The 144,179-nt window shown below is 38.1% G+C and overlaps 1 protein-coding gene across 7 annotated transcripts; it reads left to right on the top strand.

Annotated features, from left to right (window-relative positions):
- The first annotated feature begins 14,003 nt into the window (after positions 1-14,003).
- ADD3 (adducin 3) lies at positions 14,004-110,941 on the top strand. 7 transcript variants are annotated; one of them, XM_083364737.1, is made up of 17 exons: positions 16,049-16,569; positions 37,280-37,425; positions 63,372-63,424; positions 89,796-90,004; positions 93,230-93,368; positions 93,943-94,094; positions 94,224-94,304; positions 94,527-94,676; positions 95,753-95,896; positions 95,978-96,076; positions 99,490-99,663; positions 101,444-101,701; positions 103,024-103,143; positions 104,190-104,276; positions 105,092-105,215; positions 107,564-107,659; positions 108,350-110,941. In XM_083364737.1, the coding sequence occupies exons 4-17, from the start codon at positions 89,810-89,812 to the stop codon at positions 108,643-108,645; spliced, it is 2,115 nt and encodes a 704-aa protein (XP_083220863.1). In that variant the 5' UTR covers positions 16,049-16,569; positions 37,280-37,425; positions 63,372-63,424; positions 89,796-89,809; the 3' UTR covers positions 108,646-110,941. The 7 variants fall into 7 exon arrangements, with proteins under 7 accessions (XP_083220866.1, XP_083220863.1, XP_083220862.1 ...); XM_083364736.1 differs by lacking the exon at positions 63,372-63,424; XM_083364738.1 differs by lacking the exons at positions 37,280-37,425; positions 63,372-63,424 and adding an exon at positions 59,067-59,349.
- The last annotated feature ends 33,238 nt before the right edge of the window (positions 110,942-144,179 follow it).

The following is a 144,179-nucleotide window of genomic DNA, read 5'->3' on the forward strand; positions in this document are numbered from 1 at the left end:
TCGGACTTTCCTTTCACCACCAGACACATCCACAGCTGAGCGTCCTTTCGGCTTTGGCCCAGTCACTTCATTCTTTCTGGCGCTACTAGTACTAGCCCTCTGCTCTTCCCCAGTAGCATATTGGACGCCTTCCGACCTGAGGGGCTCATCTTCCAGCGTCATATCGTTTTGCCTTTTGGTACTGTCCATAGGGTTTTCATGGCAAAGATACTGGAGTGGGTTGCCATTTCCTTCTCCAGTGGATCACGTTTTGTCAGAACTCTCTGCTATGACCTGTCCGTCTTGGGTGGCCCTGCACGGCATAGCTCATAGCTTCATTGAATTACGCAAGCCCCTTCGCCACGACAAGGCAGTAATCCATGAAGGGGATAAAATACTACATTCCATTTATTAGATTCCAAAATATTTATTCTTTTAGCTCTGGTTCTTCCCATTCCTCTGGAGAGAACTTTCTCTTCCCATAAGCTGAACTTATGACCACACAGTGTAGTTATCTCCTTTCAAATTCTTTAGGCATTTCACTATTTAAGACTGATCTCATTTAGAAAAGATTAATGAACCAAGAAGTGACATTCTGCAGCTTGAGTTCATCTCAAAGCTAACAGTAAAAGATACAGCATAGAAAGCAAAAGAGGTGAGATTATACTGTATATTGTGAACAGTTGTCACAGCAACCTGATATGTTTTAGCGAGTAAAACTTGCTGGGTGCGCATTGTTAGAGACCTGGACAAGTTCAAAGCTGGTGCCTTGCTGTAAAATCTTGTTGCCAAGGCGATGCACAGAAAACTAGACCTGAAATGAATACCACAGATGGCGCATGACAGTACAGTCACGTACTGGTTGAAAGTAATGTGTGTTCAGAGAAGTAGTGAACTAAAGGAAGCGCTGATAGACTTTGGAGTGAAAACAAGGTGGAAGTATTATAAGACAAAGCAGAGACTGTAACCTAGTATCAAATGATTGGCTTCATATTTTGCTAATATTATAATTTTGTGTTTTTAGTGTCAAATGATGCATTGGGGAGGAGGAGGAGGAGAATTAGCAGAAACAAATCCATTCATTTACAAGAATGTCTTATACAGAATTCTACATTTATCTGAAATGTAGGGTTTTGGTGTTTTTTTTACATTTGAGGGATGATCTGAGTTTTGGAAAGAAAACTTACTGATTTTGAGGGGGGGAGGCGAGGGGAGAACAACTTCATCCTGATAATTGTTAAATACAAAAACAATATTGTAGGTTTAAGGCGCAAGATAATTGGTGGAAAATGCCAGCTAAGTTTTACTTAATAAGTGGCAAATCTGAACAATAAGGACGGAAATGTTCAATCTGGCTAATTTAATAAATTAGTCAATTTAAGGTACTAGATAGTCCATACAAGTAATTAGGTTTATATTCCAAGTTATATTTCTAGCTCTTACAATTTGAAATTAAATTTTATAATTGCAATTGCTGCTACTAAAAGTTTCACTTATTCTTTATCTCACATTTATTGTAACGTAACTATTTGTTTCAGAAAGTGGAGTCCCAACAAGCAATCCTAAAAGTGCATTTTCCCAACAGCTAAACCCCTCCCATCTTCTGTACTAGCTACAACAGTGAATGCATTATCTAAAAGCTTCTGATGTACCCAGATCATTTTTTCCTTCTATACGTACATGGCAAAATTAATTCCATATTCATTATTAATTCCATATTCATTATTTTGTTTATTTAGATTGACTTTTTATGGGTAAGCTTGGACAATTTATCCTGCCCCCCTCCTTTTCTTTTCTTTTCTTTTTTCTTTTGTAAACATGGAAAATCGGAGAACTGGTTCTTCAACACTCTCTCTAAAACAGTAATTCTTAAACTGGAAGTAATTTGGGTATATCCTTGGGGTAATGGAGCACATTGTAATTCCTTGTTTGTGAATTGAGGATACAGTTTGGGAGTACCCAGTGCTTTTTTTGTAAAAGAAAAAGATGCTGGAACTCACACATGTCATACAACCTGCCTTGCCTACCCTACAAGGTTCCATCCAAAAAAAGGTGCCGGAACTCCATTCTGAGCATTCTATGAGAAAAAAAGCCCTGGGAGTACCACTGCTAAAATGGTGATGTAGAACAACAGAGTCTGCATTTTTGTAGGGTAATGACATTATTTGAGCCTGGTAAAGGGGGAATCAAATCTTAAAATCAAACATTTTAAGAACCATTGTTCTAGGAACTTACAAAATTAGAATTTGACTAGCCATCCTAGTATTTCACTGCAGTTTATGCTTCATTTTCATACTATAGTTGCATTTTTCACTCATTAAATCTCCAGATGAAATATTGTATAAAACACACCCTAAACTGTGGGTGTTGTCTTCCTTCACTACCAGAGATAACACTGGACTGTTTTCATTGCTGAACTCATATGAACTCCTTACTAAGCATCTGTGATGGGTTATAAACAAATTCAAAGAGATCTATTTCATTCTTATTACATTTATGTAATTCAAATCCATGATTAGAATTGCCTTTTCTTTTCTTATCCTCTCAGATTGATACAATCCCCCCCAGTGTGTGTGTGTGTGTGTGTGTGTGTGTGTGTGTGTGTGTGTGTATAAAACAGGATGTTCTTTCCTATCCTAAGGGAAAGAAGCAGGAAATGAGAACTAGTTTTTCTCGCAAAATATAAAATGTACCGGTAATACTATTTGGAGAATAATTGTACTACATAAAGGATGGTATATGCTTTATTATTTTCAGCATCCCAGAGCTTTATTTTCAATAGTTTTTGCTGCCTGCATTTCTCCTGTGGAAAATGGATAGTACAATCTCAACAGGATTGTACTATTGTACTTGCAAATAAATTGCAAACTAAACCCTGATAACTGAAAAAGACTCAACATTACACAGTGAGTTCAGTTTTTTTCAATTGCATATTGACATCTTTACATTTAAAAATATGTGGCAGATGCTTTTCCAGCTCACAAGATGATGATTAGAATATGAAGAAGAAGGGAAGATCTTTAATCATTGCAGTGTAGCTTGGTAATGGGCACATTTTGGTGGCTAAGACTACACTTAATCTTTATGGAGGACTTAGGGATCACAATACATGGCGCCATGATGAAAAAATAGGAAAGGGGGTGGAATATTTCCATTTTTGTCAAAAGTCGGAGATGTAAATGTATTAAGTTATTTCTGTCAGAAAATTACTTTGGGGAATTTCCAGATTACTTTGCACTCCCAGTCAATACACTCCCAGTCAATCTGTATGTGCAGACCAGCGCAAACATGCATGCCACTTAGTTCAAGTAGCAAAAATATAACTTGATGTTTATTTATTAAACATCAGCAAACATCAAAACGGTTAACTGGCAAAATGAAACAAAAGGCATGCAAAAGTAGAGAGAGACACATAAATGTCAGAGGAGAGATAAAAGGGCATAGGATTTAACAACAACAATATACATTATCTATATATCTCTATATAACAAAAGCAGAGAACTTTCCAGAGCTACCAGAAACAATACTGCTAAGCTTGTAAGCTGCCCTGAGTCTTCGGAGAAGGGCGGGATATAAATGGAATTTAAAAAAAAAAAATACTGCACGGAGGTACCAAAGGGAGTGGTCTCTGGTCATCCCAACCTTAACCCTTTTATGTACATAAAAATAAGAGAGCAGAGATGAAAAGTCATCTCGTCTTCTATTCTGCACTATAAAGGAAACCATTTGTTCTATAGGGATGATGCATACAACAGTTTAGGGCTTATAAGATAATTTCATGCTCAAAGTATTAATGATCTATATTGCTGACTTTTAGAAAACTTTGGTCAGAAGGTATCCTGAAACTCTTCCATGCACTTATATTAGAACAGGGGTGTCAAACTGCCAGCCCACAGGCCGGATGCATCATAGCGAAACCGCGCCCACCCCATTGCCGGCAATGACAAAAAAGTCACGATATGTCACAACACAAGATTTTGACACCCCGTATTAGAATGATTCTGGGGCACAGGAAGTTCTGAGCTAATGATGATCCATTCTGCTACTGTTTTCTTCCAGCCCCAACTTCTTAACCTCAGAGTTACTTAGGATCCCAATCTTCTGACCCTGAATTTATGGGATATATTGCTAGCCTTTGCCACAGTTGATTTCCCTTTCTATAAAAAGACAGAGAACTGGAATTAAGAATACAGTTGAAAGAAGCAGATCAGAACCCAGGGAAATAGAGATGGGAAACAGAACTATACTGGTATTGCATCTTATCAGTTACATCCTTATTCTAGGAACCAGTCAATAACCTGTCAGTCTTTCTGACACCGAAGGCTTTTCTTTTAGTAGAATCTCTTACTATCTTAAAGATGTTTCACTTAGCTGTCTGGCCATGATGGAATCTAAAGCTTTTTGCTCACAGAAGACAATAATCTTGTAACTTATTCTTAATATATTCTTATATATTGTCTCCACAATTGTTATGATAGGTACTTAGAAAATTGTGATGGCAAAACATTGTGTTTCAAAACTGTGGCACAAACAGATTAATTTATGGGACAATGGCAAAGGAACACACATGCTATTTGTATAAGTAGGAGAAATCAAGCCAGCTGTTTTTCATCTGGTATTATGAAACTGACTAAGGCATTACAAAAAATGACTAATATTTACAGATAAGATATGGTCATGAAATTGCTTATAGAATAGACAAAGCCTTCAGAATAAATCCGCCCCCAATCTCTGCTTTACCCAAGGGCTGGGTAGGCAGATAAGATTTATATCTTACAATGTGAAGGAGCTGATCTTTTATAGCAGATTCACAGAAAGAAATTGCACTAAACAAGTGAAGCCTGCTGCTCCAGTACTTTGAATACTTTTTTTTCCTTTCCACGAAAAGGAACAAGCGTTTAGGAAAGGCTTGTGAAGATTTTCCCAAGCACTAGGATACTCTTACCTTTCACACATAGAATGTTCCTACTGATTTTCCTCCTGCTCCTTTCAAGAGAGTCTATCTGTATGTTCCATTATACAAAACAAAGTTTCACTTAGCCATCATGAAATCTTAAGCAGCAGTCTTCTGCTCTCCTAACGCTAAACCTTGGGATTTATTTCTGAATAATTATTTATAACCCTGTTTTATTAAACAGCAATAGAGCTCAAAGATTAGGTTCATATCTCTAATCAAACCCTAATATAGTTTGGTTGGGACTTCACCAAACAAATGAACTAATCTTTGAGTGATGGACACAAGGCCTTCTAAAGTAATTCCTCTTCAGATATTACTGTACTCTCCTATGGAGTACACTTCAGAGGACCTACATATACAAGACATGTTAAATACAGGAAAGGAATATAGCAAGTAAGTACAACTCGAAAGAAATACTAAGAAACTATCTTCCATTTCCAAGCCTGCCAAAAAACTAACAGCTATCATTACTTTTCCCAAACCAAGAAGAGAGACAAAGAAAAACAATTATCAGACAATATGAGGCATTTTCTTTTTCAGAATAAGCTTAATAATCAGCTGCTTGTAGCTCAAATGTTCAACAGGCAGAACCCAACTCTTTGGATGTAGAGAGCAGATCCTCTCTCTATAACTCTTGTAGGTATTGCCCTGAATCACTGCCTATCTAAAATTATGGTAAGGGAAGAATAAGTAGAACAATGTGGGAATTAACACACATAAGAATTGTGTATTATATGTGGATGTAAGTTAGAAACTATTTCTCTACCTCAGTTGTATACACACATATCTCACCTAGGGGAACTCTGTTAAGGAACGCTATTAATCCAAGGGACTTGCTTCAAATACTTGGTGCCCAAAAGACATATAGAAACTTACAGTAAGACTACATGTCTACACTAACACATAGGCCTATCCTTATTCTTCAATTCCTTCAAAGCTATTTGAAGTAGACTTAAAAATCTTCTTCAGTCCTTCTGACCTTGGATTACTATGCAGAGAATACATTGAGCCAGGCAGTGCCCTCTCCAGTTTAATTAATAGTAACTTGCATAACATAAATCAGTCAATACCCTGCCCAGGCTATTCCTACTCATTAACCCCGAAATTTTTTACCTGAACTCCATACAGAAAGAAAATGAAATAATTTCTAACATACATGCATACAATATGTTCATAAATAGTGTTTTGTCTGAATAGTTGCAATAGAATGAGATTACTTTTACTAAACCATCATTCATCATGTATTAAAAAGTCTATTGAAAACTGTGAAGGTTGTTATCCTATTAATTTTCAACCAAGCATCTTTTTCAATGGCTCTAATCATGTTTATAAGCTGCAACAGTGGTTAGGCTGATAGAGAGAGGCAATAAGTTTTTACTTACAAATATTGTCCCTCTCCATTACTTTAGCTACTGCTTAAAATGGTTGCAGAAACTGGAATGCATCGTGAAGGCACTTCCATATACCTATCACTTTCACTCTACTGGAATAATCCAACTAACTCACTCCTTAGTCCATGCAAAAGAAAAAAGAGAGAAATAATTAATCTAAGCTAGAATTTTATATATATGTTCTTCCTCAGTGAAAAAGAAAAAATACAGAATTCTTCGCAGTTTCACAATTCATTAATTCAATCCAACATTTCCTTTTAAGAACTTTCCAGTAGCTAACTTTAAAAAAAAAAGGCTAAGTAAAGTCTGATCTGGTTAGCACTTAAGATGCAAGAGCACAAAAATTACCTGGGAATGAAGGCTGTTGTGTATTAATGTAAATTCATAAGGGCAGTTATAAATGGTTAACTGTTGCTGTAGTTCAAATCCTTAACTGTCTGTCTATGACTTTGCAAGCTTGTGTTTTAGGCGGGAATGTTCGCTTTAAACTCACTGGTTGCCGCCTAGCGGCGGTCCATATAAATAGATGTCAAGCAGCTGTTAGAGCCGCTTCTGTGTTGACTGAATAAACGAACTGTTACTTTCACTCTTGTCTCTTCAATGCCTCACTGATCCCAGTATTTAACAAAGGCTAAACTAGGAAGTTTATAAAACACGGACAGTTTATAAAACACGGACCAAGGCAAATAGTGTTTTATTGCCAATGAAACTAGATGGCTATGGATATAAAGCAACCAGATACTGAAGGAGACTTTACCTTTTTTTTTTTAGGGAAGTTGCAGCTCAGAAGCTTAGAGAAGCAATGAGGCAAGAATTTTCTCCAATGGAGCAAGAGACTACCCACAATCTCTGTAGTATTTCACTCTTGCCAAAACAAAGACAGCTTTTTCCCAAGTAAAAGTTATGAAGCTACATAATTTGAAAATTGCACATCTTCTCAATGGTTGACAGACTCCTAAATCCTTAAAAAAGTAACGCCTCCATATGCAAACACTCGTTCAGTCTTAAAACATGTAAAGCTAGGATATGAAAACTTCTATTATCTCCCAACCTTCTTCATTCAACTGTGATTGGATTTACTCATCACACTAAACCATGGTCAGCTTTAACAATTACATGTCAAACTACATGTAATGAATTTGACTGATTTTAGCTGAATTGATATACACTAGTCCCACCTACCCACCCTTACATCGGTCCTCCCAGGTGAGACTGGCCCACCCTATTAGCCTTCCAGAAATAGCTCAAGATGTAGTTTTTTAAAGCCAGTCTGGAGATCCTTTGATGGAGTGAGCCTGCAAGATGGATTTATTGAATATGAGGGGTTTTTCTTAAGACCTTCCCACAATTTATTACGTGTATATTTTGTTACTAATGGTTAAGATGCGTCTTTTGATGTTTTTTTACTGAATGTTGTACAGAGTAATGTTTATGATATGAGTTGATATATAAATTTAATAAATAATATTTTTGAATTATGGGTTGGGTTATGTTGTTTATATAAAATGAATGTTCATTGTTATGTTTGGAAGGAATGTGGTTATTCTGTTTTTAAATTGTTAAGGTTATGTTTTAGGTCAACATTTCTTGTCTCACATATGACATCTAATATTGTATTACCATGTTTTGGTAATAGGAATAGCAGATAAAAAAGATTTCAAGAGCATATGACTGTGTATGATTCTGGGACCACTTGATGCCCATATATATATACAGTCATACTCAAGTTTTCAAACCATAATGACTCTCTTTTCACATTTTCTCTTCTGTCAAATCACTCCTGTTTCGGAGATTGCATGGGCAAATTCCTGCAGTTTTCTTGGCAAAATATTTTAGAAGTGGTTTGCCAGAGAGAGAGAGAGAGACTGGACCAAGGTCACCCAGCTGTGTTTATGCCAAAGGCAGACCTTCTCCAGTGGCTTAACCACTACATCAAACTGGCTTTCCTTTACACAGTATATAAGCACAAAGCATTTAATTGTTTAATTACAGCAATGTTTGTATTCAGTTATAATTTTGGCCTGTCTTTTGTCTCAGCTATGTTGCTCTATTTTTCTCCCTTTTCCAACAATATATAATACCTCTCACAAGCAGCAAAATGCTGCCTTATTCATATTACTAGCTTATCCAAAACACAGCATTTCTCCCAGATATGTAAGGGAAGGAGGAAATTTTGCACCAGGTTTCATTCCACATCAACCTAGATGTTTCTGAACAGAGGGATCCTACCAAAAATCGCTCTTCACTATTCTTGTTGCTCCCCTCCTCCAGATTTTTTTCATTTTGCCCCACATGTCCAAATTAATAATATGAGAAAGACAATGGATTGTGTTCATAATTGCTTCCAAAGGTTTGGACCTTTGGGAAGGGGGTCAGGATGTTCCAAAATACTAATGCTAGAGACTAACAGTCGATAGCATTGAAATGCTCTACAAATTCAGCATTGTCTTATAGACAAGGCACTAGCAGAAATATGTAATGTAATATCCCAATAATATCTGGCAAATGGTCTGTATACAAAACTTGCCAAGGGAACATAGTCAATAAAGGAGGAAGGAATAAGACTTCATTATCCCCAAGGTCAAGATTATTGATTGAATTACCCAAGGATGTATTTTAAAAGGCCTCTACTGCAGAAATGGGCAATGAACACTAAATTCTGCTTCTTATGCCAATTTTGGTGATTTCAATTCACATGGCAGTGGATTAGCAACTGGATTAGGCTAGTTCTCAGCCAGACTTTGGCTACCACAAGACTTGTTTGCTCATTTCCCTGCTTCTGACTTTTCCCATCTGCAGGCAAAACAAGCCTACTGGCTGGCTGCTGTATGGAATGGTCTCTCTTTTTCATTTAGGAATTGTTTCCTCCTTGTTTTCTCCATGGCATTTCTTGGCTTTCCCAGATATTTGAACATACAGTATATATCCCTTCAAATTCCCTTCTCACATATTGTCCTTTGATACTGAATTTCTCATCTTTGCTTCTGTCCTTATTGTAGCATTGTTACAAGAATCAAATCAAGAACGGAGCAAGCTGTTCTTTTAGTTCTAACTTTCCCCTCTTGGTCCATGGAAACATTATTAAAAAGAACTGGTAGTTCATTGGGGCAAACTAGCAACTCTAATATATTGCAACTTAAAGGTACTGGAAAATATAAAGGGAAAAGATGGAAAGATTTCAAGTACTATGAACAATTAATGAAAAATAAGGGAACCGTGTTTCACTCAGAAATAAAAAGAACATCTATTGGATAGTGTAAACTTTGGATTTAAGAGGTTATCACTGAATCAACTGCAAGGTTATTAAAAGTGTGGAGAACATAGCAGCTCTGCAACCCTCTTGAAATAGCTATGCAGGAAGAGCAGCCTTTTCCCATCCTTTGGAAGGGAGGGGGCATGCCAAGCTTTCCAGTCAATCAGAGCCGAGCCTACTATTAGCTGGAAATTATCCATTCTGAAAAGCTTAGGAGCACAATAACATTTATTCCGAACACAACACATAGGCTAGATCAGGGGTGTCAAACTCAATTTCATTGAGGGCCGCATAAGCATTGCGGTTGCCCTCAGGGGGCCGGGTGGGTGTGGCCTGGGTGGGCGTGGCCTACTGGGTGGGTGTGGCTAGAGTGTGTATGGCCTACTGGGTGGGCATGACCAGCTATACATCGTTCGCATCAAGGGTGCCTATGGGGGCCTGGGCAGGAATGGGACAGATCTGAGGGTATCTGGCAGAAGGAGGGTCTCTGGGCCAGGGCCAAGGCAGTGGGAGCCGTTCCCTCACTGTTTCCAGGATCGCTTCGTGGGCCATGTGAAACCACTTCGCGGGCCGGATCTGGCCCCCGGGCCTTGTGTTTGACATGTCTGGGCTAGATTATATCCTAAGAATCGGTGTGGTTATGGTAGGATATTCATCATTGGCATCCTTCAGTCTTGGTATCGTGCTCTGGAAAGAGGTCCTAAAGCAGCATCTGGTGTGGCTAAAAAGGCCAATTCGAGAGTGGCAGTCCCTTCCACACTGAGGGCAGATGCAACTCATGTGGTAGATTTGGTGCGTAAGAGGCTCTTAATATGCTGCATATTGTATTTTACATAGAATGCTTATCTGAAAAAAGGCATTCAATATTTTAAATTGAAGGTGACAAGTATAACAAATTAATATCTGGTGGCCTCCATTCAGAAACTATTGAATTTCAGTGAGCTATAGAATATTCACCAGCAATTTTTTAAAATGAAGATTAGTTCTTAACTAATTACAAATTTCAAGTTTTAATCACTTGTTTATATACATAGCCCAGTTAAAAGTTTGAAATATTTAAATCAATATCATAGGAAAATTATTCTAATATATTTAAATGAATTTGTACAATAAACATCATTCTAGATTCAATTTAGATTCAATTGAAAGGATATCAGTTTTATTCTAGTAACTGAATAATCTAACTTGGATATTAACATGATTTAAGGAAGTTCACAGGAAGAAAGATTTCCTTTCCTTCTTGCAAATACCTTCAGATACCCAAAGCTACCTCTAAAGCCATTCCACTAGAAGGCCTTCCTAAAGAACATAATACAGGGTATGGGGAGACTAGATAAAACATTTTCTAGAATCAACTTGAGTTAATTTCAGATGGTTGGGTTCATATGTTGCACTAGTCTATGGTTTGTTTAAATACAGCATAGTTGATAGAATTAATCAGAACTAGCTGAGTTTTCTGCAATATGTAACACCACAAGCCACACTTTACAAATCACAATAGTTGGGACTGGGTGGCTTTGGGTGAATGTAGCTCTGGGTTCTGGGACTTTAACATGTTTAGTTGTGGATGGGATTGCACTATTCCAAATTGACCTGGTGCGCAATCTGGATGATCACTTACATTCGTGACTCCTGCTCAATAAGCTGGTGGCAGTCGTGGCTAGGAGTGCCTTTGTACAAATAGCGTACCAGTTGCGCTCTTTCCTGGATCAGCAGTCCCTCCACTCATAAACTTAAGCCCTTGTAATCTCACTAGTGCAACACATTTTTGAAGAGTATCCAGAAGTTTCAGCTGGTGCAGAATGTTACATTGCTGTTCCAAACCCTACACTGGTTTCCAGTTTGCTTCCAGCTCCAATTCAAGCTGTTGGTTATCACCTTTAAAGCCTTATAGGTCCAGAGTATCTGAGAAACCAACTCATCCTGATGGGATTGGTCCCTTCTACGCATGGCAATAGAAGAGGCTTGGTGCAGACCACGTCAATTCAAAAGAGCCTTTTCTGCCATGGCACCCATCCTCTGGAACATCCTTCCCCATCCTGATTCACATCTAACCTTCTGGCCTTCCAACAGGGCTTGAAGACCTGGCTCTCCAGCAGGCCTGAGGCTCTAATAAGGGACTGGCATCTTGGATGTGGTTAATGGATTAGACAAACTCAAGTCCCTCTTCATGTGCATTTTGCTCCCTTCCTTCCATCTTGTTTAATTAAATTTTAACTGAATTTTAAATGTGTGGTTTATTTATTGTTTTAAGGTTTTAAGTCATATTTTAAATGTAAGTCTGAAAGCTGCCTAGAATCACTTCAGCGAGATGAATGGATTAGCGGTGTAGTAATAAACAAACAAACAAATAAATAAAGCTCCCAAACATGCTATTTTATCACACCTGGGAAAATTTTTAATCATTTATTATTTGAAAGCATAGTTTCAATAATATAAAGCTAATTTGTACAAATATGGTATCATCAGATAAATTCCTCAAATTTAGCAATCTCTGTCTGTACTACTTAAGTCTATTCAAGTGGGAATCGGATATATTTTAAATAGCATAACTTTAAGGAACATACCTTTTATTTTAGCATTAAGATTAATTTGCAGTCTTACTGTATACTGAATAGAAAATTATTTTTTCTACACTCTTACAGGGAATGGATAGCATTGGTGGTTCTTGTGAACAAACTTGGGTAGAGATAGTATGTCCCTCATCTTTTAGATCTTTCAATGGCCTTTGAAATGATCTGACTGGTATCCTTTTGAACAGGCGTTGCCAATTAAGGACACTGTTTTGTGGGTAATTCCAAGCAGCGAAGGCACAGATGGAGAGATCAGTCAGGCAGTCATTCTATTAAGCTATGCCAGAGTTTGGTACACTTCTGCTGCTCTTTAACCTATACATGAAACTGCTGGGAGAGATCATCTGTTAGTTGCTGATGATACCCAGTTGCACACTGCCAGCTTCAATCATATGGGAAATGCTGTCAGTATCTAATGTCAGTGTCTGGAGGCTGTCAGGATCTGGATATGAAACAAATGGGTTGAATCCCTGCAAGACAGTTTCTGTTTGTTCACTGGGGTTGTTTTAAGTGCTCTGGTTTCATCTTTGATGGGGCAGCATCCTGGACTCATTGCCATTTCTGGACAGATGGAGGGTCGTCAAACTCTAGTTGGTCACCAGTTACTACCCTAATAGAATGAGATGTTCTTTCAACAGTAACTCATGCCCCAATCATATTTACTTGGACCACTTAGAATAGGGATTTGTAAAGTTTTTGCTATCATAACTCCCTTTAGGTAATCCTAATGTACATAACTCTCCTAAAAATCCAAACATCAAAGCAAACATATCACTTAGAACTATATTTTGGAAAGATAGATTTATTGTAACAATGCACAATTAAAAGGCTCTTTACACATCCTCTGGACTCTGTCTGTGTCTCTCCAAGAGAAGTACATTTTACAGTTTGGGAAATTCTTCTTTGAAGTTTCAGATGTAATCAAGAACACAGAAATCTGGACATTATCGTTTGTCAACATGGGAATATGGCACCTATGCTCTGGCCTATGCATTGGCTTCCTGTTAGGTTTGGGATTCAATTTAAAATCCTGCTTGTAACCTTTAGGGCAGGCATGTCAAACTCGCGACATCACGTGACATCGTGCGATGTATCAGAACTTTTTCCCATTGCTGAAAATGGGATGGCCGCGGTTTCTCTGTGACGCTCTGGCCCGCGGACCGGCAGTTTGACACCCCTGCTTTAGGGCCCCACATAGTTTGACTCCAAGGTACCTGAAGGTCCTCAACTAAGTAAGACTGATTCATCTGACCATATCCCTGGAGAAACTTGTTGATGAGTCCCTGTTTCTACAAGGTTAGGAGTTCAGTGATATATGCAGTTGATTATTAATAAGTAATGGCAATCTTGCAATGAGTGGGATGAAATAACTTTTGCTTCTTTATTATTCCCCTCCTTTCTACATACAGTAACTGATCTAGATCCCATTAGTCTTGCACCATGTCCTATTCACGACATATGTATTTGTACTCTTGCTATATAAAAATGTGTGAAAATTACATATACATATTGTATGTTTGCTATCTTGAGTAACTTGTAAAACAGTAACAGTGAAATAAATATGCATTTGATATTACAGCATTCCCTATGCCTGTACTGCCATGTTTGTTTAATGTACAATTAATTAGGAGTAACAATATCTCATGCAGACTTGAAGAGTTTTTGAGGTACAGTTCTGATAGTGTTCTACACTATTAGAAAATTAACTTTCCCTGAATGAAGTGAAACTTCAAGTCTGAGTAGTCATACATCAAATACAATATCCTTGATCTAGTTCACTTTTCTCTTTTTAAATTTTAATAGTATACCATTCTGCCCATACAGTACTTCTCATAAGCCTTCCTGGACTCTAGGTGGAAGGAAACTGAGCGGGAATGACTCAATCAGTTTTAGCAAAAATGCCTTTTACTTCTTCCAGCACATAGGGGCAATATAGAGCCTCTCTAGGAAGCAACGTACTTTCCTGTCCTTTGGCTTTAGAACTGCTGCAGTCTCTCCTTCTCTCTCTCTCTCTCCACTCTCTGCAGCATTGTGAGATTTAACACTCCTACAAAAAGGAAAAGGCACCGAACAGGAAATCTGGGAAAGCTGGTAAGGAATTTCTATCAGTTTCTAAAATGAGAATGGGAAAAAAGCAGGATTACTTCAACAAGAATCATTCATTATCTGCTGCATGCTTTTATGTAAAGGTTGCAGACTTGGATAATTATCTGATAGTCTGATGGTAAGAGACACCTCCCCTTTCTCTGCCCTCAAGAGTGCTTTTTTACAGTTAATTAACGCAAACTTTCATGCAAGAAGGAAGTAATTATAACTGTGTATTCCCTTTTAATGATGGAAAAATATGCAACCTCTTCCTTTCCAGGGAGATTCAATCACCGCAAATAACAGACGACTTACTGCCATAATGTAGTTGGCAAAATCCCCACATTCTAAAACAGTAACACTAGTTCTGAATGTAAAAACCTATAAAGACAATAAATGTGACAGAGTTGAGGGAATGACACTGCAATTGTGGAGATATTTTTCTAAAAATCACTTTAGTTATTGGGAAAAAATAGAATTATAAAAAAACCATTTACATATTGGAGAAGGAAAATATATGTGTAAATACACTACTTGAAGATGATGTGGGCGTGTCTGATCAGGAGAGTGGCAGTTTGAAAGAAATAGAAATCATCTTAAGTGTGTACATGCTGAAAAACTTGGGAAATAGAAGCTGTGTTTCTCAAAATATAGAGAAAAAAGCTCTTACGATATACTGAGAAATGTGGAACTTTAAATACAAATTTACAATTATCATGTCACAAAACTATACATATTTACTTGGAAGTAATTCCCATTCAGGTAAGCATAACTTACTATTAAGATACTGTATATAATGGTCATCAAAGTTGCATTGAAATAAGTGGAAATTTCTGCTGAATAACATAATTAGGTTCTACAGCACAGGTGTAGTTTTTTTAAGGCTACAGTCCTTTGCACTGAATTCATGGGAGTAACCCTTACTTTTGAATAAACACACCTTTGGCGTGGCTTGAATAGATGAAGCAGGTGATTGCAGATATGAGGACTGGCTAATCTGAAGGAAGCTTGATTTTTGAAAGCAGGGACTGCTATATTTAAGCAGTGAAAAGTTAATATGAACTCAAACGGATTGATTTTTCAAGCCACGTACTGAAGTTGCCCTTTTGAAACCTATTTGTTGAAATTACTTAAAGGATACTGAGAAGACTAAGATTATGCATAGTACTTGATAGAAAAGAGAGGTTTTAATACACATTTGGATAGTTGACTATCAAAGGAAAGCAACAACATTGGTAGATATTGAACTAAACAGCACTGAGACATGACTGCGGGGGAAAAAAAAAGAATCGAGCAGATGCGGAGAGCTGCGTGGTGAATAAGAGTTCTTAAGATACTTACCGGGACTAAACGGAAAAACCCATTTTATGGATTCCTTTGCTTTGGAATGGGATTGTTTGCAGGCACGGTGCTCGCCTGCTGGACTTGGGCAAGATGTAAATGCACGCTGGCAAATTTCGGAGCGCAAGCTAGGCAGTGCAACGCAAAAAAAAAGAAGACCCAAACTGCATGTGTGAACCCGCCATTACTCTAGCCATTTTGTTATAGTCGAAATCAGAGCAGCGGAGCGAGAACATGGACCGCGAGGGCTACGTGTGGTTGAACGATCGAAAGTATACGGCCGTTGTTGTTGTTGTTGTTTTTTAACGCGCGTTCTACCTCTGGAGGGTTAACGTTCGGCGCAGAGATGCCCGACCTGCGACAGCCATCCCGCGTTAATGATGTGCGAACATATTTCCCCGCCCCTGGTCGATGTAGCTGAAGACCAGAGAGTAAGAGGGCGTGGAACTGGGCTCCACATACTGGCGAAATGAGCGAATGAGGGACGCGGCGGGGAAAAGCCAGGCGTTTTGCTGGCCGGCGCGCCCCAAGAGGACCACCCTCCGGTTCGCTGGTCGCAGAGTCTCCGCCTTCAGGCGTCGTCCGCGGCTGCGGGGAGATAAGAACCCTCGGCTCTGGGCCGCTTCCCTCCTCCGGCTGCGGAGCGGGAGAATGTCCTGAAGCCCCAAACCTTTCGTCTCCTTGGCTGGCTGCACCTTCCCCAGTCCGCCCCGCCCCACTCCTTGGAGAAACAGGGCCGAGTCTGCAACGAGGATCCCCGGTCGGGAACCGGTGTGGGCGGAAGGGGCGCTGCCACTCAGTCCGGCCTGCGAGCCCCTTCCTGCCAGCCGCCGAACGGCCCCACTCCGCCCCCTCGTGGCTTTGGCCGGGTCCGGCCCTCCTCCGTAGGAGGTGCTGCTCCTCGGCGAACCAGCCAGAGCGGCAAGAGGCAGCAAGAGGGAAAGACGAAGCAGCCTCTGCACCCCTTTCAGCCGAGCGAAGGAGAGATAGGTGAGGCCTTCGGAGCAGGGCAGGCGGTGGGACTGGCTTGGTTTGGGTTCTGCCGCCGTGGTTCTCGCCAGGAACCCGAAGGGAGGGATTGAACGTGGCAGTCCTGTTCTGCTCTCGTTGGCTGTTTATTTTTGCACTGCGTTTTGTTTGGGTTTTGGAGGGAAGGGTGTCTTAAGGGTGGGACAGGTTCTCGGAAGCCATCGAAATGGCTTTGACAAAAAAAAGAAGAAAAAAAAGATGAGGCTAGCGAATAACGCAAGGCAGAGAGAGTCAGGAATGTGGATATACTAAAACCGAATGTAGGAGTTTCCATGGCAAAGAGTGGGAGCTGCTGGGAGGCTTATTTGCAAATAAAAAGAGCCGAATATACGCCGGATTGGTTAATTGAGGATTCCTTCCTGAATAAGGTCGGTTTTTTTTTTTAAAGGATGGGAGAGGGGGGGGGCAGTTCATAAATCGTCGGCAGAGGAAGAGCCATTTGCTTAACTCACTCTGAAGTCACCTTTACTTAGGTTTTTTTTTCGCTACGAAGTTTGTCACAGTTTTTAAGATGGTGTAACTAAGTAGAGATGCTTCTGATTAATGGCTATTCTTAATACTGTTTTGCAGACCTTCGGAGAGTTCAATTTTAGGTCCTTTCTCTTCAGTAATTACGTATATGAAAGAACCCGCAGGCTTTTAAGACTGGGGTTGCTATTTAGATTTGGGGATATTGCTACTGCTGCCTTGAAAACTAATTTAGGGTTTATGTGCTAATAACACTTGGAGTCACCTTCATAAAGGTGTTTTTTTTTTGTAACTGGACTGCAATGTTTCATTCAGTGTGGCTCCCAATGTAGCCAATACAAATTAGTGTTGTGTCTTATAAATGGCATTGGAATATTATTCACTGTGGTCCATATGCACCAAAAGTTCAGTGTCTTCTATGTTTACTTTGTGAGGTGGATTTTTGTGTTGATATTCTTTTGCCCTGCTGCAGGAAACTCTGGAATACAGTGGCAGTTGATGCTTTACTTCTTATTTGTACAGAATGCACCGTTCATGCTTTTAGTTTTGTAGGATCTATCCTGCACTTTTGTTTCTGGATTATACTGTTAAATAATGGAAGATAGGATGCTAGGTAATATTCATGTTTCATTTCTATGGAATATATAATTGGCCAACAAAGCTCTGCACATATATGCCTGAGGTGCTGAAGTCCTTTTTAGCAAAGGAGAGAGAAATCCACTAATTGCCAAATGGAAGCTAGCACATTTTTGTACCAATCATTTGTAGCCTTGTCCCACCCTCTTTCCTTGAACGTAGGCCCTGTTATATCTAATGGAGCTTTCACATAAACATAGCATTCTATGCAACAGATCTATCAGTGCAACTTGTTAGATTTTACAGTTCTTCTAATTACAAATGGAATTGCACATCTACATTTTTTGTAGGTAATATAAGTTAAATGTTCTGCATTGGAACACAGTAGTGTGAAAATGCTTCATAAATTCTCAATTTACTTTTTCTAGATCTCAGTGTTTGAATAATATACATTTCCCTTTTAACATGTACTGTCCATTTGCTAGCATGTTACATTGGGTGAAATTTTCTAAGAGGCTGTCTTTTGTGACTTTTCAGAAATATTCAGCTTTTTATATTGTAAAGCTTGTAAAGACTGTATTTAAAGAAATGTTTATTTTTTGCAAGAAAGAGTGTCTGGTTTTCATTTATTTCCTTCTTGTCTCCTAAAAAGGTATTTCTCAGTATTGGGGAAATAAGAAATAAGATTGATAAGATAACTATTGTTGTCATTTTTTACTGTGAGCACACTGGTACACGTTAAAAATGAAATTCTGTTGCCTGTTCTCAAGAAAGTTCTGGAATACAGTGTAATTTTGCATACAGAGTTGAAAATAAATATAGGGGCTTAATTTACAGGATAAAAGAGCATTTTATTTCGCAAAACTATCACCAGATAATTTTTGGATCAGGCAAAAACAAAAAGCTTAATCATTATTAAATTGTTAATAGTAAAAAAGTACCAGTGTCCATATCATATTTCAATGTTATAAAAATATTGTCAAGTAATGTAGCTTTACCACTTAACATGAAAATATAAAATGGAATGTTCATCCTGTACTTGGCTAATGGTTGTTTTAGGGCCTCTAAGATCGTATGTTATTAAGGCCTGCAATATAGTGATGTGCTGTACTTACAGTATACATCTTAACTGTGATTTATTCTGATAAAGAATTTGCTGTTTAGAAATACTGTCTTTTGGACCATGATATACATTATTGCTATTGTCTTTTAACAAGTGGGATATACCTAAACAGTAATTCAGAAATTATAATTGTCCTAGGACTAGGTCAAATATGTTTTAATCTGATATCTAAAATCATGGAATTATATTGCTATTGTTTTTGTAAAAATTGATTTGCTTCCTTAAAACAAACAGTACTGTCATATTTCTCTAGAAATAGATTAGAAATGGGGATTATAGAGAATTGTTGAGAAAACATTTTTGGATTCCTTCATAACAGTGTCTTCCCTATGTTTTAGTGGTTGGAAATATTAATATATCTCTATCACATTAGGATAATTTTGGGAACCCTTGGAATCAATGGCATAGTGTTCCAAAAGTAATACTGTATGTCCATTGGATTACAATACATTTATCATAGAATGAAGAACTTGTTTCTAAGGAAAACATTCATATCTATCATGCATTTGGGTTTTCCATCATGACATGGAATCTTGCCAGCAATAGCACATCTTCAAATAAAGTATTTTTATAGCTTAAACTGCTGTTTTAAACTGCTTTTAAAAAGAATCAGTGATTGTCATAGTTTCAAGCTGCCAGTTTTTGTACTGAATCCAGATTCTTTTATTTAGGTTGCAGATGCAATCCTGCAGATGTTCAAACCCCATGACATTGGCTGATGGCCAAAATATGACATTCATCTTTTCTCTGCAGGTGTCTACTATTGTTTGATGGAAACTGGGAGGGAATGAATCGTTCTGTGATTGTTCTGTTCCTGACAGGTTTCTCACTAGTATTTATTACTTCACTAGCATAAGAAAAAAAAATAGTTAATCAGCTGAGCAGGCACAAGAGGCAGGATGTGTAATGTATACTGTATCTTTGAACTTACGAAGATAGCTAAAGCTATATTTCATGGATTATGTATTTTTCATGATGTTGAGAATCTTACCTGTAATGTAATGCCTGAAATATATTTCAGCTTTAGGGGTTGTTAATCTTTATAAAATTCTAAATATTCAAATGTAAAATGTAAAACTTGAAACATCTTTAGATTTAAAGTTGTATTATGTGTTAGCATGATACAGAATTCAAATGTCAAGGTCTTGATCTTTTTAGAAATCTTCACAAATAATACTGTGCAAGCTTAACCTGTTATTGTTTGCAAGTGGATAGTTTCTTTAGATTCTGCTATGCTTCATGCCGCACATGACTTCTTACATTTTTTATAAAAATGTGTAATGGAGAAGTAATATATTGGCATACAACTTCTCATAATGTATATCTTTCCCTACCAGTATTCTTATTTTAATATTTGCTCCCAGGCCAAACCATATTCCATACTCTCCCATCTTTTCCTAAACATATCCCATCACACCAATCAACAAGTTAATACTGTATAACCAGCAAAAAAAGCAGTGGTTTCTCTGATAGAGTGCATGTTTTTTTCCAGAGTTCATTCATAAAGACAAATGGGACAAAAGAATTACTTTATAGTGATATAACATGAAGTTTATCAGGGTATAGATTACTTCATGCAGGCTATATTTATCCATGAAAAATGGAAAATGATGAGCAGCACTTCAAACTCAGCAGATCATGAGAAGGTTGTACACTTTTTTAATCTGAAGGGAGAAAAGTGCCTTGGCTTGTGCATGGGTGAGTGAATTGCTAATCAGTGGCTGTTAGAGAAACTGCATTTTTCCTGTGCTCTCCCAGTAGCTACACGGTCCCTGGAAAATATGTTCATCAGTTAAAGAAGTGTTGACAGCACTGGTAAGCTGTACACTTACTTTGATGCAGTTGTTGCCATATGCAGTACAGGTTGTGTATCTGCTTCTCAGACTTGGAAACTGGGCAGCCACAATGTCTCAGTCTCACTAAACAGTATGCAGTTGGTTTTGTTGTGGATAGCCAGTCTTTATCAAGAGTCCTTAAATTAGGTATAGCATAGTGATGAATGATCTCAAGATAAGGAGTAAGGGAAAAACTTTTACTGCTAATTTCTTCCACTAATAATTCACTCATAACTATCTTAAATAATTTACTTTATTATTACAGAGAAGGATACATGAAAAGTATTATTTTTATATAATGTGTATGTTTAAGATTTGACACACTTTTTTACATTGTGAATTTGCTTTAAAAGTTATTTATGCCATTTAAGACATAAAATAGATTGAAATGATGACATTTTTTCAGAACTCTCCATATCTGTTTGATTGGAGACAGAAAGTATAATTCTGTGAGAACAATTGCCTATTTGTGAAGGAAAGTAAAAGTAAAGTAAAATTCTGACTTTCTCCTACTTATGTGTGTTTGCAGACAGAACAAATGAATGGGAGATCTATCGTCTATTCATATAGTTCTCTAGGTGCCAGAGCAAGAAAACAGGGCTGAACTTAGACATTGTACTTAACTTAGTTTAAGGTTGTTGAGTAAGAAATAATGGTTTATTTTAAAAAATGCCAAGCTATAAATCATGGTTAATGAACCACATTGTCTGAGTTTCCACTTCCTACTAAACCAAAAAGAAATAAACAATAGGGTGACTTATTAATCCATTCTAGATATTTAGGGAAAGTTATGGTCATAAAAGATTATAGCAGTCATTCATATTTTCAGCAATGTAATATGCTAAAAAGCTGCGAAAGATACTTGCAGATAAAGACTATGATATTGAAATTATGTCAGCTATAAGGGCACAGTAGTACCCTACTACTTGAGATTTTAAATATCACTTGTTCTTGTGTGAAGAAAAAAATATAAAAATCTTTTAACTGTTGTAAGCTGCCTTGAATAAACATTATATCAGTTTTTTAGGTTATTAGCATGCTTACCCCAGTATTAGAATAAATAATGATTGACTTCTATAAATTAAAATGGTAAATAGCTCTTTAAGCCCACATTGTTCACCATTTGGGGACTTGAAGCTTTTTTTGACAGTGATACAGAACTTGTTTGCATTGCCTTTTTAAAGACAAAATAGCAAATTAAAGTGAAGCTTTGTTATCACATAGAATTCTAGCATTAAACATTCAAAAACAGATATTATTTTCCATCTTTCTAATATAAATTATATGCTGCTTCCTGTGACTAATATAAAGAAGTATATTAGTACTGAATAAAAGTATATACTACTTGACCTGAGATTTTATTAGAGAAAATAAATTTACTAGACGATCTTCGGATATATTTTGGCTACAGGTTTCACAAGAACCTGTTGTACAAAATATTGGTTAACAATATCACCTGCCTGTAATAAAATAGTGGTAATTGTAAGGATATGTTTGAAGTACAAAATCAAATGTACTCTCCTTATATATTAAAGTTGCATATGAAAATAATGTATCCTTTTCATGTTTATGCTTTTGCAATCATTCTGTTCATTCATGGTATATGTGTCAGATATAATAATACACATGAAGGACGATATTGTAAGTATATAAGTATACAATAAAAATAAATCCAAATGTAATTTTCTTATTGAAGGAATGTGTCTAATCTAAAATGAAAAGAATTGTTGAAGTTGGTGGTAGATACAAACTAAAATGAAGCCAGAGGTCTAGTCAAATTTCCACATAAATTCTAGGGTAAGTGTGAGTTCCTTGTTAGCTGGCTGACAATTTTATGCTTAACCTTGATTTTGAGGGAATATTTAAAATCATGACACTTGTTAGTATATATAAACTTCTAAGACCTACATATTCATAGAAAAATACATGCCTATGAATGATAAAATGTTGGATTAGCTTGATAAATTAGAACAGATTTTAATATAAAAAAATCAAACTGAGTTTGAGTGTTTTCATGTTTCAGTTGATGAAGAAAAATATAGGCTTAAGAAATAGGTAGTCTTCTTTTTCTGGGATATTTGTAACTTCCATCATATCATAAGCTAAAATCAGAAATGGGAAAAAGGGGGTGTTTAATGTAAGTCAAACTCTATTCTCTTTAGACATCTCATAAAACTCACTACTGTCCAAGAGAAAGGGAAAAGAGAGAAAACTTTAATTTTGTTCTTAACATTAAGAACAGAGAGGTAACAAGCCCATGATAACAGTATATTAATTTAATGATCACACTAACCAATATTAAAAAAGAAAGAATTTTTAAACTTGTAAAATTGATGCTCATTAATGTTTAATTTTTGCAAAATTAATAGTGTAATTGTAATTGTTTTTTTAAAATCAACTATTTAACAAAGGAATCTCTCATAGAACAATTCTTTATTGGTTGTGTGAATAGTTGTATGCAGGGCTTTTTTTCTCATAGAATGCTCAGAACGGAGTTCCGGCACCTTTTTTGGATGGAACCTTGTAGGGTAGGCAAGGCGGGTTGTATGACATGTGTGAGTTCCGGCACCTTTTTCTTTTACAAAAAAAGCATTGGTTGTATGAATGATAAATATATTTTCTCATTGCAGTTTATCACATTAGATGGAAATTATTCCACAAAAATTCCCATTAGCAAATAAAAATGAACTTATAATATTTATCATGTTTGTGCATTTCTTGAACAAATAAAATACTGGGGTTTCTTGTATTATTAAAAGTTGGTACTTGCAATTGCCATGTTAGAATCACACAATTGGAAATAATCATTTCGGCAATTTGACTGCAATGACATGGATAAGTTAATTGTTCCAATCATAATTAGGTTTGGGGGATAGTCCTTTGCCTTGTAGGCAATAGAAAATTCAGTTGCAAAAAAATAAAACTTTCAGGAAGAAAAAATACTTTCTTCCTGTGTAATTTTGTGCATGTTCTCATAATCTAAGAAATTTTGCATGTTTCTGCTTGAGGGCAATAACAAAAAAGATTTATTTATTTATGGGACTACTACTAATGGACACTACTACTGTCCATTATTGTCTTGAATGACTGGAACCCATATGCAGTCTGCTGAGTTTGGAAAATGCATTCAACAAACTGGCCACCACCAATGCAAGAGGGAATGGAGGGATGATACTGGGAACAATGGCGATATGAGGCAGTAGGATATGCCTTGCTTGGATATTGATAGTGACAGCTGAGAAAAAAAAGAAGAAAAGGTAGAGGAAGTCAGATAGTTCAAAAGTATGTCACGCTGGGACATGAGCAGGTGAAAGAGAAAGAAATTTTATAAAGGCATTTTAGTCAAAAAGAGAAAGATTAACAGTTATGAAATAAATTATCAAATTCAAGGTGCAAAACTTTTCATGAATTACTTCCAAATTTTATTATCATCAGTTAACCTATAACTTATTGGTATGTTGTAAAACAGATTTCATAATCTTTGAATGTTTTATTCTTCAGTTTAAATTGGCTTGCTAATGGCATATAATTGTCATAACTGTTAATAATTGACTTACATTTTGAATTTTCAGGGAAAAGATTGCTAACCGCAATACTTTTACATGTCATAATGTTTATTTTTAACATTAACTTCCTTGTGTTTAAAATACTGTGTATTTTTTTACATAGCCTCAACAGGTGGCAGCACCTTATTGATTGGTGATCTTGGAAAATAACCACTGTCAGATTTGGTTGGTAATGGTATAGGGCAGGGGTAGGCAACCTTGGCTCTTTAATGACTCGTGGACTTCAACTCCCAGAATTTCTGAGACAGGCTGACTCAGGAATTCTGGGAGTTGAAGTCCACAAGTCATAAAAGAGCCAAGGTTGCCTACCCCTGGTATAGGGGATCACCTAACAATTGCAGAACAGTGGGTTAGACTGAGAATTGTAAATATCCTGGAAGCAAGCAGCAACAAATCACTTGTATAGCACAGTCAGGAACAATGTGGTCACTAGGAATTTACTTGGAACTAATATCCTTCTTTAACTTGGTCATCTTTTTATTACAGTAGTTACCATACTGAACCTATCCCTGCTGCCTCTTTAGAGAAATTGCATCTCATTGTTTTTATATACTTCATTCAAGTGTAGTGCAAATCAGAGTAAAAAAAAAACAGGCGAGGTTGTTTGAAGCTCTTCATATTTCAGTGTGTGATCTTGCAGATTCCAAAATACAGACAATTCTCATTCTCTCTCTTTCTCCACATGAGAGAAAGTTGAAATAATTTTTGAAAGATACAGGGCATTTTGAAAAATGAAGTTCTGAATATGGAACAGACAATTATTTGGAAGTGTCAAAGGTAAATTCTGGAACATAGAAACAGAAGAAAAAGAGACAGGTGAAAAAATGAAAGTGAAAGTAAAATTATTACAGAAAGAGAAAGGATGGATCCTGTATGGAAAAAGTTTTAGGAGATAAATGATTTTATGAAACAAATGTGTAAACAGTTAAAAGGATCTTTGAAGTTTTTTGGAACAAAATGAAAAGACTTATGTTACCAACTGGCACAAACCTACATGAAGTTACAATATGATAGAGATGGAATAATGCTTGATGGAATAATGAAGTGAAAAGGCTGTAGGTAACAGAAAATATGTTTGTGAATGAATAAACACCTTTATTGTAGCCATTGGTTAGAATTATATGTATTTCTTAGATACAACTTAACAGAACTTAGCTAAAGATACATAGAAATTTCTAACTAAATTGAGAGATTCAAAATGAAGCAAATAAAAATTACAGTCTAAATACAAAGAATATTGAAAAATATATGTGGCCTTTAAACTGAATCCCTAAATTACAAAATTACTTTGTGACTAAAATATTAAAATAGCTAAATTACTGAGTGAATACTTCACTTTACTACTACACTGAACTAGTTAACATTAAAATATTGGTTTGATAAAGTTTGATAAACTTTAAATATTAGATATTAGCACTTTATACATCTTCTGATTTATTTAGCCAATCATCATTATCTGTATACAACTTGTGTAAAAACTGGTTTCACTAGTTTGTTTAAAGAAATCAACTTTTAAGCATAGATTACTTACTTAGTTAAATATAATTACAACTGCAGTTTTGAACACAAAGCCAAGATGATATAAAATATAGATGTGAAGGGTTTTTTATGCAAAAACATACAGTATTGATAAGGGGCAATATTTGTAGCTTTTGATTCATTTGTTGAAATGAATCAAAAGCATAGAGTATCACAATGCATTGGATCAATGCTTTGTACAATTTTGTTGTTAGCTGCGAAGTTGTGTCTGACCCATCGCGACCCTCTGGACAACATTCCTCCAGGCCTTCCTGTCCTCTACCATCTTCTGGAGTCCATTTAGGCTCACGCCTACTGCTCCAGTGACTCCATCCAGCCAACTCATTCTCTGTCGTCCCCTTCTTCTCTTGCCCTCAACGTTTTCCAGCATTAGGCTCTTCTCCAGTGAGTCTTTCCTTCTCATTAGATGGCCAAAGTATTTGAGTTTCAACTTCAGAATCTGGCCTTCTAAAGAGCAGTCAGGGTTGATCTCCTCTAGGACTGACCGGTTTGATCGCCTTGCAGTCCAAGGGACTCGCAGGAGTCTTCTCCAGCACCAGAGTTCAAAGCCTTCAATTCTTTGGCGCTCAGCCTTTCTTATGGTCCAACTTTAACAGCCATACATTGCAACTGGGAAGACCATAGCCTTGATTATACGCACTTTTGTTGGCAGGGTGATGTCTGCTTTTTAGTGTGCTGTCTAGATTTGCCATGGCTTTCCTCCCCAGGAGCAAGTGTATTTTAATTTCTTGGCTGCAGTCTCCGTCTGCGGTGATCTTGGAGCCTAGCAAAATAAAATCTGTCACTACCTCCATTTCTTCCTCATCTATTTGCCAGGAATTGAGAGGGCTGGATGCCATGATCTTGGTTTTCTTAATGTTTAGTTTCAACCCAACTTTTGCACTCTACTTCTTCACTCACAACAAGATGCTCTTTAGTTCCTTTTCACTTTCTGCCATTAGAGTGGTATCATCTGCATATCTTAGATTGTTGATATTTCTTTGATAAAGTACTGATACAAATATGGTAGCATTATTCAGCTTTTTTCCCCTTTTTAGTTTTTGTTTTTACTGAGAACAATGTATTTCAGATCAGAAACAATTCATCACAATATTAATAAAAAATTGGCAAAATGTAAAAGCCACCAGGTAGAAATTGTATTATTCTCTGTATGTTAGCAAATTAGCTTTTATAATTGATGATAAAATCTGTTTTTTTCAAAATACATTGGAAGTGAAAAAATGGAATTTATTAGAAGCATTATTTTTTGATTACCCACTTCCCGTCAGTCTTACATATTCGTAAACAAGCTGTGGCTGCTTGAAGAATCTTTGAATTAATAAAATTTGGTTTTGTATTCAATAGACAAGTATGAAAGCAATTGCTCATAAGTTCTTGGCATAATAAGCAAGTACTATGATGAACAACACATGTGCCCCTCCTTGCCTATATTTACTTGCAGCCAGGAATACATTTTAAGCATCAGGTTTACTTTCAGCCTGTAATTTGTTTGTAACTAAATTAGGATTAATCCAGTCCAGATCACCTGATATAAATTGTGATATTACTAAAGTGGTTTTCTGATAACAAATAGTATTTTTATTGAGAGTGAGGGGAGAATTGTTTGGTAATTGCTACATTTCAAAGGCCAATAGCATAGAGCAGTGGTTCTCAACCTGTAGTCCACGGACCCCTGGGGGGGTGATGTCTCAGGGGGTCTGTGAAGGCTTGAAAAAATGTTATGATTTAAATCAAGTTACGTCTTGGGGGTCCATGGCCATGGTCCATTGCCACAAAAGGTATCTAAAGGGAGCCCATGGTGAAGCTTGAGAACCACTGTTTCCTCCATTGAAACCAGTAGGTTTTGTACGTTGTTTTATGGCCATTGTATAAGTTGCTTCATGCATGTATGGGTTATACTTCTGCAACTCATGTTAAATGTTTAGAATTTGATGTAGTTAAAATTTTATATTTATTTAATTTATCTTATTTAATTAATTTTTATACCGCCCTATTCCCGAAGGACTCAGGGCGGTTTACAGGGCAGCGTAAAATATAATATAAAAATAGTATAAATTAAAATAGATTAAATTACATAAGCCCAACAATTAAAAAAATATTAAAAGCTAAAACCCCTTCAGTCCAGGCCTCAAAACCAGGTTTTCAGATCCCGGCGAAATGAACGCAGATTGGGGGCGGTCCGAAGTTCCACTGGTAAATCATTCCAAAGGGCAGGTGTGCCCACAGAGAATGCCCTCCCCCTGGGGATCACCTGCCGGCACTCCTTAACCGCCAGCACCCTGAGAAGGCCCTCCCTGTGGGAGCGCACAGGACGATGGGAAGTTGATGCCGGCAGCAGGTGTTCCCTTAGATAATCTGGACCCAAGCCATTTAGAGCTTTATAGGTCATTACCAGCATATTAACATTGATAGTAACATAGGTATAATTTAAAATTAATCTGGCAAAATGTGAAATGCATAAATGAAAACATGGAAATTGTATAGCAACTGTAGGAAAATAAATAGGGTGACGTGATAAATATACTGATGTTTTATGCTTTCAGTGTTATTTAAAATTTAGCATCTGATTTTGCCTAATACAAAAGAATTGAAAGGATTCTCTCTTCTTATAAATCTATATAAGCAAGTTTAATCAAAATACAGTAAGAGAAAGTTTAAAAAAAAAGATTAGAGGGAGAGACAAAGGAGGGCAAAATCATGGCATGATTACAGTGTTGCTTGACTTTGGTTATTTTAGTCTGTGTAATTTCTGTCCATCCATCCCCACTCCTTTCTCAAGACTACATAGCAGACTTTTTAAAAAACTTCCTCATATATAAAAAAAGAGAGCAAGAAGTCTGCTTCTCTATACAAATAAATGAAAGAACAACTTCATTCCAGTTCCTAAGAGACCTTTTACCTTTTCAAGGACAATTAGATTTCGTTGAAGTGGAGCTATTGTTCTATAATATCCTATCTTGTACATCAGTAATTTGTGACCTAGAGGTTTGAAGGACTTTCAATTAAAGAGTTGTTTATTGAGATACCTTGTACTATTCAAATTCTGGAGAAAGTTCCTCCTATCTAAGAGAAAAACCTATAGAAAAATCTATGATCATCAATATCTGTCTTATACATAAAATCAAATACAGGTAGTCTTTGACTTATAACTGGGTTACAATTTGTTTAGTGATTATTTGGTGTAACAGCACTGAAAAAAGGGACATATGACCATTTTTCATACAACTGTTGTAGCATCTCGATGGAGGACAGTTGCAGTGTTTCAGATCATGTGATCACTTTTGACAAGCATAGTCAATGGAGAAGCCAGATTTACTTAACAGCTGTGTTACTAACTTAACTGCAGCAGCTCACTTAGCAACTGTGGCATGAAAGGTTGTAAAATGGAGCAAAACTCACTTAACAACAGTCTTGCTTAGCAATGGACTACCTGTACTAAAAGAATCATCATTAGTTCATCATCAAACTGAAGTGAGTAAAGCAAGGCTTTCTAACAATTAGAACAATTTAAGAGTGAAGCTATTTCCTCAAGTACTGTATCTCTTTCTCTGTGTATGTTCTAGTAGTTAATAAACAGCTACAAGAACCCTAATCCTGCACTGAGCAGGATGTTGGACTCATTGGAATTTTATGATACTATGTCTGGTTCAGCTTTCACTTGCCAGTGTAGTGACAGATATATAATTAAATGAAAATAATACTAATAATGAATCAGCAATTGATCATTGATCAATGGCTATAACAAAACTTCACAAACTGATTATAAACAGTATCATAACTGAGTTGTCAGAATTATTTATTGGAAACTTTGCCAGAGGTTTAGTTCCAAACAGACAGGCATCTTGTTCATAGCATGTCTGATATAAAAAGAAGAAAGTTCATTGACGTTGCTATTCCAGGTAATGCTAGGATTGAAGAACAACAGTTGGACAAAAATGCTGAAATATCAAGACTTGTTCAACACTAATGGAAAAAGAAATCTATTACTATACTAATCATGACTGGAGCCCTTGGAGCAATATCCAAATGGGTATAAATCAAAGTTAATCTGAAATTATATATTTACTTATATAGTTAATCTGAAATTATATGTATGTATGTATGTGTATGTATATGTATATATGTATGTATATATATATATATATATAGATGTGTGTGTGTGTGTGTGTATAGATATAGATGTGTGTGTGTGTGTGTGTGTGTGTGTGGAGAGAGAGAGAGACAGACAGACAGACTAAATTGATTAATTTCAAATTAACTTTGATTTATTGGTCACCAGCAAGTAGATAGTCCTACTATTTTGTATTGTTAATAAAATGTTTGGTTTTAAATCATATAGTTATCTCCTGTGATACTTTCTTGAATTTTACGAAGGAGGTGCTTGTAAAAGCTATTAGTAATGGACTTGAAATGTAGATTAATCAAGTGTCTATCGATTGAGGATCTGATGCTGGCTTCCCCAGTTTGTGCCCTAGATATATGTGTAAATATATACAGCTGCATCCAGCAAACCATTTGTTTCTAATCTGATACTGATGGGAATTATAATCACAACTAGGGAATCTGGAAGTTGAGAAATATGATACACTACTTCCTTCTAGCAATTAAAAAAGTTAAGTAAACAGATATTCTGTATATATTTTCCCCTCCATTGCAAATTTTGTAAAGCTTCCTTGAAATATATGCAGTTGCAAAATAGGGTGGTTTTAATGCTAGTGTTTTAAAAAGAACTTTAGCTCTTAGTCCCATTGTGTTTTTACTTAAAACTGTAGACTTTTTTGGAAGTCTGGATATTTTACTAAGATATCAAGCCTTTGCTATGGTTACTCGATTGAAACCAGCCATGGGAATGTTGAGTAAGCCAAGTTCTAGGGCGGATATTGCATTTGCTCTGGAAAATAATAATAAAAAAACTTTATTAATGGGAGTGTGAAGTTGGCATACCTTTGTATAACACCAAACTGTCTTGACAGAATATTTATGAGCAAAGAATAATTAACAGTGACAATCAGTCAATTTTGGCAATTGATAGGTTTAAGCAAAATAATGGACATTTATTCATATTTCTGCTTCATTATCCATGCAAATTAATGCTAGCAAAATTATATGCATTTTAGCTGTGAAAATTTGAAATTGTATTAAAATTCTTAGATATGAAGTTTTCTTGTACATTATTTGTAACTGGGATATTATCTGTGGTGGTATACAATTTAATATTGTTTATTTAGTTTTTTGTTCTTAAGAATAATAATATTGAAATTCTGAAGCCAGTTTAAATTGTTTCAGAAATTAGCAAGAGTGTTTTTAATTATTTTTTTAACAGTTGCTTTAATTTATTTTCTAACTAAAGACTGAATCCTCGTTTTATACACAACTAAGCGCCCCCCCCCAATCTTTATTAGGTTGGGAATAGAGAGAATAACAAAGAATGATTGTAGTTGTTTTGCACTTATGTGATAAGTTAATTACTGAAGAAAATTTTTGCTTGTGCCAGGCTGAGGTTTTCTATGTCAGAAGGGTAGCATTATGTAGCAAAAGAAAACATTCTGGGCCAGGTATTAAGCTTGATATCACTGAAGCTCAATTCTTTGTTGTACATGTACATGTGTGTGTTTATACTCCATATTTTTCTTGTTTGTAAATTTTGGATTACTTAGAGTTTGTAAACTTTGTAGATTAATAAAATTTGTAAGCTGTCCTTTATTGCCTTTCCTCTATTACCTTTCTTTCTTTTATTACCATATATTATCTTTCTTTTTTCCCCTTTTTTATCTTCCTTTCTTACCTTTCTTTACAGATTGAATGCTTACTAACTTTCATTCAGCTGAAATTTCCTTTCTAGACTCACCAAATCATTGTACCTATTTAAGGAACTTGTCTTGAACGTTTGGTTCTTTGGAAACAGTGGCAAACTTAGAGAGGTATTTATTTACTGGATTGTGCATAACTGAAGTAAACAGTGGCACATTTGGCAATATAGGATTGTTTCAACAATTTATTTATATGGGCCGTATGATAAAATGTCATTTTAAATGTGATGCCCAAAGTCGAGGGCCAAGAGAGCTTTTGCATTTTCTTCCAGCTCTGCTTTGGAGTATAGATGAGTGGGTCCAGAGAAGAAAATGATGTGGGGGAAGAGAAGAGTGGCAAGTAGGAGCCGCACTTGACAGTCAACAGTGACAGTTGGGCAGGGAGTCTGGCTAGAAACAGTCATACAAAGAAGCTTTGTATAACCCATAATTTAAAACAAACAAACAAAAGAGACTGCTGTTTAGACTAGGAGATAGAAGGAAGATACCTATTTGAATTTTCCTAAGTAGACTTAAGATGAAGTCAACCTTTTTGTGTCCATTTTTTAAAATTATATATAAAATTATTAAAACATCTGTATACTACACAGTACTACTATTACATAAGAAATATTATCATCTTTACAGCTACTACATAAGCCTGGGGTGCATAGATAATCTACTTGTTTGCAAATAAATTTTGTTTTATTTGTTAAGCCTTTGCCTGAATGATTGCAATCAAAATCTACTTAAGGTTGGTGAAACTATGCTAACCTGTGAGAAGTGATTACAGGCTCTCTATTACCTTCAATAATTATGGTGGCAATTATGTGAGTTTTGACATTTTGCCAGACACCCAACCAGATATTTCACAAACATAATTGCTAAGATTCCACTATCATAACATTTCATTTTTCTTATTGTTTCAGTGAGTTTTCATATTGAATTGGACTAATTTGAGAATGGATGTTTTGTTGCTGAATTGCTGTTTTACACACCCCTGATGTTTAAATAAGCTCCTAAACATATAGATGTAGCCTTAATGTCTAATTTATATGGAAGCATTGTTTCTGTTCTTAGATGCTCTTGTTTTTGTAGCATTAAAAACCTATCAATGTTTATTCTTATCCCTCCATTATTATTTTTATACGGTAAATAACTCAAGGTGGCAAATATACCTAATATTACTTCCTTCTCCTATTTTCCATTTTCGACACAGCAACAACCTTGGGAGGTGGGTTTGGCTAAGAGAGAGTGACTGGCCCAGAGTCACCAAACCTTTAATGCCTAAGGTGGGACTCCAGGCTCCTAGCTTCTAAGCCAACACCATAACCACTAGACCAAACTTTTTTTTCCTAGTTTAATTTTTTAAATTTGTGTGTGTGTGTGTGTGTGTGTACACACACACACACACACACACACACATACATACATATATATACACACCCTACATTTCTAATTTCAGAATTTTGAAAAAAATGTTATTTTCTGTATTTTCTACAGAAAATAAGTAAAAGGTGGTTGCTGGAATACTTTTTAAAATAACTGTTCTCTCTGCTGGGGAACAAATGGCAGACTGAAGATGTGGAGCTAACTATTCTGGCTAGGAACAAAAGACGTGGAGCTAACAATTGTGGCTAAGAACAAGGAGCCAAGAAGTAGATTGGCTCTTTCTGATACAGGAAGTCCTCGATTTATTATCACAACTGAGCTCAAAATTTCTGTTGCTAAGTGAAACAGTTGTTCACTGAATTTTTGCTCCATTTTACAACCTTTCTTGCCACAATTGTTAGTAAATCACTCCAGTTGCAAAATTAATAACACAGTTGTTAAATGAATCTGTCTTCTCCATTGATTTTGGTTGTCAGAAAGTTGCTAGAGGTGATCACATGACCCCAAGACAATGTAAACTGTCATAAGTATGAACCAGTTGCCAAGCATCTGAATTTTAATCATGTGACCATGGGGACACTGCATTGTAACTTTTAATAGTCGCTAAACGATTGTAAGTCAAGGACTACCTGTACCTAGAATTTTGTGCATTATTAGCTTTTCAATAAAGTTAGCACTAGCACTTTAGCATAGCATCCATATCTTCTTTTGAAGTTCAGGAAACCATGTAACTTCATCATTCATTTTTATTGTGCAAAAACTGAACAATAGAAAGCATATTCTGGAAGTGCTTGAAATAAACTTGCAAGAATTAAGAAAGATACATTAGATTGGAAAGGTGATGTCACTCATAAATGTTAGTTAGAATTAATTGTTTAATTCTCATGTCTGGTTAATGCATCTTATTGTTTAATTTATTGCTTTCTGATGCATCAAATGTACGTATCATTTGTTTCTGTAAGGTAAAGGTAAAGGTTCCCCTGCACATGCGTGCTAGTCGTTTCCAACTCTAGGGGCCGCTACTCATCTCCATTTCAAAGCTGAAGAGCCAGCGCTTGTCCAAGGACGTCTAGTGGTCATGTGGCCGGTATGACTAGGCGCCAAAGGCGCACGGAACGCTGTTACCCTCCCACTGTAGTGGTCCTTATTTTTCTACTTGCATTTTTACGTCCTTTCGAACTGCTAGGTTGGCAGAAGCTGGGATGAGTAACAGGCGCTCACTGTTACGCGGCACTCGGGATTCGACCCGCCAAACTGCCAACCTTCTGATTGACAAACTCAGCGTCCTAACCCACTGAGCCACCGCGTCCCTTTTTGTTTCTGTACCCTATATAAAAATTTGACCCCCATAGCAAAAAAATAGTTTTTGCTTTGCCTGAAGTATTTCATAATTTGTGTTTTGCAAAGCCAATTTGCAAAGGACATGCTTTGTCTCCCAAAATCAGGGAACAGGTTCCACCATCTCCAAGCTCTAATGGAAAATGAAAATGACCTTGGAAGATATGGGGAAGAGATGCTGTTCTGATATCATGATATCATCCAGAGTTCTCTTCTTTAATTGCTTAAGTCCAATAGACAGTCTTGCCAAACTAAACCTTTACAACTCTTACCCTAGCAGATATTAACCCTGGGTGATTTTAGGGAGTAGCTATACTTTCTCTCTGTCTTCTATCCAGACTTGGGCTGTGCTGCCCATTGACCTGTCCCCTTTCTGGAATCTGCTCCTTCCTTCCTAGGATACTGCCACTTCATTGTCTTCCACACCACTCCCCTCCATGGGCCCTGTGTCTCACATCACCCTCTTCTTTAAGGTCGCTCTCTCCTTCCAGGTTCTCAGGAGAACTGGGCAATAGGAGTAAAGATGAAAGTGCACCTGTGAGGCTCCCCTCTATATCTGACAACTCTACGTCAGGCAACTCATCCTGCAAGACAACTATAGGATTAGAGAAAAACTACCTCCCTTTCTGGATGCCCAAAGTTGAAGACTAAGAATCTCCAGTCTCGGAGCTTCCCTGCCCCTGGGTCCACTCTGAGAAATTCACTCACTCGCTCTCCATGGGCACCATCTCTCATACTAGGGAATGATCAGGTAAAAGGGGAAGAGCCTGCAGTTCAGTAATGGGAAAAGAAAGAAAGTTAGAAACAATTTACCCTAATTTATGAGGCAGTACAAAGAGCCAGTGGCAGATTTGGTACTTTCAGACTTGTTAGATTTTGCTAATGTAGCCTTACATTAGCTCATCTTGTCATGCTTCCTGCACTGTCTACTTGGGGAGCTGACACACACACAAACTTGGTACCTGAATTTCAAGGCAATACTTCAACCGTCTCTGAAGAAAGATAGGATGCCCACATTGCACTACGCACAATTGCTCCTCGTGAGGAGACTGCAAGGCAGTGATCTGTGTTGTGTGGAAGAACCGGGAGATGAAGGAATTTGAAATTCTTGCTCCAGCCACACAACCAGAGCCTTCAAAGGACACTAATATTTTGAAATTAGTTTTAAAGAATAAATGCATTTTCATGACAAAGAAAAATTATTTCTGATATTGGAGTTATAACAAGATAAGCAACTTACAGTGGTGAGAAATATTGTTGAGGAATGTCAAAGGGATTTTGAATAAATGCGAGTTACATTGTGAGAAGCGACTATTACACCAGAAAGTGCTGTTAACAGAAGAAAAGATTTCCAACAAAATGTATCTGGGATGATTATGCAGATTTTGCAGAACAGTTATCAGTTATCAGTTATCACTGGATATACAAAAAAAAAATGGACAAGGCTTTAAAAACTAGAAGGAAATTAAAATGTAGCTTCAAGAGAACAATTGGAATAATTTCTTCCTGTTGGCCCTAACAAAAGAAGCTTGTTAAAGTTTTGAATAAATTTGAGATAAGGAATAATAATCATTCAAATGAATTAAAGAGCAAGATTGTTTTATGTAAAAGGAGAAACAAAGTTAGCTTATTTTATCAGTGGCTATCTTGTTATTTTGGAATGGCAGTTCTTTCTAGACTTGCTGACAACTGAACTGGAAAAACATGTATTAGATTTAGTTGAAATATGGAATGATGAATTTTATATTTGTTAATGTGATTACTTTAGGATGAGCTTGGATTTTATTTCCTGATACCTGGATTGGAAAGGTTTATTGGGCTTGTCTATATCAGTTGAGTTTATGGAATGAAGAGTTTTATATATATTAATGAAGAGGAGGTGAAGAGAGCAATACATGTTGTAATGAGGTCTCTTTCTCTTTATTTCTCCTTTCTTGTACTTTTTATTCTATTTTTCTTTTTAGTTGGCATTATCTTATTATTGTAGTTAACTTTTAACTATATATATTTTTTTTAAAAATAATTATTTTCTTTCAAGAGTCATGTTCTAGGTCCACAATACAGAAAAATTCTAAAAAATGGGCAAGCCACTATTAATACAACGATCTAGCTTGGTCATATGGAATATCTAATTTGAAACACAAAAATAGGATGCAGAACAAGGTGCATATATTTACCATTGCACAAAGGTGCACTAAAATAGTCAAGAGAGTCCTAATTTCTTGTTCATTTTATGCGAAACAGCTGTTTATTTATCAAGCAAGCATGCTGCCCATCTTGCAAAAGGCAAATTCTTTTGTGACTGTTCAGTCGCGCCGTATAATTATTTTGTGAGTATATCCATTCATGCTGTAAAAAATGTAAACGATTGCCTAGCCTAGCCCTTGTGCTAGACCAGACATGTCAAACTTGCAACTTCACGTGACATCGCGCAACATATGGGACAGTTTTGGCATTGCCAGCAATGGGGTGAGCATGGCTTCTGGATGACGTGTCCGGCTCACAGGCCGGCAGTTTGACACTCCTGTGCTAGACAATACTTTTTAGCCCACCCACCTATAAATAATTTTTTACATGATTTACATCATGGAGTCAAAAATGAATGCTGCTTAGCTATGAAACATATGATACATTGTTTCTCCATTGGCTTTATATATCTGATAGTGTATAAAAAATAATTAAAGTTGACTGTCATAAATAAGTATGTAGATTGTTAAACTCTTCTGGGGAATTGGAAAAGTGCCCAAAGAATTTGTAACTAGATGGTTGATCTGTCTCATATTTTCTCCCATAATTTTATGAATCCAGATGCCACAGTACAATATATTTATTTAATTTAGTAATTCATTCAGTATTAGTACCAACTAACACCAGATGGACAGTCCAAAAAATGTTGAGTTTTGCAAATAAATTCTTAAGCATAGCAGCACTGTATTCATATTTTTAACCTTTTAATATTTAGACTGTTATATAATATATCTATTTTAATTCAGCTATTGCTGTCACCTTCATTTTGTTTATGTCTTTAATTTTACTACTTTACAGTTTTCATTTTTGGGCACTGTGGAGGCTCAGCAGTTAGGACACTGGGCTTGTCAGCTACAGGTTCGAAACCTAAGTGCCACGCAATGGTGTGAGCTCTCATCTTCACCCCACCTCCTGCCAACCTAGCAGTTTGAAAGCATGCAAATGTGAGTAGATAAATAGATACCACTATGATGGGAAGATAACAGTGCTCCGTGATGTCATGCTGGCCACATGACCACAGAAATATCTTTGGATAGCACTGTCTTATTGGCCTTGAAATGGAGATGAGCACCACCCCCTGTGGTTGGCAACAACTAGCAAAGTAAAATCCTAGGGACTCTACATTTTTCTAACCTACATTTTTACATTTTTCTAATTAATCGGTTATCTCCTCACACTTGGCATCCAGTATATTGGTAGTCTCGTCTCTTAACGACTGTTGAAGTTTACTTCAGTAATGAATTAATTGGACTGGATATTAGAAAACTGGGTGATTCCAGTCTTTACAAGTTTAAGTTTCAGCTATTATCACTACTGGATTTTCCTTCTATTGGGGAAAAATGTGACTTTCTGTACCACATCATATAAACTTATACATATTAAATCATTAGGCAATGCTAGTGTATACAGTGGGATATTCTTCGCATATAATAAGCATAACAGGTAAGACAGTGATAAATGTTATTGTAAACTTATAATATTAACAGTAGTTTAAGTGCTGTGATTTGGTATATATAAAATTTCTTGCAATTTTTCATTGTTAGCTTGGCACTATTCTAGAAAGTGCTTTTGCAGTTTTGTTTTTGCTACAAAAATAATTACATTTAAAAAAACAAAAAGTTTGGCTAGATGCCTCTAATATTTTTAAAGTTTGAAAATTAGTATTTTTTTTATTTTATACACTAGATTAGACAGTGTCATTATCACAATATAGTGAAATAGCTATGAGTATATTAATACATTTAGAAGGACTAATAACTTTGTAATGAAAGCTTAAACATGGCTATAGTACTGCAAGTAAGACAGGATCTCTAATCTAGAGACCAACTGGAAAGTAGTACATGGTGTTCATTCCTACCTGCAAAATACCAGAATCACACTGGTTTATTTCTAGGGATCTTTAGAACAGTAATGGAAGCTTCATTATATCTATATAAATTTTAGGCTGTGCAAAGAATATGAAATAGGTGCTTGTCATACACGTGGCCTTGTATAAAGTATCTCTTCGTAATGTTAAAGAAACTGCATTCTTTACAAGGCTCTGAGTTGTTCAAAACCTTTCTCCAGTTTGCAATTGTACTTTGGTTCAGTTGTGGCTGATTTCAAACTGATATTCCCACAGATATAGCAAGCTAAAAACATTTCAGCATTAAAACTGGCACATTTTGATTTTTTTTTCTCTTTGTGTTGGATATAAAATTTTATCCTGAGTTTCCATAAAATAATGGTGAACTGAAACCTTTATCTGAATTCTAGTGCAGGGTGTAAGACAGATCGACCTGAAATGAGAGATCTTTATTTCCCTTGAGCTGGAAACAGATTTATTGTATTCTGTGGCTTCTCCTGTTTTGTTTGCTTAGCAACAAGCGAAAGTAACTATACAATAGGTATTTATAATGTGAATGATTTCACTTATTCAGATAATAAGTGAAATAATTATTTCACTTATTATCTGAATTCTTCTCAGCAATTATTTGTAATTTACTATTTTTTATTTTTCTTAGTTTTAACAGTTTTTTATGAATATATGATTGTTTAAGCAATCCTTCAACTACAGTATATTGTTTATGTTTAGAATGGTTTATTAGTTCTAGAATAAAAAACAATAGCAATCATTTTATTCAAGAGCTAAGCATTTTTAGTTCTGATATTTGACAGAAAGGGAGGGGGAGTTTGTCATGTTATAAAGTTTATTTCAAAAATCAAAGGCTAAAACTATCTCATGCTATTTCAATCTTTACTCATATAAATCTTAACATATAAATAAAAGAAAATTTGAAATGATGCTTTGTATGTTTCATAATCATGCAGTGTCAAATTGCTTTCTTATAGCTTATCTTAATGCATCCAAAGTTTTAATTGTGTTTTAAAAACCCATATGGAAAGGTTGGGAGATTTGGGACCATCAAAGGTTCTCCCCCCTTCCCAAAACCCCTGTATCGACTATTTTGTTGTGGAAGTTTTACGTTGATACAGTTTTCAGTTTTAAACTAGCAATTTTTGTACCGTAATCAGTACATATCAAGGCATGTTATCTTCTGCTGATGGCTTCTACTTTGGGAAAAGTCAAAGATTCACTCTGTGGCATTTGATTTGATAATTTTAGGGGTCAGCTAGAGGCAACAGTAATATTCTCTTCCTTTGAAGACTAAGCCAGATTTTTATAGTTAAGGATGGATAAAGCTATCTTTATTTGGTCTTCAGTCCAGAAACTCACCCAATTTCAGTTCTTATTTCAGAAATCCTTTTCAAGAGAGTATAATTCAATAATAAGTTAGCCAGAAACCAAATTCTTTCCCATTTGTTGTTTTCTCCAATTATTTTCTTCATGGTATTTTTCTTAAAATATTAAAATGTTCATTTAAATGTATTTAGGAATATATCCTTGAAATTTAAAAAGCATAAATGACCTCTTGTGTCATTTTCAATTTTCAATTACATTTCCCCTAATGTCCCTTTGGTAAAAATGAAGAGAGAGCAACCGAGTACTGATATGTATTTGCATCAATTTGTACTTGTCTTTTCAGTATTAGAATTCTAGATCAGCAACAATTGGGGTACTCTTCATCCAGGTACAATTTGATTCTGCTCACTTAGAATGTAGTTTTTGAAGAAAAAACTTTGAAAAATAAAGTGATCGAAATAGAAACAAATAATTGCAGATATCCAAAACATAATATAAAACTATTTTTATAGCAGCAATTAAGATTGGGATTGAGGATTGAGAAAAAGAAAAAAGGAGGAGAATATTTTTTCATATTTTTCAGTAAATTATTGAGCCAATAATTTGTACTTTTCCATCTGATCTATGAAGTAGACATAATTCATCATAAGCTATTTGGCCAATTAAGTGCTTTTGTGTGGGAGTCATAACTCTTTTAAAGATATTTGCAACATGATCCAGCTGGAAAATCTGTGCTAAGAACAGGTATGGCTAGCCCTGGGAGAAGATTTATTTTTATAATTAGTATTACTAATTATTGAATGCATAACATATGAGTTTATAGTTGAAAAATTAATTTAAATATTTGCTGCAGGCTGAGACTTTTTGCAACACACAGAGATGTTTTAATTGTTACTACTACCTTTGACTGCTTTTGGAATATCTCTTAGCATTGTGTTTGGTTTTTGAACTTGTGCACGGACATGAAAGTTTCCGATATCAAGGAAAAATTCTTAAATTGGTGTATATACAAATGGTGAGCAACATTTTTTCATTCTTTGGGTTAAAAGTCCAGTTTCTGTAGGTCAAGCCTTGCATTATGCAAGAACTGTCTATATTGACATTTCAGCAAATTGGAAAAAAAAGTACTTTGGATCAGTCTGTGCAAGCCAAAATAGTATTAGCATATTGCATAATTTTGTACAAATATAAATATGAAATATTGTCATTTTGATATTTATTATCACCACTGAGTAATTTAATTTGTTATGCCACGTGTCATACAACTACACTGAGAATCACCTTCTAATATTATGAAAGCATAACTTGATTCTCAATTGGTTCCTTTGGTGAATCAGGGCACGTTGAAAATATGATTAAAATATTTGTCATTGTATATTCTGTTCAACACAAGGCCCCAAAATCAATTTATTGTTGTAATTTGGCAAATTATTATTAAGAAATTTAGCTGTAGATTTTCTGGAAAATGTATCACTGTCCTGTCTTTAGCTGCACAGTTTGTATAAAATATATTATTGTCTCTTCTAGACGTGTATAAGCAGTTTTTTTGTTAATGTTGCCAAATATAAGAAGTGTTTTCTTAGAATGATATATGCAGCATCTCTGACTTATATTGATCCTGCTCTTCTGGGGGATTCGTGAAGCAGAGTTCACAACTGTGATGCAGCATTGTGAATTGTGGGGTCCCTGGTGCTCTCTGAGCTTGGTGGTTTTCTTACAGACATTGTATTACCAAAATAGGTAACATCACTTGCAGTGTAGATTCTAATGCAAAACTTTTGCACCTCTGACATTTTTGCCCGTTGATTTTGTAAATATAGAGGCATAAAAGAAATAGTTCACCCGGGTATGGATGTTATAGGGAATGCCTTATATAGCTGATCTAAAAATTATGTCAAATAGCATAGCCTGTTTAGAACATTAGGAAGTGCCATGTTTGAGATAACACTACTGAAAACATTTTTGACTTTTTGGTCAAAATCTTCAGGGTGATTTTGAGAAACAAAATGAAATAAAACTAAGGTATTAGTTGGAGAATTAGCAAACAATATCAAGGAGACTTGTCAGAGCTATGTGGATGGAAAGTGTCCAGATAATACAAGTTTCCACAAATTTTTGTAAGTTATTATAACTGAATGTACTAAAACAATAGAAACCAATGTACATAGGCGGTATTGCTGTGACTAGGTATGAGCATTTGGATATTCTTTTTTAAGCAGTCTTAAAACTGGATTAGAGACTCTTTGCCTTGCCTTGAATTGAGGAAGAGGTGTCATCTCTATCCTGACCATTATCAGTTGAGCCTTTCTTATCCTGTAACAAACACTCCTACTTATCAGAGAAAGCAGATGAAACATAGCATAGCATAGCAACACTGAAAGCAACAGTTACTGCTCTGCTGTTTAGCAGAATATTTTATGTGGTGGGTGCTTTTCTCTTCCATTGGGAAGGGGATGAAGTCCCTTTCACTCTTTTGGAAAATAAATGTAAATGACTTAAGCTGTCATAGCTGAGAGGAAATAAGTATACCTTTTCATTGATTAGAATACTGTTATAGTGATATATGTAATAGTTATACACTTATAAGGTTCTTAAACTTTGAGGTTGCTCAAAACTATTGCCTCTATGCATTAAGTTGTTCCTTTAGAAGAAATCTAAATGTGCATAGTGCTTACATGAGTTAATCCAAGCTAGAAAGACCAGATTCAAGTTCATCCTCAGTACACAAGCTCATACAGTGACTGTAGGATAATCATTTTTAGTTCAACTGATTTCAGAATTCTGTATTTCAAAATTGTTTGGGCATGCTGGGGTTTGGTGCATGTTTGGTGTTACTGTATGCTGGGGTTTGGGCTTAGTTTTGCTCGGCACCCATCCCAGTTCAGAAAAGGCAGCACAGTAAAGTCTTGATAATAAAAGGAATTAAAATTACACAGAAATAATATTGCAGAGCAGTAATGAACCTAGTTTATTAGAACCATTTATTAGAAAGTTACATAGTGTTTTCATTTGTTAGGTTAAAGGGAGCTGTTATTTCTATGCAACAATTAATAACGTGTAAAATCTAGTAACTGTTTGAACAGCAAATTTAAGAGGATAAGGTTAAAAAACAGTTGTACACTAAAATTTCCTGTCTCCAGGATGGATTAAATGGGTAGTACATTATCAGTTGTTAGTTTTATCTCAATCAAGAATGTGGAAACTAGCTTTCGTGTTAATAAATTTTTTGTGATACTATATTCTGAGCACTACTTAGTAAAAAAAAAGTAATCCTGAATTCTGAAGGTACTGTCCTTGAACTTGTTTTTTTTATCTCTTGGAGCCTAGTAAGGTCATATTCTATTTCTCAGCTCTAAAACTGGTACATTTTTTTTAGCTTTTAAGATGTTCTTTCTTGGCATTTTTTTTCTTGCTATCTAGATCACATTTCTAAGGCTAGGGTATCCTGGTTTTATTTTACATCACCTTGTTGCTTTATTTACACAAAGTGACACATTTTCCTTAGAACATTGGAAGGGTAATCTTTTCTTAGCAAAATGTACCTATCATGTCTAAAACCTGATTCAAAATTCAAAATGATTCTGTAGCCCCTACTTTCATTGTTGGTGTTTTGCAAGATAATGTACTCTACACATTAATCATGTTTAGGCTTACTGTAATTTTTCTAAATACTTACGAAAATTGCTTCAAATTTATCAAATTGAAAATAATCACTAAAACTTTTTTTCGTATCACTTTTTGAGTCATTAGTTTATAAAGTTTCATTCAGCTCCTCCATTATTATCAAAAGTTACTATTGTATTAAAACTGCCTTTTCCTTTGTTCCCAAAAGGCATAATACTCAAGATTGCATAAATCAATTCTGCTCCCTTTTTTTGAATTGATAAGAACAAGTGACTAGTCTAGCCTTTCCAAACCTCATACCATTAATTAGATGGCTATTCTCATTATTCTCAACCAATGACCATTGTATTTAAATAAGATACTATTTATAGTCTAACATATCTGGAAAGCACTGACTTAAGGAAGGCTAAAGGGTAGTTTGTGCCTATAATTACTTTTAACATTGTGTGACAAAGTTGAAAATGAGGATGTTTAATATTTTATCCCTCTGGTGACTCACAGTCCTTCAGTTTTTCTGATGCACAATACCCATTGCTTTATTTCTATACAGTTGTGTTCTAGTTATTTTTTTAATCTGTAATCACCGTAGTTCTGAGTCTAATACCAAAACAAAGACATTGACTCAAACCCTGAGAAGCAGATGCATCATCCAAGCTGCATTTGTATTTTGTAGCCTTTATCACAGAATAATAGAATCATAGTGTTGGAAGGGATCACAAGGATCTTCTAATCCAACCCCCTGCAGGATGTATGTTTATCCAGCTTCTTAGAAACTTCCAGAGATGAAGAACCCACAAGTTTCATAGGTAGACTGTTGTAGTGCTGTACAGCTTATAGCTTTTCTATCTGATCCTAATTTCTGGAGCCACAAAAAATAGTTCATGATCATCTTCCTGTAGCTTCTCTTATGTATTTGAACATAAAGTCTCCCATAAGTTTCTTCAGAGGGAACATACTAAGGTCCATCAGTCTGTCCTCAAATTCCTGTATTACCTCATTTTCTCTTTTGAACTTACTCTATCCACTCAATAATCTTCTGGAAATGGCATCCCAAAATTGTACACAATTTTAACTCAACTGTGCTAAGTAGAGAAGAAGAATAACTTCCTACATCTTTGATAGTCTGTCTTCTGATGCACTCCTCAACTGCATTTACTATTCTGATAATTGCCTAACACTGCTGATGCATGTTTTGGTTACGTACAGTTGCAAGAAAAAGTATGTGAACCCTTTGGGATTATGTGGTTTTTTCCATGAATTGGCCATAAAATGCGCTCTAAACGTCATGTAAGTCACAACAATAGAAAAACACAGTCTCCTTAAAATAATAGTACACAAACATTAGCTGTTGTCATGTTTTAATTGAAGATAAGATGGAAACATTCACAGTGCAGGATGGAAAAAGTATGTGAACCTTTGGATTTAATAACTGGTTGACTCTCCTTTGGCAGCAATAACCTCAAGCAAACGTTTCCTGTAGTTGCAGATCAGACCTGCACAACGATCTGGAGTAATTTTGGACCACTCCTCTGCACAAAACTGTTTCAGTGTAGCAATATTCTTGGGATGTCTGGTGTGAATCGCTCTCTTAAGGTCATGCCACAGCATTTCAATCGGGTTGAGGTCAGGACTCTGACTGGGCCACTCCAGAACGTGTATTCTGTTCTGTTGAAGCCATTGTTTTGTTGAATTACTTGTATGCTTTGGGTCATTGTCCTGTTGCATCACCCATCCTCTGCGGAGCTCCAGTGGCGGACAGATGGTCGTATGTTTTCCTGCAAAATGTCCTGATAAACTCTGGAATATATTTTCCCATCAATGACAACAATCCGTCCAGGCCCTGAGGCAGCAAAGCAGCCCCAAACCATGATGCTCCCTCCGCCATGTTTTACTTTGGGGATGAGGTTTTGATGTTGCTGTGCTGTGCCATTTTTTCTCCACACATAGTGTTGTGTGTTTTTCCCAGACAACTCAATTTTGGTTTCATCTGTCCATGTTTGAAGTTTGCAAAAGAGCACCTGGATGTTCCACAGCATTACTGGCAAAATATATTGTGGACAAATGAAACCAAAATTGAGTTGTCTGGGAAAAACACACAACACTATGTGTGGAGAAAAAATGGCACAGCACAGCAACATCAAAACCTCATCCCCAAAGTAAAACATGGCGGAGGGAGCATCATGGTTTGGGGCTGCTTTGCTGCCTCAGGGCCTGGACGGATTGTTGTCATTGATGGGAAAATGTATTCCAGAGTTTATCAGGACATTTTGCAGGAAAACGTACGACCATCTGTCCGCCACTGGAGCTCCGCAGAGGATGGGTGATGCAACAGGACAATGACCCAAAGCATACAAGTAATTCAACAAAACAATGGCTTCAACAGAACAGAATACACGTTCTGGAGTGGCCCAGTCAGAGTCCCCGACCTCAACCCGATTGAAATGCTGTGGCATGACCTTAAGAGAGCGATTCACACCAGACATCCCAAGAATATTGCTACACTGAAACAGTTTTGTGCAGAGGAGTGGTCCAAAATTACTCCAGATCGTTGTGCAGGTCTGATCTGCAACTACAGGAAACGTTTGGTTGAGGTTATTGCTGCCAAAGGAGAGTCAACCAGTTATTAAAGCCAAAGGTTCACATACTTTTTCCATCCTGCACTGTGAATGTTTCCATCTTATCTTCAATTAAAACATGACAACAGCTAATGTTTGTGTACTATTATTTTAAGGAGACTGTGTTTTTCTATTGTTGTGACTTACATGACGTTTAGAGCGCATTTTATGGCCAATTCATGCAAAAAACCACATAATCCCAAAGGGTTCACATACTTTTTCTTGCAACTGTATGCAAATTTTCTTCAATGCTTCAAAGGAATGATTTCCGTATTTTGTATGTGTACCCTGTGTTATTTATCTCTAAATGTAATATCTTTGGAACAGCTCCCACCTCAAATACAAGGGATTCCATATCCCTTTGGTCTTCTGGAGGGCTATCTCCCCCCCCCACCCCAGCACTGGGTTAGAATTGGGAATGAGCTACAAGGATAATTGATCAATAACTACTCTTATTTTTGAGGGGCTTTTTAATGGTTGTTGTGAGCTGTCTCATATGAGATAGGCAGTGGTAGAGATCCTATAAATAAATAAATACATTTTTACTTTTTGTGTCACCTGAGGTTTTGAAAATCAGATCATCAATTCATCAGCCAGCTCATTATTAAAACAGTTTAAAATAGTGAGCTCAAAACTGATCCATGCATATCACCACTAATTATTCTCTAACTTCATTACTCCTGATCCCCAAGTATGGTTGGCCAGCCAATTGTAACCCACCTTACCATAGTGCTAGCCAAACTAAACTTTAATAGCTTGTTAATGAGAATGTCATGTGAAACCTTATCAAAAGTTTTGCTGAAATCAAATTATTTGTATAGAATCCACTTGGATTAAAAATAAAATATAGATTCAGGTAGATGTATTATTTTGTGAGTAGAATGTTTCCAGAGAAATATTGTTTTCCTATGCTTTGAGTTGTGGGAGGGGGACTTTTATTGATTTTTGTACTCTGGGCTATCAAAAATACTCAGAGAGTTGAAGATGAAGTATCCTAATTCTGAGTGTAATTCTTTTGGTGATGTTACTGGATTCAGTCCACAAGCCTAAATGTGTGCTTTTGGTAATTATTTTCTATTTTCTCACTTTATACAGATAGCCCTCGACTTATGATCACAATTGAGCCCAAAATTTCTGTTTCTAAGTGAGACAGTTGTTAAGTGAATTTTGCCCCATTTCACTACCTTTCTTGCCACATTTGTTAAGAGAATCATTGCAGTTGTTAAGTTAGTAACATGATTGTTAAGTGAATCAGGCTTCCCTATTGACTTTGCTTGTCAAAAGGTGCAAAAGATGATCACGTGACCCCAGGACATTGCAACTGTCATAAATATGAATCAGTTGCCAAGCATCTGAATTTTAATCATGTGACCATGGAGATCCTGTAACAGTTGTAAATGTGAAAAATGTTCATAAATCATTTTTTAAAGTGCCATTCTAACTTCAAACTGTCATTAAATGAACTGTTTAAGTATTGTGCTTTGACTCACATCTTTTAGTCCTTTTGATCCTACATGTGCTTGTAAATCTGTATACATTCAAGTTTATAAATACATATATAAAGAAGGACACAGTAACAATGGAATTCTTAATGAATCTAAAGAGATTGTGTACTTTATTTAACCTGTAAATATATATTCTCTTTTTCATAAGACTACAAAAACTTTGTCCATCAACCCTTCAGCTTAAGAGTAATCGTGACTAAGATACTCTTACCTTACTGTTTACTTGCTTACTTTAATATTCTTGCTCTCTATCCCTAGAGAGACTAATCTATAAAATAAAGATTTTTTTATGTTTTAAGAGGGTGTTGGTCTCCCTCTTAACATCAAAGGGTCTACTTTGTAAGAGGTTGTCTATTATTAGCAATAACATATGAAAGAGAAGGTGTAATCCAGACAGTAAGATGTGAGTGCTACTGAATCAATCATGACTTTTACTAGAGGTTTGATCTGGTTTGATCTGTCCTTAGATAGTTAATGGATACATTCAATTTCTCTTTCTGTGCATTCCTAAAGAATGCTTTTAAAGTTTTTAAGAGTTTTAATTCTGTCAAAATGCTATATAGATCCTATTGAGGCATCTTATAACAGTAATGCATAGACACACTAGGGAAGTTGGAACTCCATATTGTCCCACTGAAGTGTAACATAGATAACAAGATCTTCCTTTTTCTATTTTCTATCTTATTAAGCTTCCAAAATACAAGATGGTATGAAAGAAATAGGGTATAGACCTGCATATATTGATAGTATCTTGAATATTATTTCTAACTCACCATTTATGAATTGTGCCAAGCTCTGCCAGTCTGGAATGATACAGGGGCATTGAAAGCATATTTTCAATTTTCTTTCAGATATTTTAAAGAGAGTGGAAGGATTACTGTATGTTCATATTCACAATGCCAAAAGCCCATACACCTGGATCATAATCAGATCTGGATAGCTGTTTTATTGTCTTAGCTGTTCCTGCTTCACTCTAAAATTATGCAGTGGACACAGAATTCAACAAAATGGGTATATGAGAAAGAAATTAAAATAAGATTGAACTGTGAATTGAGAACATCCCAGTTTAAAAGCTTTATGATAAATCCACTCAGTGACCTTCAACAAGGCATTTTCTCAGCTCCAATTCTTCTTTAGTTTTATTATTGTATTGTAGAATTGTTATGCTTACTAGTCTTGCTAGTATTTATAATAATAAATATCAATGAAGCTACTTCCAAAGTAAAGCAGTACTAGTTGGTAGACATTAAAAGCTATGAAGCCAAACTGTTAGTCTTGAATGTGACATAAAGAGCTTTTGCTATTTATTAAACATTATGAATGTCTGAAAACATTAATAATGAAAGCTTGGATAGGACAAATTTTACAGTATGTAACCATTAATAATAATTTATCGAAATGTTCTGGGGCCAGTGCTCTTCAACATCTTCATTAACGATTTGGATGAGGGGATAGATGGGGAACTCATCAAATTTGCAGACAACACCAAGCTGGCAGGAATAGCCAATACTCCAGAAGATAGGCTTAAAATACAGGAGGATCTGGACAGACTCGAACACTGGGCACTATCTAAAAAAATGAAATTCAGTGGTGAAAAAAGTAAGATTCTACATTTAGGCAGGAAAAATCAAATGCACAGGTATAGCATAGGTGGTACCTTGCTCAATAGTAGTAACTGTGAGAAGGATCTCGGAGTCCTAGTAGACAATCACTTCAATATGAGCCAGCAGTGTGCTGCAGCTGCCAAAAAAGCCAACACAGTGCTAGGCTGCATTAACAGAGGGATAGAATCAAGATCAAGTGAAGTACTAATACCACTTTACAATGCTTTGGTAAGGCCACACCTGGAATACTGCATCCAGTTTTGGTCACCACGATGTAAAAAAGATGTCGAGACTCTAGAAAGGGTACAGAGAAGAGCAACAAAGATGATTGGGGGACTGGAGGCTAAAACATAGGGAACAGTTGCTGGAATTGGGTATGTGTAGTTTAACGAAGAGAAGGGTGAGGGGTGACATGATAGCAGTGATCCAATATCTCAGGGGCTGCCACAAAGAAGAGGGAGTCAAGCTATTCTCCAAAGCACCTGAAAGCAGGACAAGAAGCAATGGATGGAAACTAGTCAAGGAGAGAAGCAACCTAGAACTAAGGAGAAACTTCCTGACAGTTAGAACAATTAACCAGTGGAACAACCTGCCTCCAGAAGTGGTGAATGCTCCAACATTGGAAGTTTTTAAGAAGAGACTGGACAGCCATTTGCCTGAAATGGTATCGAGTTTCCTGCCTGAGCAGGGGGTTGGACTAGATGACCTCCAAGGTCCCTTCCAACTTATTATTATTATTATTATTATTGTTGCTGTTGTTGTTGTTGTTTGCTGTCAAACTCTCAGTAACTCTGGGCCAAGCAAATAGCATTGAGACCACCATTGATATAGATCTATGCAAATTTAAAATTGGGTTTAAAATGTAAGCAATATGAAGAAGAAATAATTATGTACATTATTTTCTTTAAAAATCCTCTCCTATTTATTTATCTTAATGCTTTTTTTCAAGTATTCACAGATAATGTAATTTTTTTAATGTACAAATGGTATATTACAAAAATAGTTATTGGATAGCACATAAACCTTTATGTTGATGGGGAAATTATTACAATTATTACAAATAAAATTATTACAGAGAAATATAGGCTAGAGTTCAGATCTGATTTTATTAAAGAAGCATATTTTAATGTGATATTAAGGGCATTGTTTTTCTTTTTTTTTGTATAATGTTTTATATGTATAATTTTTATTAAAATTTTAAACTAAAAACTAACCAATTAAGAAAAATAAGAAAGAAAAAAGAAATCAAGACAGTAACAACAAAACATGTAAGCAAAGAAAAAAGTCGAAGAAAAACAGAAAAGAAAGAAAAAAATAGCAGTGTTGTCCTATAACTTGGGAAGCTTGTTGATTTGCTAATTCATGGTAGGGTGTTTTCAAATTAACTTTTGATCAATGCATTATGCAGAAAAGTGTTCTAATCGACTACATGGAACTACTTACGTTACCTACATTGATTTAAAAATGGCTTTCAACTCAATATCTACAGAGAGGTTATGGGCAGGGACTTTCAGAAGTAAATATAATGTCCTGGACAAATTATGATGCTTCATGAAATCATCTGTATGCATGTAAGATACACCAAGTTTGGAGGTCTTTCTGGTTCTTTAAAAACAGTTTTTAAAAAGTGTCCATATCTTCTTAACATCTTAATTCTATGTTTCGGGGATTTATGAAATTTATGTTCCAACAAATGAATTCATATCCATCCTCTTTGTTGAATCACTTTACTTGGACAGATAAAGTACGGTAAAAACAAACCTTACTATTATTATTACAAACCTTACTATTATTATATACTGAAGGAAAATGAATCGACGGTTATTCCAAAGCTAAAGTTATTCAGTAAATATGAACTGCTTATTAAAAAAATAAACAGAATCTACACTGAACATTGGTATTCTTTTAATAGCCATAATGCAGTTTTGTAGCTGTACTGTGCCTGCTGAAATAAAATTATTCAGGGCTAAAGGTCTAAGCCTTGTGTTCTTTGGAGCATAGTGTTGTATTTATAGCAATGTAAGAGTCTTAAACATGACACAGTCCAAATTCTTAAGAGCAACGTAAGACATCCTTCCATATGTGTCAGATGCTCATTTCTGTTTGGAATATGATTTTGCTTCGCTAAAGGTTGAAATGAAATTCTGCAGATTAAAGTATTAACTGAAATTAAGCATTATGGAAGGTTTCTCCATACAGTTAGTCCTTGTTGAAGTGGATGTTTTTCTTGGGGAAAAATGCCTAGGTTCAATTTTAAGTTACTGCAGCTTTTTTATTCCAATTCTTAATGGTGCTGGGCTTTGTTGAGAAGCACTTCAAAAAATAAAGCATCAATAGGAATAAAATAATTCTTTATAGTAAAAGTAGACATTTCACTTTATCCAATTATTCACCAACATTGTTTCTATCTCACATTGGACAATGTTCTCTTTGATCATTCTGAATACTTTGCCATCCATGATTCTCTTGGGAAGTTTAATAATATTCCATACCAAAATCACTTGTATTCTTCTTTGAATGGGACAGTCAAGAAAACTTGCATGTTTTGCTGCACAGACCCCAAGTATAATGTTTCTAGGCTTATGGTTATTCTAGTTGTTTTGGTTTGCACTGCTTATTCATGTGGATTTTACAACTTAGTACCACAATTGAAACTTTATATTGCATTTCCATTACTTCTTCCATTGAAACAAACTTTCAATGTAGCTAAATCCTGTAAAGCTCCAGTGTTCAGACAATGTACCCTGGAATCCCAGGTTTCCAGGAAAGTCATTCAGGGGGTCAACATGGCCCTTTCTATTTGCATTGTATGAAATGTATTATTTGCAACATTAATTGTAACCTTTTGAAAACTCCTTTTCTAAAGCTTAAAGCTTAAATAGGACCATTAGTCTTTTGCTTGCATGAAAATGTAGTGGTACCAATAGCAATAAAGTGCGTAATTGGAAAATAGTATGAATTATTAAAAAAATAATTTGGGGATGGGAAATTTTTTAAAATGATTTTTAATTGCTGTATTATTTACAAAGATATTAGTATTGCAGTTTTCTTTTACTATGCTATTCTTTCTGCTTACTTAATGTTTCATTTTAAGCCTTGGATATAAAACATGGAACACTTGTTTAAAGGAAAGGTTTGGTGAACTGAATATCAACTGATAAACAGTTTTGGTCTCTAACCTGAAGGCATTTGTGTTATCCATCAGAATTGCATAATACCTTTTGAGGCCAAGACGGTAGCTGGTTCTTAAAACACAAATACTTACTATCATGAGAATTTTTTTTCTGAAGAATCTTTGAGACACACATATTCAGCCCTGAACTTTATCCAGTCTTAGCTGTAGCTAAGCTGTGAATTGGGCCTTTTGTTCAGCTACACTTATTTTGCTATAGCATATACTGAATTATTGTGTGTGGTCTTCAGTGCCACAAGATTTCCTTGTTTGATTGCAGATGCCATCTTAAGAGGTTTTGTCTTCTCATTCACATGTATTTTGAAAATAATCTCCTCAAGAAGAGCATTAGAATAATAAAAATATTTTAATCAAATGTTCATTGTTGGGGGACACCTGTTAAATAAGTTTTCTTTATTTCTGATCTTAATGCTATTATATGCCTTGATGTTTATTATATCTAAATAGAGAGGATTTCCTATATGTGTTTTATAAGATAATCTTTTGAAGATAAATCTTAGACATTTAAAACCTGTCAAAATAGCTGTTATTTTTACAATTATTTGTTTGTATAGTATAATAATACATAAGTGCATTATGATAATGTACTTATCTTACAAACTGCCTTCTTCCTCATATACAGGCAATTTTCTGATAGTAAATAAATTTTTATATCACTTTTTGTCAGATTCCTGGGCCATGAGCTAAAGCAATTTAATACAGTACAAAAAGGAGATGGATAAGGTTAATGTAAACTTTTAGATTATATTCTTGGGTAAAAAAACCATAGTTTTACCTAAAAAATATGTAGAAGTGAGTACTAGTATAATTTAAATGTGGAAGGGTGAAACGTTTTTGAAACGTGTTTTCAATTGAATTCTTTCTCATTTTTCTTCAAAATAAGAAACTCAGATTGTGTTTTCTTTGCTTGTTTATTTTCAGAAATGCTGTGTTTTAAAGAAATATTACAAGTAATTCCTGATGACAACTACATTTCAGGTTTTGAGATGTAGGTTTTCTGAGCCTCTTCAAAGGACAATCATATTTGCAATGCAAAAGCTGGCTTGGGGAAAATAAATTATTTGTTCTCTGCTAATATTCATAGCTGTTCAAAATAAGGAAACTTAATTTTGTGTAATTTGAGGGGGAGAAACTTGAGACATACGTTTTGTTTGTTCACAGTATTTCTTTTGACTTTAAAATAGTCAACAGAATCTTAAAATTTGTTACAGCTTATACTCAGTGAATATGCAGTTACATATTATAAATGTCTTATAACAGTTCATTTAGTGACTGAAGTTACAACAGCACTGAAAAAAGTGTCAAGACCATTTTTCACTCTTAATGACAATTGCAGCATCCCCATGGTCAAGTGATTTACATTCGCATGCTTGACAACTGGTTCATATTTATGATGGTTGCAATGTCTCAGGGTAATGTAATCCACTTTTGCAACCTTTCGGCCAGCAAAGTCAGTAAGTGAAGCCAGATTCACTTAACAACCATGTTGCTAATTTTTGAACTGCAGTGATTCACTTAACAAATGTGGTAAGAAAAGTCATAAAATGGAGCAAAGCTCACTTAACAAATGTCTCACTTAGCAACATAAATTTTGGGCTCTATTGTGGTCATAAGTTGAGAACTACCTGTACAGTATGCCTGTAAAAAGAACATAGTGTTCATTAAATCTAGCATCATTAGGGAAGAGTTTCATAAAAACGTGATGAATTATTATAGAAATAGGTAACTGTTGCAAACAAGTAGTAAACAGATAAAGTCTTATTCTTTACCCCATTAAACTGTGTAAGCTGTTGTCAACATGTGTTATCAATTTAGCAATCTCATTACACCTTTTTGATAACATTAAGATGTTTTAGGTTAGCGCAAAAGCATTTTAAAAAGAATAAAATAAAATAAATTATTAACACTTTTCTTAGCATTAGTTTGTTTTACTCAGAATATGTCAATAGAAATTTTTGTCGTTTTTGTAGCTATAGTTCAATAGATTAACTTACCGTACTTCTGGCTGTTTCTCACAGTTCCTAAGTTTCCTCCCAGCCAGAAATTATCATTTCTGGTACCTTTTAGCTTTTTATTATAATATACTTTCTACATTGTTTATTTTATTTGCGAAAATTTATAGCTTATTTCATTGTCAAAAGTCTGGGTGGCTTGCATAAAGAAAAAGTCAGAAAACAACTTAAATCCTATAAACAACATGAAAACAGATACAGAACACTATTAAACATTAAATCATTAAGGAAAAACATGTTGAAATGATAAGAAAGGTATGTCATCAATTTAACTTAAAAATAAAATTTATGGAAATCAGATCACTCACATATGGGAAAAATCATTTAATTTGCCTCACAGTTACAGATAAGTATGATTCACTGAGCAGAAACTCTTTGCTGATTAGTATTTTAGGATTTATTTGTACTAAGAGTTCTCTAATGTTAATGGCAACCTGATATTTTCACTGGTTAAATAAAGGGTAGTCTTTAGTAATTGCAGCCTACCTTTTAGTTTTTTTAAATACTTATTTTAATTTGGCTACTAGGGGCTACAGCAAATTTATTTAAATGTTTATTATTTTTAAATTACCCATTAAAAAGACAGAACTAGAAATGTCTTGAGTTTGTAACAAAATCAAGCATCCTGAAGGCAATAAATCCATTAATAAAAGTAAAAATACTTCTCTAGATATAGATTACTTGAAAATGTGTTTTTAAGCCTTTCTAGAGGCCAGTGTAAATGGCAGTATTCTTCTGGGAAATGAGTTTCACATTTGTGGCATTATAACTGAAAAAGCCCTATCCCAAGCTGTAGATGGGTATATATAGACTTCCACTAAGAATGGATGGATGTTTGCAGTAACGATATTATATGAGATGGTAGACTGGAAAGTTTGGCATTCTTTTTATGAATTTTTAGATGGTGGGGATTAGTAAAAGAGGCTGTTAAACTTACCAAAGCCTAAGACTCCTATTTTACTACCATGTTGAGACACACAAAAAAACATTCTTGTGATTCAGTGGTATGATGTTGGCAGATGGATGAAAGGTTCAAGAAGTTAAAAAAAAACTGCATGTAGCTTATGAATTACAAGTGTATGAGCCACAGGTTGCTTATTCTCCATATATAAATATAATATTTGAGTGTTGTGTTTTGGTTTTCATGATGTTGCAGTATTAAGCTAAGATTGGGCTTTAGTCATATTTTAAAAATTCCAAATTATCACAATTGATTCTATATGATATAGCTGCTCATATCAACCTATCCATAATAAATCCCTACAGAACTATCTTTCACTTTTAAGATCTCCATTGTGTAACCCCCCCCCACTTTGTGAAACTTTCATTCATAACTTGCATGTATTTTGAAAGCAGGTTAAACTAGTCCTGTTTCACCATGCCTTTGGGTTGAACTGATTTGGGGGTGTCATTATTAGAAATTAAGGGAAATGAGTTGCAATTATTACTGTTGCTTATGGTTCATGTGAGAATTTTTCCCCCACCCAGATCTGTTAAGATTGGGTTGGGATTGAAATGTTGTTAAATAAAGGAATAAAATAAGTTTAATACTTTCACCATGTTGTTGTGTTTCCTAACTGAAGCTACATCAAATATTTGGATGGAAATTATTTTATGTTCATACTGGTTTACCATTTTATTAAGCAATCTGCTATGAGTCCAAGTTCTCTTTAGTCCACTCCTGGTTCATTAAGTTAGTTTGTATGGGATTATTGAATCAACAGAATGTCTCGAGGAATGCAGTTTGTCTCACATGAATAGAATTTTTATTTTTTAAAAACCTTTTTACATATTTAAGTCGTAGTTTTCACATTAAAATTAACCTCAAAATTTGAATATTTATTTCAGTTAGCATTCCGTAGGAAATGCTTATCAAAAAGTGTACTCATCTGTTCATTTTTTGTTTAATTCAGAATCATATTAGTGCAGCAGAGCATGTTTGTTCATTTATCTGTCCCATTTATATATAAAACAGGAGGTTGGGCTTGAATATGATTTTTATAGCACAATTATGTTTATTTGGTATGTTTATACAGTGCCAAATCTAAATGACTCACAGCAGTTTGCAATGTAATACTCACAAAATACAAAATCACAAGTAAAAACAATCCCAATTAAAAACCCTAAATCAAAATCAGTAAGACATTATTGGTGCCAACCCCATCTAACCCAGCAACAATAACAGCCAGAGGCACCATGAAAACACTCTGTCTTGGCAGCCTTGCAGAAGAAACTTGCAATGGCTATTATGGGGGGGGGGAAACATAGACCTTCTTCCCCATTCACATGCTGTATATGGAATCCAGAAAACATCCTTATCCAGGGCAACAAAAGTCAGGACAGTTCTACCATGAAGAGACACTTCTTAAGATACCAAAGTGTTTAAATAAGTACTTTGAATTATCTAAGGAAATTTATTGGCAACCAATGCAGGACACAAAATATAGGTGTTCCATAGGTAAAACAAATCTCAACATCTGAAGTACTGCATTTTGTGCCAACTGCAATTTCTGAGTAGCCTTTAAAGACAGTCTCATAATAAGATGAGATGGGCAGCACACCAACCTAATAAATAAATAAATAATAAAGTGAATTAAAGTTTAATCAAGTAGTATTGGGAGAGCCAGCGTTTTCTTTTACTTAGCTGTAGGGTCCCAAAGGTACTTTTTTCAAAGAGCAACTGGACTTCCTTTGTTTTTGCTTGAATACATTTTGTTTCTCATCCAAAAGATTTCTTCACTTCTTCAGTACCTAAGAAGCTTCTTGGATGAGAACCAAAATGTCTTCAAGCAAAAACGAAGTCCAACCATGACTTGGATGACTGAAAATCTCCATAGACATTCAGCTATAGGGGTTTTTTGTTTTGTTTTTGTTTTCACTCAGTTCAGTTATGCTATCAGAATCAAGATTTAAAAAAAGAAAAACAGACCATTGCAAGAGGTCATGGACACAGCTCCCCAACTTTGGGGAATACATGTCAGTGAAGTAGATCCACAGATGATAGAAGTGAACGATATTATATTCTGTTGCTTTATAAGTCCATACTTTTAGAAGCAGCTAATATATACAAGCAATGGTTGAAAGAAAATTCTAGCAAATGTTCAGTAATTGTAATTTAAATATATCAAATTGGGAATTATATGGTGTCCTAGGATTCCTTCATACTTTATGAGGCAAATATTTTTCTAGGTACATATTCTGGCTGTTTTGAAAATCCAAATGCTTAAAAGGTAGGCTTCAACTGGGAAGTATATACAGGAACAACCATGATATATCTGTGGAATAAACTAGGGGTCCCCGGTCCGTGGACTGGTACCGGTCCGTGGCATGCCAGCAACCGGCTGTGCAGACAAAGCTCTTCCTATCTCATTACATTATAGTGGTGGGATGATTGAAAAATTGCTTTACCAGTATTAGAAAACAAAATAGTGAAATCAGCTGAATGAAATAATTTACCTTTTCTTTGAAATTGTCTATATCAGGGGTCCCCAACTCTGGACCATAGCTCTCTACCAGGCCATGGCCACGGTCACGGCCCACTGCCAGGCCATGGCCTATTTGGAACCAAACTGCACGAGAGACAGGCCAGCAGGCATGTGCACGCAGCTCCACTTGTACAAGCAGCAGGCTGGCACGCACATGCATATGTGCTAGCTCACATAAGTGGAGCTGCGCATGTGCACTGGCCTGCCATTCATGCAGCCTGGTTCCCCCTTTCCCTTCCAGTGGGGCCGCCAAATTATATATAACAAAAATATATAGCCAATTTATTTTCCCTAATATATGACCATCTCAAGTTAATATCTAGAAGTAAAAGTTTTTCTTCTTATTGCAGTTGTAGACATTGCAGATTTGAATGGGAGTTACTGACAACATCCTCTTTAGGGAATATGGGACTGCCAAGATAGAAAACATGCTGTGGAAAATCATTTAGACTCTCAAAAAATTATAGACTCTTCTGACATATAACTACAGAAAGCTGGTGAGAGATAACTGTATATCCCTTGAATTGTATTAATAATAGCAGTATTTGCATAACATGCTGGCTTTCCTGTGATGCTTGCCTTAGCTACTCCAGGCTGCCAACCTTAAGCCAGAGGAAAGCTTTTCTTCACCTGCACCAAATTACGTAATCTCTAAGGGGCTGTCCTATTGCAAACAAATGTTCAGCTTAAATTTCTTAGTATACATTCTCTTACAAAGGAACACAAGTCAAGTCACATCATATTTGTGTTTTGTACATATGTCTTTAGTATGTATGTTTGCAAATTACGTAATAGTTTAGATTCTACATCTATAAACTTCTCAAAAATAACAAATATTTTAGAAGTTGTAAATGCAGTAAGTTGTGTTGGTTATTTCTCAGTTTTGCCTTTGAACCAAGGACTGAAAGTCCACTCATCTTTTATAAGTAGCAACTGCTGCAATGTATTCTACTTCTGCCATACACTTTTCTGTGAACAATTGTTTATAGCTGCTGGTTCTGTTAAAATTTCACATCAGTACTTAAATATGTCACCAATAGTCCAGAGGAGAAAATTGATACAGATAGAAATATATAAGATTAAAAAAGTATTTTATGTTGTGAACTACTTTTATACTGTGCAAGCTATATTTGCATCAATAAATTGTAATATAATTTGATTAGATTTAGGATCTATTTATCTATTTAGGATCTATTTATCTATTTATCTATTTAAAATTGACTCTAAACATAAATTATGTCAATCTTACCAAGTGTTCCACTTTAGAAAAATTGCTACAATTTTAAAAATATAAGAGATCTACTCAAAAGAAATATTGAGGTTTCTTAAATGTATTGATGTTGTTCTTTTTGTAATGCACTAGATATGCCTGGCTCATATGCCGTTAGGAAAATCTTTTCCAGTATCTAATTCAATACTATAGACCAGAGGTCCCCAACCCCTGATCCGTGGACCAGTACCAGGCCGTGGCATGCCAGCAACTGGTCCGCACAAATAAGCAAAGCCCCATCCTTGGGATGCAGGCAGCACACAAAACCACGCACCATCCGGTCTGCGGGAAAACCTCTCTCCATGGAACCGGTCCCTGGTGCCCAAAAGGTTGGGGACCTCTGCTATAGACCATTCTATTCATAAAGTTCTGGAAGGTAAGAAAATCAACAGTGGTTCTGTAACAGGGAGGTAAAAAAAATAAAGGAGTCCCTGCAGATTTTACTCCGCTAGTTGTTGCTGACTCGGGGGGGGCGGGTGTTGCTCATCTTTGTTTCAAGGCCATTGAGCAAGTGCTGTCCAAAGACATTTCCACAATCATGGGCAGTATGACATCACAGAACCAAAGTTTTACCTATTTACTCACATTTGCATGCTTTTGAACTGCTAGATTGGCAGTAGCTGAGGCAAGAATGGGAGTTCATCCCGTCATGTGGCCCTTGGGTCTTGAACCTGGGCTACTGGCTTTCCAGCCAACAAGTCCAGGGTCTTAACTGCTGAGCCACTGCACCGCCTTTCTGTAGTAGCGAAAGGTCTGTGAAAAGCATTTGGCATGTCAATTTTGTATTAGCAGCCATATTACATTTAAAAAATTCCTAGCAAAATATTATATTGCTAAAAAAACAGTGTACTGCTTACCAAAACTCTGATTCCACTTAATATCTTTGTTTTAACTTATGATGTGGACTAGAAACTATGAAAAGCACTTCTGCAAGCTTGTTCATCACAATTAAAATTTACTTGGTTTAGTTTTATGATATTTATGAATGCTGTAATTCTCAAAGTTCTTTCATGAAACCTATCTTAGTCATTTATTTGTTTTGACTAGGATTTTGTGTTACATTAATACCTTATTTTAGAATGTCATATTTTCCATTTGTCAGTAAAACACCTTTCTCCTCTCTAGATTCATAGTCTGATTGACCTGGGAGTTATTCACTTTTATCAAGGGGAATGGTGAACAGAGGATAAACTTGATCTCTTAATTAAGATGTGTAGCACAAAAATTGCAAAGACAGATCTGGATTTGATTTCTTCATCTGCATGTGATCAGTGCACATTCCTAACATGTTACAAGCAGCTTGTGCCTCTGAAAACACAAGATCAGTTTTCAGTTGCAACTGCCCCTAAAGGAATTAAGCTGATTCTTCTATGTGCAATCATTTGGTCCATTATAAATGGAATTAATTGCCAATCTATGCTTGCCTGTGTTGTTCTCTTGCCATTTCCTTTGCAGCTGTGGAAGGGAAAATTTAAAACTCAAAGCAGGATGAATATATTCAGCTGTAGTAATTCAAATATTGATTCACACATATTTAAATGTAAATGACTCATGAGTAATCTACAACATACAGTATAAGCTCTGCAACAGCCATTATGTAGGACAAACAGGCAGAAGACTTGAAGAACGTCCATCTACACCAACCAGCAGTCAGAAGACATGATGAAAATTATTTAATCTCACAACACATAGATAAACAGAACCATAGTCTCAACTAAGAAACTGAGCATCCTAAACCAAGCCAAATGCAAAAATGCCAAGAGAATTCCTGGAAGCTTGGCATTCGGACAAATCAGCTATCTATAGACACATAGAAATATACCATATTTACACATCACTCAAAAGAGATAACCTAAGAAGAAACAGGGCAAGGAGAAATTTACACATAAGTAAATAAGCAGAAAACAACACCCTAATCAAGGAACTACTAAAGAGAAAACCATACCCCTACCAGCACTGTCAGGAGAAGCTATTGTATATAAAAACTTCACATTCACTCACACTAATGATGTTACCTAGTTGAGTAATAAAACATCCCCAAGCAAATAACCAAGAACTCCACAGTTTAACTCTGCACCACATATATTCTTTCTATTGGCTTTTACTTATTTCTAAAGTCTATAAAAACAAATATCAGACAAAAATAAATGTGGAACAAGAAATGAGAGTGACTCTCAAAAATGAAAGTCAGATTTCAGAAATTACTCAAAAATAAGAAAACCCATTGTTTCCTGAAAAAATTATAGTTTTAAGCAGTACAAATAATTAGTATATTTGTTTCTTGACCAATCCTAATTACAGTGAAATGATTAGTTATTGTCAGTGGTAGGAGGAAGAAAATGGCAAAGGTCAGCTGGAGCTGGTGGAATGAAGGATCACATGGCTGGCAAAGTCAGTAGAGCTCAGGAGGGCCAAAAGGGCAGAGATGAGGCAGGAGAGGTACAGGTGGAGGAAATTGAAGGCAGGCTCCCAGCAACCAAATTTTGATTACGTGACCATGGGGATGAAACAGCAGCCAAAACTTTGGGGACCCTGGACATAACTGTACTATTTGTTCAGTGTCACCAGAACCATGAATAGTAATAATTGTAGTCATTCATTCATTCATTCATCACATTTTTCTAAAAAAGACATAGGAGTAATATGATCACAGCATGATAGTACATATTTCATTGTTTAAGTGTAGGTAGTATTTAATGATTAATCATTAAATAGGATGATTTCTATTTAACAATAGAACAGAATAAATTACTGATTACAGATTAGACATAACCTGGCAATTAAATAATCAGACTGTCTGCCAGGTCCTTGTACTTAGGAAAAAAAGATAACTTTATCAAAAGTTAATGACTCTGTTCTGCTAGCATTGATCATACTTTGCTTAATAAGTTTAATTAAATGTAAATGATATTTTGGTAATATAGTGCCATAGCATCTTTTGGGGGGGGAAATTCTTGAATTTGTTCCCAATTAGATGTAAACCTTGTGGAGATGCTTGGGGCACAGTTTTGCTCTGTTAGCTGGGAATGTTTGAACCTGGAACAAGATTCTTATGATTCTTTTTAGACCCAAGCTTTTCCTGATTGGGCAAGGCTGCCCAGAGAGTGACATGTAAGTGGTTAGAGAGGTAGTAACTTCATCCTTGAGGTTATCCCTTTGTCACTTATGGAGACATTAGTTCGCCAACCTCTGATCCCACCATACTCAACAACTTTTCTTCCAATCTCCTTTGTTAAGGAAGATTGTGGAGAGATGGGCACGTAGCAGCTTCAGTGGACTCTTGATGAAATGAATTACTTGGAACCCTTTTAATTAAGTTTCATGCCTGGACATTGGATTAGTTGCATTTTTGCATGATCTTTGGCAGGGACAGAATGGGGGTAGTTCATTTATTCTGGTGCTTCTTGACCCTTGATAGCTTCTGATATCATTGACCAGGGTATCATTCTGGATTGGTTTCAGCGATTAGGAAAGGTTGACATTGTATTGTACTAGAGCACTTTCTTCCTATGGGGCTGGTACAAGTTGTTGATGGAAGTGATAGGTCTGACCCTTGACCCATATGTGTTGGTGCTGTGTCCTGTTTATCTTATACATGAAACTACTGCAGGAAAATCAACTTTCACCATCAACTGTGCTGATAATACTCAGTTATACTTCTCCACTCCTGTCCCCTGGTGAACTAAGCAATGTTGTTGTCTTCCCAATGCCTATAGGGATCTGAATGCAGAACAACAGGCAACACATAAACTCTGGCGAGACTGAGTGACTTTGAGTTTTACCACCTTTCAAATCTATCACAAATTGTATCCCTTTGGAGGGGTTGCCCTGCCCCAAACAGATTCAGTTCACAATCTGGGTGTCCTTCTGGATTCATGACTCCAGCTCAAAGAGCTGATGGCAATCATAGCTAAGAGAGCCTTTGCACATATTGTGTGCCACTTGTGCCCATTCCTGGATTATTAGGCTCTGTTTATGGTTATTCGCACTCTCATCCTCCAAATGAACTACTATAATACACATGATATTGCCACTGATGAGTGTCTGAAGCTTTGGTTGGTGAAAAATGTAGCCACACCAGCATATAACATTTTAATTAACCCTTCTTGAAATCTTGTTTTTACTCATGTTAATAATTTAATTGTTTTACCAGTTTTTTTTATATTCTAATGATTGGTTTTATTGTACTCCATGCAGAGTCACTTTGTGTGGTATGGGCAGCCATATAAATTTGATGGATTGATAAATACATAAAATGTATGCTGAAATAAAAATAAAGTTTACTAATATGTGGTAGTCTCAAATATTGATAAACCTGTGCATGAATTTATTTTATGTAATTTCATGGTGAGAAAGATTTTATAATGTATTTTTCAATTTCTGTTATTCTGTACAAAGAGATCCCGATGAAACCAGCTCATATCATGAGATAATGAAGAGAAAGGTAGCAGGTATTTATAGCAATAACTTTAACCTTCTTTTTTGGGAGTCAGACTTTGTACTTAAGTGACATTCCTTCTCTGGAAAAATGCTTTTTGGAGAAAACCTGTGATAAATAGGGGAATTTACTTCCTATCAGGAAATGCTTTTTTCAGTGTTTTAGCTGGTCAAGGCAACTGTGGGTGAATAATACAATTTTTAAATAAGCATCCTAACTGAGTCAACGTTTACTTAGAATACTGTCCTAAAGTGTTCAATGTCTTTGTTAATGTGATCAGTAATTTGCAACTAAATTTTATTTTAGGAAGTTTAAATAGCTAATTCCTATTTAGCTAAAAATAGCATTGCATTTAACATGCAGGTTTCCTGTCCCGTTTCCTGTAATATAAGAGACAAAAATAAATTTAATACTTTTTAAAATGGCTTCATAGCAAAAATCCTAAAATAATGTGAATTGAAAACTTGTCCATGAGGAGCAAGTCTAACTTTGGATAAATTATAGTTCCAGCAAAAATAATACTATTTTTGTACACCAAGCAGGCTCCCTTATTTCATTTCCAACATTTTAAATTAAAAATTATCTCTTTAGACACCAATATAATAATTTAAAAGTCTTGTACCTGTGAGTATAATATTCATAGTAGCAGTAATATTTCCACTGATATTCCCATTGCATATTAATTGGCCCGTTTTAAGGCTCAGTCCATCTAATGGATCTGTTAAATCATAAAATCTTTGACTTGTTCAATTTCTGATTCATATTCTTGGTGATGGTTTTTAAGTCCTTACATGGCATGGGTCCGGAATACCTCGGGGACCACCTGCTGCCGGCGTCGACTCCCCTCCGCCCTGTGCGTTCCCACAGAGAGGGCCTCCTCAGGGTGCCTCCGGTCAAAGAATGCCGGCTGGTGGCCCCCAGTGGGAGGGCCTTCTCTGTGGGCGCCCCGGCTTTATGGAATCAACTGCCGGTTGAGCTCCGGATGGCACCAGATCTTCGCTCCTTCCGGTGCGGGTTAAAGACCCATTTATTCGAACAAGCTGGCCTGGCCTGATGGGGGAATGTTAGGGTTTTAATGTTTTTTATATTTTGATTGTTTTAATTTGGGCAATAATTTAATCCTTTTTAACTTTTGTACTTCTATTTATATGCCCTGTTCACCGCCCTGAGTCCTTCGGGAGAAGGGCGGTATAGAAATTCAATTAAATAATTAAATAATTAAATAAATAAATAAATAAATAAATAAATAAATATTCAGTAGAAGTAATAAAACTTCTACATTTTATGCTATAGGTTTTTCAAATTCTGTCAGTCCTATTGTTTCATCAGAGTGCTTTGATCTTGATAATTCATAAAGCCCATCTGATTATAGGCAAAGAAGGTAAATGTAGGAAAGAACATCATTCAGTGGCTTCTCAGGAAGTTTGTGTTTTATTCTTATCTTAAACTGTGTGTGAGATGAACGATCTTTTCTTGGGGTTTACTTTCAGGTGAAATGAATTAGGTCAGCTGTTAATAGGAACTGGAGCTATGACAAATGAGCAGTGGATTCTCAGGCATGCCCACTTTCCCAGATGCATTGCATCATTTTTTTTACTAAAGTTGTTCTTAATAGCAACTGCATTTTTATTATTTAGTTGTTGGCGTTTGTAAGCTTTGGTGGACTCTGTCTTACTTCATGTTATCTTGTACAATCTTATATGGTATATTACTGTGAATGAAACTTATGATTTCAGAGTTATAGAAAGCAGACTTCAATAACTTTGACAGCCTTGCTCATAAAATATATTTGTGGTATTCTTTGGTTTGTTTGAGAAAAAATTATATCTATAATCAGCTACATATAAAACCAAAGAAATCGATTTATATAGCATCCACCTCTTCATTCATGAGCTCAGAGAGATGTATATAACGAGACGAGAAGAATGACGAGAGGAAAACGATGAATTCGGCCGAGTACATTTGGGAAGAGTTCGATCCTGTGACTCCGGATGAAGTGGACAAGATCATGGGGAAACTAAGTGCCGCCACATGTTTGTTGGACCCGTGTCCCTCCTGGCTAGTCTATGCATCTCGGGAGGTTACACAAGGCTGGCTCCTAGCAGTTATCAATGCCTCACTGAGTGAGGGGTACTTCCCTGCCGCCTTGAAAGAGGCGGTGGTAAGGCCCCTCCTCAAGAAACCGGCATTGGACCCAGCTGTTTTAAACAACTTCCGTCCTGTCTCCAACCTTCGCTTCCTTGCGAAGGTCGTTGAGAGCGTAGTGGCACGACAGCTCCCTTTGAACCTGGAGGAAGCTGAATATCTAGATCCGTACCAATCGGGTTTCAGACCCGGGCATAGCATGGAGACGGCATTGGTTGCACTGGTGAATGATCTCTGGCGGGCCCGAGATAGAGGTTATTCCTCTGTCCTGGTCCTATTAGATCTCTCAGCAGCTTTTGATACCATCGACCATGGTATCTTACTGCGTCGTCTGGAGGGGCTGGGAGTGGGAGGCACCGTTCTGCGGTGGTTCTCCTACCTCTCGGACCGTTCGCAGAAGGTGTTGGCAGGAGGACAGAGGTCAAGCCCTAGGCCTCTTAGTTGTGGAGTGCCTCAGGGATCGGTGCTCTCGCCCCTCCTGTTCAACATCTATATGAAGCCGCTGGGAGAGATCATCCGTGGCTTCGGGGTGAAATATCATCAATATGCTGATGATACCCAGCTATTCATCTCTACCCCGAACCAACCCAGTGATGCCCTCGATGTGATGTCCCGTTGCCTGGAAGCGGTACAGATTTGGATGGGAGAAAACAGGCTTCGACTCAACCCGGCCAAGACTGAGTGGCTGTACATACCGTCATCTCGTTTAGTCCAAGAGGTTCCATCTTTGACTATAGGAGGAGAGATGTTACCTCCCATTGATAGAGCACGCAATCTGGGCATCCTCCTACATTCACGACTCAGTTTTGAAGATCATATTGGAGTCGTGGCTAGGGGGGCATTTGCACAGATTCGCCTTATATACCAATTGCGCCCCTTTTTGGACCGAGATGCCCTACGTACAGTCACCCACGCACTCGTTACCTCCCGTATAGATTACTGTAATGCTCTCTACATGGGGCTGCCCTTGAAGACCACCCGGAGGCTTCAGCTGGTGCAGAGTGCAGCTGCACGGGTTGTGATGGGAGCACCCCGATACTCCCATATTACACCCCTCCTGCGTGAGCTGCATTGGCTACCAGTTGCCCTCTGGGTGAGATTTAAGGTGCTGGTACTTACCTTTAAAGCCCTACATGGCTTAGGCCCGGGATACTTGCAGGACCATCTGCTGCCGGGAACAAATTCCCATCGTCCAGTACACTCACACAGAGAAGGCCTCCTCAGGGTACCGTCAGCTAGGCAATGTCGGCTGGCGACCCCCAGGGGGAGGGCCTTCTCTGTGGGAGCGCCAGCCCTATGGAATCAGCTCCCCCCTGAGCTTCGGATGGCCCAAAATCTCCAATCCTTTCGCCGCGGCCTCAAAACACTCCTTTTCCACCAGGCTGACCTGGACTGACAGGCATTTTAATTAATTATATTTAGAATTTTTAATTTTTTTAGTTTTTAATTTTAATTTATTGCACGGATGATTTTAATTTTATTTTTATCTTGATTTCGAGGAAGAGAGCCCGTCTAAGAACATATCAGTAGGCCTGTTTACATGTTGATGCATTTTAACAGATTTCAAGGACTGATTCTTGTGGTGTGTTAGATTATGTACTTATGCAATACTACTAGTGTTGCAATCTTATTACCGTGTACTATGGTAATAGAAAATGGCCTCATTTCTTTTATAGTGCATTTTAAAATTAATGTTAAGGGCAAAATTCTTCTATAAATTTTGGATCCAGTCTTTATTGACCTTGAACAAATCACATATTTATGAGGCACCAGACTCTGAATAAATGGCATTAACAGAACTACACATATTTAGTGAAATTAGTTACACTAAAATTATTTGGTATAGTTGTTTGAACACTTTTAAAGTAAGGGAAAAGCCCAGATAGAAAAAAAAACTAGACTGGTGCAAAGAAATAATACTCCCATTGTCTTTTTACAACATTTTGACCTTGAATATGGAAGTTCTTATCTAAAAGATTTGAAAATTTGACTTGTGTTCACAGCAGTCCTGTCTGAAAATTTGGAGTCTTTTCTCTGCTACTAATAGTTCTAGCTGTGTTGACAGTTGATTCTACTTGCCTCCAAAATGAGATGCTGTCAAATGAACTCTAGGTGGCAGCATTTTGGTAGAACTTTTGATAATACTGTTAACATAATTGACCAATGTTAAATATTAAGTGGATAAAGACGAAGAACTACATGGGCTTTCACTATAGAACGAATTGTGTAAATAGAATAGCAATGTTGTTTGAGATTAGTTGTTCATGTAAACATTTGTAAAATCTGCCAGTTGCTGTGTCATTTCAGTTACCGGTACTTATCTTGAATACTGAACTTAGACTCTGAACAGCTGTTTATACTCTTACATTTTTAAGGAAGAATAAAAAGTACCATAAAATAAAAAAAAAGTTTTCAACAATTATATTAACTCAGTATGTTATTATACACTTTTGGAAATAATGAAAAAAGTTGGAGGAATTTTTAATATTATAAGGTAATTTGAAAAAGTATATAATTCTTGGTGAATCCCATATACCCAAACAGTAAATTTACACCTAATGCATCGTTTGTGTTTCTTAATTGTAAATGAAAACTTTTCCTTTTGCTCCAAAGGGAAGCTTTGTAGAGAATTAAGCAATCTGATCTTGATTGTGTAAAAGAAACTAGGAACTAAAAGGAAATATTTATACATTGCCAAACTCTTGGCCTCCAAAACTGTCTAACTGAGACCAAATGTATTGTGCATTTTTTTAATATTGTGTCATGGTTATCTCAATGGAACCATAGAAACGGGCCATGCTCACATAATTTTTTTTTAAAGTGTCCATTAGTAGAAATTATGTACAAATGAACACAATTACAGTAGCCAGGTAAAAGCAAATGCAGAGAATAACTACACATTTGTAGTTGTAGCTTTCATAATTAGATATTTCAGAATACTACCAAGTTAAAACAAAACATAAATATTTTAAAATTCTCAGTAAAACAGTGCAGCATATAATGCAATAGAATATATATATATTGCCAAATGCAGGATTTAATGCGGAATGTTACGTTCAAAGTCCCAGCTGGGTCCTTCCCAGTTCAGACATCTTTTCTCTATCCATCTGCTGATGTTTACTTATATCCAAGCCAAGTGAGGAACAGTGAACATAAGTGAGGTCATGAAAACCAAAAAACACTGCAGCCAGCAGTTTCAGTGCAGCAGCACAACGCAGTTCATGCTGCCAGCATTGCAGCAGAATCTTCCTATCCAATGAGAGGAAAATGCCATCTCTGAAAGCAATTTTTCAGTTCTTTGATGTATTTTAAGTTACAAACTGAATCTTCACATGTCTTGTATAGCTGCCACATCATATAATTGATAGCTATGATATATGCATTAATTTAAGCATCCATGTAAAATTATCTAGATGAATCAAAAGTTGGAATTAAGATTGCCGGAAGAAATATCAACAACCTAAGATAAGCAGATGATACCACTCTAATGGCAGAAAGTGAAGAAGAACTAAAGAGCCTCTTGTTGCGGGTGAAGAAGGAGAGTGCAAAACTTGGGTTGAAACTTAACATTAAGAAAACCAAGATCATGGCATCTGGCCCTCTCAATTCCTGGCAAATAGATGGGGAAGAAATGGAGGTAGTGACAGATTTTATTTTCCTGGGCTCCAAGATCACTGCAGACGGGGACTGTAGCCAAGAAATTAAAAGACGCTTGCTCCTGGGGAGGAAAGCCATGGCAAATCTAGACAGCACACTAAAAAGCAGAGACATCACCCTGTCAACAAAAGTGCGTATAGTCAAGGCTATGGTCTTCCCAGTTGCAATGTATGGCAGTGAAAGTTGGACCATAAGAAAGGCTGAGCGCCAAAGAATTGAGGCCTTTGAACTATGGTGCTGGAGAAGACTCCTGCGAGTCCCTTGGACTGCAAGGTGATCAAACCGGTCAGTCCTAGAGGAGATCAATCCTGACTGCTCTTTAGAAGGCCAAATCCTGAAGCTAAAACTCAAATACTTTGGCCACCTAATGAGAAGGAAGGACTCACTGGAGAAGAGCCTAATGCTGGGAAAGATCAAGGGCAATAGAAGAAGGGGACGACAGAGAATGAGGTGGCTGGATGGAGTCACTGAAGCAGTAGGCGTGAGCTTAAATGGACTCCAGAAGATGGTAGAGGACAGGAAGGTCTGGAGGAATGTTGTCCATAGGGTCACGATGGGTCGGACACGACTTCGCAGCTAACAACAACAACAACATAAAATTATCTACAATAGGATGGCATGTTTCATGTAAAGATCTGCACAAAAATGACAGGCACAATGCAAAACGTTTTATTGCCCAAAATAAAACTAAATTGATGCCCCATTGATTATTCTTCCAAGTAGTATCTGAAGAGAGTTATTCTAAAATATTACTTCAGTGCTGAATCTTAAATTCTGACTATGATCTCTCAAATAACATATTCGTTTCTGAAACAGGGAAGCTGCTTGACTAGAATGGAACTTAATTAAATGTCATGCAACTTTCAATGCAACTCAAACAATTTGGTTTTCCTGCTGCACTCTCCAATCCAATTTACATAGTATAAAGTCCAGATTTAATGACTATTGCCCAACCCCAGGTATTTGCTTCCTGAAATTACTTGTAAATATATAGGACACATTCCATAAGTACCAGATGTTTAAGTATTACTCTTAAGAATACAACAACTATATTCCTATTCTGAGTTTCTATTTGTTTAATGCATGTTTGGTCTTAATTTGTATCTGTCCTGGCATTTATGTTGATAATGTAAGCCTGGTATCTATTGCATATTTAAGGTATTATTTAATATTATAAGGTATATTTGAAAGCAAGCCTTAAAGCATTTTACTACAAGTATAGTTGTTTTGTATAAACGAGTTTGAAGGACTTCTTTGTATGTAGAGAATACTCAAGAAAAACTAAATAGGCACTTCACTTTTTATTAGAAACAAGTGATACTAGAATTTATGAAGCACTTCTATATACAGTATATTTGTGGAATTAACATGGAATTCCTTTATGATGCTAAAGTTATACAAGTAGTCCTGATTTAACATTCATTTAGTGACCATTCAATGTTACAATGGCACTGAAAAAAATGACTTGACCACTCCTCACATTTATGACCAGTCCTCCCACTTATGACCTTTGCAGTATAGCCATGGTTATCTATGCAAAATTCGGACACTTTGCACGCGGCATGTATTTATGATGGTTGCAATGCCCTGGAACTATGTGATTGTCATTTGCTACATTCCCAACCAGCTTCTGACAAACACCCCAGTCAATGTATGATGCCAGATTAATTTAACAATCATGTGATTTACTTAAAAATTGTAGTGATTTGCTTAACAATTGTGGCAAAAAGGCTATAAAATCGGCAAAACTCACTTAACAAATTGCCTTGCTTAACACCATAATTCAGGTCCCTACTGTGGTTCTAAGTCAAAGACTATTGATAAATCTATTGGTTTAACTGAAATTAGTTGAAATTGACATAATTAGTAATACAAGTCCTATTATGTAGGAAATCAAGAATCTCTTTTACTGTTGTACCAATTATAGGTAGGGAAAATAGATGTTACTAAAGAATGCAACAGTCTGCTGGCAGATACTTTTTTGCTTATCTTGTTTAAGTGAGTGGTTTCATGAAGTTCAGGTAGTCCTTGACTTGCAGCAGTTGATTTAGTGACCCTTTGAAGTTACAACTGCACTGAAAAAAGTGACTTATGGCCATTTACCTTTCCCTCTGTCATTGATCCTGGAGTGAAGAAAGTATAAAATGGATTACATAATCATATAATTCATTTCATATGCACATGCTCATATGATCTGCTGTTGGGTAACCTGTGTAAACTCAAGGACCAACCCAAAATTTTTGGTAACACTAGATGATTGTCTAAAATAATGGTCAGCAAATTAGGAAAATATAAAATGCTTCCTACTTAAATGTAATAGATTTTGAAACCATTTGAGCAGTTTGTATTTATAGATTATTACTATTACTGACATATAACATATAACTACTAAAACATGTGAATCTGTCTTGATTTGTCATACAGTTCTTTTTAGAAAAGGAATGGAAATTGTATTATTGGATGAAATAAATTATACAAAGTAGATATTAAATGTACTTTTAATAGATAATATGTTTCCTCAGTAGTGAGAAATTTATCCAAACCCAGATTCTACCAGTAATAAACAAATTAACAAATTAAAAATAAACAAATTCAAGGCATGAATTATAAATAATTGAAACCAAAAATTAAAAATAATATGCTTCAATTTTTCAATTCTTAAATAATATAAAAATGTTTTTTTAAAAAGAGTAAAACCATTGGGTCTATTTAGGTCAGCAATTTCAACATTACCTGGCAGCAGTTTTCCAGGGCTTTAGGCAGGAAATCAGTAAGTTCTTCATGTAGAGCAGATGCGGTTCCTTTGACTTTAACCAAAGAAAATTTCATTTACATTTATTTATAACTGGATATCATCTTTCATCCAAATTGAAAGGCATATTGTCCTGAATTTAATTATCTCTGATATAATCTTAAAATAAAACACAGCAGCAATTTGAAAACATATTGGTTCTATCACTTAACAGTGGCTAGAGGAGATTGCTTCCTTAAATAATTTACATTTAATCCTGACATATATCAGAGGCCTTCATTGCAAGTAAAATGCTATATCACTCAAAAAATTCAAGAACTTTTGTTTTTGCCACAATAGATTCTCTTCATATTTTCTTCAGGCTGTATGGAGCTATAAGGCTCCAATTCACGTATTTAACACAAGGTAAATCACTGAACGGAAGCGCCCATTAGCAAAAAAATATGAGAATGTTCGCCCACATCACTGGCACAAAGGAGTTTACTATCTAGAGAGCCTGGAAGTTAAAACTAAGGACTTCACCTAAACATTTAATTTTTGATGTTTAGAAAATATGCATGAAATCTCCAATAGAACTGCAGCATTCCTGTGCCAGTGAGTTCGTAGTTAAACAGCATGACCCACTGCCATTCACCTATAGCACAAACATACGAGTGCAGTCTGCAAACATTCCTATTAAGAGATATATCCATTTAAAATAATCTATATATTAGGAGACTTCCGGTGGCTGCGCGGCGCCGGAGACAGCCTTCCCGGGCTGCCCGCGGCTCAGCTGAGTAATTTTCACCCGAAACAGCGCCAATCAGCTGTTCGGGTGAATTTGAAGCCCCCTCCTCGGGAGAAGAGGAGGGGGTGAGGCCCCAGGTAGGGGTCGAGTTCTCCGGGGCCGCCTGAGCTTGTAGCTTGGGCGGCTGAAGGATCGAACTCCCCCGTAGCCTGGGTCGCTCCCAGCTGGTCAGCGTCTCTGCTCCGGATTTCTTGGAGCAGAGCCAGGCGTTTGCGACCACCCCTGCCTGAAGGAAGGACTATGGAATAAAAGGAGCAGGCAGAGCGGTACAAGAGGAAAAGGTGAAGAGGATTATTATATTTTACTCTCGAGCTTGATGGACTTTTTAAACTTAAAGTGAAAGTGCGTCACAAGTGAAAGTAAAAGATGGCGGCTAAACCTCCTTCAAAAACTCTTCGGAGTGCTGGAACTTCTCCGGTGCAACAGACATCGTTGCAAGCCTTGCTTCCTCCTGCTGCATTGACATCGAAAGATTTAGAAGATGCCCTTGAAAAGCATGCCCAGGTAATTTTAGTAACATTGAGTGATAAACTGGCGAAAATGGAGGAGAGAATAGATGAGAGGATGGAAGAGAAATTTAGAGCGATGAGGGTAGACATTTTGTCTACAGTGGAAAGTGTGGCTGAATGTGTACAAGGCTTGGAAGAAAAAGTGGAAGATTTGACTCAAAAAAATGCTGTACTAGAAGTTAAGGTATTGGAGAATGAAGACAAAGCGGACAGAGAGTTAAGCCTTGTTCAGTTCTACCAGATGCAGTATGCTATTAGAATTAGGGGCTTAAAAGAAAATATTAAAGAAGATTTGAAGCAGCTGATTTCTGAAGCCCTGGAAGCAGTATTGGGTCAGCCAGCATCTGAAATAAAGGCGTGTATGGATAAAGTTTTTCATGTAAACTCATGGATTGCCAGACAGAGGAAGCTACCCAGAGATGTGGTGGTTTATTTTACAAAAAGAGAAATTAGAGATGAAGTTATTCAAGCTGTCTATGATACTAAAGTAGTGGTTGCTGACCAAGAAGTTTTGGTTTTAAAGGAAACCCCTCCAAAGATCTTAAGGAGAAGAAAGGACTTTGCATTTTTGGTGCAGGAACTTAAACAACGTGACATAAGGTTCAGATGGGAGATTCCAGTAGGGCTGGTGGTGTTGTGACTCAGGGCCAGCCTGTGGGTCCGACAGCCGGCTCCGATGTATCGGAGGACTCAGATGTGGGGGAGGAGGGAAACGAACCGGCTGATGATGATTTGGAGACTTTGCAAAGTCCTCAGCCGGGAACCTCTGCTCAGCTGTGTGAGCCCGAGAGTGCGGAGGATGATGACCCACAGCTGGCCCTGTTCAAGGACGCCCGACGCAGGAGGCAGTCGAGCAGGGACAAACAAAGAAAGGCTATGGGACTCCTCGGGAGGAGGCACAGGGAGACCACGCCCTGAGCTCTCTATAAAAGGAGTGTTTGGGGAGGGGCTGGTTGCTGAAAGCAACTCTTTTGCTTGAGAGATAAGCTCTTGTGTGTTTACTATTAAATCTTGGCAGAAGCCTTTTAGCCTTGGACGCTTTCCAGACTCTTCTTTTGATTAGGGGTGCGAGAAGAGGGCTGGTTCAGAACAGTTTGCTTTCAGCCACCCACCCCTTAATACTACGATGGAGCAGCTTCTTGCCGAGAATGCCCAGCTCAACCAGCAACTCACCTTGCTGGCCACTCAGGTGGCACAACTGCAGGCTCAGGTACATGCTGCCCCCCCACCCAGGAGGAAATGTCAGATAGCTATGCCGGATAAATTTGCTGGTAAACCAGAACTGTTTCCTGCCTTCCTGGGACAATGCCAGCTTTATATCAGCGTGAGAGCAGCTGATTTCCCCACTGACCGAGATAAGGTGGGATTCGTGTTGAGCCTTCTGTCGGGAGATGCAGCTCGTTGGGGCACGCCTCTGTTGGCACAGCCTAGCCCTTTGTTGGATAACTTTGGGGGGTTTTGTGACCATATGCGCCTCATGTACGAGGACCCGATTAAGGCGCAGACTGCCACCCGACGCCTGAAAGCTTTGAGGCAGGGTCAGCGCCCTCTACAGGCCTATATCAGCGATTTCCGGCTGCTTAGCCAGGATTCCGCCTGGAATGAGGCTGCGCTCGTGGATGCCTTTCAGGATGGCTTGTCAGAGGAGATGTTGGATGAGCTGGCCCGCGTGGACATTCCCTCAGACCTGAATGGGCTGATCCATCTTTGTCTGCGGATCGATGCCCGGCTGCAGCAGCGTAAGAGTCGCCGTGCCACCCCACAGACCCCTGCCGCCCCTGTTGTGCGTGAGCCCCCAGTCCAGAGGGAGGAGCCAATGGAGCTGGGTGCCGCCAGGTCCCGTCTATCGGTGACGGAAATGGACAGACGACGATCGGAGGGGTTGTGTTTTTACTGTGGGGACCCTGGACATTTGGCTGCTTCTTGCCCGAAGAAGCGTCAGCGGGCGTCAGTGACCAAGCCTGCCCCGAGAAAGTCCCCTGCTTTGCTATCGGGAAACGGCCCGAGCCCGATCTAGACGGTGTGAAAGATCGGGCGACCCACAACGATCACGCCGAGCGACACCGTTCCGACGGTGCCAGTGAACCTCCACGGCATTTGATTTTGGAGGCACGACTGATCCTCCCTGGCAAGCCAGAGGGGATTCCGGTCCATGCCTTAATTGACTCTGGGGCTACCACTAACTTTATGGATTCGGCCTTTGTGGCCAAATGGGCTGTTCCCCAGTGTCCAGTGGATCCGCCCATGCTTGTGGAGACCATCGATGGTCGAGTGCTCCTGTCCGGGCCTATCACGGCCGCCACGCAACCCGTGTGTATGGCCATCAGTACCCATGTGGAGGCCATTCAGTTCTACGTCACTTCGGATCTGCACTTCCCCGTGGTCTTGGGACTGGCGTGGCTCCGGGCGCATGATCCACAGATCTATTGGTCTCAGAACTTGGTCACCTTCCCAAGTTTGCAGTGCGTGGACCACACCCGCCATATCTGTGCCGGCCAGGTGGAGGGTTCCCCAGGGGTTTCCTTGCCTCCCGAACTGTCCGACTTTGCTGACGTGTTCAGCGAGTCAGAGGCGGACCAATTACCCCCGCACAGGCCCTACGACTGCTCCATTGACCTAGTCCCTGATGCGCCTCTCCCAGTGGGGCGTTTGTACTCCATGTCGGAGCCCGAGTTGGCTGCATTGCGGGACTTCCTGACAAAGAACTTGGCTCGTGGTTTCATCCGGCCCTCGTCCTTGCCAGTGTCTGCGCCCGTGCTCTTCGTCAAAAAGAAGTCGGGCGAGTTACGGCTTTGCTGTGACTACCGGAAACTCAACGCTATCACGGTGCGTAACCGCTACCCGCTGCCCCTCATCCCCGAGCTCTTGGACCGACTCCGGGAGGCTAAGATCTTCACGAAACTGGACCTGCGTGGAGCTTACAACCTCGTCAGGGTTCGGCCGGGTGATGAGTGGAAGACGGCGTTTGGTACTCGCTATGGACATTTCGAGTACACGGTGATGCCGTTTGGCCTGACCAACGCCCCCGCTGTGTTTCAGCATTTTATGAATGACATCTTTCGGGATCTGTTGGACCAGTTTGTTGTGATTTACCTGGACGACATCCTGATTTACTCCCCGTCGCGTGAAGCGCATCATCAGCATCTCCGTCAGGTCCTGCAGCGCCTCCGGAAACATCGGCTGTTTGCCAAGTTGGAGAAGTGCCAGTTCTACCAGGTGACCATTGATTTCTTGGGTCACCGCATTTCTCCTGAGGGCATCGCCATGGAACCGAGTAAAGTTGAGTCGTTGCAGAGTTGGCAACCCCCGCGTCGCGTGAAGGATATTCAGCGACTTCTTGGATTTGCCAACTACTATCGGACATTCATCCCTGGCTTTGCTGCCTTGACAGCCCCCCTCACCCGGCTCCTGCAGAAGAAGACTCGGTTCCAGTGGAACGCCCCCGAACAACAGGCGTTCCAAGCTTTGAAGGACGCCTTCATGAAGGAGCCCATCTTGAAGCATCCTGACCCGCAACGGCCGTTTGTCGTGGAGGCGGACGCCTCCGACATTGCCATTGGGGCCGTGTTACTCCAGGCAGCGACGCCCAACGGTACCCTTTTCCCTTGCGCGTATCACTCACGGAAATTGAATCCCTCGGAGCGCAACTATACCATCTGGGAGAAGGAGCTGCTGGCCATCAAGGCGGCGTTCGAGGCTTGGAGGCATCATCTGGAGGGGGCGCGGCATCAAATCGAGGTCCGGACGGACCACAAGAATCTGGAAAGCCTGCAGACCGCTCGGAATTTGAACCAACGCCAGATCCGGTGGTCTCTCTTCTTTGCGAGGTTTGACTTCCGGGTGCGGTACATACCAAGCGGGCACAACCAGAGAGCGGATGCTCTGTCCAGGAAGCCCGAGTACACCCGAGTGGAAGACAAGCTTCCGCCCAGGACCGTGATCCCCGTCGAGTCTTTTGCTGCGGTGCGGGAGCCGGTGGATATACGGGCTCGGATCCGGGAGGCGCAGCAGCAGGAGGCGTGGGTGGCTCAGCGGAAGGAAGAGGTGGGGCCAGATTCGCCTTGGTCGGTCACGGATGGACTCCTGTATTATCGTGACCGGCTCTATGTTCCAGGAGGGCCACTCAGGGGACTCGTCCTCAGCCAATGTCATGATAACCCGGCTGCGGGGCATTTTGGCCTGTTCAAGACTCTGAACCTGGTCTCCCGTACATTCTGGTGGCCCCGAGTCCGACACGATGTCCAGTCTTATGTCACCTCCTGCGTCCCATGCAGGCAGGCCAAGTCAGCGACAGGGGCCCCGCCTGGTTTACTGCAGCCTTTGCCAACGCCCAAGAGACCCTGGGGGGCTGTGTCCATGGACTTTCTGACGGATCTACCCCCATCCTCCGGCTTCACGACAGTGTTTGTGGTGGTGGACATGTTGACCAAGATGGCGCACTTCATCCCCTGTCGCGGCTTACCGTCAGCTCGCGCCACTAGTCGCATGTTCATCCAACAGGTGTTCCGGCTGCACGGCCTTCCCGATAGAGTCGTCTCCGATAGGGGGGCCCAGTTTACAGCCCGCTTCTGGCAGGAGTTGATGCGGGCGTTGGACATTAAGGTTTGCCTCTCGTCCGCGCATCATCCTCAGACCGACGGGGGTACCGAGAAGGTCATCGGCATCTTAGAGCAGTATCTGCGCTGCTACGTTAACCTGCAGCAGGACAATTGGGTGGACTATTTGGCCATAGCCGAGTTTGCCTTTAACAACTCGCAGCACACCTCCACGCAGATGACACCGTTCTTGGCCAATGTGGGTTATCACCCTCGGTTTTTCCCCCTTTCTCCCGTGGACTCACCGGAGCCGGCAGCGAACGAATTCATGGCGGAGTTACAGGCGATCCATCGGTTGGTGCGACGGCAGCTGGAGAAGGCCAAGGCCGACTACAAGAGGTTCGCCGATCGGTCGAGAAGGGATACGCCTCCACTATCGGTGGGGGATCGGGTCTGGCTGTCCACCAGGAACCTACCATCCACTCGGCCGGCGAGGAAGCTGGACCACCGATACCTTGGACCGTTCCCCGTCGAGGCCGTCATCAATCCGGTCGCCTATCGTTTAACTCTGCCACGTTCCCTGCGCGTGCACCCCGTCTTCCATCGGTCCTTGTTGGTCCCCGAACAACCGGCTTGTCCACTTCGCCAAGCGGAACCTCCCCCATCAGGACCTCGTGATGGCGACAGCACCCCCGAGTACGAGGTCGCCAGCATCAGGGATTCCCGCTGGCTGAAAGGTCGCTTCCAGTACCTGATCGAGTGGAAAGGGTACGGGCCGGAGGACTTCACATGGGAAGACGCGACCGCCGTTCATGCCCCTGCGTTGGTGACTGCGTTTCACGAACAGTTCCCATCCCGACCGCATCCGGATCGGCAGACCCGGGGGAAGGGCCCTGCGGTGCGGGATAGTGTTGTGACTCAGGGCCAGCCTGTGGGTCCGACAGCCGGCTCCGATGTATCGGAGGACTCAGATGTGGGGGAGGAGGGAAACGAACCGGCTGATGATGATTTGGAGACTTTGCAAAGTCCTCAGCCGGGAACCTCTGCTCAGCTGTGTGAGCCCGAGAGTGCGGAGGATGATGACCCACAGCTGGCCCTGTTCAAGGACGCCCGACGCAGGAGGCAGTCGAGCAGGGACAAACAAAGAAAGGCTATGGGACTCCTCGGGAGGAGGCACAGGGAGACCACGCCCTGAGCTCTCTATAAAAGGAGTGTTTGGGGAGGGGCTGGTTGCTGAAAGCAACTCTTTTGCTTGAGAGATAAGCTCTTGTGTGTTTACTATTAAATCTTGGCAGAAGCCTTTTAGCCTTGGACGCTTTCCAGACTCTTCTTTTGATTAGGGGTGCGAGAAGAGGGCTGGTTCAGAACAGGTGGTAATGCATGAAGGTAAAAGATACCGTCTGGTAACTGTGGCACAGGCGCGTGAATTCTACAATAATGTTTTAAAAGCAACTCCACTATCACTTCTGGAAGCAGCAAAGGGATCTGGAGAAGGGAAACCTCAAGAGGCTGAAGATGGACAGACAGAGGAGAATGGTGTAGCAGTGGATCAAACTATAACTTTGTTGGCTGACGCTGGAGAGCAGAGAGTGACGCGTGCTGCTTTAAAAAGAGCAAAACAGGTAAAAGAACAAGACCAGCAGAAGTTTTTGGAATCTTCAAAGCGCACTTACAGCGAGGCAGTGGGAGGAGCGCGGCCTAAAGACGGTAAGGCCATTGGTGAGGTGCTCCAAAAGCTTCGGGGCGATAAGAATGGCGACTAAATTTTTGACTTGGAATGTTAATGGATTGAACTCGCCTCAGAAGAGAAAGAAAGTTTTTTTATATTTAAAACAATTTAAGACTGATGTTATATGTTTGCAAGAAACGCATATTAGGGCTATGGACCAAAAGCTTTTATTGAACTCAAGACTGGGTACCCACTTTGTTGCCTCTGCAATGAATAAGAAAAATGGAGTCGTTGTTTATATTAAAAGTGCCATAACAGCGGACTTAATTGAAGCAGACAAGCATGGAAGATACGTAATGATAGACTTGTTGCTAGAAGGCAAAAAAACGCTTTTAGTTGGACTGTATGCCCCTAATCAACAACAACAACAGGCTGACTTTTTTAGTTTACTTCATACAAAGCTTACCCAGTTGGATTACAAATCGTTTATTTTTATGGGGGATTAGAATGGTGTAGTGGACGTACAGATGGACAAGGCTGGCTTTTTTAAGCGTATTCCGTGTCATGCCAGATTACCAAAGTCTTTTTTTGAAATGAAGGATGATCTGGAATTGCGAGATATTTGGCGTGACATACACCCGCATGAAAAGGATTATACTTTTTTTTCTGATAGACATCAATCTTTTTCTAGGATTGATTTTATTTTGTTGACTAATGATTTTTTTTCTAGGACTAAAAAGGTGAAGATTTGTGCAAGAGCTATTTCTGACCATAGCCCAGTATGGTTAGAGATAGTCGGGTGTGAGTCTCTCTTTGTGAGATTTGGTTCTGGGGCGCAGTTGGGTTTGCTGCTGACGTACATTTCGCCTAGTCGTACAGCGGCAGCCCTGCCCGAGCTGCTTGATATCCTCTCAGGGTTGGTGGTTGAGTTTCCCAAACTTATAGTTTTGGGAGACTTCAATCTACCATCCCTGGGAGGCTCATCTGAGCTAGCTCGGGAGTTCATGGCTTCCATGACGGCCATGGACCTGACGCAAGTAATTTCTGAACCAACTCATGAGGGAGGCCACACTCTTGACCTGATTTTTTTATCTAGACGGTGGTTGGATGATCTTGGTGGGGGCTCTCCATTTATTATGCCCCTGTCATGGACCGATCATCATCTCCTGCGGATGGTCTTCCGTTTTGCCACCCCCCGCCGTGGGGACACGGAACCAATTAGATGGTACCGCCCCAGACGCTTAATGGATCCTGATAGATTCCAAGCGGCGCTGGGGTCCCCACCTGCCTCCATTGCTCACAGCTCGGCGGATGCCTTAGTGGAAACCTGGGAAAGGGCAGCCACTGAGGCACTTGACCGGGTTGTACCCTTGCGGCCCCTGACCCGGCGCAGATCCCAGCGAGCTCCATGGTTCTCCGCGGAGCTCCGGGAGATGAAGCGTCGGAAACGGGGCCTAGAGAGCTGCTGGAGGTCGAGCCGATCCGAACCCGACCGGTTGCGGTTAAGAACCTATATTAGGTCTTATCTCGCAGCGATGAGGGTGGCGAGGTGTAATTACTTCTCTACCCTCATTGCGTCCGCAGATAATCGCCCGGCCGCCCTGTTTAGGGTGACTCGCTCACTTCTTAATCAGGAGGTGAGGGAGGATCCCTTGCAGGGTCGTGCCGAGGAATTTAGTCAACATCTGTCGGATAAAATCGCTCGGATTCGGACCGGTTTGGACTCCAGCTGGGCAGAGTCAGGCGATCAGGACACAGACGGTCTTGTCAATGTTATCTGGGAAGAGTTTGATTCTGTGACCCCTGATGAAGTGGACAGGATTATGGGGAGGCTGAGCTCCTCCACATGTTTGTTGGATCCGTGCCCTTCCTGGCTGGTTTATGCAGCTAGGGAGAGGACACGAGGCTGGCTCCAGGCGGTTATATCTGCTTCTTTGAGTGAGGGTTATTTCCCCACCGTCTTGAAGGAGGCGGTGGTGAGACCTCTCCTCAAGAAGCCTGCCTTGGACCCAGCTGTATTGAACAACTTTCGTCCAGTCTCCAACCTTCGCTTTCTTGCGAAGGTTGTTGAGAGTGTGGTGGCGCACCAGCTCCCTCTGGTCCTGGATGAAGCGGATTATCTGGACCCCTACCAATCGGGTTTCAGGCCCGGGTACAGCACAGAGACGGCATTGGTCGCTCTGGTGAATGATCTCTGGAGGGCTCGGGACAGGGGATATTCCTCTGTCCTAGTCCTATTAGACCTCTCGGCGGCTTTCGATACCATCGACCATGGTATCTTGCTGCGGCGTCTCAGGGGATTGGGAGTGGGGGGCACGGTTCTTCGGTGGTTCTCCTCCTATCTCCTGGGACGTTCGCAGTCGGTGTTGGCAGGGGGGCAGAGATCGGCCCCGAGGTCTCTCGTTTGTGGAGTTCCTCAGGGGTCGGTTCTCTCGCCTCTCCTGTTCAACATCTACATGAAACCGCTGGGTGAGATCATTCGTGGTTTTGGAGTTGGGTATCATCAATATGCCGATGATACCCAACTTTTCTTTTCGACCCCAAACCACCCCAGTGATGCCCTCGCTGTGATGTCCCGTTGCCTGGAGGCGGTTCGGGTCTGGATGGGGAGGAACAGACTTCAGCTCAACCCTGACAAGACTGAGTGGCTGTGCATTCCGGCATCCCGGGACATTCAAAATGTTCCATCTCTTTCTATGGGGGGTGAGCTCTTACCCCCCGTGGATAGGGCTCGCAACTTTGGAGTCCTCCTAGATTCACGGCTTACCCTAGAAGATCATGTAGTGGCTGTGACTAGGGGGGCTTTTGCCCAGGTTCGCCTGGTGCGCCAGTTGCGGCCCTATCTGGACCGGGATGCCCTGTGCACGGTCACTCATGCGCTCGTGACCTCTCGCCTTGACTACTGTAATGCTCTCTACATGGGGCTTCCCTTGAAGACCACTCGGAGGCTCCAACTGGTACAGAATGCGGCCGCGAGAGTTGTCTTGGGAGTTTCCCGGTACTCCCATGTTACACCTTTGCTCCGCGAGCTGCATTGGTTACCAGTTGTCTTCCGGGTGAGGTTCAAGGTCTTAGTTATGATCTTTAAGTCCCTACATGGCATGGGTCCGGGGTACCTCGGGGACCACCTGCTGCCGGCTTCAACTCCCCTCCGCCCTGTGCGTTCCCACAGAGAGGGCCTCCTCAGGGTGCCTCCGGTCAGGGAATGCCGACTGGCGGCCCCCAGGGGGAGAGCCTTCTCTGTGGGTGCCCCGGCTTTGTGGAACCAACTGCCGGTGGAGCTCCGGACGGCATCGGACCTCCAAACTTTCCGTCGTGGTCTGAAGACCCATTTGTTTGAATTGGCCGGTCTGGCCTGACGGGGGAGCTGGGTTTTAAATTGTCATTTTAGATTGCATTATTGTTTTTTAATTGGGCACTGATTTAATCTTTGTTTTAACTTTTGTATAGTATTGTATTTTTATTTATATGCCCTGTGAACCGCCCTGAGTCCCCAGGGAGAAGGGCGGTATATAAATTAAATAAAACATAAACATAAACATAATAAGGACAATAGAGATAGGCGCTCGTGGCGCGTAAATGAGAATTTGTTTAGAAACCAGAAAAATGTTGAAGAGTGTAAACAGCGAATGAAGGATTTTTTTGAACTTAATATGAATAAGGATACCTCTATGGATATGGTCTGGGATGCTAGCAAGGCCTATATGAGAGGAGTGTTGATATATATGAACAATAAACATAGACGTATTTTGGAAGCTAGAAGGAAAGAATTGGAGAATGAAATTAAGGAGAAAGAGAATGCTTTGATTCTGAATCCATTGGATGTGAAGATTAAGGAGGCTATTAAGCTATTAAGAGGACAATTTGATAAATTAATGGCTGATCAAGTGGCAACCAATTTGAGGTTTGCCAGGCATAATACTTTTTGCAATGCTAATAAGCCAGGTAGATGGCTAGCTTACAGACTAAGGAAAAAGCAGAGGGCTTCTAACATAGACAAAATTGAACACAAGGGAAAAATGGTGTTTCAACAGGATTTTATTAAGAAAGCCTTTGTGGATTTTTATTCTAAATTATATGCTAAGGAGAAGATTAATGAAAAAGATATTGATGAATATTTGGAGAATGCTAGCATCCCGGTGCTTACACAAGTACAAAAAGAGGAGATTAATCAACTGATTACAGAAGAAGAAATACTTACAGTAATTAAGGAACTGAAGGTAGATAAAGCGCCAGGTACAGATGGTTTGACGGCGGCCTACTATAAAAATTTACAATTAGAGATGGTTAAACCGTTAAAGGAACTGTTCCAGACAATCCAGCGAGGGGGAAAGGTGCCTCCATCTTGGAGAACTGCTTTTATCTCTTTGATTCCGAAGGAAGACCAAGATGCTACTCAAGTAAAAAACTATAGACCGATATCACTATTAAATACAGACTATAAGATATTTGCTAAGGTGTTGGCTAATAGATTGATGAGGGTTCTGCAACGGGTGATTCATGGGGATCAAACTGGGTTTATTAGTGGTAGGTAAATGAAAAATAACGTGAGGCATATAGTAGATGTGTTGGAATTTTTGGAAAGGAACAACCAGATCCCTGCGGCACTAATCTTTTTAGACGCTGAAAAAGCTTTTGATCAATTGAATTGGCAATTTTTGATGAAAGTTTTAGACAAAATGAATTTTGGGGATAAATTTTTGCAACCAATCAGGGCATTATATCAAAAACAAACAGCCTGAATAATAGTTAACAATAGTTTGACAGAAGTATGTAATATTGAGAAGGGCACAAGGCAAGGGTGTCCGTTATCGCCCTTGTTATTTGTGTTAACATTGGAGATATTATTGGTAAAAATACGTAATTCGGAAAGAATTAAGGGTATACAGATTAGAGATCAGGATTATAGATTGAGAGCGTTCGCAGACGATCTGGTTGTTACAGTGACCCAGCCGGAGAACTCTGTTGTGGACCTGATGGAGATAATAATGCAATATGGGAAGGTTTCTGGATTTAAAGTTAATTTACAGAAAACTAAAATTTTGGCTAAAAACATGACAGCATCGCAAAAGGCCCTTTTAGAAGGGTTAACTGGATTTGAGATTGTCAAAAGGGTTAAATATTTGGGGGTGTTTTTGTCGCCCTCTAATACAAAATTATATAAAAATAACTATGAAAAATTATGGGGAAAAATCCAAAAAGAAATGGAGAGTTGGGAAAAACTGCAATTGTCTTTGTTGGGGCGAATAGCAGCAGTAAAAATGAATGTCCTGCCTAAATTTTTATTTTTATTTCAAATGATACCTGTTCTTAAGAAAGATTCCAATTTGGAGGAATGGCAGAGAGGTATCAATAAATTTGTTTCGGCAGGGAAAAGGCCACGAGTTAAACTTAAGATTATGCAGGATACTCGTGAAAGAGGTGGTCTTAAAATGCCTAACTTTAAATTATATTATGAAGCTGCTGCGTTAGCAGGTATAAGTGATTGGATTAATTTGACACAAGAGAGATTATTAAATCTTGAGGGCCACGACTTGCTGTTTGGCTGGCATGCATATTTGTTGTATGATAAGAAGGTAGATAATGTGTTTAGAGTGCATATTTTAAGACAGGCTTTGCTGAGAGTTTGGAAGAAGTACAGACATAAGTTAGATTGTAAGATACCATTGTGGGCAATTCCAAAACACGCAATAGAAAATGTACATGCTGGTTTCAAACATGATGTGACTACGTATAAGGAGATTTTAAGCTTGGAAAGAAATGTTTGGTGTTTGAAGCCATATAGTCTCTTGCGAGACGAGAAGATTGTTCAAAATTGGTTTCAATATACTCAGCTACGGGCCAGGTGGAAAGAAGATCAGAAAAATGGTTTTACAATGACTGATGAAAATCTGATGAAGCAAATTAGAAATCAGGGACCAGCACATATTAAACGGATATATCTTGCATTGATAGAGATTGATTCAGAAACAGAACTCGTTAAGGATTGTATGATAAAATGGGCCCAAAACATCCAGGAAGTTATCACAATGGACACGTGGGAAAAGATTTGGGTGAGGAACGTAAAATTTACACAAGCTCAAAACTTAAGAGAGAACTTTTATAAAATGTTTTATAGATGGCATTTAGATCCTAAAAAGCTTGCAAGTATGTATCCGAATTATCAGCCAAAATGCTGGAGATGTGGAGATGAAGATGCAACATATTTTCATGTATGGTGGACTTGTAAAAAGATCAAGGTTTTTTGGATAAAAATTTGGTGGAATATGCAGAAGATTTTTAAGCAAAGGATAAAGTTTTGTCCGCAACTCTTTTTGTTGGGAATAATTACGGATGCTACGGTTGTGGACACTAAGTTGATGTTAAATTTAATTACGGCAGCAAGACTTTTGATAGGTCAGTATTGGAAGAAAGAGGAACTGCCGACCATAGAAGAGTGGACTTTAAAGGTCTCCGACCTGGCAGAGATGGCGAAGATTTCGGCCTATTTGAAAGATCACTCGCAAGAACGTTATATTATGGAATGGAGAAAGTGGATTGAGTTTATCCAGAACAAGTATAGGATTAAGAAGTTTCATGTAGCATTTGAATAAGTCTTCTTTCTTTTTTTCTTTTTCTACTTTAGTTTCTTTATATATATTTAATATTATTAAGGTTTGTCGTATCTTATATAAGCTAGAGAGTGATGGATTTTAGAGTTTATGGTTGTTAGTATATGGTTGTTTATGATTGTTTTTTATATATATACCTTGTATTTAGCTCTGGGAAGTCGGGGGGGAGGGGGGGAGGGGGGAGAGGTAGGGGGGGAGGGAGGAGGGAGGGGGAGGGGGGATTCTTAAAGAAAAATTGTATGTTAAAACTTTTCAATAAAAAAAAATCTATATTAGGACATTTGGGAGAAGATATTTTATAAACCTACATAACCTAAGAAGCTCCCAAGGAATCTAAAATTAATATATTTTTCTAATTGTTCCTTATTGTATGCTTCACCAAAACAATGGGGTGGGGGGGGAAGGAGAGTAGAATTTAAAGAGGGACTAAACTAACCTATTCCAAAGTGGTATCTTCCAGTTGTTGGCTACTATTATCATAAGGTAGCATGACAGTTATTTTCCAAAAGCACTTGATTAGTGTCTATGAAAATGTTCTTACAACTTAGATCAGGGCTTTTCAACTTTATGGTGCCTTGATTTCCCTAAGATGATGAATTATTATTTCTGACTGCCCCGCCCCCTAAAACTAGTAAGATCCTCCTCAATAGTTTTGAGTGTGCCAGCTACCAGTTTAACATCAAATCAAATCCTCATCCCCTATCTGTACATAAAGCCAGAGGCCTGTCAGAACATGGTCCTGCTGCCAGCATATCCAAACAGAGTGGGACTGAATCCTTTTATTGCTCAGCTTTACACATACAAAGTTAGGTTACTGTCAGTTAAAAATGATTAAACAAAAATACTGATTTTTCTGGCATATGAGAATTTTTAGGAATAAGATATTGTATATACAGGGAGTGCAGAATTATTAGGCAAGTTGTATTTTTGAGGATTAATTTTATTATTGAACAACAACCATGTTCTCAATGAACCCAAAAAACTCATTAATATCAAAGCTGAATATTTTTGGAAGTAGTTTTTAGTTTGTTTTTAGTTATAGCTATTTTAGGGGGATATCTGTGTGTGCAGGTGACTATTACTGTGCATAATTATTAGGCAACTTAACAAAAAACAAATATATACCCATTTCAATTATTTATTTTTACCAGTGAAACCAATATAACATCTCAACATTCACAAATATACATTTCTGACATTCAAAAACATAACAAAAACAAATCAGTGACCAATATAGCCACCTTTCTTTGCAAGGACACTCAAAAGCCTGCCATCCATGGATTCTGTCAGTGTTTTGATCTGTTCACCATCAACATTGCGTGCAGCAGCAACCACAGCCTCCCAGACACTGTTCAGAGAGGTGTACTGTTTTCCCTCCTTGTAAATCTCACATTTGATGATGGACCACAGGTTCTCAATGGGGTTCAGATCAGGTGAACAAGGAGGCCATGTCATTAGATTTCCTTCTTTTATACCCTTTCTTGCCAGCCACGCTGTGGAGTACTTGGACGCGTGTGATGGAGCATTGTCCTGCATAAAAATCATGTTTTTCTTGAAGGATGCAGACTTCTTCCTGTACCACTGCTTGAAGAAGGTGTCTTCCAGAAACTGGCAGTAGGACTGGGAGTTGAGCTTGACTCCATCCTCAACCCGAAAAGGCCCCACAAGCTCATCTTTGATGATACCAGCCCAAACCAGTACTCCACCTCCACCTTGCTGGCGTCTGAGTCGGACTGGAGCTCTCTGCCCTTTACCAATCCAGCCACGGGCCCATCCATCTGGCCCATCAAGACTCACTCTCATTTCATCAGTCCATAAAACCTTAGAAAAATCAGTCTTGAGATATTTCTTGGCCCAGTCTTGACGTTTCAGCTTGTGTGTCTTGTTCAGTGGTGGTCGTCTTTCAGCCTTTCTTACCTTGGCCATGTCTCTGAGTATTGCACACCTTGTGCTTTTGGGCACTCCAGTGATGTTGCAGCTCTGAAATATGGCCAAACTGGTGGCAAGTGGCATCTTGGCAGCTGCACGCTTGACTTTTCTCAGTTCATGGGCAGTTATTTTGCGCCTTGGTTTCTCCACACGCTTCTTGCGACCCTGTTGACTATTTTGAATGAAACGCTTGATTGTTCGATGATCACGCTTCAGAAGCTTTGCAATTTTAAGAGTGCTGCATCCCTCTGCAAGATATCTCACTATTTTTGACTTTTCTGAGCCTGTCAAGTCCTTCTTTTGACCCATTTTGCCAAAGGAAAGGAAGTTGCCTAATAATTATGCACACCTGATACAGGGTGTTGATGTCATTAGACCACACCCCTTCTCATTACAGAGATGCACATCACCTAATATGCTTAATTGGTAGTAGGCTTTCGAGCCTATACAGCTTGGAGTAAGACAACATGCATAAAGAGGATGATGTGGTCAAAATACTCATTTGCCTAATAATTCTGCACTCCCTGTAAAATGTAATAAGGAATGAGGGAAGGAGTTAAGTTAAGCCTAATAAGCGGCATTGCCTCAGCTTCATGCTCCCAAGAAAAATGTAGAGCTTTGTGTTAAAAAGGCCTGTTACCTGCAGGATTCAAATCACGTGGAAGGGAAAGGAGGCAGAAGGAAGATGCTCCCAAAACATCAAATTTTGCCCTCCACAAAGAAAGACGAATGATTTTCACTGAAATTTAATTTTGTGAGAGAGGATCTAAACTGAACAGAACTGAAAAATGCCTAGAGTTTATGTTCAGAAATGGTTGTAGTTACTCTTTGTACCTAAAATTGGCTTTCATGAAAGTTACAGCATTCATATAATGTATCAGTGATGCCAAGTTTACAGATTTCCAACATTTTTGGTATGGTAGTCACATAATGGAATTTTGAGACCAAATATTGTAAGTGATTTCATCAAAACTTCCTATAATGGGCCTAGCCAGACATTAAAAAAATAACCCTTTTAATTTTGGGACTGCTCCTTTCTTTAGTGCTATACTATAATTTCCCTAAATTACCAGCCAGGGTGTCACCTTAAGGATAACTATGATATTTGACATACCTTAAAGATTATAGACTGAATAAAAACAGCAATAAACATTTGTTGAAATAGCAGAAAACAAAGAGAGAAATAGAGATATATTAGACAGGACTGAATTATGATTTGTAACATCATTTTATATGCCCTGTCCTTTCTAGTGTGCTGGGGGAGTAGCTTTTGAGTGTCAGCTGACAAGGACCATATCTGGTTTTATAATAGGATAGGTTTCTGGATGCAGGAGTACAAGCTTTGCTTGGTCTGTTGGAGCTAGTCTTGACCCACCTTTCCTCCATACATAGGATTGATGATGGCATTATTATTGCTAATATTTGGCCCAGGCATGTCGAATTGCTGGCCACACGAGCCAGATGCATCACGCCAAAACCGCACGCACCCCATTGCCGGCAATGGGGGGAAAGTCCCGATACGTCACGCGACGTCACATGACATCGTGAGTTTGACATGCCTGATTTGTCCCCTTCATTTTTCTTTGGGACTTTGAACTGTTTCTACCTGTTGTGAGTAATTTTAGGCATAAATTAAGGCAATGTTACTAGAAAGGTATAAGTAAAATGTTAGTAATTCTATTTTTAAGGATATTCTGCTCCAGGAATTATACGTATTCATGCATGTAAAGTCAATTAGATTACTAGTTCTTATGTGCTATTAAATTTTTCATGGCTTTTTAACATTCTAGGTGAAGATTAAAGCATGACTACAGAGATCAGCCAGGGAGTAATCACAACCCCTCCACCCTCCAGCGTGCCTCACAAAGAGAGATATTTTGACCGCATCAATGAAAATGACCCTGACTACATCCGTGAAAGAAATATGTCTCCTGACCTCAGGCAAGACTTCAACATGATGGAACAAAGAAAGAGAGTCACCCAGATACTGCAGAGTCCTGTGAGTAGGATTCAGCGTAGAGGAAAGTCCCTCCCCCCCCCTCCAAACCTGCATGTTTAAGTGTTCATGAAAAAAATATATAAAAAGCAAAAGTGGACTGAACAAGGAGGAAAGACCTCATTGACTATAGGAGAATCTATGTCATGATTGTAACTTTTCACAAGCGGATTGCTTGTTCAGTATTTGCATAGTTTTCATCTCCAAACAAACAGTCCTTTATTCAGCGTTTGCTCCCTCCCTCCTCTTAAGCATTGCTTCATTAACACCGCACAAAAGTAGCTTTCCAGCTACATTTCAATTGATTGCTGCTTAGTCACAAGGAAGAGAAGGAAATCTTTGGACAAATACAAACCATTGGGACATTTTCTTGCAGAATGGCATTCCACGCATTTGACTTCTGTATTTAGAAACTGCCTGAAATGCTGTTAACATAATTTTGCTGGTTGAAAGAAAGTAAAAGCATTGAGATAAATAATCCATCTTAATGTGAAATCTAGATCCACAGGTTTTATAAAAGAATATAATTAGCAATTAAATCAATTTTACTGCTTATTGTTAATGTTGGTACCCTGAATTTTAACAAAAATTCTAAGAGTGACTATAAATGATTTAGAGTTGATAATCATTTAAATAATTAAGGGGTTCAGGTATAATTCTGCTACCTTATAGTAGTAGTTTTGCAGGGTGTTCACTGGAAGTTTCTCCAAAAGTTCTTATCCTCTCCTTTTACCATTTTAGTAACACTGTGTATTTATAATTATCTTAAACTATTTTGTTCATCATTTCCATTTATTACTCCATTACTTGAGTTCTGTAAATATAGTTAATAATGCAATATTTATAACCTGTCTCTTGAGAATATTTCTATTTCTTATAGAAAGATTATAATATAGGGTGCTTTTTAATTATAACTAATGTCAGTGGAATACATTTTATGAAATATTCTTTAGATAGAAAAATATGACCAACTGAACTATAGTGTCATTCATATAAAGGTGCACTTTACAGGGATCTGAAAGCCAGAAAAACCCAGCATAAGCTGTACCTGAAGGGAAGAAAAATTATATATTTTTTTTTCAAAAATAATCTGCTTCACTATAAATTTAGACATCTCTCTCTCTCTCTCTCTCTCTCTCTCTCTCTCTCTCTCTCTCTCTCTCTCTGTGTGTGTGTGTGTGTGTGTGTGTGTGTGTGTGCGCGCACCAGTCCATATAAGTTTATGCTTTCATATTGTTCAGAAAAAGTAAAAATTGCTAACATTAAACAGCAAAGCAAAACAAGCAGCATTCTGGATAGTGAGATAATGTGTTGTTCACTCAGGCCTGTGTTGGGAAAAACTTAAATGTGTTTGTCCAGTTAGACTAAATCACTTAGTTTGATCAAGTGAAAAAAATTGTGCCCTGTCAGACCTAACATTCTCAGAATTCCTGATAGCATATGCAGTGGAAAAACAGCAGATGAGAAGGAGAAAATACAGCATTATCAAAGACACTGATCTCAGGACTTGAGAAGTAGTGCTATTGTAATATGTGCTTAGGTTCAACATACATATGTCAGCAGATATTTGGGTCATGTAGCCATACATGTCACATCTCATTTTAAAGGAAGATTAGTTATTATTTTAAACAATTCATTTTTATTCATGCCACATGAATACATGTGTCACAGAAACAGGATCGTGATGGGTGGGAGGTTGGCTTCTTTATTACTAGCTTTTAGATAAGGATAGAGGGGTATATGAAATACAAATATGTTTTGTTTCAAAATCAAGAGTACAAGCCCTCCAAAATACTCTAGCAGTATGTTCTGAGTTGAACACATTTCAGTGGAAAAAAATTCAAAGCAACTATGCTTTTAGTATGGGAAACTATGCAAAAAGTAAACTTTGACAGTGCTCACATTGAGATCCTTATTTAATGTGTTGCACTTGGAGATACACAATACACAAAGAGCAAAAATGTTCCTGCCTTTCTTTTCCGCAGATTACAAATTAGTGCTACAAAACTACATTTGCTGCCATTGCTAGCCTAAATAAAAGCCATAAACTAAGCCTGTATTTACATTAATAAAACTAATATTGCAACAGCAAAAAATATACCTTGCTATACCATATTCATATTGTGTGATAAGGGGAATTGAAAAGCCTCCATTTAAATGTACTCTAAAGCTCAATATCAAAATTGCTTCTTGTGTCAAGTTAATATTAAGCTTTCAGGATGCATTTAAAATGGAAAATTGTTTCCTGGGTTGATTTCTTGAGCTTTGTGTGCATCCTGTATGTTGATATTGAGTTTTAGAGTACATTTAACTCATATTCCCTGAGCAAGTGAAGTTTCAGTGAGCTTTCTACGTTTAGTGATTGGGGGTGTGTGTGCTTTCTTTTTAACTTAATGTTTGGTACTATGATTAGGTACTTTCGTATGCAATTACAGTTCTCTGGGATTGGGGCAATAAATAAACACACAGTGTAGAAAATATAAACTTTATATTAATTAGTTAAGCTTTGAGGTGTACTCACCTATGCCATGGTGTTGTAGTCTCTTGTTGAGATTTAGGAAGCCTTAAAAATGTTTCATTGGTCAGTTAGTTATAACAAAAAGAAACCAGCATACACAGAACTCATGTACATAGTAAAGATCTAGAAACTGATGTCTTTCAAAGTAACAGCATCATGTGCATACATCAGTGCAATTAACAACATATTGTAGAAACACAATAGCTCATAGATACCTTTGTACTCAGAATGGGATAGCTTGCTGCAGCCAATTTGCTGTGGCCAACTCACCACAATCAATTCATCGCAGGACAACTCACCGCAGAAAAAATTAACAATTCAATTTAATTATTTAAAATAAATTAAACAATATTTTAATTTTTGTCATTCACGTTTCATTTTGTCCCTCCTTTTTTATCCTTTCTTTCTTTAATGATTCTATTCCACCATTTCTTTAATATTAATGTAACTCTTTTCCAGCAGCAAGTTGGCTTTGATGAGTTGGCCATGGCGAATTGTCATAGATCCATTGTACAACTATATCCTAGGTCTTTCTTAATATGATTCCATTCTTTAGCATAGATATTCTGAAACAACATACAATTCATATTAGTCAGTACAATCCCTATGTACTTAACCTTCTTTTTAGTTTAAAATTTTCTTCAAAATCTCTTGGTTTTGTATATGGTATATAGCTATTGTGTGTTGTAATAGATAATATAATCTTACAGGCTTTTCGGGAGGATCTGGAATGTCTTATTCAAGAGCAGATGAAGAAAGGAAATAACCCAACCAGACTACTTGCCCTACAGCAGATTGCAGACTACATAATGGCAAGTTCTTTTGCAGGATTTTCTTCATCACCTCTAAGTAAGTAAAAGTGTTACAGCAAAATAAATGGCTAAAAGACTGGCTTTCTTATTTTAGAGATCTTCTATCAAGTTATTCCTTGTCCCTGCAGTAATTGATGGGTACTGCACAGCCCATATGATATTGGTAAAGTCTCTATAAATATATAGAGATAAATGTTCTTTATAAATATATAGAGGTAAATGATATGAAAAGAATTGGTGTTCTGTATATAACAAATACCCCTAACACTGCTATTTATTACTTAACCGTATTAGTTTAAAAGTTGAAATAACTTTTTCTCCATGTTGATAATTTTTTTATCGTAATGAATCACTGTTAGCTTTTTTTTTAAGCATATGGCATACATAGCCAGGGACTTGAGATTCAGATGATGTTTCAAAGTACTTTCTGACTTCAGAGTTACTTTTCCCCCTCAAAGTTAGAAAACTAGTATTATTCAAACATAATATTGAGCAGTCGAAACTTTAGTTGGAAAGAAATTGAAAGTTGCACCATAGTAGTTTTTGTGTAATCATATCCTATATGTTTTTAGGAAGAAAGTTTTCTCAGTCATTTTTATATATCATTTTAGGCTCTGGACTGATAACACCTATTAATGATCTACCTGGGATAGATACCACTACATTTGGTAAAGGAGAAAAACATATTCGTTGTAAATTAGCCAGTTTGTACAGGCTTACAGACTTATTTGGATGGGCACACTTAGCCAATTCATATATCACAGTGAGTATCCTGAAGTTAACATATTCACTCATTTCTACTACATTAAAATGTATTGCAGAGTTCCCACCTTTATGAACAGTATGTTTTAGATTAAATATATACTGTAATTTTCTTTCTCTTCACTTCTAGGTAAGAGTAAGCAAAGAACAAGATCATATTCTTATCATTCCAGAAGGCCTTTCATTTTCTGAAGCATCTGCTTCTAATTTGGTATGTACTTGACCAAATGGATATTTTTGTACATTTTAATTCTATTAGGGTTTTTCTTATTTTTAAAAATCTACCATCTATATTCATCTTCTTCCATATTGTTCTTCTTTCCCACTTTCATGCCTGATATACTCTAAAAGCCTATGGCTTAGCGATTGGCAATGACAATTGGAATGTGTTGGAAAGAGTTTTACTCTATTGTGTCCCTCAACTTTTGTTCAGGTAAAAGTAAATATCATAGGAGAAGTGGTTGACCAAGGAAGTACCAATCTGCGAATTGACACTGCAGGATTCAGTCCTCATGCAGCCATTTATTCAATGCGCCCGGATGTCCGATGTGTGATCCATATACACACTCCAGCAACAGCAGCAGTAAGTCTCTTTCACTTAGTAGGAAGATGATGATGACTCACTATTTATCAAAATCTCCTTTATTATGTTCAGGCCTGGATTGTCTGGCATTGTGAAGTTGTATAAAAATTGGATTCAAGTCTCAATACCTTTGCCTTTAAAAGACCAGCTAACGTATACACCTCTTTAATTGAGCTTTTAATTGCTAACTATTTTTAGTATTTGCAGTTTTTATCATATATTTTTGTATACTTTTGTTGTTACTGTTAATACAGTACCAAACAGCAAGTTTTAGTCTTGTGATTAAGGCACCAGGCTAGAAACCAGGAAACTCTAGTTCTATTCCCACTGTAGTCATGAAAGCCGGTTTGGAGGCTTCAACCAGTCACATTTACTCAGCCCAACTCACCTCATAGGATTATTGTTGTGGGGAAATGGGCACAGGAAAGACAATTAGATATGATTGCTGCCTTGAATTATTTATAAAATAATTTTATAAATTATTTAAAAATCTTAAGTAAAATAAAATAATGCATTGTGATAGAACATAAATTGATTGAACAGGTTGATGGTATGATATGGTATGAGGTGGGGTATAGACAAACAGTCATCACTGGACTGTTATTCAAAATCTTTACTAGATCATCTGCTTTATATTGCTACTCATTTACAGTCTTGAAATTCTCCTTTTACTATATTATCATATATTATTTAACTATAATGAATTGAATTATATGGTTTTAAAGTATGCCATTTTATTTTTAGTTTCTCATATTTTTCAGCTTTATTCATATGTGAAAGAATTTATATAATACTATAGAGACAAGAACTACTATGAAACATAACCCTAGAGGCTCATATATTTTAGAAATTGAAAATTGGACTTGTTCCTTTATGGCAGTCATTGATAAAAAAAATCTCCTATAGATGTTCTGTACTGCAAGTACTATAATCTAATTCATTGGCTGCTATTTGGGATTTAAAGGAGTTGTAGAATTCTTGAAAGATATTGTCGCACATCTCATATTGGCAAATACGTTTGTATATCCATATTTTCAAATTTCCTCCACCATAGAAATCTCAAATGTTTCAAACAGGTTTCTTCCATGAAGTGTGGAATACTTCCCATTTCTCAAGAGGCTCTGATTTTAGGGGATGTTGCATACTATGATTATCATGGATCTCTGGATGACCAGGAAGAAAGAATTGATCTTCAGAAAGTTCTTGGACCAAGCTGTAAGGTATTTCATTCTAATGGATTTTTAAAAAAATTTCTACTACTTTTGCAGTTTCTACCACTTACAAGTATCTCTGTTTCTTAGGTGTTGGTCTTGAGAAATCATGGGGTAGTAGCATTGGGAGAGACATTAGAAGAGGCCTTTCACTACATTTACAATGTGCAATTAGCCTGTGAAATGCAGGTAAGAAGAGAGAAATGAACTGCTTTAAATATTTTAAAATATTATATTTAAAAAGTATACGCAGATAATGTGTGTGTTTTAATGGATTCCTTGATATTAGGAGCAATTATTTCTAGGAAATTGTGGCAGTGAAGGAAAGACCAATTTGTACTGTCATTATATTTTAATTTTTAAAAATAAACAGTATATTAAAAATGAAATATTATTATTAAGAGACAGGTATAACCAGGGCTTTTTTTCTCATAGAACGCTCAGAACGGCATTCCGGCACCTTTTGGGGGGGAAAAAAAACTTTTCAACAAGCTGTGTAGCAATTCCTATTGGCTTTCAAAATCCAATAGAGGGAGCTCTATTGGATTTTGAAAGCCAATTGCTGCTGAGCCCACCAAAAAACCCGGCCAGCAAACTTTGCACAAAGAAGTTGTCTGCAGCAAAGGCTAGTTGTCAGGAACTTTGCACCATCTCAACTGGGTAAATAAGAAAGGGCAAGGAGTGGGAGGTGGGTTTTGCAGAGTGCATGTGCACTTTTTCCTTATGCTCACCTGTCAGCCAGCTGGTGGCCTACCCGGTGCTGGACCTGGGGGGTAGTTAGCATGTGTCTCCGAACCATATCCACGTTGGTCTTTCCCGGCTGTGCCTTCCTTGTGTGATGAAACCCATACACGGAGCTGCAGCTGGCATTGTTTCTAGAGGGGGACCCAAATGGGCAGCGCAGCTGAACCCCAGGGGCTGGGGAGGGAGCTCAGGGAGGCAGCCCAGGGTGTCTGTGTCAGACACCTCGCAGTCCTGCAGCCCATAAATAGCCACAATGTCCAGGAAGTCCCCCAGCGGGTGTCCAGCTTCCTTGGCATGGTGGGGAAGGCAGGGGACTTGGCTTGCTGTAGACCAGGCTGCTGCAGGGCGCCGCCGCAGCCCCCATCATGCAGCCGCTGCCCAGGGCCAGCCCCGGCCGGCCGGCGGTATCGTGGAGTGTGTTGGCCTAGCCGGCGCAGGCGGGCGTCCATTCGGGAGGTGCTGACGGCCCTGGCAGGCAAGTGGAGGAGTGTCTGCCAGGCTCCCGGCTGCCCCGGCTCTTCTGCCCCGGCCGCTATTTGTAGTCCGGGAAGATGTTTGTGGGCTTCTACACCCTGGAGGCGCCCGCAAGCGGCTGAGTGGTGGGCCGTTCTCGCCGCCGCCCTGGACAGCCCAGCCGGAGGTGAAGCGGGCGGCCCATGGAACGCCATCATGTCTGGTTGTGCGCGCAGCGGCGGCAGATCGCGCAAGAGCAGCTCCGGCTGCACAACTCAGAGCTCTCCAAGCGGCTGAACGCTGCTTGGCAGCACCTCGACGCCACCCAAAAGCAGCCCTTGGGCGGCGTCGAGGCAATGCCAAGCAGCGCTCAGACGCTTGGAGAGCTCTGAGTTGTGCAGCCGGAGCTGTTCTTGCGCGATCCCTTGCTACAAGAGAAAGCAGGCTGAAACGGAGTGAGGGAGATTGCCAGGAATGCAAATCGGCTGATCTGGCGCTGCTGCAAACTCCCTCGTTTCAGCCTGCTTTCTCTTATAGCAAGGGAAGTTGAAACCGAGTGAGGGAGAGATTGCAGGAGCGCGAGATCAGCCGATTCGCGTTCCTGGCAATCTCCCTTGCTCCGTTTTAGCTTGCTTTCTGCAAGAGAAAGCAGGGCCGCAGGGCCGCCTCCGCAGGTACTGCTCTAACGTGGAGAGGGAAGGACAAAGAGGGAGGGAAGGAAGAAAGGAAGGAATGAAAGAAGGAAGGGACAATGGGAGAGGGAGGGAGAGAGAGAAATAGAGAGAGAGAAAGAGGGAGAGAGAGAGAAGGAGAAAGGGAGGGAGAGAAGGAGAAAGAAAGGGAGAGAAATAGAGGGAGAGAAAGGGAGAGGGAAAGAGAGGGAGAGAAAGAAAGGGAGAGAGAGAGAGAAAGAAAGGGAGGGAAATGGAGATAGAAAGAGGGAGAAATAGAGGGAAAGAGAAAAATAGGGAGAGAGAGAGAAAGAGGGACAGAGAGGAGAGAGAAAGAAAGAGGGAGGGGGAGAGAGAGAAATAAAATTAGTAACATGATTGTTAAGTGAATCTGGTTTCCCCACTAACTTTGCTTGTCAGAAGGTTGCAAAAGGCAATCACATGACCCTGGAACAATGTGACCATCATAAATATGAATCGATTGCCAAGCATCCGAATGTAAATCACATGACCCTGGGGATGCTGCAACGGTCATAAGTGTGAAAAATGGTCATAAGTCACTTTTTTCAGTGCTGTCATAACTGAACAGTCACTGGGCGACTGGTGGTACTCGGACATTGCCTTGTCCTAAAAGTGGTGCAATGGATGAAAAGGTTGAAAAGCCCTGTTTTAGTATACCGGTACTATTTGGTTCAGAATATTTTTTTTCTTGTTTTCCTGCTCTAAAAACTGGGTGTGTCTTATGGTCAGGTGCGTCTTATGGTCCGAAAAATAGGGTAGTTCTTGCCTTGCTCAGCAGTGCAGGTTGATCCCTTTCCATCGTCCCACCCTTCCTTTCCTCACACAGCCTGTTACTTGACCACAAAGATTACAATACATTAGATTACAATAAATTACTGGTTGACCTCTACCTTCTGGAGTGTTCAGTTTCTAATTTTATGGCCTGTATCAATCAGATTATTGAATGGTGTCTGAAATGCAGCCATCTAACACAAATCCAAGCCACATGGAGTGGAGCCTTAAGAGCCAGACTAGAGTTTACAGATGCTTATTTTTCATAAACTAAATCCTTGGCCAGGAGGCAGAATCATGCATCTCCTTCCTTGTGATCAGAGTTACTGATAAAACACACTATGCAAATACACAGATCTGGGTCAGTAAAGAATCCATATAGATAGTCTGACAGTATTTCTTATTTCTTTGAATCCACAACTAATCTTTGAATTGGACAGCATATCACATACCTGTGTCTGATATTATTACAGAGTTATAAAATAGACTGCTGTCACTAAATAATTATATGAGATTCTAGATCTATCAGCCCAGTTCATCGCAGGTCTGAACTCCCATGCAGTGAAAAGGAGAGGGGTTGCAACTTCTGTTTGTAGTTATCCACGTTTCTGCACACTGAGATAATCGGCCATCGTACAAATACAGAGCCTATCATGCTTTTATATTTATATATGGAACAAAATGTATGTTAAGAATTGAATATATAATTGTTTAATTATATAAATATATAAATAAAATTATATAAATAAATAACAAGATGAGAGTTCCGGCACCTTTTTTTTTTAGAAAAAAAGCCCTGGGTATAACATAGGCCTTAATCAAGTATTTAGTTGATACCTTCTGTACAAGTTGCATGCTAATATACCAAAAGAATGCTAATACATGTTTTGATTATGGAAAATTCATGAAGGCTCTATATTTACTATATCGTTTATATCACAGGTACATGCCTTGGCTGCTGGTGGCATAGACAATCTTCTTATCTTAGACTTGCAGAAATATAAACCTTTCACACATCAGGTAGCTGCAGCAGCTGGATTAAGTATGGCGTCTCAGTTCAAGTGGAAAGTAGGCGAACTAGAGTTTGAAGCACTGATGAGGATGTTAGATAACCTGGTATGTGTAAAAAGACTGATTTCTGAATTCTCAGAACTTGGAATAAGTGCATCCAGCCAAATCACACACCAAATATCCAACCCCAAGACCTAGGAGACTAGCCAAGTTTTCTTAAAAAAAAATCCACCCTTCTGGAACATCATCAGAATGGAAACTATATACATAAATACTGAGATGGGGTGGGTAGTTAGCAGCTATCATTCCAGAATGCAGGTGGTGTATTAAAAAAATATCTGCTTCAGGGAACTCGCAGCATAATAGGTCTGCCCTGTTACCAAATGGATGGATACCATGGAAGACAGAGGATTTCTTAAATAATTTGGCCCTATATTAGGAAGCAATTTATAGATAATAACCAGTGTCTTCCTTTTAAGTGCTAAAGTCACTGGATTATGATCTGAAAAGCGCTTTTGCAATATCTCTACTCTGTAAACACTGATGGCCAAATTCTTAGAAATCGAGAATATATCATTCTTGAAAAATATCTTTGGTTTTTCATAAAGTATGTAAATTCTTTCAAACTATCATTTTTTCTATCTCCATGAGCATGCAACCTGTAAATTGCTTTTTTGGTGATTTTTATTTTTTTATGGGCAAATCATTCCACTTAAATGTCCTGTTAGGCACCAATTTTTATACAATATATCTATTAATTTATCCAAGACTCCTTTATAATTTTTTTATTTTATCTTCATTTCAGGCATAAGTTTCTAGTTCATGTAAATTAACTTTCTTAGCATCATGTAAATTAACTTCCACCCCAACATACTTACCATACTCATTAGTCAATATCAATTCTGTTTGTAATTGAGGATTTATATATGAAACAACTCCATTTGTCTTTCATTCTCGATGACATAAAAAATGGATGTAAATCAAATATTTTTAACCTTTCTTCTAATATGTATTTCTTGTAAACAAATTATATCTTCTTTTATATATATCTTCTTTTTCAAATAATGAAATAATTTTCTTTTCTCAAGAGCATTTGCTCCATTTACATTCCAGATTAGGCTTTTAAATTTCATGCTTTCAAGAACTGGTCCACATAAAAAGTACTGTTTCTAGAATTTATTTCCAAGTATTTTTCTTCCTTAGTTATTTTCCACTCATCCTAGCTAGTTTTCCCAGCTCCTTGCTAGTACTTTTCCCTGCCCAACTCCTATTTCAAGTCATTTCATCAATCCTTTCTTGCTTCCAAGTCACCATTGTGTTCTTACAGTCTACCTAAGAATGGCTTTGATTTTTTTTTCATTATCCCTACCACCCCAATATGAGAGGGAAAATTGGTTGGCTAGGAAAGAATGGAGCTCAAACTACTCTTTGCCTTTTCCATTTATTTTTGGAGAATGTTGAGGGATTACATGAACTCCAGTGGCACTCCTGAAGGGAAAAAAGAGGATGATTGTGTCATTTCTATATGAGATAAACTATTTAAATGTTTGTGTTTAGTTTAATCACTTTATTTCAGTTATTTTTTTATGTGCAACTTCAGAATGTGTAATGACATGTGAGAATGACCTTGGGAAATAGGAAAAAGAACTGCAACTTAAAAAATCGGTCTGATAAACGAACTCTGTCCTAAGAGGGATGGTTGGGAATTCTCTCTACTTGGGAGTGGGAAAGTAACAAAAAGGAGAGGTGTTTTCGGTCTTGCAAGATTCTGTTACTAGAAACCTATAGTAAAGGTAGCGTTAGTACTTATGTTGGTGCTTGGACTACCTCAAAGGGGTGACGGGTGTTTTTCCTACAATTTTACGAGAGCGTTTTCTTCTCCCAGGGTTACAGAACAGGCTATGCTTATCGTCAGCCCTTAGTGAGGGAGAAACCCCGGCACAAGAGTGATGTTGAAATCCCAGCCACTGTGACAGCGTTTTCCTTCGATGAAGATTCAATCCCAATTTCCCCCCTGAAATTCCTAGCACAAAAACAACAGAGGGAGAAGACAAGGTGGCTAAACTCACCAAATACGTATTTGAAAGTGGATGTTCCTGAAGAATCCCGAAATGGAGAAACAAGCCCCAGGACCAAAACAACAGTAGGTACCGCTTATCCAAAGAATTGCAATAGTTTGCCTGCCTAGATGGGTCTAGGTAGATTCCTAACTGAAGGCCAGAATACCTCTGAGCAATAAAGATTACTCTCAGCTAAAAGATATAGGGCAAGTCTTAATTCCTGGTGACTTGATGGACATTTCCCTATCGTCTTCTCCACAACAGTATATAAGAGCTTTGCCATTGCCTTCTAAGTAACAGCCCTTTTTTATGTCCTGAAGGTCTCCTGTCTGAATACTAACTACATCTGGCCATGCTTAATATTGTGAGTTCATCCAACATCAACTAGGTATGGCCAGCTAGCTGAACAGTTTTGAACTACAAGCAGTGGTGGGATTCAGCCAGTTTGCACCACTTCGGCAGAAATGGTAGCTATTTTTTTTGTTGCCCAGGCCCAGAATGGACTTCCGGCATCCACACAGAGAACCGGTGGTTCACGTATTTGAATCCCACCACTGACTACAAGGAACCAGAGGTCTCTCTTGGTATAAGGCAGTTTGTTGTATTTCTTATCTTGTCTTTTTAGAGAACTATTGGCATGTAATGCAACTATAGATGACCTCAGGACTGAGCTATACAAACAACTGGGGAATATGGGCAAGAAAGAAAGAATTTCATGTAAACCACTGAATTAGGTGATTGCCTATGGTCAAGGATAAACAAGTATTCAATAATTTCTGCATAGTTTTTTATTTAAAGTATTGTGATACAAAGAATATTTTTATCCCCACTGTCCTGGTAGTCTGTTTTCTCAGTATTGTACAGAAAACATAAATAAAAATATGCTTTATACAGTTCAATTGTAATGCAATGGAAGCTTATGATTAGCTCCACCTGGTGGTGGTTTAACAATTCACCCATTTTCATTTTTGTATTTTTTAATTCAGTAGCTTAATAAAGTACTGCTGTAAGGAAACAACAAAATTAAGAACACAGTTATCTAAGAAATTAATTGATAAGTGTACATTTTAGTCTCTCCTAATAGAATTGTTCCTGATTACATATTGCACAAAGCAACTATTATTTTAATATCATACATTAAATATTTTACAGATGATTAGAACTACACAAAATTATTCAAACTAGGGACCATAACACTTAACATACTTAAGAAAAAGTTTATTGATAAAATACTATATGTACCATCACCCTAACCATTTAAGTGTTAGGGTTTGGGATTATTTTCCTTTTTTTGTGTATATTTAAATAACAAGTTTGTTGCTCAAAAATCTCCTTGCCCTCTCTAGTCATTAAACTGCACTCATTTCCTTTTCCTGTTTTCTCTCTTTTTTTTCTCTTTTCCCAGTGGATAAAAGCTGAAGATTCCTCCAAGATTAGTGGAGGAACTCCAATAAAAATTGAAGATCCAAATCAGTTTGTTCCTCTGAATACAAATCCAAGTGATGTGTTGGAAAAGAGGAACAAGGTATGCTTTGTTTCATGACCACATTTACTTCTTAATAACAATTGCTACAGAGATTTGTTAAGTTATCCTGTTTGCCTAGTATTAAGTTTTATTGGTGCTTCAAAAATAACTTGGAGGACAGCAGAATACTACTCCATATTACTATTCTGGGAACCCCTTTTTGCTTTGAATTTCTATGTTTCAAGAAAATATAGAAGTCTTGTAATGTTACTTCCTTTTGCTCTGGTTTAAGAGTATGCTGTTTTGAAGTTTCCTTTGGTTTTCAAAGAACAAGCCAAGTAGTTTGCACAAGGGAAAGTCTGTCGTGGTAGCATATTGTTTGCTTCAATATAGTTAATATAGTTTAGAGTGGCAGTAAGGAATAACTTTAAAGAAATCTTTGTAAGCGTAAATTGCTGGCTGCTTTTTCTAATGCTTTATTTGATGTTCTTCAAATTTGAGATCCACCCTTGATTGTTCTGCCAGAAACATGAAATTTCACGCAGAGGGTCTGAGAGTGTTTTGTTCAACATCTGGTAGTAATAAAAGAGCTATACCACTCTTCCAAAATTGTTGACTGGGTTCAAAAAAGGTTGCTGTCATACTTGGAAAGGATATCACCAAGATACTAACTTAGAAGTTTAGATATGCAGATTTCTCTGGGAAATAGGCTGTGTTTGAATTACTTTTTTGTGGTCAGAAGAGTTATAATAGAGTACTTTTATGCTTAAAATATTTTGTCCAGATTCACAAATGCTCTGTTGCCAACAGAAGACAGTTTTGCCATTCTCAAAGAAGAACAGTTAATGACAGCTTGCAGCAATGCAAGCTCTTGTGCCTAAACTTAGTCAAACTGAAAATATCTGCTTAATGATGGCAGAAACTCTGGAGCAGAAGAAATGCAGAAATGATAATTCATCAGCATGTTTATATTACCCCAGAAATATTAGGAATTTAAATAGATGGAAAGAAAGCCTCACGATATTGAATTAATGAAGTAATTACTTAGGAATACAGAAAGCCTTCTGTTGGGACTGGATACTTTAAAAACTTTTTTTAATCTCCAGATCCGAGAACAAAATCGATATGACTTAAAGACTGCAGGTCCACAATCTCAGCTGCTTGCTGGAATTGTAGTGGATAAAAAGCCAACTGTAAGTATATCCATTGTTGGGACTTAACAATATGTTGTTTAATTGTATTCAGTAATTAGAATACCAAACATTTTTTTTGCAATAAAAAACAGAGCCAGATTTGCAAATACTTTAAATAAACACACATACCACTCATGCAATTCCTCTACAGAATAAATAATTCTATATATACAAACACTTAAAGTGGTTTGGAGAACCAGTCATTGCCCCCTGAATGGGGGCAATCATTTTGCAGCCTTCATTTTCTTTTATTTTTATAGCAGACAACAGAATTATATTGACATGGGATATTGACAGTTTATGCATTTTATCTGAAGAACACTCTATATTTTATTTTTGCCCTTTAAGATTGTAAGCATATCAAGATATCTTATTTCTTTGATATCCTAGGAAAAATAAAAAACAAAGCAAACCAGAAAATGGGACAGTTAATATCTAGGAAATTTGGGGGGCCACAAAATAAGGATCTCAAAGGCATATACATCTAATTTAAGCAGTGTGTTTTAATTAAAAATAGGATTGTGCATTTATGTTTTTACCAGTTGTTAAAAGTAGATTTCAGACATTTTTTTAAAAAAATCGTAAAAATGTATAATGTCATTGTCATTCTGTCTTTCTTTATTCTTATTTTGTAGGATGTTATCCCAACAGCATGAACAGTTGAGAATAGTGTGTGTGTGTGTGTATCTGTGTCTATGTTATGAATGTTATATCTAAATATTGTATCAGGTATTACAGTAGCATATAAATGCAGTAAGTAAATAATTATATAAATAAATTTTGCTTCTCCATTTTAACAAAACATTTTTTTACAGCCCATGCAATTTGAAGAAGATGAGCATACCCCACCAGCGCCTCCTAACCCATTCAGTCATCTCACCGAAAAGGAACTGGAAGAGTATAAGCAGACAATCGAACGCAGACAACAGGGCACTGAGGGTGGGTGTTGGCTCAGAGTTTCCATCTCCAGGTTAAGCTTTAAAGGAATTAGTTTAAATTCAAAAAATCAATATTCAGAATTACTAATTTAATTAAAAGCTTTAAATTGAGTAATATTCATTGACAGCTTCAACTTTACCTTCCCTATATTTTTTTATTTGTGCTTAAAATGAATTCTCATTTTTGGATGAGTCTTATGTGAAATGGGCATGTGGGTAGAAGTGGTGAATGAATTAGATTAATAGACTAATATCTGCATGATTTATAGCAGACATGTCAAACACAAGGCCAGATCCGGCCCGCGAAGTGGTTTCATGCGGCCCGCGAAGCCATCCTGGAAACAGTGAGGGAACGGCCCCCACTGCTTTGGCCCTGGCCCAGAGACCCTCCTTTTGCCAGAGACCCTCAGATCTGTCCCACTCCTGCCCAGGCCCCCATAGGCACCCTTGATGCGAACGATGTAGAGCTGGCCATGCCCACCCAGTAGGCCATACACACTCTGGCCACGCCCACCCAGTAGGCCACACCCACCCAGGCCATACCCACCCGGCCCCCTGGTGCGGCCCTCAATGAAATTGAGTTTGACACCCCTGATTTATAGTATAAATCAAGAAGTTGGAAATTTCTGGTTTCCAGGATATTCCAATATATATGAAATTATCTTATCTTCTTGACAGTGAATTGGTAGAAGATGCATTTGCATTTTTTCCCATAATAATATAATAAGTAAACTGAATCTGTAAGTCATAAAATGTGTTTTGGCAAGAATTTATTTCCTAACGTAGTATGGCATTAAATAAGACTAGACATGTTTGAATGAATAGAAAAATTTGTGGGCTTTACAATTTAGCTCTTCCTAACATTTCTTAAATTTTCCTTTGATTTCTCTATGTATATAAAAGATAAATGTCTTTCTTTGTTGGGACCAGGATCCTCCTCCTATGTAGGAGTACTTTGCTCCTTTGTTCCTTCAGGCAAATATCAAGTGGAGCAAGGAAACTCCGCTTCCCCATTTATTCAGGATTTGGAAGAGGGGGTTATCTCTTTAATTTGTCATCAGTGCAGTCATGTTTATAGAGATTTAAATTCAGTTTTGATCAGTGCAGTTAAAAATCACAAATAATTGTATCATAAAAATAACTTTAACTGAAACCTCAGTAACTTACAAACCTCGGTAACTTACTTACCCTTTTATATAAATAATGATGTCAAATATATTAGTAAACCTATAAATCTCTCATACTTATTATCCAGATCATTGCTTATATCAGTTGTATATTAAAGCAACTGAGTCCTTTTTTTAACTTTTACCTTGTTTCCACTGTAAAATATTTCTAGGTAAGATGGCTACCCTACAGTTTATTTTCTCTCAACTCTTGGCAGCTAACTTCTCCGTCATTTCATTTCTACCTTCATTAAATTATGATGATGCTTGCATTTAGATGTTTAGGGAAACCTACTACAATTTCCTCTATTTACCCTGATCAAATCAACATTGCCTTTGACCCAGCCTTTCCTTTTTAATTGTCTGTTTTTCATTCCCACATTTTTGGAATACTTTTCTAGTAAACTTAGGATAAATTTAACACTATTTTCTCTTTCTGAAAACTGTGTAATAAACATAGATAATTTATCAATTTACATAGGATTATACAGAAATATATAAGACTGGATAAATTAAAGTACTCGTACATTTGTATTGCTTTTGTATATTACTAATATAAAAGCACATAAGTACAATTAAGTATAAAAAAGCAGAATAAAAGTTAGATATTCTTGAACCAGTATGTTAATCTTCAAAAGACATCATTCCTGAACAAAATGCTCTGATAGCTGTATATTCTGTTGCCTGCAGTTATAGCAAGCAATCTTCTAACCTTCCAATTTCTTATTTTTGAAAGCGTAAAGATTCAAAGGTAAAAATCCTTGTATTTTAGCATTTTTTTCACCCATTTTCATTCAAAGCATCTGATAAGGCTCTTTAATAATATGGGCATTACTAATTTACTGTTGTCTCTCACTAGCATTTTCAACACTAACACTGTATATATTGTTTTGACTACTTTAATCACAATATTGTTACCTAAGAAGCTATGTTCTCACAGAATACTTTCTTCTAACTATTTGGATCCATCTTTGATATACGCTACATGTAATAATCATAGATTGGTAATAATATTAGTTTATATAATTCAATGTTATAACATTTGCATGATCAGGTCAATATGGCCAAACTGTTTGCAGTTTTGTATGTACTAATATGTACTGATATTTTTTTTGTGTGTGTGTGTGTGTGGGTTGTGCTTATTTTGGCATGGCTTTTACTAACTCAGGCTCTTGTCCTACAGATGCTGATCAGGAATTATTCTCAGATGATGGGTCCTCTGTTTCCCAAATTAACTCTCAAACTCAGTCCCCACAAAATGTCCCTGACAAATTAGAAGGTATATAATGTAATGTCATGTGCAATATTACAACTCTGGAAGGTATAAAATGCTATTTGCCATGCACAATATTGTGGGCCTGCAAATCCTTCCTTACAGTCTTATTTTTTTAATCCCAAAAATCGATCATAGAAAATATAGTCAAACTCGTAATATGTGAAGCCCAATACAATATACATACGAATTATTATGTCATTTTGGCCTAATCTCATTTATCTTTCAGAATAGGCTTCCTAAAAGATACGTTTCAGCCATTAATTTATGTTTTAGCTTTTTGTTTGTTTGTTTGAAAAAATGCTTTGTTCCCTGCATTATGTAGTACAACTTGGTCTACTAATGCCAGCCTAACATAACAAACAGATAATGATGTTGCTTGACAAGGTGTACCTTCTAGTCAGAGGTATATTCTGTATGTCCAATTGTGTCCGGAACTTGGTTAAAAACCTGATTCCAGACACTCAAGGTATATTAATATTACTTAATGTCACTTTAAAGTGAAGCTTGTAAGGGAAAAACTGGTGGTTAAAAAAGGAACTGAAGCCCAGATTGCAAAACTTTACAAAGTCATAATTTTCTAAAATTCCTAATCCAAGATTGTATTTAGCCCTGTTTAGAATGTTACACAACCATCTGTTCTAATAACCACCAATGCAAGAAAGAATAAAATAATCACTTTTTTCCCTTCTCCAGAAAATAATGACAATTACCTACAGGATTCTAATCTCACCTCTTTGGAACTGCCAGTTGTTGTCATGAATGGCAAAGAAGATGTACATGATGTGGAAGAGGATCTGGCCCAGAGAGTCAGCCAGTTAACTACTAGTACTGTAGAGAATATAGAGATTACAATTAAGACTTCTGAGAAGATTGAAGAGACCCTTTCTCCTGAAGGCTCTCCTTCCAAATCACCGTCAAAGAAGAAGAAGAAATTCCGTACTCCGTCCTTCCTGAAAAAAAACAAAAAGAAGGAAAAAGTGGAGGCCTGAGGTTTCACTGACACTTTAGTCATACATCTATTCAGTTGTTAAAATGGTCAAGTAGGGTTATGCAAAAAACTGGGCCTTAACCTAAGTACAGAACTGGAAACAATTACATAGAAAGTGGGTTTTTAATTAATTAAATGAAGAATTCATCTCTTAATTAGTACAAATAAAATTATTATGAGAATTTGTAAGTATTGAGTATTTCCACCACAAACTAACACTGGCAATTGGTCCATTATAATACCACAGTAATTTCAGATATCCTTATCTAGCAAGTTACTCATGAAGATTTTTGTTGATTAAAATGTCTTCAGCAATTTCACTATTGAATAATCAGATAGTGTTTGTTTTTAACCTACTGCCACATTGTGTAATTGGGTGATGTTTTTTGAATAATCTTGATTGTGGCATTTATTTTGTCCCTGCCTCAAAGGGTGGTGTGTCTCTAATCAAACCCTCACAAACCTTGGTCATCTAATTATATAGCGGCACATAATTTTAGAAGGGGAAACTGTAAAAGGAATTGCATTTGGAATTTTACAGACTCTCTGAAGGTTGCATTCATCAATAATAACTTTTGCCAAATATTCATTTTAGTAAGATAGAATTTTTGAAAACTTTTTTTATTCTATCAGTTGGGGGCAGGGAGAAAGCCCTTATTTTTCAATAAAGGGGATTTTATACACTTAACATTGATAACTTCGTTTAACTATGGCAAAACAGAAAAAGAATTTTATATGTTGAAATTTTTGTATACCATTCAATATAAAGTATTATAGGCATGTAAACCAAGCATTTAACAGTAGAATGTATTCAAGGATGCTTGGTATAGAATATACTTAAATATAATTCACGAATCCAGAATTTCTGACATCAGACATAAAGAGCGTAAAAATTTACTGGATTCAATTCTAAATCTTATTATATTTTTTTCTCATAATATTATTGAATGAAGAAAAATAATCTTGATAACATATGATCTTCCAGAAGATCAGTTCAAAGTGTGTCCTAGTTTCATTTAGCCTTTCTTAATTATTTCTGCAGAAATTTCTGTTGAAATCTCAAGATATGAGATAGATACAGGTGGTGAGGCTACAGAATGACAAAACCCAGGGATGAAAAATTCTCACTAGGCAGCAAAATGTCACTATTAGTATACTGTAGTACTTGTGACAGTCCTGTAGTCACTTTTTTGGATAGTCCTCTGAAAAGCAGTAAGCCCAGTAATTGGGAGGAGTTCATGTTGCTGGAATGGGGCTGTATCGCCATTTGAGTGCAACGATATGTAGTTCCTATGAAATCACTTGGATGCAGCTGCATTTATGTTGCACTATAAACTGATCATCTGGAAAAGACCATAACCATAAGAGAGACAAAACTGGAAAAGGGAAAGTGAGATGGAAAGAATAAGGGCATGGAGGAAAATGAGGGGTAGTTGTGGATTATTTTTCATAAAATATATGTCATGGAATTGGGGGTATTTTTATTAAATTGATGGAACATCTGTTTTATATTTTAAAATTACAATAGAGGTAATAGGATCATTTTAATCTACATTTTGCCTTCTCAATGAATCTTAGAGCAAATTAGTGCTGATTTGTAAGTGCTGATCCTGCCATTTGTTCTTGCTGGTTGTTTATTTTGTTTTGAGTTAAATAGAAAAAGAAAACAAATCTGTAAATACACACTAAACATGAAAACGAACTACGGCCTTTTTACATCCATAGGCACAAGAGGAAGTATATCTTAAATGTTAATGTTACTTCCAGATTGCCGGTTGAAATATATTACCATATATAGATGGTTAAATATGGCCAGGATGTGATTTGGCATGCAAAAACTGAGTATAGCATGTTACAGGGCTGGTGAGCTTTGATTGTGTAAGTGTGGCAATGCAGCGCAGAAGTAAATCTGGAAATGATATTTTAAATATCTCAAAATACTGGAATTGGTGTGTTTTCTTAAAAAATAGTGGGACTATCTAAGTTGCTTAATTTTTTATGTTCTACATTTTTTTGTGTTGTATTACAACATATGTAGAAACAGTAACCTGTGAACTATGCTTTTCATAACTTTAAAATCTATATCTAAATGAATGCAATGTGCATAAATATTTTTTAAAAATGCAACCGTGAACTATTTGCACCTTTTTTCGCTAATGCCTCTATTTACTTGCTTTGGCATATGAATGAGCCAGCCAACTGTGTCCTGTGGAAAAAGATATATAAATGTTGTTGGAAATTGCTTATAGATGTAATGCTAATTAATGTTAAATCACAAATAAACAGTATTTTAAGTAGATGAGTGTAAATTATATCTTTTCCATGGCATTATTCAGCAGAAGAGTATATAATGTACAGTGTATAAAAATATATAATTGTAACCAGCTAGCTTATTTTTTTAAGTGCAAATTTATAAAAGTATTCAGAATTGCTTCAGATCTTGCATACTTCTCTGAATTTTATTAAAGCAGAACTATTTCTTCAGGTTTCTATGTGAGCCTGGAAAAAAATGCTATTTTAAGAATAGCATTAATGTTAATAAGTGCATTCTTGAAAATTTCTTATACGGAAACCCAAAAATATTAGGCTGTTTTAATGAATAATAGAGAAATGCTATGCTTATAGGTAGTTAGAAACATTCCAAATACTTTGCAAATCTTTCACAACCCTACTATGCATAGGAATTCATATTAATAAATTATAACTTCTATAGAATAAGCATAAAATAAATATAGATATCAAATTAGATATTTTGAATTTTAGATATAACAGGATTTTTAAAGCCAGAGAAAAGGAAAAATACTTTCTTCTGTGCTTTTAGTGCAATCCCTGCCACAACTGCTTTGATGTAAATTCATAGCAGGTGTTAACAAATTACAAAGTACCCTATCAGTGTAATAATTGTAGTGATGTTATTATACAGATGCATTTGTATAATTCAGAGCTATGCAGACCATGACCAGAAGGTGGCAGTGGTTCCTGTTTGTAATTTTTATGTACTATATGGAATTAATCCCTTGAAAGACAATTAGCAAGCTGCTTTCAAAGAAAGTATGTTGATGGAAGTTCTGTGGGCATCATTCCAGCTGCACTGCAAATAGATGAAAGAGAACAGCTGGCTTTTTTTATGTCTCTGTTTATCCACTCAGTTAGGAACCCAGAAATGGAATGTTCCTCTCAAGATATTCTCTCTTCCTACACCGATAGAGATATTTTGCTTGATTTTTTAAAAAAAGATTGTTAAGCTGGTTTTACTAACTTTGTTAGGTACTAGAATAGAATATTAGCCTCTTGTAAGATGATAGAACTGATATAGTTAACATGCTACACCAGCCTCCACTTTTAGGCCTATTTTCAAAATACTGGCATGGAAAATACTAAAACTGAAAAATTCATTGCAATTCTAATGCAGAATGCATGTGCATACTTGTGAAATACATCTGCTGCAAAATTATTAGTTAAAACAATTATTATGTTTATTGTATAAAAGTATTTTTATGTGTGCTTTGACACATACAATTAAAAACAGCTTTGAAATCAAGTTCATAGATAAATAGGGGCAAACACTGACTAAGATTTAATTTAGATTTTATACCAATATATAAACAATATATTTTTGGAGCAGGCCATTTCTTTATGAGCGAAGAAAAGCAACCCCAAACAGATCTGTAAGATACAATGGAGAAGGACTTTATCATGTTGGTACTTCAATAAAGTCCAGATTGTAGAGAAAACATGAGCTAGGAAAAAATACACCTATGCATTGCCCAAATAATAGAAAGAAATAGTCTGATGACTATTCAAATCACACTATTTATTATAATGCCAAGATTAAAGTGAATTTGGTGTAATGGTTAAGACACCAGGCTGCAAACTGGAAGGCCACGAATTCAACTTTTGCCTTACCCATGAAGCTAGCTGGGTGACCACAAACCAGTTACTCCTCCCAGCCCTAGGAAGGAGAAAATAGCAAATCACTTCTGAAATCTTGCCAAGAAAACTACAAGGGACTTGTCTAAGTGATCACCAAGAGTCAACACTGATTCTAAGATTTTTTTTTCAGTTGAGAGGAGACAATTATCTGGAATGTTCAGGCTGCATTTTGCTCCTTTTAAGTGGTACTTTTCATGCATTACTACATACTGTAATCTGAAAATTCCCTTAGTTTTTGGATGATTCATATTTTAGGCCAGTAACATACAATAACATTAAATATATTTCTTTCTGGAAAAAAATCTTAATTTAGTTTTCTGTGATTTTCTTTGGATATTAAACATGGTGAATTACAGTTCCCGGTATCCCTTGCCATTAATCATATTCGTTTAGGAGCTATAGTTCAGGAACATTTGGAGCACAACAAAGCCTCATCTGTGGTTTACTATATTATGCAGAGCATAGTATCTTTTTATATTATGATACTTGAAACAGGATTCAAGCTAAAAAGCTTGTTTAGCATTATCCTGAGCAAGGACCAAAAAGAGAACTGCTCTGTAGTCTTAAATTTTATTAAACATTTTAAAAAGATAAAAACTAATAGAAACATACAAGTAGATATTTCATCACCCAACAAGGTAACCTTATCAGTGTGAGTGTGGGGTTTGCTACTTGTATCAAAACAGGTATTATCTGAAACAAAAACATCATTCTAGGCAAGATATTTTTTTACAGAAATTTTCCCCAGCAATGACAATTGTAGTTTCTTCTTAAGTTACGTTTTTTTAATTTCATTTCATGTCTCAACATAATTATTTTGAGATAACTTACAATTTCTGTTTGTCATAGTGATATCCAGATTTTTTTACTTCTCAATCTGAAAACTTGTTTTATTTATCAATTCTCTGTTCTCATGTTTTTGGTTAACATTTTCATCTTCTGTTTGTTCATCCTAAAAAACCCCACCAAATTCTTTTAAATTTTCCCCTTAACGCTCAAATTCCTTTTAAATTATCTTCCAAAACCAACACAAAATAATTAGCAAAAGCTCTTAACTTTTAAGTTTTTTTAAAATCTTTTTAATCTTTATACTCTCATCTTATATCTCTGTTTAGTATTTCAGGAGCCAATATAAGCAAGGAAGGGGACAGTGGAAATACCTGTCCTGTTTTCTTTCATATTTCATAAGGCTTTGTTAGATCTCCATTAACAATTACTTATGCTTTCTGTCAAGTATAAATCAATCTTACCATTTTAATAAAATTGATTCCAAAGTTCATATTTTTCAAAACTTTGAACAGGAAAGCCCAGTTCAAATTGTCAAAGGTCTTCTTTCCATGTAAGAAAACCCATGTGATTTGCTTTTCATTATGTTTCTCCAAATATTCCAAAATGTCCAACTAAGATTATCCTTTAACTGCAGGGCTTTTTTTGTCATAGAACGCTCAGAACGGAGTTCCGGCACCTTTTTTGGATGGAACCTTGTAGGGTAGGCAAGGTGGGTTGTATGACGTGTGAGTTCCAGCACCTTTTTCTTTTACAAAAAAAGCACTGTTTAACTGTATTTTACATGAAAAGCCACATTGATCCTCATGAATAAATTCTTGCAAAAATATTTTCAGTCTATCAGTCAGAATCATTGTAAACAAATTGTTGCCATTATTCAATAATGATATTCGCCTATAGATTCTTGTTAAAGTCAAATCTTATCCCTCTTTAGATATTAGTGCTAAATTGGACTTTTCCCAACTCTCTGACATCTTTCTTCCATATAAGAAAGCATTTTGTAAGTATTGTAGAAGTTCATCCTCAAAACATAATAAGAACCGGATAATCCATCTGAGCCAGGCATCTTTCCTGGTTTAATCTTTTTTTATAACTTCAGAAAGTTCCCTTATTGTTAATAGGTTTTTTCATAATCTATCTCTGTTCCTCTAACCCTCAATACTTTTTGTGGTATTTTCCTGGTCTGTCTGCAAATTCAAAAGTTTTTCATTTGTATTTCCATTCTTTTTACTGTTCATAGATAATTATCATTGTAAAAATTAAATTTGTTAAGAGATTGTGTTTATTTGTTTTGATCGTATGACTCTCAGAATACTCTGAGTGAAATGGCAGTTTCTAAATTTGATAGAAATAAATACATACCTTGAAAATTTAATTCTTCTTTTCTCTTTATCTCATCCAAAATTGCTTCTGTTTTCTCTTGCTTCTTTTTTGAGTTTACTCTTATGCATATACATCTGATAAATGCTTTACTTGAGTCCTAAACCATTCTTTTAAATCTGTACTTTTGACTAAATTATTTTTTTAAAAAATCTTGTTTCTTTTTAAAACCCTTTACAGTACTATTACTTCTTTTTGTAACATTTCATTTAGTATCCATCTAAAAGAACTGGAATTGAAACTCATAGCATTATGATCTTAAAAAGTTATTTGATAATACCTCTTCTTTAGAAATCTTAGTAGCCAAATTCTTAGAAATCCAGATCATATTTATTCTTGAAAAGGATTTATGTCTTTCAGAACAGTAGGTGTATTATCTTGAATTTTGCTGTCTCGCTCTGTCCACAAGCACTAAATGTCCAAATCAAAGAAAATTTTGGATAATTTACTTTGAATGATTTTAATATGTTTCTCAGAATTTCTATCCAGTTGTGGGGAAGTCCCAACTGAAGGATTTCTCCAACTTATTAATTGAGAAGAGTTAATTTCTCTCTGTTGAATTACAGCTAATGTTTAAAGCTTTTTCACATTGTGGTTACATGAAAAATACCTACTAAGATTGTGAATAGGATCATGAGCAAAAACAAGATCAAATTTCAACCTGCTGTTTACTTACATTTACAATTACAAAACTATTGACCAGTTTGCCATTGAATAAAAGTGTTGAATAAAAGTGTTTCTTATTCTTGGCTAAGAAAATAAATACAGACACAGTAAGAAAATTTTTTAGAACATTACATTTTGTTTTGAAATAAAATGCCTGTCTGAAAAAGGAAGCATGCCCCCTTGAACAGTTTAAAGAAAAATGGGAGGGTGAAAAAGTAAAATTATTATTTGAAATATCAAGCATATTAAAATAGGCCGAGGAGAAGATAGCTATGTACTGAGAGATAGTCTCTTTTTATTAGTCATATTTCTGAACTGGTTAGTAAAGAGAGTTTATGTGAAATGGGGAAATCCCCTGCTTTGTAGAACATCAGCATTCTTTTTAATATATTCAAAGAATTGCTGAGTATTTCCATAGAAATTGAAGTGAAGAAAATTTGCTTTCAACAGCTTGCTGAAGAATCACTAGAACTAAATTGGGGATTAAGGGAGATGAAGGCTAACACATCTATAAAGCAGATTGTTGGAGAAAACTGCTGGAGAATACATTTTTTCTGAGGTTACAGGAAATGTGATTTTACAATAAACGTAGGGGAGTAAAGTCTATTGTCATGGACAGCAATGCAATTTATCAGCCATCTTCCTATTTTACTACCTGTGGTTTACAAACTTCAAACACTAGAACTTGAGATCCATTAAGTAGGACATTCTAGTAGGCCTGTTCAAATAAACCTTGATTCAATTCAAATAGGAGACTCAAGTGTCAAAAGAGGCATGATTTGATTTTGATTTGAGATTTGAAGGCAGCTCAGTTTAATTCAATCCACTTTGAGACTCAGTTTTTAAAAAATACCATAGGGGGAAACTTGAAAATATTTGAAGCTACTTCATGTTTTGGCAGAATTAAATAAAAACAGAGATGGCAAACTTTTTACAAAACCTGAACTCTGTCAGATTTCAGCCAGGTACTAATATCTCTCTCAAACATGCATTCCCCACACACACACACATACCCTCCACCTACCTTCAGTATATTGGGCTCTTTTCCTTCTTGCATTCAACAAGGTGCCATGTACTATGCATTGGTTTTGTTTGATTCTAAGCAACTTTTATATACATTCTTCATGAATGATCTAGATGAGAGGATAGCAAGTGAACTTGTCAAATTGGCAGATGACACCCACCTGGGAGGAATTGCTAACACTGTGGAAGATAGACTCAAGGTTCATAAGAAACTTGACAGATTTGTGCATTGGGCCCTAGCTATCAAGATGCAGTTCAGTAGTGAAAGAAGTAAGGTAATGCACTTAGGCAGGAAAAAACCAAATGCATAGGTATGGAATAGGAGATACCTGGATCAACAATAACTGTGAGAGGGATCTGGGTATCCTAGAGGACCACTACTTAAGTATCAGCCAGCAGTGTGCTGTAACTGCCAAAAAAGCCAATATGGTCCTAGGCTGCAGCAACACAGGAAAAGCATAAAGACAGCAAGAAGTGATAGGGCTGCTCTACACCACACTGATGAGACCACACTTCGAATACTGTGCCTGGTTCTGGTCACCACAATACAAAAAAAAATGTTGAGACCTTGCAACATATGCAAGAGAAGAGAAAGTACAGAAAGTATGCAAACATATCTCTAGGCTGTTGAAGAAAAAGATTGGGTGGGGGAGAGATGATAATTGTCTTCCAGTATTAAGGTGCTGTCACAAAGAAGAGGGGATTGACTTATTTTCTGAGGCACCAGAGAGCAGGACAAAAAAGTTATGAGTGGAAGCATGTTAAAAAGAGATCCAACCTAGAAGTAAGAAATTTTCTGACAGTGAGAACAATTAATTAGTGGAATAGCTTGCCTCTTGAGGTTGTGGATGCTCCATCACTGGAAGTTTTCAAAAATAGACTGGACAACCATTTGACTGGAATGGTGTAAGACTCCTGCTTTGAGCCAGGGATTGGACTAGAAGACCTCTGAGACCCCTTCCAGCCTTATGATTCTATGAGATTTATTTCTTACGTATCAGCTTGGCTTTTTATTAGCTTGGCTTTTCTTGCTCTTTGACTTTATAGATTGGGACAGTTGTCAAATATAATTTTAAAAAATAAAATTTTCCACTCAGGTGGCAGAGCTGGTTTGTGTTTTGCTGCCTCTGTTCACATGGCCTCCTGTTGTATCAAGAGGGTTCATAAAGGTAGTTAAACATGCTTTCTTCCTGGGAAGGAGCCACTCATTATAGGTCTTGGTGCCCTGGCAGGTTGTATAGGGCAGGGCTTTTCAACTGATGGTATGCATACCACCATTGGTAATTTAGCACCTGGTAGGTAGTACAGGACCCCTACACAAGTGTAGCGGGGAAGGGAACCAGCTAAAGCAGCGCCTCACAGACCTGGAGGACTGGCTGCATGCTGATTGGAGCTTCTGGCACACCCAGAACAGAAAAGGGAGAAAAGGATGCAGAGAGGAGAAGCTATAAAAGGACCTGGTTTTGGCAGGAGAGAAAAAAAAACACGGAGAGAGGAGAAGAGAAGAGGAGAGGAGAGGAGAGGAGAAGAGAAGAGAAGAGAAGAGAAGAGAAGAGAAGAGAAGAGAAGAGAAGAGAAGAGAAGAGGAGAAGAGAAGAGGCTTTTGTTAGCGAAGCAGTGAGGAGAGAGAGCGAAAGAGCGGCCTTTACGAATGAAGGATGAGTGAATAAGCAAGCGAGGGACTTTTGCGAGCAACATGTGAGTGGAGCAAGAGAGAAGCTTGTGCGAGCAACATGTGAGTGAATGAGAGCAAGAGAGAAGCTTGTGCGAGCAATGTGTGAGTGAATGAAAGCAAGCTAGAGGCTTTTGCTAGCAAAGTGAGTGGGGTTGCGAGCAAAGGGTAAGAGAAAAAAGAAAAAGTGAGGGGGAGAAGGGAAAAAGAATAGAAAAGGCATTTACTTCTGAGTTCTACTGTTGCAGTAGGAAGGAGGATTAACACTGAACCTCAACTTTTTACTTTTCCATAATATTATAAACTAGCCATTTCTATAACAACAAATGAATCTAACCAGTAAAGCCCCAAATCCCCCCCCTTTTTATTTTAGTCATCAAATTTTTGACACCTTGCTAAGTACTGGTGGTACTTGAATATTGTCATGTCCTAAAAGTGGTACAATCTGTGAAAAGGTTGAAACGCCCTGGTATAGGGTACAGTAACAAATCTTGACCTATTTTGGCTAGTACTCAGGATAATGCACATTGACTTTGCCTTGTAAGATTGTGCAATTGCTGTGTTTGATCAGTAGCAAGCTTAATCCATTCTGGAGACCAGCCATGCAAAAGTAAAGCAAGCATGCCTCCAAGGGCAGTCAAAAAAGACAAAGTGGTCTTGCCTTTATTTAATACAACTCATACATATTGAGTACACATAAGAGACATGGCTTTGCTCATACAGTCATGCCCACTTTCCTGCCCTTTATATGCCATTCCTCCTCCCCCAATAGATGCCACTGGTTTTTGGCTTGCTGATAATATTATGAGTTAAGAGAAGCAGCAGAAATACCTGATAATATTATGACTTAAAAGAAGCAGCAGAAATACCATGCCACAGAGAGAGATACTACCACAGAGAAATTCTCATTCCCTTTTGAGATGTTAAACTAACACACATTCACTATTTATTAAGAGATTTAAACCTGCCCCAAGCATCAAGACTCTAAAACTCCACCAAGAGCCTTGGTGGAGCAGTGAGCTAATGCCTCCTTAAGTAACACCAACTGCCTGCAATTAGTGCAGGTTCGAGTCCCACCAGGCTCAAGGTTGACTCAGACTTCCATCCTTCCGAGGTAGGTAAAATGAGGACCCAGATTGTTGGGGGCAACAAGCTGACTTTGTAATAATGCCGCTTGGAGGGGGGCGAAAGCCCTAATAAGCAGGCATATACATAGAATGAAGGCTATTGCTAAGCACATTGATTTGTGCTTTAGATTGTAAGCCGCCCTGAGTCTTCGGAGAAGGGCGGGATATAAATGGGATTAAAAACAAAAACAAAACCTAAGGTCATCCTTAACAATGCTGCTCACTGATGAAAGATTCCAATTGTGATGACAGGGCCATTAGCAATGTGTAATTCCCATTGGTACAAGAAAGAAGTCAAGCTTGATGCTGGCTACATTAAAGAAGCAGAGTGTTAAAAAAGTGAATGAAGACCAAAGTAATGCCAGCCATGCCAACCCAAAACAGCTCTGATAGGAGACTTTAGTAAGGTTATAAATTGCATTGGCTAGGTGCTCATGTCACTGTCAGAGAATCTGTCACATAACTCAACTTTATTCAGCAAATGAAGAAGTGGTAGCTGCTATTCTCACTTTCATTGCTTGCTGTCACTGAAACAGCTGGAATAAAGGCAAGATCATCACCAAGAAGGCCAAGGAGCCTTTGGCAGTGTACAGTAAGCCCTTAACTAGAGGTTCTAAATGGGTTGCAAAAATCTGGAGAACTACTAGATGATAACAGCATTTTCAATATTTCTTTGAGGCCAAGTCCTGGTCATCTGGATTTATGTAATCCAGATTTGTGCTGACTGCTAACTTGTTGAAAGATTCAGAACCTCTTTCCTAAAAATATTAAGTCTACTAATGTAGAAATGCATGTACCTTGCTAGATCAGAACATAATCAACATAATTTAGCCTTCTACTTGCAAAATGGTTTGTCCAGTTCTTTACTTCCAGTATGAGCTATTCAGATATATTTCTACTTGCAGGGAGGCATAAGATATCCCTAGATGGAAAAAAAAAACTTTTCTTGTTTTCACTTAGTTTTACTATGGATGAACTAAGTTCTGGATAAGAAAAAAATGCAATGTAAGTACATGTATCTGTCAGTATGTCCACACTTTTCTTTCCCTAGAACTTTATGCTTACATATGAAAAAGTTGATTGCCTCTAAATTATATGCAAACACTTTAAATTAAATTCTCTTGAGGCCAACACAAACTTTGGCTTTACACTCTTCTCTTCTAGTGCACGATGTTGGCAGAAGCCCCAGATTCATTTAACTCAGAACTCTCCAAGTGTAATATGGTTAGGTAAAAGAGGTCACAATAACAGCTGGCATGCATGTATCTTATTCAGGGCTAGAGAATGATTGCTGAAATCAGCAGTCAGGCACCAAAGAGATAAGGTGCTTGTTTACCTTGATACTCAACTATCTGACTTAATTGCAATGTGTCTGCCCTGGTAAGATAATGCCACAGAAAAATATATTCTATTTTAGTTGCCATTTCAAATATGCATGTCTCTCTTCCACCATTACCACAAATGCACACACCAATCCCTATTACCAGGCTGATCCTGTCTCTCCCATCCTCAAAGCAATAGTTCTTTTTCCCTAAATTTTCCTGAATTTGTTGCTTGGTGGTGTGAAGGCAAAGATCAGAGAAAGCTGATCAATGTTGAAGCTACCAAATCTCTAAGCAATGTATTTGTTTTCTTACCCCAAAGAGTCCTTGGGCATTCTTTATTTTATAGTCTATATGGATTGCCAGAAGTACACCAGATACTTCCCCCCCCCCCGTCTTCTAAAAGTCCAATACTTGCTTCATCTGTTATTTAAAATTCCATGTTTAGTTAAATACCAAAGATTGACTTTAAAAAACTTTCCTGAATTGACTTTACAGACAAAAAAGTAAAAATAATACATTCCAAAATTATTTTAAAAAATAAATAACAAAATAAATACCTTGTTCCAAAATTCTAAAACCCAGAAACCACTGCTGTTTTATAAAAGTGTCGCTTAAAAGAATACAGAATGTAATTGGATCTGCAAGTCATTCCAAAAAAATCTATGTTTCTGGAGATAAAGAAAGCCAATGAAGAAAAAACTGCTTTTATGACCACTTCGAGTCAAATCTGAAAATTAATTAAAAGACAATGTAAGTTATATACTAAACACATGAAGAATGTTAAGCATGCCAAGTGCACATTTTAAAAGGAAGTCAAATGGCTGTGGGTGAGCTGGAAGCAGTAACAACATTTAAGAAAAAAACAATTATTTAACCTTTATTTAGAAATTTCAGCTCAACTAAACTGATCTTTCTTGTATGTTCTCTGCTTAGAACTTCAGGATTTAGTCTGCAAATGGTAAAACTCTGGCTACTCTTCCTTTCAGCTTCACATGAGATTATAGTTTAATAATTCCTTCTCTCAACTCTATTCAGCATGATCTTTGCCAGAAGAATGTGTTATAGATTCACAGAATAAATGAGGTGGAAGTGAGCTTAATAGTTATGAAGTCCAACTCTTTGGTCAATATACTAACCATCTTTGATAAGTGCTGTTTAGTTCCTATTTGAAAATATCCAGATAATGGAAGTCCACCTCTGTCCTTGACAGATTGTTGGACTACTTAACAGTTCTTTAGATATTTGAAAACTGTTATTGTATTTTCTCTTTATTACAATCTTTTGCCAGCCAAATTTACCCAGCATAAGAATATATAGAATTCAGCAAATTTACCCAGCATAAATTAAACAATGCATTCTCATGTTCAACTACTATTATACTTAAATCTTTCTTGCATGCACTGCTACCAGTCGTATACATCTTTGTTTGTCTGTTCATTTGTTTTTCTAACCAGCGGGAGGACCTTACAATAATAACAAATGATTATTATTCTGTTGAATTTGATCCATCATTCCAGCTTGTTGATATCAATTTCTGAATTTGCCCTCTAAGGTATCAGAATGATTGTCCTACTTTGGTGTCATCTGCAAACTTGATCAATCATCTTTAATTTGTAGATATATTAAATGATGTTGAACTAAGAATAAAATCTTGGGGACCTCTCTTGAAACATTCTCATGACAATTATTTTGACTGTTCAACCACTTGCAAATCTGCCACAGCACAGTTTTATCCATACCACAATTATCTCTCTTGTCCTCAGAATATTTTGAGAGACTTTGTCATGCATTCACTAAGACCATGTTCTACTACTTCTACAGCATTTCTGTTGTTGTTAGTTGCAAAGTTGTGAACAACCCATCATGACCCCATGGACAACGTTCCTCCAGGCCTTCCTGTCCTCTACCATCTTCTGGAGTCCATTTAAGCTCACACCTACTGCTTCAGTGACTCCATCCAGCCACCTCATTCTCTGTCGTCCCCTTCTTCTCTTGCCTTCAATCTTTGCAAGCATTAGGCTCTTCTCCAGTGAGTCCTTCCTTCTCATTAAGTGGCCAAAGTATTTGAGTTTCAACTTCAGGATCTGGCCTTCTAAAAAGCAGTCAGGGTTGACCTCCTCTAGGACTGACTGATTTGATCGCCTTGCAGTCCAAGGGACTCATAGGAGTCTTCTCCAGCAGCATAGTTCAAAGGCCTTAATTCTTTGGCGCTCAGCCTTTCTTATGGTCCAACTTTCACAACCATACATTGCAACTGGGAAGATCATAGCCTTGATTATACGCACTTTTGTTGGCAGGGTGATGTCTCTGCTTTTTAGTGTGCTGTCTAGCTTTGCCATAGCATTCCTCCCGAGGAGCAAGCATCTTTTAATTTCTTGGCTGCAGTCCCCATCTGTGGTGATCTTGGAGCCCAGCAAAATAAAATCTGTCACTATCTCCATTTCTTCCCCATCTATTTGCCAGGAATTGAGAGGGCCGGATGCCATGATCTTGGTTTTCTTAATGTTTAGTTTCAACCCAACTTTTGCACTCTCCTTCTTCACCCGCATCAAGAGGCTCTTTAGTATTTCTTCACTTTCTGCCATTAGAGTGGTATCATCTGCATATCTTAGGTTGTTGATATTTCTCCTGGCAATCTTAATTCCAACTTTTGATTCATCTAGCCCTGCCTTTCGCATGATGTGCTCTGCATATAAGTTAAAATGTCAGGGCAACAGTATACAGCCTTGCTGGACTCCTTTCCCAATTTTGAACCTATTGTGTAGTGGGTCCGACGCAAGGAAGAGACGTCAGCCAGAGTACGTGTTCAGCTCTTTATTGGAAGGGGGGTAGCATACTGAGGGATGAGGGTTACCTGGCCTCCTTAAATACCTAGCCAGGTAAGTGGACAGCCAATGGGGTTGGCCCTAGGTTTCCTGCCGAAACTGGGTTTCCCGCCAAAACCATTCAAGCCAACGCCCCCTGGTGGCTGTTGCTATGCAGGTGCCTGCATACATAACAGAACCAATCAGTGGTTCCGTGTCCAGTTCTCACTGTTGCTTCTTGACCCAAATATACGTTTCTCAAAAAAACAAATAAGATGGTCTGGTACTCCCATCTCTTTAAGAACTTGCCACAGTTTGTTGTGATCCACACAATCAAAGGCTTTAGCACAGTCAATAAAGCAGAATTAGATGTTTTTCTGGAACTCCGTAGCTTTCTCCATGATCCAGCGTATGTTGGCAATTTGATCTCTAGTTCCTCTGCCTCTTTGAAATCCTGCCTGTACTTCTGGTAGTTCTCTGGTAGATCATTTCTATCATTTCAAACTGGTCACTGTGTCATTGAAAAAAGATATTCATTTGTAGGCCTTATCATTAGTGATAATTAATGATAAATGACAAAGTTCTGCATAAATTCTCCTTGACAAACTGTTGGCTTGGATGTTGCTATAAAGTGGATCTGCAGTTAGCTTGCTAATTGCATTAAGTTAATCAGCATTAACATCTCTTAGCCTTTAAGACAGCAGTAACCATTGAGGTGCCATTGGGGATTGTTGGGGCCAATATTATTTAACATTTCTATTGATAACCAAGTTAATGGGGTTGATGGGTTGATTGTCAAATCTGCAAATGACAAAAGATTGGGAAGTCTGGCTGATGACTAGAAATCATGCAGAATATAACTGCAATCTAATCTAGACTAGATGGAAAAGTAAACTGAAAAGTACAAGATGTCTTTCAACCAAGATCACTGTAAAATATTACATTTAGGGTATGTACAATATGCACTGGTGAGATCACAATGGAATATTATGTACAATTCTGGACATATATTTCCAGGAGCATATTTATAGATAAGAACAGAGAAGGGTGACAAAGGAGCTACAAAAATTTGAGAACAGCTGGAAGAAATCGTGGGCGCTCCTTCATTGGAGATTTTTAAAAAGAAGCTAGACAGTCACTTGTCTGAGATGGTATAGGTCAGGGGTCAGCAACCTGAAACAGTGAAAGAGCCACTCAGAACCGGTTCCCTCACAAAAGGAAAAACTGGAAGCCGCAAAAAATATGTGCGTATGCACGCACATGCGCACATGCACAGAACAGGGTTTGACTGAAGAGTGGAGCCAAGGCGAGATATGCACCTACCCTGCATATTTGAATTGATTGGTTGAACTTTTTTAGTCCCACTTTTTTTTTTTGGACTGCACATGGCAGAGGACCAGGAGCCGCAGGAGACGGCTGAAAGAGCCGCATGTGGCTCCAGAGCCGCGGGTTGCAGACCTGTGGTATAGGTCTTCCTGCTTGAGCAGAGGGATGGACTAGAAGACCTCCAAGGTCCCTTCCAGCTTTATTCTATTCAAATTCCTGGATTTCAGGATAGTGTCAGTGTTCAGTAGATAAAAAGATGCCATAGGGAAGAAGTTTGAGATTTATTTTCAATTACTACAAAAGGGGCCAGTATTAAGGGGTATAACAAACAGCTATTTAGATTAATTTAAATATAAAGAAAAATTCCAAATAGTAAGACTAACGAGACCACATGGAGGCTATGACTTCCTTATCTCTGAAGAATTTAGGAAGAGAGAGGATAGCTATCTTTCAGGAATGGTTGTTTTCCTACACTTATAGAAAGTTGTATGAGGTGATCCTAGTGGTTCCTTCCAACTGTACAATTGTATAATTTGACATTCGTTGATAATGAATCAAGAGATATAAGTCTTGGTGAACAAGTAGTGCCACACAATTGCCAAACTAGCTTTTTACGATGGCGGTGGCTATTTTTGTCATTATATGAGTCCTTCGGGAAAGGGCGATATATAAATCCAATAAAAATAAAATAAATAAATTCCAAATAATATTTTGAGCATAGCATGCTTATTATATCTGGACAATGCCTGAGGGAAAATACAGTTGCATCATTTATTGTGGGCTCGGAACCCAAATATCAAGTCTTAATGGGGCTTTTTTTACAGCTGTCATATAAATTCAAACAGAGTATCTTTCTCTTCGCCATCCCACTCATATAAAATTTTGCTCCCAAGTAATTCTAGACTGCTTTCAAAGACCACTCAGTCTGAATACTCAATATTTGAAAGCAACACAACTCTCCTGAGTGATTTGCAACATCCTACCAGGACAACTATGTTTACATGCCTCTTTGCTTCCTGGATCATATGCCGGCTCTGAGGACATGGCTTTCATTTTAAAGCACTGAAAGTATGTGCCAAATATATGCATGCCTATGCAAAGTTGCTGGTACAAAAGCATTCTCTTCTAGATTTTTAGACGAGGGAGAAGGAGAGGGAGAGGAAGAGGGAGGGAAAAGGAGAGAGAAAGAGAGAATCTTTCCCTTTAAAATGTGTGGATATGACTGTCAACAATGGAAAAATTATCAAAGCAGTTAGAAGTTGAATTGGCTCACAAATGCTTTGTGCTCAAATTGTTCCTTAGCTAACAGTTCTTCTGAGAAGCATATATGTCTATTGCTTTGGAATGCCTCATCTTCATCTCCCCTCCCCATACTTTTTAAATGGGTGGGGATGATGTTACTATCTTCCTTAGCTTTAGCAGTTTCAGGCAGAAGGGGATGATATCAGATGATTCACGTCCTCCATTTCATTAATTTCTGTAAGAAAATAGGAGTGGGTGGGGGGCTTCCAAAATATTGTCCTGGTTTTACCAAATTTTCCACATACCTGTTCTCATTTTGGAAACATCTTGGATTCCTGTGGCAGTGTATGTTTTGGCACATAAATACATTCGGACTCTAATGAGCAAAGCCCTTTGCTCAACTCCAGCTGGATTTTTAAAACATTTCTTTATTCAGTAGAATTGCTTCTTGTAGTAACACCCAATTCTAAAACAAACTGTACAAGAAAAAATCTCAACGTTTAATTTTTGCTCATGAAGAGACTATCCACATTTGCACACCTTAATCTGACTGCAAAATCATCTTTTGTCAAAATAAATTTATTTATTTATAGTGAATTACAATTACAAGAATAAAAATGTAATTTTTTTTACAATAATGCAAACTTCAAAAATTAAAGAATGAAATGAAAAAATAGACGATGCAGAAAAGAAAAAGAAAATAGAAAACCCTTGCTCAAATAAACCAACTTCATATTCCTTCATTTTACTTTTAACAATCTTGATCTTTAGTCCTTTCAAATAATGTCTTAAAACCTTGGTTTCTTTTCATTTTTTCTTTTCTTTTTTCCTCACAAAATTCTTCAAAACTTTAATGAATCTCTTTTGTCAACCCAATATAAGAAGATTTTCCAGGTCACTCTCTTGGTTTGTTGTTTGCAGTGCTTTTTTTTTTAAAAGAAAAAGGTGCTGGAACTCACACATGTCATACATCCTGCCTTGCCTACTCTACAAGGTTCCATCCAAAAAAGGTGCCGGAACTCCGTTCTGAGTGTTCTATGAGAAAAAAAGCCCTGGTTGTTTGTATATCCCTTTAAGTTTCCTAAAGTGATTAGAAAAGGAAGCCTTTAAACACAGTGTCCTTTTAAAGGGGCCGATGGTAGCTTGATTGAGATGGCTATTGAGAAAGCTTAATTAAGATGGCTATTCTCTCAACTTGAGCTTTAAAGCTTCAAGATACCACTGTCTTATGGTCTCTTTAAGACAGGGGTCTTCAAACTCGGCCCTTTTATGACTCATGGACTTCAACTCCCAGCATTCCTCAGCCAGCATGCCTGGCTGAGGAATGCTGGGAGTTGAAGTCCACGAGTCATAAAAGGGCTGAGTTTGAAGACCCCTGCTTTAAGAGGACCAACTGTTTGGAGCACTTGTGGTTGAAAGAGAGCCCTGGAGAAAAAATTATGTGGACTCTTTTCAGCTGGATTTCAGACTTGGGTATGGGCCTGAACTGACAACAATCATACTTCCTCCATCTCTGGCACAGGGAGATGGGGGAGTGCCCTGAATTGGAGAATATCATCTAACAGGACCTAGGGAGTGAGTCTGCCTGATACCTACCTGCCCATTTCAGAGATTAGGTTTGCCTTGACACTCTCTCTGTAGCCTTTGGAAAGCTCTGAAGATCTGAATGTACTACTGTACATGTGGGTGATGAGGTTAGATGGACTGTGAGATGTTACTGTTACTGCAGAGTGTTTATTTGGTTTGTTCTCTGCAACTATTGTAGATTTCTATATTGTTTTATGTTTGTGCTATCACTGGGGCCTTTTAAAATTGCTTTTTAATATATTTTTACCCACTCAGAGTTGCATTACAAGATAATTGGCCATATGAGTCAAACAAACAAACAAATAAATAAATAATAAGACACCAGCCACAGCATTTTTTATTCAATCACATGCTTCCTATAATACAGCATTGCAAAATTTATTTCCCTGGTTTTTTGACAGATGTGGATACTTTTAATGCACAGTGCAATTGCTTATCCACCATTTAATGCCCAATTCAAGACAGGCTCTCCTGCACACCACCAGTGATCAGCTGCCAACTTTCCCAATAATTGATCACTGGACCAGCCTGATAAATTGAGATAGATTTTTGGCTTCAGTGAGCGACTTTCTCACTCTCCAATCACCTTCTGAGAGGGCTGATTTTGACAACAGGATCTTTAAGGAGCCCATTTGTTTTTGCTGCCTCAACAACTCATTTTCTGAGATGGCAATTCTTTTGTTTTTCACGTCTATTTTTATTTATTGGTTTTATTATTTCAGTGTATATGGCCACCCATCTCAAATTCATGATTCTGGGCAGCTATGAGCAGGTAAGAACAATTAAAAACCATACAAAAACATAGAGCAGTATAAAAACAGACAAGTACAATCAATACAATGCAATGCAATTTTATGTTTTAGCTAATTGAAAAGAACCGCCGCCTCCAAACTAACACAACCACTGAACAGACTTTGCCACACATCTGAATCTCAAAAACTCACAGACAAAAATCATATTTTTTTTAAGCTTTGAGAAAAGCCAGTAGGGCTGGAACCAATCTAGTTTCCAAGGAAACGAGTTTCCAAAGGGTGGGTGCCACAACCAAAAAGGCTCTTTTCCTATATAATTCCCTAATAGGTGAGTCTCAGGACACACCTCTTTTGATTTACCTAATGGGATGAGATAATGTAATCAGAGAGGGGCAGCCTCGTATATATGGCAATAGGAGCTGGGGAATGTGAGGAAGGTATGTAATATCAGAGTCAATATTTTTTAAAGCATTTTAAACATAAAATTAATTTTTATTATGTACAGTAACTTTAGAATGTCAATTTGCTGTAGTGGTGAAAGCATCAGGCTAGAAGCCTTGCCAGAAAAACTGCAGGGACTTGTTTAGGAAGTCTCCAAAAATTCGATATAATTGAACGGTAGGGGAAAAAAAGTAAATTTAAAATGGTGTGAACAGGATCCCTTAAAATGACCATTTAGGTTAATTTCTTTAGAATACTTCCCTAGCTATCATAGCAAGATAACTCTTAAAAACTTACATTGTATAAAATCTCAGTAGACACAGCTTGCCTTCCCTGACAATAACTACTGCCATTGCCATTTGACCATTTCCTTCACTAGCACTCCAAGTATCCCTCAAACAGACCCATCTTTAGCCATACATCCAACATCTTTCTCTTCATCACTGTCCTGCAGAGTTTAAATTTATTCTCTGAGTGACAGCTCCAATACATAGTCATCACAGTTTGTCAGAAGATATTATGCTAGCAGTTTTTTCTCTCCCTCTTATTTTTCCTTTTGATCTTTTCATGAGTCATCCCATTTCAAATGCTTACATTTAACATGTTGAATGATGCAGTTTGCCAATGCGGCCGCCATGGATGCTGGAAGGTGAGCTCCATCTTCCACATCCGATTTTCCTTTGCTGGGGGACCCTAGAAAGGGTTGGAAGTTAACTTGATCGCAGGAAGGTGTCAGCCCTTCCACTTGATCTGGGGCAGCCCTCCAAACTGGTGGAGGAAAGACCGGCAATATGGCCCATCATTAGGCTGCACACAGCCAAAGTCAAACTCACCGTCAAGCACTTCAAAAGCAATGCAGCTGAAACTGGGTGAAATGTGATCTTCTCTTTACCCTAAGTACCTTCTCTTCCTGTAAAAGTTGCTTCAAATATCTTTTCCCCTGTGAGGAGAGAGGGAAGGGAATTTCTATCCCACCCTCTAAGAATAGCAGTGTTTGACTACCCAGGGGAATCAAAGCATTAAAAGAACAATTTTAATCTAATTAGATTTATATGCTCCTGAAACTTGGGGACCAAAATTTTTCCTATTTTTACTGGAGACTCTTGTTTTTATCTACAAAAAAGAAATAAAATTGGAAAAAGGATTAGAAAAATTTTGGACTTAAAAAATCTTAAATGGCATCGGTGACATCTTGTGGCTAGGTTTAGTATTAGAACTTGTTATTTCCTAAAAGAAACTTGGCTCTTAGATAAGGCTTTTCTGACCTTAGCACCACCTGTGAGAGACTTAGCTGTAAGAGAACAGCTGGGCGGCATAACTGGTCTACTTGAACTGTGAATGTAAACCTTTACTGACTTTCAGAGTTATATGTGGGAAATTGCTTTCCTATCTCTTTACTTGAGGAATATTGGTCATTATATGGAATCTTGAAATACTTTGGACTATAAAATTTTGCTTGACAAACAACTTTTACTAGAAAGACTATTTATAAACATGTGAAAGAGATGGATAAGACCAGGAAAAGATACTTTCCATGTTGAAAGCAATACATAAAACCATTCTTTCATCTTGTGATAAAATAAGACCTAACATAAAAGATCAAAACGCCAGCTTAGATACACAAACCCAAACTTTGACTACAACCAAAGAACCAACAATGCAGAAGATAACAGAAGAAGTAGGACAATCAAATATTAAGACAGAGGACTCAATTAACCAACAAATACAGCTGATGGAAAATCCAGAAAAGGAAGTGACAACACTGAAAATGGAAATGACTTTCTATATAAATCAGAAGAAATTTGAGAAAGAAGAACAGATTGAATGGAAGACAAACATACCAGAGCAAGCATGGGGAACTGGAATAATAGGGAAACAATTTAACAAATACAAATGGGCTAGTCCTTCCAGAAAACTGGCAATTAAATGGTCTCCTTTATTTCAAAAAACGTATATAATAATAGAGGGAGATCTATTTGATGATCTAAAAGCACTGAAATGGAAGCCTGGTTGGCAAAGGAAGAAAGCCAAAATAAGGTTGAAGAAAATTGGGGCTTTGACTTATTAGAGGGGTTTTTATATTATTAATTAGAGGGTTAAAGGGAGATGTTGAGATAAGGGGAATTTTGATGATTAGATTTAAAATACTTGGAAATAAGGATTTTATCTGTTTAATATTTAAAAATTAGACCCAAAAGGGAAAAGAAAATTAATTATTATGAATATGTTTGATTTATTGATTAACCCAGATAATAAACATAATGGTTTTGATTTATTAAAGGGGATATTGTATTATTAAGTAGATGATTTAATATGGTGGGAAATAGATAGCTTTTAGGAAATAGAGCAAGATTACATTCAAATAGATAAAATGTGTATTTTGGATATTATATTGTGTTATGAATTGAGATGAGACAAGAGAAATCTTGGTTACCCAAAGCTTGAAAATTATAAATATAAAGGCTAAATTGGAATATTGATGAGAAACTAAAAATTGGCTAAAAATTAATAACAGAATATGGATTGTTTATGAAGATTGAATGTAATTAATATATGTATAAGCTAAAAATTTATTGATAAATGTAATAATGATGTTTTTATTGAGTTGATATAAATAGAACTGTACTAGCTTGAATACGAGACAATTAATGTTAAGGGAAAAAGAGAAGAAATATCTGATGTTGTAACCTGAGATTTGCACTAATGATTTTCTTATCAAACTATTGATTAACCCAGTCACCACATTGCTTTTTAAATACTTAAACATAAAATTGGAAAAATAATAAAATATTATTAAAAACATGTAGAATGGTATCCAGAATGCTAAATTAAAGTGTCCAACAGGGAAGTATGTATACATTATTTCTTTCCTCCTCCACCACCACCTCCACCTCCTCCTCCTCCTCCTCCTCCTCCTCCTCCACATATAGTAAGTTTTCCTCAAAATAAAACTGCAATAATGCCTTAGAGGAGTAATTTTGAAACTGGAACATATTTTCACATGAGAAAATGCATTGTGGTTTGTTCTAATGCTATGCATTTTAGGCTTCTAACTAGTATAAAGTTTATTTCTTAAATTTTTGAAGATATATGCTTCTTTCTCTCCCTCAAAATACAAGTGATTACTTGCTTCTTTCCCAATTCCAGTTCTTACATAGAACAATAATAATTGTCATCCCCTGATGACAGAAGCTTTAGAAGACTACATGTAAAGTGTGAAAATACAGCCAACTAAAGGTGTCTTAAAAATAATATATTTTTTATGAAAGTAGCTGAAATATTCTGAATTGTAAATTGTGAGATCTCTGTAATATCCCTGTATGTGTGAATCCACCTCAGTTCCTCAAAGTCTGTTGATGCTGCCATATGACCAGACCTCTTATGAGCTCTCCGCTTGGGCTCCACTGCATCACAACAAAATAATTGCCAGTTTCATGTTGCCTTCTCTCCTAATTATTTAGCTGCATATTACTTACTTTTCATTCGTAAGTATATAATCATATATCTAACCCTCTCATTATATTCAGCTGACATCCATTTCCCCTTGGATTTTGGCTGCAATAGTAGTTTTAAAAGGAAAATAAAAAAGTCCCATAATTTTAAACAAAACAAAACAGAAGTCTGTTTTAAAAAAATCAGATTCATAATATAGCAGGTTGTTATATTGGTTATGTTCATAATGGATCAGTGTTACTGAAATGCTTGGAGATTTTGATGGCATAGCACCTTACCATTCATGTGAGGTGTGTACATACTAGAAGAAATTTATAAATATCTACAAAGATCAAAATTCTTGTGGGTTCAATTTCTAAAACTTACAGTGGTTATATACTGTATATTGTTAGGAAATGGAATGGTGTGATGTCAAATTTTATATTCAAAAGAATGTCAGAGTAGAAACAGAGCCAAAAGAACATTGTGCTAACTGTCTGCATCTTCCCCTAAATGTTTCTGTGTGGCCATTGTATTATTTGGACATTCATATGGCATAAAAATACATGAAATTCTCCCAATTTTTTTATCAAATAATCTGTTAGGAAAAGAGGAAATGGCACCTTCCACTCTATCCACAAAGAGGACAAATTTCCAATGGTTTACTTTTTTGTTTATTTCCTTATTCATAAATTTTGATAAATGAAGAACAATATGGCTAGATAAGAATAGAAACCAACAATATTTTAGTTATAATTACTTAGAGATGTATACTTAGGTTACCGTATCCTATCATTTTCCAATCTGGTGCTATCCAAAAATATTGGACTACAAAGTCCATCACTCCTGACCAGTATGCTGGAAAAGCATACTGGGGAGAGGGGTAGTATCTCTTCTAACTTGTCAGGAAGAAAGATTGAACTGGAATGCAGTTGTTTCAAAAGATGGTAAGAGAAAAACAGGGATTTGATATTTCCTTTTTTCATCAATATTTATGGGAGAAGCCATAAATACAGCAAAATGGAGAGCAAACAAATTGCATACATACATAGCACAGGGCAGACTGGGAGACTTTCTCTAATAATCTGTAATATGACATAGGGAGTGACTGTGGCAAAGAAGTGAGCCAGCAATTAAGATCTCTCCTTTACTATACTTTTTGTTTTAAAGTGTGCCCCACATTGGACTTTAGAAGTCTACCAAAATTTTACAATGCATCTGTTTTTAATGTATCATTTTGTCCTCCTTCTTCCTCCTATTTTCCCCACAACACCAATCTTGTGAGGTGATATGGGTTGACAGGGAATGACTGGCCCAAATTCACCCAGCCGGCTTTCATGCCTAAAGTAAGATTACAACTCACAGTTTCCACCCATAACAACACTGAGTCAAGGTGTGCTGAGTGAGATTGATCTAGAGTCCCTCAGTAAATTCTAGAGTTGAGCCTGGGGCTGTCCAGTTCCAATCTGATACTGTAACCATTCACCATGCTGGTGTTCATATGCATGTGTACATAATTCTGAATGCACTCTAACGCCTCCTCTTATTATCCCATTGCTATATGGATGTCTTTCAGATAGAAGTCTTAAATATTTCTAGGTAGTACAATAAACAATGAATTTTATTTATTTAATGGTGTGCAGGTTAATGAGAGAAGTAAAAGATTAACATGAATACGTCACACATACTGTATGTATAAAAATAAACATGTTTACATAGGTTCCAGTTTTATATTGGATGATCACATACAGGTGGTCCTTGACTTACATAGGATCAAAATATGGATGCTTGCTAACTGGCTCATATTTATGACAGTTGCAGTGTCCCAGAGTCATGTGATCACCTTTTGAAACCTTCTCACAAGTAAAGTCAATGAGAAAATCAGATTCACTTAACAACCATGTTACTAACTTAACAGCTACAGTGATTCACTTAAGAACTCTGGTAAGAAAGATTGTAAAATGGGGCAAAACTCACTTAACAACTGCCTTGCTTAGCAACATAAAATGTGGACTCAATTGTTGTCATAAGTTGAGGACTACCTGTACAATTATTAGAAGTCTTTTGTGTGTCAGAAATATGTATTGGGGCCTACAGAGTGTAAACATAGCATCTGCCTGCAACTCTTTAAAGCACTCACATAATGTGGCTGCTTTAACAATGGCGGAGAAGTGGAATATGTGTGCTTCTTTCTCTAATTGCCATCATCAATCACTCTCTGGAACAGTATTTCTCAACCTGGGGAATTTTAAGACATGTGGACTTCAGCTTCCAGAATTCCCCAGTCAGCATGAGGAAATTCCCCAGCACAGTTTTCTGGGGAATTTTGAGAGTTGAAGTCCACATGTCTTATAGTTCCCAAGGTTGAGAAACAATGCTCTAGAACAGGGGTGTCAAACTCAATTTCATTGAGGGCTGCATCAGCATTGCGGTTGCCCTCAGGGGGCCAGGCGGGTATGGCCTGGGTGGGTGTGGCCTACTGGGTGGGCGTGGCTAAAATGTGTATGGCCTACTGGGTGGGCGTGGCCAGCTCTACATCATTCGCATCAAAGGTGCCTATGGAGGCCTGGGCAGGAGTGGGACAGATCTGAGGGTCTCTGGGCCAGGGCCAAGATAGTGGGGGCCGTTCCCTCACTGTTTCCAGGATGGCTTCGCGGGCCACATGAAACCACTTCACGGGCCGGATCCGGCCCCCAGGCCTTGTGTTTGACATGTCTGCTCTAGAACAAAGTCAAGCTAGATAGGTCAGGAGTGAGCAATTGGACCGGAGACCCTTTTTGTGGACCTAAGAATACCCCTGCCCACTATGAGTGCTAAAAACTGATAACACATTTAACTGCTGTTCTAAAGTGGAAAATGCACCAGAAGACTGTGAATTCTAGCAGAAGAAGAAGAAGAAGAAGAAGAAGAAGAAGAAGAAGAAGAAGAAGAAGAAGAAGAAGAAGAAGAAGAAGAAGAAGAAGAAGAAGAAGAAGAAGAAGAAGAAAGTTGGGGATCTTGGAGGTCATCTAGTCCAACCCCCTGCTCAGGCAGGAAACTGATACCATTTCAGGCAAATGGCTGTCCAGTCTCTTCTTAAAAACTTCCAGTGTTGGAGCATTCACAGCTTCTGGAAGCAGGTTGCTCTACTGGTTAATTGTTCTAACTGTCAGGAAATTTCTCCTTAGTTTCCATCCGTTGCTTCTTGTCCTGCTTTCAGCTTGACTTCCTCTTCTTTATGGCAGCCCCTGAGATATTGAAACACTGCTATCATGTCACCCCTCACCCTTCTCTTTGTTAAACTACACATACCCAATTCCAGCAACCGTTCCCTATATGTTTTAGCCTCCATCCCCCAATCATCTTTGTTGCTCTTTTCTGTACCCTTTCTAGAGTCTTGACATCTTTTTTACATCGTGGTGACCAAAACTGGATGCAGTATTCCAGGTGTGGCCTTACCAAGGCATTGTAAAGTGGTATTAGTACTTCACGTGATCTTGATTGTATCCCTCTGTTAATGCAGCCTAGCACTGTGTTGGCTTTTTTGGCAGCTGCAGCACACTGCTGGCTCATATTGAAGTGATTGTCTACTAGGACTCCGAGATCCTTCTCACAGTTACTACTATTGAGCAAGGTACCACCTATGCTATACCTGTGCATTTGATTTTTCCTGCCTAAATGTAGAATCTTACTTTTTTCACTATTGAATTTCATTTTGTTAGATAGTGCCCAGTGTTCGAGTCTGTCCAGATCCTCCTGTATTTTAAGCCTATTTTCTGGAGTATTGGCTATTCCTGCCAACTTGGTGTCGTCTGCAAATTTGATGAGTTTCCCATTTATCCCCTCATCCAAATCGTTGATGAAGATATTGAAGAGCACTGGGCCTAGAACAGAGCCCTGAGGCACCCCACTACACATTTAGATGCAGATGCAGATGTAGATGTAGTTCCATTGAGGACCACATGCTGAGTACGGCCTGTCAGCCAGCTACGAATCCATCTGGTGGTGATGCTATCTAACCCACATTTTTCTATCTTATCAAGTAGTAGGTTGTGATCTACTTTATCAAATGCCTTAATGAAGTCCAAGTAAATTATATCTACAGCATTCCTCTGTTTCACTAATTTTGTCACTTGGTCAAAGAATGTAGTAAGATTTGTCTGGCATGATCTGTTTTTGACAAACCCATGTTGACTTTTAGTGATGACTTTGTTTGCATCAAGGTGTTTGCTGATTTGTTGTTTGATTATCTTTTCCAGAATCTTCCCAGGTATTGAGGTCAGGCTGATAGATCTGTAGTTTCCTGGATCTATTTTTTCCCCTTTTTTGAAGATGGGAACTACATCAGCTCTCTTCCAGTCCTCTGGTAGTTTCCCAGTGTTCCAGGATCTTTGAAAAATATAGTTCAGTGGTTCTGAGATCATGTCTGCCAGTTCTTTGAGAACTTTGGGGTGTAATCCATTTAGTCCTGGTTGTTTAAACTCATCTAGGCTGGACAGGTGCTCACTTACCATTTTCTTGCCTAACTTAACTTGCGTTTCTATTCTGTTTTTTATGGCACTGGTTTTGGTAGGTTGGACTGTTTTTTCCCTTTATGTAAAGACAGATGCAAAAAAATGAGTTAAATAGTTCTGCTTTCTCCCTGTTGCTTGTCACCTTCTTGCCATTTTCCCCCACTAATGGACCAATCATTTCCTTAACTTTTTTCTTGTTTTTTATATGTTGAAAGAAGCTTTTTTTGTTATTTTTGACTTTGGTCGCAAGCCTTAGTTCATTTTGAGCCTTAGCTTCCCTCACTTTATCTTTGCAGGCACGGGCTATTTGCTGATATTCTCCCTTAGTTATGTGCCCCTCTTTCCACTTCTTATACTTGTCCTTTTTATCTTTCAATTTATCAGAGAGTTCTTTATGCAGTCATGCTGGTTTCTTTTGAGAGCTGTTTTTTTCTTCTTTGTTGGTATTGTGCTAGACTGAGCCTTTATTATCTCACTTTTCAAAATTTCCCAAGCTTCTTGAGTTGTTTTCCCCTTTAGGATTCTCATCCATGGAATTCTTCCCAAGGTCTCTCTAAGCTTATTGAAATTAGCTCTTTTAAAGTCCAAGACTCTAGTTTGGCTGTGTGCTATTGCTTGTGCTTCCAGAATTTTGAATTCAATATTTCATTATCACTTCCCCCCAAGGTTCCTGTGGCTTCGACACTTTCTATCATTTCATCTCTGTTAGTGAGATTTAAATCCAATATGGCTAATCTCCTAGTTCCCTTCTCTACTTTTTGTGAGAGAAAATTGTCTGCTAGGTTTGTCAGGAATCTGTTTGATCTTCCACTTGGTGCAGAGTTTGTCTCCCAGTTGATATCAGGATAATTAAAGTCCCCCATTACTATTGTGATGTGCTTCCTACATACCTTAGTTAGCTGAGTAGCAAAAAGTTCATCTATTTCCTCTGCTTGGTTGGGCAGCCTATAGTATACACCTATGGCAATGTCATTTTTTTCACCTTTTATATTGACCCAAATGCATTCAGGTTTACAGTTTTCATCATTGCTGTGCTCTATTTCTGTAGAGATAAAGTTATTTCTTATGTATAGAGCAACTCCACCTCCTCTTTTGTTTAGTCTGTTTCTTTTAAATAATTTAAATCCCTCTAGCTGTGTGTTCCATTTGTGGGTTTCGTCCCACCATGTTTCTGTAATGGCAACAATATCATATCCGCCCTCATTTACCTGAATTTCTAGTTCACCCTGCTTACTCTTCATACTCTGCGCATTGGTGTATAGACATTTGAGTCCTTTATTTATTTATTTATTTATTTATTTATTTGTTTGTTTGTTTTTATAAATCGCCCTTCTCCCGAGGGACTCGGGGCGGTGTACAGAGTAAAGTAGGTATACAGATTGAACAATAGTGAAAAACAATAGTAAAAACAAACTGGGACCCCAATTAGAGCTATCAGGCCAGGCCGGACTGCTGGAACAGGTAAGTTTTTAAGTCGCGCCGGAAGGTGCGGAAGTCGGGGGCCATCTAGATTTCGGTTGGCAAGCAGTTCCAGAGGGCTGGCGCACCCACTGAGAATGCCCTCCCCCTGGGGGCCACCAGCCGACATTCCTTGAGTGGTGGCACCCTGAGGAGGCCCTCTCTGTGGGAGCGCACAGGATGGTGGGGTGTTGACATTGGCAGAAGGTGCTCCCGTAGGTAGTCCGGACCCATGCCATGTAGGGCTTTGTATGTCATTGTTAGCACCTTGAATTTCACACGGAAGGCAACTGGAAGCCAGTGCAGCGCACGGAGGAGAGGTGTGATATGGGAGTATCGGGAGGCTCCCAAGTGTGTCCGTGCCGCTGCACTTTGCACCAGTTGAAGCTTCCGAGTGGATCTCAAGGGCAGCCCCATGTAGAGAGCGTTACAGTAGTCTAGGCGAGAGGTCACAAGGGCATGGGTGACTGTACGTAAGGCATCCAGGTCCAGATAAGGCCGTAGTTGGCAAACTAGTCGAACCCGGGAGAAGGCCCCCTTGGTCACAGCTCCTATGTGATCTTCCAGGGAGAGCTGCGAGTCTAGGAGGACACCCAGGTTGCGGGCCCTATCAACAGGGGGTAGTAACTTGTCCCCGATGTTAAGGGATGGGAAGTTCTGAGTATCCTGGCTTGCCGGTACGTACAGCCATTCAGTCTTGTCCGGGTTCAGTTGAAGCCTGTTCCTCCCCATCCATTCCCGGACCGCTTTCAGGCAGCGGGACATCACGTCGAGGGCATCACTGATGTTGTTTGGAGTTGAGATGAAAAGCTGGGTGTCATCAGCATACTGATGGTACCCTACTCCAAAGCTGCGAATGATCTCACCCAGCGGTTTCATGTAGATGTTGAACAGGAGAGGCGAGAGGACCGACCCCTGAGGGACTCCGCAAGCGAGAGGCCTCGGGGTCGACCTCTGTCCCCCTGCCAGCACCGACTGCGAGCGACCCTGGAGAAAGGAGAACCAGCGCAGAACCGTGCCTCCCACTCCCAGTCCCCTGAGGCGTCGCAGCAAGATACCATGATCGATGGTATCGAAAGCCGCCGAGAGGTCTAATAAGACTAGGACAGAGGAATGGCCCCTGTCCCGGGCTCTCCAGAGATCATTTATCAGAGCGACCAATGCCGTCTCCGTGCTGTAGCCCGGCCTGAAGCCCGATTGGTACGGGTCTAGATAAACCGCTTCATCCAGGATCTGAGGAAGTTGGTGCGCCACCACGCTCTCAACAACCTTTGCAAGGAAGCGAAGATTGGAGACTGGACGAAAGTTATGACTGACCCTGTGTTTACTTGCTACATAACTTGTGTGGTGCCTGACTTCCCCTATTTTCTTAGATTGCCGGGGACGATGATGTTCTGTATCAATTAACTTACTGTCCCCATTGTTTAGTTTAAATGTTCCTCCAGAAAAGCTGTGAATTTATTGCCAAGTAACTCAGTCCCTTTCTTGAATGGATGCAGACCATCTCTTTTGTACATTTTTTCATTGGACCAGCTACAGACATCGTGACTAATATAACTAAAGCCTTCTCCTTTACACCACTCCTTTCGCCACATATTAAATTCTGCTATACGCTGGCCTTTTCCATTTTGCTCCTTATACACTGGTAAGACCTCTGAAAAAGTGATCCTACAGCCTATTCTGCTGAGTTCCTGCCCCAAGCTCTGGAAATCATTCTGCACACAAAGTACATCCTTTTGGGACAGATTGTTAGTGCCAAGATGTACAATGGCATACACATCACAGTCATTGCTGGCATTGTTGAGTATTTTGAAAATACGCTTCTTGTCCCTACTGGCAGTGGCACCTGGAAGACACCTGACCTCTTTTGAAACCTCTGTATCCTTTCCTAAGTTTACATCCCTTATAATTGAATCACCAACCAGAAAGTGGCTTCTCTTTTGGGGTACCTTTCTTTTCTTGCATGACTGATGTGTAATACCTGATTCGCACTTCTCCCTGTCAAAAACAAGTTCATCTCAGACCATGGTCCCCTGCTTATTTGAGTTATTATCACAACTATCTTGACCTGTTTCCTTAATGTCCCTATTAAGGTCAGCAAGGGCACTGTATCTGTTATGCAGGGACACAGCGAAAGCTTTGGGTTTATGGTTCACAGCTCTCATCCTGCCAGACCCTACAGTTGTCCACACTGCCCTTCTCCTGCAGGATCTCTGCGGTAGAGGGGGCTGATAGCGCGGAGGCTCAGTAGAGTAGAAGGGCTGAGCTGAACACCTAATTTCTGCCTGAAGAGCACAGATTACAGACCCTAGATAAATAATCTGTCCTTGTAGACTAGTGATTTGTGTACAGATAGGACATTTTCCCAGTTTGAAAAGAGTGCTGCGAAAGACAGCTGCAAAACAAGTGTTGCACTGAACTAAGCCAGACATGCTGAGATGAAAGGAATCTCAGATGCACTTGCCCTGAATGTACCACCACTATTTTTGATTTTTAGTTATGTGATTCGCGCACTGTTAGGCGCACGGGCCACTACTATGCTCCTCACCCACCTTAACTCACAGTATTGTAGCTTTTCCCAGCAGCCTCTGGCAGTTTAAAAACAAAGAGGGTCCAATCAGCAAGGGCTTAGCTACCTATGCTCCTCACCCACCTTAACTCACAGTCTATCTTAGGCATAAAAGCTGGCTGGGTGACTAGGCCAGTCATTCTCTCTCAGCCCAGCCCCACCTTACAGTGTTGTTGTTTTGGGAGAAATAGAAGGAGGAACGACTTATGAATTATTTATAAAAATAACAAAATGAAATAAAAATAAAATACATAAATGAAAACAATAGTATGATCCCTAAAAAGGCATATCAGATACAGAGATTCTCAGGGATGACTCACACCCTGGACGGTATCTCTTTACTCTCCTACCATCCGGTAGGAGATATAGGAATATAGCCAGCCGTACCAACAGGCTGAAAAATAGCTTTTATCCGTGGGCTCTTAGGCTTTTAAATGGGACATAATCTTATGCAGAATTGACTTGCGAGGCCGGTGTGTGGTGTAGTTGGTTCACATGGTGTGGTGGGATGGAGGGTTTGTTGTCACTGTGTGTTGGGGGGAGGGAACACAGGGGGAGGCTCAGCTAATCTCAGTGTACACATGTTGTACTTTGACAATAAAAAGGTTTATTTATTTATTATTTATATCACAAGTAAAAAAAATCATGATTCTGTTCCATGCATCCCTAAAGTTAGCCCTATCCATTTTGTAGTCTTCTCTTCCTGAAAAACAGTAAAGTGTAGCACTTAGTCTGTCACCCGAGGGATGGAGGAAGTGGGCATTCCCCAACAAATTAACTCCACCAGTTTGGGTTGTGTGGCTTTTACTGCTCAACCACAGTCAAGCCCACTGAATTTAAGGGGCTTTACTTCCAAAGTAAGTGGGGTACCAGAACCCCCACCCACAGTTGCAGGTGAATAATAACATACTTTGTCAAAAGGGAAAGTATTAAATATAATACATGGGGAGTAATAAATTAACTACATTTACCAGTTGAGTTTTAATTAAATCATAGTTGCTTTGTTCTGGCCAACTATTTTTTTACACTATTGTAGTATGACTATTTCCCAGCATGCTATTCTAAGCATGCCCAACCCTGGTATAATAGTTAAAGCCTAAAATTGTCATGTCTATTCCACACATGCATCAAAAATAAAAGAAAAAAGAACTTCACAAATTCCTTTTCTTTTAGGCTTCCTCAACTAATGTCTCACCAAACAGGTCATATTTAGCATTGTTTTGACCAGGTTAGAAATCACTTTCCAGCTAAAAGTAGCCCTTGGTCGGACATACTGATGCCACATTCCACAGTCTGCAATTGAGCAAAGGTTTCATTTCCTCCCTGGAGACTGAAACTTGTGGCTTTCTGACAGGGATCTGCCCAGCTGAGGCGTGTACACTGACAGCATTTTTTACCCTTTGCCCCTTGGACTGACAGTGAGGAAAAAGTGGATGATAAGATGTTTCCATAACACCCAAGCCCCATCTAGTCTCTCTGTTCTGCATCTGCAAGTCACTTGCGCAAACTAACCAGCTGCCTGGGGAAAATCCTCTAAAACTGAAAGTAAAGTTTAGGAGAGCTTTGGGTTTTATATCTGTCTTTCTTGGTAAGCCTCTGTAATACAGGAAATACTGGATTAAAATGCTGACAGCTAAAGTACTACCCCTCCTTTGTCACAGTTTATTTGATGGGTTTTCCTCCTCCTTTTAACTGAGACTGTTCACCAGCTACAACTCATGCAGCATTCATGTCTCTTCAAGGTAATCAGTTGAAAAGTAAAGCAACTCAGGAAACTATGTAAACTAATGGCCCTCTAGATATTGCACAATTGCAACTCCCAATCCGTCTCCTCATTGGCAATATTGGCTGACACTGCTGAGAATTGCAGTTCAATATCTAGAAGATCCAGGTTGCTTAAAAAGCTCAAATTGTCCATATGTAACTGGGACAATCATAATTAAGCATGGACAAAGACAAACCAGTGCAGAAGCAACTATATTTGAAATGACTAGGATCTATATTCTCTTTGATCTGTATAAATATTAGGTCTTATCCTATATTAGGTCTTATCTCGCAGCGATGAGGGTGGCGAGGTGTAATTACTTCTCTACCCTCATTGCGTCCGCAGATAATCGCCCGGCCGCCCTGTTTAGGGTGACTCGCTCACTTCTTAATCAGGAGGTGAGGGAGGATCCCTTGCAGGGTCGTGCCGAGGAATTTAGTCAACATCTGTAGGATAAAATCGCTCGGATTCGGACCGGTTTGGACTCCAGCTGGGCAGAGTCAGGCGATCAGGACACGGACGGTCTTGTCAATGTTATCTGGGAAGAGTTTGATTCTGTGACCCCTGATGAAGTGGACAGGATTATGGGGAGGCTGAGCTCCTCCACATGTTTGTTGGACCCGTGCCCTTCCTGGCTGGTTTATGCAGCTAGGGAGAGGACACGAGGCTGGCTCCAGGCGGTTATATCTGCTTCTTTGAGTGAGGGTTATTTCCCCACCGTCTTGAAGGAGGCGGTGGTGAGACCTCTCCTCAAGAAGCCTGCCTTGGACCCAGCTGTATTGAACAACTTTCGTCCAGTCTCCAACCTTCACTTTCTTGCGAAGGTTGTTGAGAGTGTGGTGGCGCATCAGCTCCCTCTGGTCCTGGATGAAGCGGATTATCTGGACCCCTACCAATCGGGTTTCAGGCCCGGGTACAGCACGGAGACGGCATTGGTCGCTCTGGTGAATGATCTCTGGAGGGCTCGGGACAGGGGATATTCCTCTGTCCTAGTCCTATTAGACCTCTCGGCGGCTTTCGATACCATCGACCATGGTATCTTGCTGCGGCGTCTCAGGGGATTGGGAGTGGGAGGCACGGTTCTTCGGTGGTTCTCCTCCTATCTCCTGGGACGTTCGCAGTCGGTGTTGGCAGGGGGGCAGAGATCGACCCCGAGGTCTCTCGTTTGTGGAGTTCCTCAGGGGTCGGTTCTCTCGCCTCTCCTGTTCAACATCTACATGAAACCGCTGGGTGAGATCATTCGTGGTTTTGGAGTTGGGTATCATCAATATGCCGATGATACCCAACTTTTCTTTTCGACCCCAAACCACCCCAGTGATGCCCTCGCTGTGATGTCCCGTTGCCTGGAGGCGGTTCGGGTCTGGATGGGGAGGAACAGACTTCAGCTCAACCCTGACAAGACTGAGTGGCTGTGCATTCCGGCATCCCGGGACATTCAAAATGTTCCATCTCTTTCTATGGGGGGTGAGCTCTTACCCCCCGTGGATAGGGCTCGCAACTTGGGAGTCCTCCTAGATTCACGGCTTACCCTAGAAGATCATGTAGTGGCCGTGACTAGGGGGGCTTTTGCCCAGGTTCGCCTGGTGCGCCAGTTGCGGCCCTATCTGGACCGGGATGCCCTGTGCACGGTCACTCATGCGCTCGTGACCTCTCGCCTTGACTACTGTAATGCTCTCTACATGGGGCTTCCCTTGAAGACCACTCGGAGGCTCCAACTGGTACAGAATGCGGCCGCGAGAGTTGTCTTGGGAGTT

This window comes from Vipera ursinii (genome assembly GCF_947247035.1).
Source record: "Vipera ursinii genome assembly, chromosome: 5".
In the NCBI taxonomy this organism is placed as follows: Eukaryota; Metazoa; Chordata; class Lepidosauria; order Squamata; family Viperidae; genus Vipera; species Vipera ursinii.

Bases quoted from the DNA above. Each gene is read 5' to 3' on its own strand.
- ADD3 (XM_083364740.1), top strand. From the start codon at position 89,810: ATGACTACAGAGATCAGCCAGGGAGTAATCACAACCCCTCCACCCTCC. The intron at 90,005-93,229 runs GTGAGTAGGATT...ATAATCTTACAG, and splicing joins CCCAGATACTGCAGAGTCCT to GCTTTTCGGGAGGATCTGGA. The intron at 94,095-94,223 runs GTGAGTATCCTG...CTTCACTTCTAG, and splicing joins TAGCCAATTCATATATCACA to GTAAGAGTAAGCAAAGAACA.